Below are 144,179 nucleotides of genomic sequence, written 5' to 3'. Positions count from 1 at the left end.
CCGGACTGCCCCTGCACATCCCAGCCCTTCCAGTGCACAGCGCCAGCAACTCGCCGGACCCGCTTCGCGGGTCCCGCTTCGCGTTCAGTCACCGTGGAGGATTGCTGATTGGGACTGCCTGCCATCCAGGGGAAAAGATTCAGGACCGGGGCTGCGAGCAGCAGGGACTCCATAGTCCAGGAGTCCCTGCGAGCCCAACCACCAACACCTGGGCTGCTCTCCCTGGCCGACACGCCCCCAAGCCCACGGGAGTAAAAGACGAAGGATTTCTCCCTAACAGTGGGACAACTACTTGCTTACCTCAGGGTTGACGCCGGACTGCCCCTGCACATCCCAGCCCTTCCAGTGCACAGCGCCAGCAACTCGCCGGACCCGCTTCGCGGGTCCCGCTTCGCGTTCAGTCACCGTGGAGGATTGCTGATCGGGACTGCCTGCCATCCAGGGGAAAAGATTCATGACCCGGGCTGCGAGCAGCAGGGACTCCATAGTCCAGGAGTCCCTGCGAGCCCAACCACCAACACCTGGGCTGCTCTCCCTGGCCGACACGCCCCCAAGCCCACGGGAGTAAAAGACGAAGGATTTCTCCCTAACAGTGGGACAACTACTTGCTTACCTCAGGGTTGACGCCGGACTGCTCCTGCACATCCCAGCCCTTCCAGTGCACAGCGCCAGCAACTCGCCGGACCCGCTTCGCGGGTCCCGCTTCGCGTTCAGTCACCGTGGAGGATTGCTGATCGGGACTGCCTGCCATCCAGGGGAAAAGATTCAGGACCGGGGCTGCGAGCAGCAGGGACTCCATAGTCCAGGAGTCCCTGCGAGCCCAACCACCAACACCTGGGCTGCTCTCCCTGGCCGACACGCCCCCAAGCCCACGGGAGTAAAAGACGAAGGATTTCTCCCTAACAGTGGGACAACTACTTGCTTACCTCAGGGTTGACGCCGGACTGCCCCTGCACATCCCAGCCCTTCCAGTGCACAGCGCCAGCAACTCGCCGGACCCGCTTCGCGGGTCCCGCTTCGCGTTCAGTCACCGTGGAGGATTGCTGATCGGGACTGCCTGCCATCCAGGGGAAAAGATTCAGGACCGGGGCTGCGAGCAGCAGGGACTCCATAGTCCAGGAGTCCCTGCGAGCCCAACCACCAACACCTGGGCTGCTCTCCCTGGCCGACACGCCCCCAAGCCCAAGTACTGTCCTATTTAAAGAACCTGGTTACCCGCTGCGTGGGAGCGCGCGGGAGCGCCCGGGGCTAAGCCCGGGCAAAGGGCGGGCCGTCTGAGGCCGTCAGAGAACGGAGGAGACCGGACCGGGCCCTCTCCATAACACCGAGGTACTTTCAGATCCTAACCCAGCTCATCGTTTGAGAGCTCTAAGTAGCCTGGTGAAAACTCTGTGCGCCAAGTTTTGTTGCCGATTAATTGTTCCACCTGATTGTGGAGATGGTTCTTACGAGAGGGTCTAAAGATGAAGTAAAGGGAGGTGGGGGAAAACGTTTGGGTCCTATGGATGACTTTATCACCAAGGCGAACAATTTTATTGACCAAAGCATCACCCTAATAGAAGGTAGGGTCTCTTTAGATTTAGCCCTGGCAAAGCGGTCATCCATGGGAAACTTGAAGAATGCAAAAACCCCCGAGTCCCGCCGAATTGGGGGCTGTGGCCCCTCTCCCACAGGTAGGAGAAGTCTACCAAATAATGTAGATCTATCAGCTTCACAACTTTCTGATTTTCAATTAAGTCTTGATTTAGAAAAATCGCCAGTACTAATCCCCGAAATAACCCCGGAAGAAATAAGAATCACTAGAGGGAAAAGGGAGGGGGCAATTAGGAAAAGAAGAACAAAACCTAATAAATCGATCCCTCATGACTCCAGTACCCTAGACGAACCAAAACCTTCAACACCCACTTCTGACAATCCCCACCCTGGTAAATCAGTCATTAATCAGCCCACGCATGAAAATTTAGATTTGCTTAGCGTACTTAACTCGAGTTCTTCTTCACCTATTTACCTGCAAAGAGACAATTTTAACCCTGTGTCAATAGCCAACATAGCAGACCTTCTAAAAGTTACCATTACCCCACTCGAATTAAGGTTGTCTCGAATGGAACAACAATTACAGCTCCTTATTGACATCATGAAACCAAAACAAGTAATAGGGGGGGGGGATAAACAAAAAGAGAAAAGTATCAAACCTCCCCTTCAAAAGGTGTCATATACGGAAAAAAAAACCTCTAAAAACGCCCCTTCTGATTCTACATCTAAATCACCACGTCCCGAAACAACCATTATAGAGCGAACAGAAGATCCTATTGCTAACTCCAACATTTCTCATCCTTCTCAGAATAATGTTTTGGGAGCAGCGAAGCCAGGGCCAAAAAACTCCCCTCTCAAGGGAAAAAAGACGCTCCAACAAAACAAACAGGTCCCTAACCAAGTAACAACTGATCACACCATGGCTGACACGAGGGGCTGCAAAAAAAGGTTGGCAGTTGACCTACCTCCAGAAGCAAGCCCCTATGTGGTAGTTATGGTAGGAGTTCCCGAGTTAGAAGATCACGTCGTGGAAACTACCAGGTCACTGAAAAATAAGGTGCAGTTTTGGTTAAATAACAACTGTCCCATTACTGAACCCGGGTCATCTAGGATCTTGATGGTCCGTAGAACCCCGTGGGTGGGAAATAGTAGGAAATCAATTCCGGGCGACTGTATTTTGATTTCCTTTGACCACCCATGGGTGGTGGACCACATATGTTCTTGGGAGCGTCCAAACACCCAGGGCGAAATAGGTATTAGACGTCTCTCCTTTTTTTACCCCTCCAGGTCGCCCAGGGACGCTCAATTCACCAATGCTCCTCATTGGGAAACTAAAGCCCCAGTCCACGATAATTATTTCAATCGTTGGAACACAGTGGGCCCCCGTTACCATGAGCATGGTGGTTATAGGACAAATTCAGGCCCACAATTTCGGGGAAGAGGAAATGACGAATGGGGCTTCCATCAATTGCGGATGTTAAATAGAGAGCCAACCCAAAGGGAAACCTGGTTTGGGTTTCCCATGGACAACAGATTTAGTGTTCTTGAAATGGTCGATTGACCATCAATTAATTTCAAATCCATCGATCATAGCTCTTCCCAATTAACATCTAATTCCACAATGGATTCTTCAATCCAAGAAACAGTGCATAATGTAGATTTGCATTCTCTATCCATTTTTTTCTGGAATATAGCAGGGCTCCGTTCAAAAATCGAAGACAGCTCATTGATACATTTTTTGGAAGGGGGGAATATCATATGTCTCCAGGAGACTTGGTCCCTGACAGAGCTTCACCTCCCTGGCTATAAAACGTATTTTACGCCAGCGTTGGGGGGCGGTTTTGGAAGACCCAAGGGAGGGTTGACTACATATATTGCCAACACAATCAATGATCTCAAAACATCCTTGGTGCTGTCTGATCCAAATTTCCAACTATTAAAGCTCCTCTATAATAAATCTGAGCCTATTCTTTTGCTCAATGTCTATAATAATCTTGACGAGGAACAATTTTTGTCTCTCATCAATTTAATTAAGGAGAATTTGGGTCATAACACTCCACTTGGTAAGGGGCCAGCCCACCTTATATGTGGAGGAGACTTAAATATCCACCCATGCCCTCATGTCGGGAAAAATAGATGTGGAATTGTGGATGAAGAGAACGCTCCTATCATGCACTTTAATCATAGTAAAACGGGGATTGCAATGAACAATATGCTGGTTGATTTAGAACTGGAAATAGTAAACAAACTGATTCCGGACTCTAACTTTTTACAACCAACGTATGTGGGTAGGGGCTTCAGCACTACAGTAGATTATATTCTTCTCTCCCCAGGCTTATTACCTCGAGTAAAGTCCTTTGAGGTACTGCTAAATACTTTTAGTGACCACTCCGCTCTTAGACTAGAACTCCAACAATTGAAGGGACAACCGGAAACTAGTGTAATCGCCTCTACGCTCGCTCAAAATAAATTGGAGTTGGGCAGGACAAATGGTTATACAGTAAAGTGGGAGACGCTGGATCCGGAGATAATCACGGCGAAATTGGTAATGGAGTCATATGTAAATATAACCAATTGCCTTGATCCAACGTTACCTGAAGAAGCTGTTTTAACCAACTTTCTACTAATACTGGAAAAGATTAAGGAACTTCTTACAATAACATCTAGGAGGTCACCCTCGACCAAAAAAGGATGGTTTAATCATTCCTGTACCATGGCCCTGTCCAACTTAAAAAAGGAACTAAAAAAAACAGTGAGAGATTCAGAATTGATTCAAATGCTGAGGCGTCAATATGTCTCCGCACGGAAGCAAAGAATCACTGAATTAAAAATGAAACTGTGGGATGATTTGCACACTAGCGCTGTATCTAAGGATAGTTTGGCTTTTTGGCGTACTGTTAAAACTCCATATCTCTTGGGCGCAGACACCCCTAAGATAGAAGTGGCTATCGATGAGGCTACGTGGGTGGCACATTTTTCAAAAATGTTTAAAAACCCAGTAAATACCAGTAAAAGAATAGAACATAGTCTCCCAAACGTCAACTATCCCATCTCCCTAACTTTTGATATCGCTGAAGTTATAGTGGCCTTGAATGCTAGTAAAAGCGGGAAAGCTCCAGGCCCCGATGGGGTCCCAGTAGACTTGTTTAAATTTAACCCGGACCTCTGGACCCCCATTTTAACTAGAGTATGCATAGCAGTGGCAAAAGTGGGACTGTTGGACTCTTGGACAAAGTCTATCATGGTCCCAATTTTTAAAAAAGGTGACCGCCAAGATGTCAATTGTTATCGTCCCATTTCCCTTTTAGATTCGCTAGGCAAAGTGGTCGGTAGAATCGTTCTTGAACGACTACAGCAGTGGGCAGAGGAGGGACACATTATTTCAGACCTTCAATTTGGATTCCGGGAGGGGTTTGGAACGGTAGAGCAGGCCCTGAACCTCAGTCTGATCCTGGGAAAATACTGCCAAGGAAAAAAAGAAACTGTGTATATGGTATACATAGATTTATCTGCCGCCTTTGACTGCGTTTCACATACGAAACTTTGGAATATCTTGTTACTGATGGGAGTGGACTCATCTCTCGTAGATTTTATGAGAGAACTATATTCGGGTGCCACCGCTAGGGTGCGTTTTGGCACAAAGGGTGAACTGACTACGCCGTTCGGAGTGGAGCGAGGCGTTAGGCAGGGATGTGTCCTTGCCCCCTTCCTCTTCTCCCTCTACACAAATGGCCTAGAGGCGGAGATGTTGAGGGGGGCTCTGGACCTACCCCGGGTCAAACGGCGATTGATACCCGCCTTGCTCTACGCCGACGACGCGGTCATTTTGGCCCGCACCCCACGCGAACTGCAAAAATCCCTAAATAGATATGTTGAGTTCATGGGTAGCCTGGATTTACAGGTTAACGTGAAAAAAACATTTGTCATGGTAGCTGGGCGAGCCAAAAAATGTGTAAAGAATATTTTTCTTAAAGAGCAAAAACTTGAGGCAACTACGAAGTACTGCTATTTGGGGATAATGATTGATGATAGGCTTAGCTGGAGAGCAGCAGTGGAGGCCAGATGTCACCTGTTTAAAAGAGCAACAACGTCCCTGATAAGTTTTTCACAGAGGCTAGGGAAAAGGCCTCCAGTGGAGCTGTTAAAAATTTACGTAGCTAAATGCCAGGCAATTGCCCTTTATGGAGCAGGCCTGTGGGGAATCGCAGAAATCAGCACCCTTCAGGTCGCCGAAAATAACTTTTTAAGATTTCTCTTAGCAGCACCAATGAGCTCCTCAGTATATGCCCTTCATCTGGAGCTTGGTATTCCCTACCTTGAGGACCTGATAAGAATTCAACCGCTATTGCTCTGGCGTCGTATCTGGTCTTCCGTGAACAATGTGTTTTCACAAGAAATTCTGATGGACGCAATGGCCATAGACCACTCTGTATCAATTCAATGGTTGTGCTATGTACAAAATTTTTTTAAGGATTTAGATTTGGAGATCTATTACACAGATCCAAAAAAATTAACGAATTGTCAAAGAAAGGACTTAAAAAACTGGCTTTAACGCATCTGGAGTCCCTGAGGCTGACCTCCGTGTCATCGAAACCCTCGGTTGTTCATGCTAATTTAATTCAGACCACTTACTCCATCCAACCTTATTTGACATTACAGTTTAGCACTTATCACAGAATGTTGTTAACAAGATTTAGACTTGACTCCTTTTTTAGGCTAGTATCCTTCCCCAAGAGAAACAGCTGGGAGAAGGTTTCCACCCCTTGTCCGTGTGATGAAGTGTCAACTCAGACAAATTTACACACTATTCTGTTTTGTAAATTTCATCATCCACACAGGAGGGTCTGGTTACTACCTTTATTAAAGAGCTGGGGACTAAGACAGTGTCGACCGGCAATGCTACGCCTTCAAAGCCTAGATTCCGGATTGACCTGTTATCTTGTTCTTAACTTCCTTAAATGTATTCTGCAACATAGGAACAATTTGTAAGCAGCGGTTTGATCCCAGTATTTGTAGATGAAATGAATCTTTGTAAAACCATGGTTTTAACTATATGAGCTGATAATTGTTTAGTTTTAATTTTCATCATTCTCTAATCTATGTGCGATGTTCTATTTGTAACTGCTCTTTTATGGTTTTTTAATTGTAAAAACCGAATAAAGAATTTATTATTATTATTATGGTAAAGACAGGATATATTGTCATATACAAATGTTTTTCCCAGGTTGAGAGAAAATCCTGTTGAGTGGTCCAAGCAAGTGGAAAGATTTGTTAAGGTTTTGAAATTTTGTGGAAAGATTTAGATGCTGTGTTTGACATTGAAGTTCCGACTGAGTTGTGGGTTGAGTGTAAAATTGTTATAGACTGGCCAAAAGAGGGGTATCCAAGAGAGCCGAAAACAGGAGCACTGTCAGATTAATTCATGAAAAAATATAATCAGGTTATTACATATTTGAAAGAAAAAAATTCGCAACAAGAGACAGATTGGGCAAAAATAGATAGAACTACTCAGGAATTGAAGGAGTCAGTTCATGCATATTATGAGATGCTTTTACAGGCAATTAAACAGTGTAGTGGGATTGAGAATGTCTCTGAGGAAGATTTGGAACATTTTGTGTATCAGTTTGTGTATGGTTTGAGGCCTGAAATAAGTGCCATGATTCAGCAGCATTTGATGTGTTGGCAGAGTAAGTCAATAGATGAAATACTTCGTTATGCAAAATACTGTGGAGATGACATTGACTCGCATCACAAAAAGTTGAAAGAGAAACTTATGTTGGCCCAGATGAAAGAATCATGGAAAGGGGGGTATTTGAGTATGAATACAGTTTTTTCAGGAACATTTCAGGAAAATGGCCGGACTATGACTGGAATGAGTGGTGTGGTGGTGAATCCTGTGCCAAATTTGATGCCACAAGAGAGATGTCGCGGATATAATCTAGAGGAAATGAAGAAGAAGTTTCCGTGTCATGGTTGTGGCAAGTTCGGGAATTTGATGGCTGCGTGTAAACATATTTTGACAAATACAGGAGGTGTACAGATGATAGACCCAGGAGTAGATGGAATGAGGCAGTTGCAAATGGGTAGTGGAATAATTAATCAACAGAATCAGAATCAATAGATGTCTGTAGGAAGAGGACAGGGTCAGCGAATGCCTCAAGCTCCTATGCAGAATATGAATGGTCAAGTGCAAAGGTACAATCCGAATGTGGGTTTCCATACAAATGATCAAATGAATTCAAATGTGCAGGTGGCTTCACAATATTTGTCAAAGATGAATGAGAGTGATTCAGATGCATCTCAATGATGGTGCCTGAGGGGGGAGGAGGAAAACATGGTTGGCACATCCTTAGAGGTAGACCAAAACGGTCCCTATGTGGAGGGCAAGGTAGACAGAAAGCCTATTTTGTTCCTTGTAGACACTGGTGCTACCCGTTTCACTGTGAGAGCTGTGGAAATTCCCAACCTACCCCTCTCAGGAAAAAGTATCCCAGTTGTAGGAGTATAGAATAAATTGATCTCGACTCCAGTGACCAAACCTGTGAAAGTACACATTTGAACTTTTAAAGATCTACACAAATTTGTGGTGTGTGATACCAGTCCAGTCAATCTGTTAGGAAGAGATTTTCTGTGTAAAATGAATTGTTCCATATATTGTACACCAAATGGGATAGAATTCCATAGGAAAGATGAAGATGTGGTGTTTATAATGGCTTGACAAGAGTTGGAAGTGAATCGTTTATATACTTTATTTACAGCAAATGATTTGCCAGCTGATTTGAAAGATGCAGTTTTGCCGGATGTGTGGGATTTTTCAGGTAAAGACATTGGTTTGATGAGAGGAGTGGCTCCAATAAGAATTACTGTAAAAGCAAATGCAGAATTCCCGAGAACTCCAGCATATAATTTAAGTCCCAAGACAGTTGCTGGAATAACCCCTTTGATTGACAAATTGATTGAACAAGGCATCTTGAAAGAAATATTAGGAAGTCCATGTAATTCGCCTATCATGGGTATACGAATACCTAATGTGAAATATAGAATAGTTCAGGACCTTCAAAAAATGTATCGGATCGTGATACCTTGTTGCCCAATAGTGCCAAACCCAGCTGTGATTCTATATCAGATTCCATGTGCGGCAGAATGGTTCTCAGTGATTGATTTGTGTCAAGCATTTTTTCGATTCTAGGCCTTGGCATAGTTTGTGGAGTTTTGCTATGCGGAACTCCGTGAAGTTACCAAAAAACTCTGCGACGTTCCGTGAGTGGCGGAGTGCAGTGCGAACTGCAGTTTGTGCTGGTATTCCTGCAGCTCGGGAAAAAACTCCGCTGCACATCACGTAGCGGAGTTTTCTGCACTCCGCGAGTTCCGGGGAGTGCGGAGTGCAGAACACTCTGCAAACTCCGCGAACGGAACGAAGTTCACCGCCCAGGCCTACTCGATTCCCTTGCATCCGGATAGCTAATATTTATATACATTCTGGTTCGAAGACCGTGTCTTTGCATGGTGCCGAGTTCCACAAGGGTATACTGAAAGTCCCTCAATCTTCAATCAGATTTTCAAAAGAAATTTGGAAACATTGGAAGTGCCTAATCACTCCGTGCTGGTGCAGTACATTGAAGATTTGCTGGTTGCATCAGGAACAACAGAGGCTTGTGTTACTGATACAATTGTCTACTGAACCATTTGGCAGTAAGTGGGCATAAAGTGTCGGCAGCAAAATTAACATTTTGTCAGAGAGAAGTTCTTTATTTGGGACATCAGAATGAAAAAGGAGTAAGAAAGCTGTCTCAAGATCGGATCAATACCATGTTGCAGAAGAATCCGCTGAGTACACAAAAAGAAGTTCAAATGTGTTTGGGAATGGTTGGATATCGCAGGCATAGGATACCAATCTTTTCACTGGTAGCCAAGCCCTAGCAGAGGCTGACACACAAAGACTTGTCAGATCCTGCACATATGGATGAAGAATGTATGCATTAATTCCTTGAACTGCAACACAGTTTGTGTCGAGCTCCAGCATTGGGACTGCCTGACTTTCATAAGAGTTTTACTCTATTCTGCAGTGAATGAGACGTTTGTGCACTTTCAGTTCTGACGTAAATGCACAGAACAGCACGCCATCTTGTGGCATATTTTTCAGCCATATTGGATCCTGTGGCTGCTGCCTTACCTGGATGTTTAAAAGCTGTTGCTGCAACTTGTGTGAGTTTGGAGCAGAGTGAGATGATTGTAATGGGTCATCCATTGAAAGTGTATGTGCCAAATTCAGTTGAGATTTTGTTAACGCAAAAACGTACACAGCATCTTACAAGCAGTCGCTTAACAAAAAATGAGCAAGTGATATTGGGTGCAGAAAACGTGACTGTAACAAGGCGTACAAGTCTGAATCCAGCTACCTTGATGCCGCTCCCGAGTTGTGAAGTGGTTGTGGAAGACGCTGATCACGATTCCCTTGATGTGACTGATTTGTGTACAGAGCCAAGACCTGACACACATGACACACAGTTGCCAGAATCTAACCATTGTTTTGTTCGTGGCTGGATCATGTTTGAGAGACTATGGAGGTACCTTGTGAGCTGCATATGTGATCTGTACGTTGGTGGGTGTTGTTGAAGCATCATGGTTAAAAGGAGTAAATTCAGCACAAGTGGCGGAATTGATTGCACTCACTAGGGCGTGTTGCATTATGGAGCAGATGCGAGTTACCATAATTACGGACAGTCAATATGGTTTTGGGGTGGTGCATGATTTTGGACAGTTGTGGCCTCAACGTGAGTTCATGGCCTCTTCGGGTTCACCTATACAAAACAGAGAGTGTGTGAAGAACCTACTGATGGCATTACAACTGCCAGCCCAAATTGCTGTGGTAAAATGTCTGGCTCATCAATCTGGACATGATTATGTGACTGTTGGGAATAGATATGCTGATGAAACTGCAAGTTATTGTGCCCTAAATTCATATGGATTCAATGGAGAATCCTTGAAAGAACAATCTGATGAATATGAATGCAGACTAATGTTTTCAGTTGTTGAGACAAGGGAAGAGATTCGAGAATTGGAAAATTTAGTTACTCAGACAGAAAGGGATGGGCCTCTTCTCAGAGTTGCACGCACTATTGGGGATAAATTGAGTCAATTGCTCCATAGATTATATGCAGGGTGCTTCTAAAGCTCCCCTATTCGCTCTAATTATGAGTGAAACGGATGTCCAACTCACAGATTATAACATAATAGCAAATTTCTTTGCATCCCACCTTGAGGCAGTCTACACTAAGAGAGGAGTACTCACAGAAACACAAAAAGAGGAGTTTGTATGGGCACTTCCGCTCCAATCTTTAGCCCCCATGGCCTGCAAAAGATTATACTCTGAACTCGCTGCGGGGGGGGGGGGGAGAGACTCTTCACGGCTACAGCAGACAAGAACGCAGGCAAAGAGCCCGATCCAAATGCTTCCGTGGCAAATTTGTCAAATTATACAGGCCCAAGCTTCAAACTCACCTCCTAGAAGCTGTGTTGTCTGTGGCAGAGGCGGGCTGCATGCCGCCAGATTGGCGCCATGCAGAGATCATATTCTTTCCCAAGTCAGGGCGCCCAGCTGATGACCCCACATCGTATCATCCGATCACCTTCCTGTACCTGGAAGTCACGATTCTAGCTAAGGCTTTGGCAAGCAGAAAATATGGCCCACTGTTTGGGGCATGGCTTGCCGAGCAGCAAGATGGCCACTCTTTGAGAGGGCTCTGCCGGCTGCAACAAAATCCTGAATAATCCTGCTACTAGGAGTGTTTGCAACTGACAGAAAAAACATGCTGAAAGAGTGTAGTGGCGGCAGACATTGGCAGAGGACCGAGACGCTGCTGTAAAACTGCAAATGCCAGTGAACTTGAAGGGGGGCTGCTGTCGCGTGGGAGGTCTGGCTGCGAGGCCCGCAGGAGCTGCCTAGACGTGCACTGAGACGGGCATGGCAACTGTTCACTTTCCCTGCTGAGGATGGAGAGACACTGACCCCCCGTTTGCCGGGGCCGTGGCTGGCTCCGCCGGGACTGCGGCTGGGGCAGGGCGCTGCGGGCAGACTCACCGTGACTCCCTGAGTGTGAGGCTGGCCCCGCTGAGCCTGATGTGTGGCCCTGGTGTGACGGCAGAAGAAAGATTGGAGGAGTGCTTGTGGATCAAGGGGCCACCGACATCGACCTGAGGTGAACGGTCAGAATCTGGGCAGTGTGTATTAACAGTGCAAAACTCAGTGCAGGATCAGACCCTACCGACTCGCTCTGCATGGACCTATTGGGCGTCGCTCAGGGCTGAGTGCGCAGAGGCCCTGCATGCGGTATGACGCCCTGGGTGAGGTACGGGCGATTCATTGGATCCGCAAGCCTTCGGACCTGGCCCAGACAGCCACAAGTTAAGTCTATGCATGCACCTTGAAAATAGAAATAACAGCCCTTGACCCTGCGGCCGCACAGATAGGTGCTGAAGTCCCGTACCTGGCCGCCTAGCTCTAATTGGAAGCTGGAGATTGTCGACAGAGTAGAGTAGCGGCACACTGCTGCGGGCCCCGCTGGAACGAGGCACTGGGCTTAGGTCTAGTTTACCCTAAATATCCTGCAGGAGTAGCAGCGCCGCACACCAGGAAGAACACTGGCTGCTCTGCAGTGCCTGGCGAGATCCCTTTGGACCCACACGTGTCGGCAGTGCGGTGAGAACCGCAACTGGACTAGATTCTTGGAGGGGCAGGTCCCCCCCGGCTCCAGAAAGGAAAACCCCATAAGGCTCATCCGTGCCGGTCTGAGGATCTGCTAAGGGGCGAAGCGGGTCTCAGATAACATCACTGTGCAGTGGCATGAACTCCTTCGGGGATGGAACTGGTGGCATTCGGAAGACCTCGTTGCGCACTGCTAATCCTGACTTGGTAGATTGTTGAGGCATGGGTAACACACTAAACAAACAAAACTCCCTTTTGAAAACAAAAGACTCACCCGACACAGAGATAATGAGGCAGACACTGATTCAGAGTCAAGTGTAAAAGAAGGTGCAGAATGCAGTGGTGACGATCTCCGTGCCCTTCTGCTCGACATGAACTCCAGTTTAAAAGCCATCCATAATAAGCTGGACCTACTTACCTCAAGGCTGGACCAGGTAAAGAAACAGGTGGACACCCATGAAATGCACCTGGACCAGTTAGACAACCGCTCCACTGAGATACACGAGTTTCAACTTGAAACTAAAGAGCAATTGCTTCAAATGGACAAGGTGCTTAACATTATCAGAGCAAACAACGAAGACTTAGAGGCCCGATTATGCAGAAATAATCTCTGAATTACAGGCATTCCGGAAACAACAGCGATTGTGAAGATGGAAACATTTGTGGAGGAACTGCTGCGTGAACCTTTTGGCCCTGGACTGTCAGCACTGTTCATAGTGAAAAGGGTGCATCGGACACTGGTACCCAGACCACCAGTCGGGGCCATGCCAAGACCAATTCTAGCAAGTATATTGAATTATCACGATCGGATACTATCCTTCACCTGGCCAGGGAAAGAGGTAATATTAACCATAAAGGGAACAGCATCATCATATACCTGGACTTCACTCCAGCTGTTCAGGCAGCCAGGCGTGAATTTGTGCTAGTCAAACGAATTCTACGTCAAGCAGAAATATTGTTGTACCCGGCTAAGCTGAAAATCAACCACGAAGGGGCAGTTCATCACTTCACTGACGCCAAACTGGCCATGAAGTTTGCTAAGCACATTGGGAGCCCAAAAAGAACAGCAAAGTCGTCTTCAAATGATCCTCCTGATACTGGACTCACTGACAATGATTGATCCGTAGTGCCATGCACTGCCAGGTATTGTTATAAGCTATCTGTACTGTAATGGTCCACGCCATGATGGTTTTCTGATCGTAGCAGTACAGTTGTTAGGTTCTCACATACAAGTGCGGCCACCCTGCCACAAGGCGGGGTTGTAAGCCGGTACAGCCCTCAGGGAGAACTCCCATCACTTGTCCCCAGGCACAAGTCCGGGACATAACACATGTTTGTTTGCAGGGGATGGATTTTATGCTCAACCTAATTGGGGGGGTTGGAGTGGGTGGGGGGAGGGACAGGTTTGTTAAGTTCATTAGCCAGGACAGCACAAAATTGCATCAGTCAAGCACTAGAAGCAATGAGTCTTAGTTTGCACAAAGCCTTACCCGTGAACCAGGCTCACATACATAAACGTGGGTATCAACAGTACCCTGCATTACCTTAGGAAAACAGCTAGACAGAGCCAACCACCAAAATGTATGATAATTAAAACCACCTGGCAATGACAGCTTACAATCTCCTTACATTGAATATTAGGGGGTTAAATAACTATCACAAATCCAGACTTATCCAATCTTACCTAGCCAGACAAAATATCGACATATGCTTCATCCAAAAAACTAAGGGTGGGCGACAATTTCCGTTCCGCTCGCGGAAATTGCGAAAATTCGACATTTTCACGTTCCATGTGGAATGCGAAAATGTCACAACTTCCGCGATCCGTGAGGGAAGCGGAAATTGTCGCCCTCCCTTATAACCCACATTTGTGCATGCATTAGCAGAGACCTATTGTGTTTGCCAATCATTGTTGCCACTGTAAGCACGGGGTTTGAAACCCCAGCATGCAAACTTCTCACTGTGCAACAGCCAGGCTGAAGGAGCCGGTGAGGCATGGGCCCTCCGGGGGGGTGAGAGCCTTGGAGACAGAATGAAAATGTGTTGGGGGGAAGAGGTAGAGACCCTGGGGCAGTGAGCGAAGAGCACATAAAAGGGGCATCTTACCTTGTGGTGTCTGTGGTCCCTTTGGCTTCGTTTCAGGTCGGCTCACTCGATGTCCTCCGGCTGCCTTTGCTTTTCTTTCACTCGACTGCTTTTAGTTCCTTCCCCCTCCTTCGTGGGCCTCTCTGCCACCAGTCACCAGGGTGTCCCCCCTCTTTAGTCTGCGTTCCTTCGTTCTCCTCCTTTCACAGTAGTGTTTTCCTGCCCTTTTCCCTTATCCGGTTTCCCCGATCGCTCGCCCACTTTTCGTTTCTTTTCGCCCCTCCCCCGGATGCGCCCCTGTGCTCTCAGCGCTCCCTTTTCTCTGTTACCTCTATGCTCTGCCTCTCTTCCTCCTCTGTTTCTCTACTTTCTCTATCCGGTCAGTCTCACCCTCCCTCTCAGGTGGTCTCTTCCTCCGATGCGGCTTCCAGCTCAGGGCTCCTGCCCTCTGATAGGAAAGCGAAACTTGCAGGTCCCCATGCTGCTGACAGGGACCAGCCCCTGATCAGGAGGGGGAGGGGTTGCCTTGGTGAGCTGCACATGGCTGCTCAAACTGATGTACTCTGGGAGCTGTAGTCCCACGGTCATCACAACTAAAGCAATAGGCTTAACGCACAAAGCAGTCATTGTTTTTAATAGAAGCCCAAAATTGCAAATGAGGGGTCCCTTAAACAAGGGGAACAACTAGTTATTTGATATTCCCAAAAGGCAGAGAGTAGCAGGCTGTGCGCCCTAGGGGGGTCTGGAACATGGCTTATGCATGTGTCACGCGCCTTCACACTGAAACACCATACGGCAGGTCTATTATTCTATCCAACTGCACCCCCTTTCTTAAACTTCTAGGCACTGCATATGTTCAGCCGGCACTCCCCATGGCTCAGGTATAGTCTCATTATAGCAGTGGGAGTTTTTCCTGTTCTTGCCCCACTGACCTCCGCAGCATGACATCATGAACCGTCCTGTCTTAGCCATTCTTACACACAAAAATTAAACCCAAACAGGAAGCACTTACTTATACTGAATTTGACCTTCAACTCGGGCACCTGCTTTATTTATATCTGTAAGTCTTACAGATATAAATAAAGCAGGTGCCCGGGATGAAGGTCAAATTCAGTAATGCATTAATCAGCACAAAATCTCCACGATCACGCGAAATTTCGCGTGATCGCTGAGATTTTTTGCCGTTTCGCGATATTTTGCGAAAGTCACTTTCGCAAATTCCGCCCACCCTTACAAAAAACACACTTAAATAGCACCTCACTCGCCAAGCTACATGGTAGACACTGGGGATCTATCTACTCCTCTATTTACTTCAATTTTGCCAGAGGGGTGTCCATACTAATTAGATGTGGATTAGCCTGGACGCTGACTGTGTCACATATCAATCCAGAAGGAAGATATGTGATTTTAGGAGGTAAACTGGGTGTGGTGCAAGTAACCTTGGCTGCGAAACGTGGACAAGATGGAATTCTTTCATGAAATATGGGCCAAAATAAACACGGTGGGGTATGACCCCATAATATGGGGGATAGACTTCAACGCCCTGGTGGATGATGTCATGGATAGGAAGGGAGGGTCCCGTAAGTTACACCCGAGATCAAACACTGCTCTTAATGATATCATTGCTGAGGGAGGCTTGACGGACATATGGAGGCAGAGACACCCCTCGGTGACTGAGGGCACTTGCATCACTGCTCACCACAATGCCTGATCGCAATTAGATTTCTCGTTGGTGTCCCAGACGTTGCAGCCTGGACTACAGCTATACAACACCTGCCCAGGATGCTCTTGGACCACGTCCCAGTCTGCCTGCAACTGTCCATACCCGATGGTCTACCGAAAGCGGCTAGCTGGAGACTCCCACCATATGCCTTCACAGACCCAATATTTAGGGAAGAAATCGAGGGGAGTATAGTAGAATATTTCTCCATTAACTCTGGCTCGGTGCAAACGCAGGCTACGTTGTGGGAAGCTTTCAAAGCTGTAATTCGAGGGAAATGTATATCCAGACAAGCTGGGGTATTAAAATCCATTAGACAAACTCTTAATAAATTGAAAACTAACATCAGATCTTGAGTCACATTACTATAGCACGAGGACACAAAATATTGGGAGAAATTAGAGTTAATATCTCAGAATACGAAGAGGAGGCTGTCAGAGAGGTGAAGTTCTGGGGTAGATATGCCCAGGCCCGTTGGTATGGAGAATGTGACAGGCCTGGCAGGACTCTAGCCAACACCTTATGCACACCCAATACTGAATCGTTCATCTCAGAAATCCTACATGATAATCGAGACTTGGTTAGAGGTCCTCAAGAAATACTGGACCAATTTACAAAATATTACTCCACACGGGACACTTTTTCCTCTTGCACAGTTCCTGAGGAACTTCAGTCCTATTTGGACTCAATTGAACTGCTATTGCTGAGCAGGGGTCATGGGGCCTACTTGGACGAACACTTCACGGTGGAGGACATCACGCAAGTGATAAATGGCCTCCCCTCTGGCAAGGCTCCCGGCTCGGATTGGTTGACGGCTGCATTCTACAAAACCTATGCCGATTTACTAGTGCCCCAACTCCTGTCTTTGTATGAGGAAGCTCAGGAGACTGGGATGTTCCCTCCCACAATGCAAGAAGCAATAATATTGTCATTGCTTAAACCTGGACAACCTCCAAGCGAAAGAGACTCATATCACCCCTCTCACTGCTAAATGTTGACACCAAAATCTATGCTAAACTCCTTGCCAACAGACTACAGCCCCTGTTACCTCTGATCACTAGGCCCAACCAATATGGCTTTATTCCTGGTAGGTCCATAGCACACAACCTACGCACCTTCTAGGCAGTGCTTCTCTATTTAGATCCTAAATTCCCAGCTCTAGCAGCTCTCTTAGATGCCACCAAGTCTTTTGATTCACTTGAATGGAAATACTTGTTCATTATACTAGCAAGACTAGGATTCAGCCCGACCTACATGAACCAGATAAAACTACTTTATTCATCACCCACTGCTAAACGTAGACCAAATGGCTTGTTCTCCCCCAGCTATCTATCACCCGCGGCAATAGACAAGGATGCCCCTTGTCCCCCTTACTTTTTGCTATTGCCATGGAGTCACTGGCCGCGATACTTAGACAACATCATGCAATCAGGGGACTGGGATTCACTACCCATGGTATCATTGTCTCGCTATACGCGAATGACATAACTCTATATATTAATAACCCTGTGGACAGCTTGAACCCAGTGCTGTGCTAGAACCTAAGATTTGGGGGGCTATCTGGCATACAGATTAGCTGGGCAAAATCGGTCATGTTCCCATTAACGTCAAGCACCCTACCTCACCAACTTGATAATAACCCCCTTCAATGGGATGTCGGTCCTGTGTGGTATTTGGGAATATGGCTTAGCCAGAATATACAACAGCTATGGGATGCAAATTATCGCAAAGCAGTGACATTGCTGGAGAACAAAATCAAGACCTGGTCTAGATTATCGCTCTCATTGGCAGGGCATGTAGCGACTGCCAAAATGATAGTCCTACCGAAATTTGTATATCTGTTCATAAACCTCCCCCTCCCACTTACACAGGCCTTTTTCAAAACAATGCGCTCCTTGATGGTGTCCTTGGTGTGGGATGGCAAACAAGCTAGAGTATCATGGGAACTCATGACCCTCCCCTTGGCGCAAGGCGGCTTGGGTGCGTCAGATATACCACTGTCTGCCTAATGCACACAAGCCCAATTTTTGCATCACTGGGTTCACCCCACACCATTCCAGCCGCATGTTGCGGTCGAGGCTGATAGAGCTGTGCCGTCTCCACTCCCAGTGGCACTATATCAGCCATACAAATGACCCCGGGACGAAATAGATACGGTTAAGACGTTGCAATGGGGCTGGGAAGGCTTGCTAAAAACGGCCAAGCTAGAGGTTTCTATGCCCCCTCGATGCAATTGGCACATAACCCTCAGCTGCCACCGATGGAAGACAAAGGGAATGTGGCCCTGGCTAAAAGACTAGGTATGAACACATTTGCGGAGCTATATCCAGATGACACCTTTCGACCCCCTCCCACTGAGGTACAGGGTGCAGTACCTAAAATCTCTGATCTGTTTTTATCTTACCGTGTAAGAGCGTCATGTCGCCAGGTGCACACCACATTTCTCAACCTGCCACCCACACTGCACGCCCTTGAGCAAATACTGGCTGGTCCGTCGCCGCGCAGGCAGGGACATCTTAAGGATTTTGGGGGCCCTGGGCCAAACATATTTTAGGGGCCCCTGTTCAGAACAGCTTTGAATTTATGGTCCAATTTGAGCCCCTGTTTCCCACACAGTTTCCGCTTCCTCAGCTGCGTTGCATCATAGGCATTAGCCTATATATTCCCAATGTAAATGGACGCGCGCAGCTGACAGCTGTAGGATTTAGTGTTTCCTGCCCTGCTTCTGGGTTTTTAATACTTTTTAAATTGTATATGTGTGGTTGAATTACTCTGTGCCTTTAAACAATTTCTCCTACCTACGTGCACTTGCACTTTACTTGATTCTGCTTACCTACACCTCCTTTGCTGCTTCGATTTGCATCTCGCTTTTCCTCCAGTCCTGGTCTGCCGCGGCTTATACGCCGATTGTGCGGATGGCTGGGGCTACTATCGGGCTTCTCACTTCCGCCCACACAGTTTCCCCTTACTCAGCTGTGTTAGCGATCCAGTTTGCATCGTAGGCATTAGCCGATATATTCCCGAAGCAAACGGACGCGAGCAGCGGACGCACTGCTGGTGCGCCCCAAAGGCAAGAACGTCTGCGGCCGTAGATGTCAGGCACCGGCTATGCTGCCCAATACCCCTCCGGTGTGTTTTTTCCACTATATTACAATAGGAAAAAACTGCTTAGCCTTAGGTGGCTACCATTATGTCAGTGTACAGCAGCTGATCCGAGCTTGGATGTGGACTTTCGATGCAATAAGAAAACAGAGGACTTAAAGGCCACCCTTTTAAATTGTCGATTTATGCAAAAGCAGGAACCACACATTTATGGCCTACTTTTAGACGAACAGCCGTATCTTTTATTGATGTCTGAAGCCTCCAACCATACTATCACCTCGACCATCCCTACGGGTTATAAAATCCTTAGGAGGGACCGTCCGAGGGGGAAGGGGGTGGAGTTGCCATAATTTACAATCAAAAACTAGACTGCTCTCCCATCCCGATGGAAAACATCGAGGGCGCAGAGTCCTTATCCCCCATCATAGCATAGCTGTTTTTCTGATTTACAGACCTCCCAGTGCAATTGGAAATTGTATTACTATGCTTAATACAGACACCACCTCCCTGGCCTTAAAATACAACAACTGCCTTATTCTGGGAGATTTCAATATACATTTGGACAATGGAAAAAACCCTCAAACAATTTCCTTGTTGGAGATGATGCAGGCCTGCAACACGTTTCCATCTATTTCTTCAGCCGCCCATGAGAAGGGCCATACCCTAGAGCAAATCTTTCACAACTTTTACATATCAGTAAGCCTACCTCTTCCCATTATCTGGTCTGACCACCTCCTAATAAAATTTGTCATTCCCAACTCTGCCACAGCCACTTGGCTAACGCAAGGGCAGAGGGTCCCTAATTACAGGACGTTCCATAAAATATCCATCTCGATGTTAGCAGACGCCCTCAGCCGTACCGCACCGGAGCTGTCTGGCTCCCCCGTCTCGGACGCCCTCTCAATAGATTCATGGCTCCGAACCAACATTGATGCAGCGGTACCGGTTGTTTCCCGCTCCTCAAAGAGTTCGGCCCCACCAGCTCCATGGTTTAACGAGTCCCTCACATCTAGCAAATGAAATTGTAGAAAAATGGAAAGGAAATGGCATAAATCCTATCTACCTGTGGACACGAAGGTGTATAAAGACAACTTAAAAGCTCATTACATTCTTGTGAAGGCAGCCAAGAAAAACTTCTTTCAAACCAAGGTAGAAAATGCCCAAAATAAGAGTAAGGAAATCTTTAGCATAGTTATTTCCTTTACTGCCCCAAAAGCCAGCACAAAGGAAGGGCCATGCACGCAAGAATGGTCTAAGCAGTAGAATAATGGACCTTCTACCTTAGTTCTAATAGCAAATTTCACCTTGGACCCTCCATCTTTACTAGCTTTCCCTGAGTTTCTGCTTGAAGAGTAACTGACCCTTCTCCAAAGCATTAAGTGTGGCTCTCTTACCGACTCATGTCCAGCGAATATCCTGAACCTATTAGTTCCCACCATAAACCCCACAGTAAACCAGCTCTTTGATGCTTTCCTCTCCTCAGGCAACATGCTGAAATTATGGAAGAATGCTAAGATTCTTCCACTGATTAAAAAGGCTAAAGCCAAACCGATGGATCCTGCCAACTACAGGCCAATCTCCGTTCTTCCAGCCCTCTCCAAAGTATTAGAGAAGCACGTAAACAAGGCCCTCCAAAAACACATTGAAGCTCCTTCATGAGTCCCAATCCAGTTTTAGGGGTAACTACAGTACAGAGTCCGCTCTGCTGGAAGTGACTGAATTTCTCAAGGGTAAGCTGGACCAGAGAGGCAAGGGTGTTCTGATACTGCTCGATCTGTTGGCGGCCTTCGATACGGTCCCAAATGACAGGCTCTTGGAGAGACTTGCTAACATCGGCCTGGGGGAGACCGCCTTAACATGGATGTCATCCTTTTTGGCAAATAGATCTCAGGACATCTGGCTCCCCCTTTCTCATCCCCGGTTCCGGCATTGAATGTAGGTGTCTGTAGGTGTCCCTCAGTGCTCCATTCTCAGTCCTACCCTTTTTAATATATATCTATCCCCCCTTGCCTTTCTGGTAGAGGAAGAGGGCGCCAAAATCGTTTCCTATGCTGATGACACTCAGCTGATTTTTACGTGTGAAAAAGGAACCAACTTTGACGGTGCTATGATTAGGTCTTACCTCACAAAGGTTTTTAACTGGCTTAAGATCAATCAGCTGAAGTGCAATCCTGACAAAACTGAAGTTGTTTTCGTTGGTAATCCAGAAATGCCTGACTGGAGCTCTTGGTGGCCAAAAGATATGCCGCCCCCGCCCGCGGGAAAGGAGAAAGTCAAAAACGTAGGAATTGTCATAGAATAGACAAGACACTCTCCATGCGCTTTCAAAATCCAAAATGTAACTGGCGCTTGCTTTGGCATACTCCGGTGCTAAAATAATTCCTGCCTCTGTTACCGCTTGAGAGCAGAAAGATCGTGGTGCAGGCTCTGGTGACATCAAAGCTTGACTATGTCAAAAGCTTGTACCTCGGTCTTCCCAAAACCCTTATCCAGCGCCTACAAGTGGTAAAAAACGCGGTGGCCAGTGCCATCCTGAGACCTAAACCCAGATCTAGTATGACCCCTATTCTTAAGTCTCTACACTGGCTCTGCATAAAAGAACGGACCGACTTGAAGCGAGGACCATCTTCTTTAAAGCTTTCCACGGCTTAGAAGCCTACCTAAATAAGCGTGTAATCACTACACAACATCTAGACCCCTAAGATCTTCCAATGCCAACCTGGCCATCATGCCTAAAATATGCCGTGCCCGCACTGGAAGCAGATCCCTCGGCTTTCTAGGCTTAGACTAACCACAGACCTACTCTCTTTCAGGAAGAACTTAAAAACCTGGCTTTTTAATAACTGATGGGTTTTTTACGCACCTTTTCCTCCCGCTGTCATGCGCCAAGACACTCTAGTCTGAGTAGCTGCGAGCTTTATTAAATACCCTATTTCATTTCATTAGATCCCTGACAGTGCAAAGGAACATTCGTTCAAATTCTAAGAGCCTTATTTATGAGGCCTTGCTTCACTTTTATGCCTCCGGGGCTTCCCTTTTTGTGACGCACCTGCCGTGTAAAAATTGTGCCATGTTGCTCCATATTTACAAAGTGACTCATCTAGGCAGATGCGTCACTTTGTAAATCCCTGCACCACATTATACCTGCGCCAGGTATAATGTATGCAGGGTGGGTGTTGCCCCACAAAAAGCCTCGTAGAAGTGGTGCATTGAAATCTATGAGAACTCAGTGCACCACTTCTAGGAAGCCATTGAATCAATATCTTACACATGCCTCACAGCAGGTGTAAGACTGATGCAGGCCCTTTCACATGGGGCTTGCCCCATGTGAAAGGACACATTGCTGGAGTTGTGTCTATTTTCAGACACACCCCAGCAATGCATCACTTTTGCGCCTTCAGATACGTCAGAAATGTAATGTAATGTAATGTAATCAGCATTTGTAGAGCGCACTGTGACCCTACGGTTATCCTGGTGCTTGAACACGTGAAAACCAGCTAGACTCTGAGTATATTGAAGGGTATAGGATCAATAGGGCTAAAACTTATGTCGTAGGAAAGAGCCAAGTCTTCAGCTTCTTTCTTAAATGACAGCAGATTTTCCATCTGCCTCAGTTCGGCTGGGAGTTTGTTCCAAGCCGAAGCTGCTGCAATGCTGAAGGCCCTTCCTCCTGATCTAACTCTTCTAAACCTGGGCACTCAAACAATTTTAGCTGAGGAGGAACGAAGGTTACGCGAAGGGACATACCACTCAAATCTGCTCTGTAATGGTTTAGGCCCAGAGCCATGCACAGCCTTAAAAACTATGCATAGTGACTTGAACTGTACCCTCTGCATAACTGGGAGCCAATGAAGCTCGGAGAGAGCCTGAGATGCCGATGATTGACGTGGTCTCATTAGAGCTAGCTTGGCCGCCATCGACTGGATTATATGGAGTCTCCCTATCAGCTGTTAAGGAGACTCCAGCAACAATGCGTTGCAGTATTCCAGTCGACTCAGAATGATACGCCTTACTACCAGTGATCTGGTCTGTTTAGAAAGCAGTGGGAGGATCCTTCGGAGCACTTTAATCAGAGCATAGCAGCTGCCAGCTATTTTGTTTACTTGAGACTCTAGACTCAGAATACAGTCAAAGCTGACTCCCAGATTGAGTACTGCCTTAGCGGGAATCAGTGGAGCTGACGTATCTGTAACTCCTTGAGACATGATGCATCATACAGTAAATATGACGCAATCATCATGTCACAAGAAGGGTGCACTAAGAAGTGACGCATCCCTGTTTTCATACAGCGATGCATCACTTCCCATAAATAAGGCCCTAAATGTGTTTACGTGTAATATTCAGGGATAGTTATGTGTGTTTTCAATATTGTAACACAGCAGCAGCTCACCAATATTACTGCAAATAATCTCTGTGACGCCCTCCCATTTCTTATAAGTTAGGCCTTGTTTTGATCTAAAAGAAACTTTTTTTATGTATATTGCATGAAACATAAACACAACATTTCTCTGCAAAATGGCTGTACTAGACTATCACACATCAGGTACATAAAAAATAAATTAAAGGAAAACAGTATTTAAAACAATTTGTTTAAGAAAGAAATATTCAAGATCATTAGGGCAAAATTCTGGAGAACGGAGCTGACTCTGTCAGGGGGCCCCATGAAAGGCTGGGGCTCTGGGCCAGAGCCCACTTTGCCCATGTATTAAAACGGCTCTGCGAGCAGGCTCATCACATGGCTATACAGCACTATGCAAAACACATTTCCAGTGAAAAAGCCCAAAGCACTACAGGATTGGAACACTGAAATAAACCCTCCACTCTCAGATGAGCAATGGAAATTCTGTTGTGGCCAACTAAGGATGTTATCCCATAATTACAAATTACACTTGATACATTTAAAATATTTGCATACATTTTACAGAACCCCTACCCAACTGCACCGCATGGACCTGAGGCCAAATGTTGACTGCTGGAGATGCAGGGCTGAATCGGCAATTTTTTTGCATTTAGCTTGGGAATGCCCTCCCATAGCAAAATACTGGGTAGACATATTCTATACTGTAGGGGAGGTCATGGGTGTATTGGCGGTACCCACTCCGTTGATATGACTATTGGGGTATGTGAAGGAGACCCCAGCTGACACACGGAAATTACACGGCATGCTACTATTATTGGCTAAACGCAGGGTGGCCATACACTGAGGAAACCAAAAGCCCCATGTTAAAATTTGGCTCCAAGATATCATCTATTGCCAAACTCAGCTCTAAACATTTTGGGAATTCATGCCCACAGCATCTAGGCCCAAAGTCATTTGAAGTCCTATTTTAGAATGGATACGTATAAATTAATCTGAGACTGCCGGCGAAACACCCCCTGTTGCAGCAGACATTTGTGAATGACCCCCAGCTTTGTGCATAATGATCTGGTGTGAGATGCTGTAAAAACAAGTTTGAGTAGGTGGGTTAGATGGGTAGTATATGCCTCCACTACAACTAGGCTTGAACACACTAATGCAAATGTATGTTATTGCTTCCTAATAACTATGCAACGAGTCTGTCCAATGTTTTTGTAATTGTTAAGTTTGTTTTAAGTATAATGGCACTATGCACATTTAGCAGAAATGTGAAATCCTGCAATTTGATATGTACGTGAAAATACCAATATATATATATATATTTTAAATAAAGATTTTAAAAAACTGTGACCCTCTGTTCATCTCATATGTTCAACTCCTATATACAGATAAGACAATGTCCGTAGGGGTAGCCGGAGTCGGGTCAGGTATCTTCCCCATCCAGCGTGGGACAAGACAGGGTTGTTCTCTGTCACCCTTGCTGTTCGCTCTCACCATGGAGGCCCTGGTGTTCTGGGTGAGGATGGGCATGCAGGTATTCGAGTGGGAGGGCGATGGTTGGACAGGATTGCTTTATACGCAGATGATGTCCTATTCTTCATTACAAGGCCAGACAAGACTGGACCTCGGCTGTTGCAGATAATGCACTTGTTTGGGAAAACATCATACCTCTATCTAAACACCTCTAAAACTAAAACCCTGATATATGCTGTGGTGTCGGGCCCACATAGCCTGGACTGGGCAGCAGGTATACAGGTGGCCATGGATGGATTCAGATAACTGGGTGTTCGTGTGTCACTAGTGGCCACTGTCACGTGGAATGCCAACATAGAACTAATAGTAATTCGATTAAAAGACAATACAAATATATGATTTGGATTGCCACTGTCCGTGATGGGATGGCCGGCAAACTTTAAAATGGTCTCCTTGCCCAAATTTCTTTAGAAACTACAAAATTACCCATTCAGCATCCCGAGACAGTGGTTCCAAAAACTGAACTCCATCCTAAATACCTTTCTATGGGAGGGAGGGGTTCCACACATGGGCCTCAGTAAATGCTTTCAGTCCACACACTGTGGAGGTATCGCAGCAGCAGATGTTGAGTCCTATTAACAGAATGTAATCCACTAGAGGGTAAATTAGAGATGGGAGATATAGGCCACCACAAAATTGCTAAAGTCTACCACACCCTGATCTCAAACCAACCAGACACCTTTGGAGTCCTACGTGCGGTGTGGGAGGCATATGTAGATACTTTGGAAAGTGAAGACTGGACTGAGATCCTTGGTTCCCACAGAGGAGCAGCAATTGCAGCAAGGCTTTGGCTAATTCAAGTTTAAGTACCTCCACAGGGTGTACCTGACACATCGCAGACTATGGCGTATGGGTGTGATCACCACTCCCACATGTCTCTGATGCGGTACAGAGGAAGGCACATTCTTTCATACTGTGTGGAGCTGCCCAGTGCTGGAGGGGTTTTGGCGATGGGTGGTTACATGCTTAGGGTGAGTGTAATCCCTTTTAATTTCCTACTGGCCCTGCTTCACTTTATGGAGGATGTGGGTGGGATCAAGTGCAATATTGTTCTCCTTGGTCTGGGACTAAAGCTTGCTAAAATGACATAGCTAAAGAATGGAAGGCAGAGGCCCCTCTCTCATTGTCGGAATGGAAAAAGGGTATGGGCCACAGCATGGGAATGGAAATTGCAGTATCCAAAGCCAGGAGATATGGGCAGAATATAATGTAATTGAACTAGAAGCAATCCATCAGAATCGCCAGCTTCTGGACAATGAAATTCGGACCTATCGCGGCACAAAAGAGACTCATCCATTTATCCACACTGAACTATTGATGAAGGGATACTATGTGATTGGGATGTATTCCATAATTTTTCTGGACCACTGTGCGGGTAGATGGTGGGCGGGTGGTAGAGGGAGACTGGCAGGTCTGTTTTATTTTATGATTACTTCATCTTTTGTTGCACCTATTGATTTATTTTCTGGGACACATTGGCCGTGATAGATTTCATACAAATATCTCAAGAAAATAAGTTCTCAAATGCTATTAGTAATCTTGGGTTCCCTGTTTAATCACACTATGGTCCCAGGTAAATTAGTCCTTTCTATCGGCATCTCATTTCCTGTAATGCGAAAATGTAGCCATTTAGAAATAGGTTGGAATGAAACCGGTCCTAGGATGCTTGTTTCCAGTCCAGGGAGGACCTGGCTTGGCAGTTCGGACTGGACTGATCCCATGAGGCACAGGGTCAAGACTGATTTGCATATGGCCAGGTCTAAACTGGGGTGGCATGGTGAGCAAATGAATGATGGATTTAACCCAGATCTATTGACTGGGGGTGAATGTTTTGATTTGTTCTGCATTCCGTCCATCAATTGTGTGTCTTTTGCTTTCTCGCCCTAAGTGCGCCAGGTATGCCCAGACGTGGGTCCTGGGCTCACTGTGCCACTGGAATCAAGCTATCCTGGCTGAAGAGGGGTGAAACCCCAAAATCGGTCCTAGGATGCTTGTTTCCGGTCCAGGGAGGACCTGGCTTGGCAGTTCGGACTGGACTGTTACCATGAGGCACAGGGTCAAGACTGATTTGCATATGGCCAGGTCTAAACTGGGGTGGCATGGTGAGCAAAAGAATGATGGATTTAACCCAGATCTCTTGACTGGGGGTGAATGTTTTGATTTGTTCTGCATTCCGTCCATCAATTGTGTGTCTTTTGCTTTGTTGGCACAATGGCAGCATTTCCAGGAAAGACTGTGAAACTTTTCTTTTTTTAAGTTGCAATACCTGCAATTAACAGACAAATTGCTTAAGTGCACAATGGCAGTTTTGACAACACTGAACACTGAAACATCCCCACAGATATTTCGGCAATGTCACTACTTGGCAGAATTGTTCTATATTTATTGCAACAACACGGTTTAACTTCTCAGTAAGGCAATTATATAAATCTTGGAGCATTATCATCACTCCCTAGGAATGCTACTGCACTTTTAATGAGTAGCAGCTCAAGTTGGCATTTGTAGCAAGGATTACAATGGCGGACTGTGCATAGTTAGAACCCCTCTCACCCTGTATGTCACTCGATGGTAGAGGTGGGCGAGGCAGTAAATTAACAGGGAGAGCAGAGCCATAGCACCATGGATGTCAATTCGCCAAATGCCAGAGGTAGTGGAAGTGACATCACATGTCCTTTGACCTTCACTTTCACTCACACACATGCTTATATATGCACAAATTCACACTTACACTCTCTCTCTAACACACATAAACAGACTCTCACCAACAAGAATGCCCACAATACACACTTAAAAGCATTTTGTATTTAATTTAGCTATCAGGGAAGGTCATAATCCAGTTAATTGTACTCCATGTTTTTTACGCTTCTAATATATATTGTAATATTAGTCACTATTAGTGTAATAGAAGATTCACAGAAAACAAAGAGAGTGACGACCCAACCCACGTCCTCAATGATGTTCTTGGGTTGACTTTTCCACCTCCGAGGCCAGTGGTCTTAAAGTATGACAACGATGGCAACATCTTTTTTTAGAGAAAGTGTAATTACAATATGAAGCGTTTCACTTTAGCGCATTAAATCTAATCACTGCATTGAGTGGCATTTATCAAATGTGATAGTTTCTAAACATGAACTTAGAAACATTCATGCCATCGCCCAGGCCCGCCTTCTAACAATGGCACCATTGGTGATTAAAGAAGCTAGTGCAGTGACGTGTACCCTACATATGGCGTAGGTCATTATAAACGAGCAACATTAAAGTCCATTTAAACATACACAAGAGAACATTTTGTGCAGCCTACATTCTGAGCTGGTGTATTTCAAGGTGCTCTGTGTTGTAATGTTATGCACTTTCTTTCCTCTGTTTATCTGATTTTATGATGACATCTATGTGTTCTAGAACATGACCATTGCTCTGACTGAGGTTTAGAATTGAAGGGAGTTTTGGAAGATGATCAACCTGAGGCAGTTGGGTGGATGAGCTGTTGTATCTAATGCACCTAATAAATCTTAAGAAGAATCCTCCCCATCTTCTCTAATTATTCAGAAGATGCATCTATTTAACACTGGCGACGACTGGGAACTCCTACAGCTCAACTCCAGAAGATCATCTTTAATCTGTCAACATCATACTTCAATCATCATCTACAAGAAAAAGATTTGAACTTTTCCACGCTCCATATCACGGTCCAACCTTCAGAATGAAGTAAGATCATTCATTTTTTTATTCTGGGTGACTTTAATACGTTCATGAACTATTTATGTTTAAAAAGCCAACTAAATGCAAGTTAATTTAAAACGAGAACACTCTCACTCATATCAACTAACTTGACTGAACAACCCTGACCGCATCGTCCACCTCATTTCTATATGACTGTGATTCGCTAATATAGATTTATCCATTGAGTTGCGTCTTAACCTTTTTATCCAATCCCTTTTAATGGTTACTGCCACGGGGTCCAAGCGCTCATAGATGGTAATACTTGAAATATGTTTTTTCTTTCTTAAGTTCTTAGAGGAAGTGTTTTTTTTTACAAGAAAGAAAGGATCTAATCTTTAAACCTCAAATTTAAAAAAGAAAAGAGAGGTGTGGACGGTTCGGACAGACGACTCAGGACACGGCGTCTAGTTAGAGAAGGTTTTATTTGTGGAAGTTTGATTTTGTGCTCTTTATCCAGTTTCTGGCGTCTCTTTCCCCAAGCGGTCGGCTTTCCAGGTCTTCTATGCGTGGCGTGGCCAAGGGACGGGTCCCGGTGGTGGCGTCAGAGGACTCCCGATGTCGACCTCACCGATAGAGGGGAGACAAAACCAACAAAGACTCTGGTCAGTAGGGTGGTAACGGTAAAGGACAAAACGGGGCCCAGGACGTGAAGGGTACACTCCGGTGCTCGTGTGTCAGTCTCCTACGCTCAGTACGACCGGGGTGCTCAGGAAAGGTAGTGCCAGTGAGGGGGGGGGTAGAAAGGACCAAGTGCTTAAATATTTACAGGTGCGGCGGCGAGAGGCCTTTAGGTTCTTTTTCAGCCTTCTCCCTCCTCCCGACCCAGCCCGTAAAACGTTCACGCACCTGGGTCAGCCACGCTCCTCCGTGGGCGCGGCTCGGCGAAACGTTGGTGCGGAGTCCTCCCTGCTCCGACTTCTCCTTCGACGTAGGCTCTCGTCTCTCCGACGTCCCCGTCGCTGTAGACTCTCTCGTCTCCGACCTCTCCGTTGTGGTAGACTCTCTCGACTCCGTACTCCTTCGCTCTCCTGCTTCCGCTCCGGTGTAGCCACACACCACGGGTCCGTCAAGCTCCGATCTTATTGGGTGTTCGACGACTACGTCACAGTTGTGGGCGTGCGCTCCGGGTAGCTGATCCCAGTTAAAGGGGAAGACCTCTGATGCGGTTTCTTCCTCGGCTGTCCCTCTCCACTCGTCTTCCTGTAAATCATAAACAACACTGTCCGTGACCTCCGGCACCTCCCACCAGTCCGCCCCATGCAATCCGGTGTCCCGGCTCGCCTCGTGACACTCCTCCACCACCGGATTCTCCCGATCGGGGAGAGGGAAGGTCCGGGACAAGTAGTCTGCACTAGCGTTTTCCTTCCCCTTTCGATGTATCAAAGTGAAGGTAAAGGGCTGGAGGGATAGAAACCAACGGAGAACCCTGGGATTGTTGGAGAGGTTCCGGCTCATCCACTGGAGGGGTGCGTGGTCAGAATAAAGGAGGAAGGGACGGCCCTCCAAGTAGTAACGCAACTTGTCGGTAGCCCACTTGATCGCCAGACATTCGCGTTCAATTGTGGGGTACCGAGCCTCCCTAGGGAATAGTTTTCGGCTGATAAAAACCACTGGGTGCTCCACCCCCTCCTCCGTTTCCTGAGACAACACTGCTCCCACGCCGTGATCCGACGCATCGGTGTGCAAAATAAAGGGGCGAGAGAAGTCAGGGGATGCTAACACGGGACTCGAGGTGATGGTCTGTTTCAGTGAGTCGAAGGCTTGTACCATCTGGGTGGAGGGTCGGTGGAAGACCTGGGGGTGTACATGTTTCTGCAGGGTATCTGTGAGAGGGCTAGCGACTTCGGCAAAGTTGGGTATAAAGCGCCGATAATACCCTATCAACCCCAGAAAGGCTCTCATCTCCTTTTTTGTGGAAAGGAAGGGGGTGTTCGTGATGGCTTTAACCTTCTCGCTTTGTGGGGCTATAAGGCCATGACCTAAGACGTACCCTAAATACTTCACTTTGTGGAACGCCATCCGGGACTTTCTGGCATTGATATGTAGACCGGCGTTTCGTAGTGCCACAAAGATGGTGTGTAGATGTTTAAGATGGGTGTTCCAGTCCGGGCTGAATATCACAATGTCGTCCAGGTAGGCTGACGAAAAGGACTGGTAATCTTGCAGGACGGTATTCATGAGCCTCTGAAAGGTGGCCGGGGCGCCATGCAACCCGAAGGGTAGCACCGTAAACTCAAATAAGCCATCGGGTGTCGAGAACGCCGTTTTTTTCCGATCCTCCTCTCTTAAGGGTACTTGCCAGTACCCTTTCGTTAGGTCGATGGTCGAAATGTACCTGGCATTTCCGAGTTTCTCGATCAGCTCATCGATGCGCGGAATGGGATAGGCGTCGAATGAGGAGATATTGTTCAGTGCCCGGAAGTCCATGCAGAATCTTATGCTGCCATCGGGTTTAGGTACCATCACTATGGGTGAGGACCATTCACTCCTGGAGGGTCGTACCACACCCAATCGTAGCATCTCCTGAACTTCCTGTTGTACCGCTTGTCTTCTCGCCGCGGGGATCCTATAAGGACGTAGTTTGATGATCTTTCCCGGGGTGGTCTCTATTTTATGTTCAGCGAGATGGGTGCGACCCGGTAGGTCCGAAAAAATGGGAGCGTGTGTTTGTAGGACCCTCATGAGCTCCGTCTTCTCCTTTAGGTTTAAGTCGTCACTGATGGGGAGCTGTTGTAAAGTATCCCCTTCTTTTCCCTGGGTGGGAAGGGATAGAGAGGCTGTCGTCGGAGGAGGTCCTATCCACTTCTTCAACATGTTCATGTGATACACCTGAGTCCGACTGGGTGACAGCTGCAGCTTGTAGGTTGTTTTCCCAATGGCTTCAACGACGCGGAATGGACCTTTCCATTCATTCTTCAATTTGTTCATGCTGTTGGGAAGTAAGACTAGGGCCCAATCGTTCACTGTCAAGGACCGCCACTTCTTCCCTCGGTTGTAATAGGTGACTTGTTTTTCTTGACTTTTGGCCAGGTTTGAATACGCCAAATCTCTGAGTTTCCCGAGTTTCGTTTTTAAGGTCTGGGTATACTCTAACATCTCTCTTGTATCCAGCATCTCCTCCTTTTCCCAGGCCTCCTTGGTCATCTCTAGGAGACTGCGAGGACGGCGTCCGTACAACAGCTCGAAGGCAGAGCATCCGAGGCTACTCTGTACCTGGCTTCTGATGACGTATAAGGCCAAAGGTAATAGCCTGTCCCATTCTGGTCCTTCCACCTCTAGCATTTTCATGAGCGTGTTTTTCAGAGTGCCGTTATACCGCTCGACAAGTCCGTCCGTCTGGGGGTGGTAAACAGACGTACGGATGTGGCGTAGATCTAGTATGCGACATACCTCGTTCATGAGTCGAGAGATGAAAGGGGTTCCCTGATCCGTCAATATTTCTTTTGGGAACCCCACTCTGGAAAACAGCTCCAAGAAACAGTCTGCGATGTTACGAGTGTTGGGGGTCCTTAAGGGAAAAGCCTCGGGGAAGCGAGTGGCGTAATCCACTATCACCAACACATATAGGTGGCCTTTTTTTGTCCGTGGTAAAGGGCCGATGAGATCCATCCCAACCCTCTCAAATGGAGTCCCTATTATGGGTAGGGGCTGTAAGGGGACACCCGGCGGCCTACGGGTGTTCCTTCTCTGGCAAATCTCACACGCCTGACAATGGTTTTTGACGTCCTGGTATATCCCTGGCCAGTAAAAATGACGAAGTATGGTTTGGGTTGTCTTTTCTGTCCCGGTGTGTCCGGCCAGAAGATGGGCATGGGAAAAGAACATTATCTGTTCCCTAAAGGGAATAGGCACTAGTAGCTGGTGGGAGTCTGTTGGAGATGCCTGTCTGTATAAGAGTCCTGACTTAATGATGAATCTGGGGTACCCCGGAGGATCTATCTCTACTGAGCTGTGGGCCTGTTCCCATGCATTGTACAGAGTAGCGTCGTTTGCTTGGGCGAATTTAAAACTACGGTCCGTAAGCCATGGTTCGGGGGTTAATAAGGCTGATGATGGTGGGGACTGCCCTTCGCTTTTTAGTCTGCCCTGCCCTGGGGTATGGAGGACCCGTCGGAACATCTCCAGAAAATCGGGGTTGTCGGTGCCTATAATGAGGTCTTCGGGAAGATTGTCCATAACCCCCACCCTTATGTGTGACTTCCACCCCTTCCCTGGATGTACGAGGGGGATAACAGCAACTGGGTAAGGCTTTACATCGCCATGCACACACCTAATGTGCACTGTTGCCTCGGGGACTAGTTGTTTAGGAGAAACCCATGTTCCTTGGATTACTGATTGTTTACAGCCGGAATCTAGGAGGGCCTTTAGGGGGTTACCGTTTACCTGCACACTCACGTGGAATGCCGTCCCCAACTCCGCCGTATAGAGAATGGACTTGGGTATGTACCCCACCTCCATCGGTTCTTCCGTTGGTCTCTTTTTTTGGCACACCCGGGCTATGTGACCCCACTCCCCACACTCGAAGCATTGTGGACCCTTCAACCCGGGCATTTCGAGCCGTAGCTGTCGGTTCTTCGGCGGCTCCAGGGGTTTTGGTCTCCGTTCCATGCGGTAGGGACTACTACGAGTCTTTTCCCCTTCCGTTCCGAAACCCTTAGGTTGCGCTCTGGAAAAGGTGGTAGCCATTTCTACTGCCTGTTGTATGGTCAGGTGGCTATGTTGCTTCAGCCACCTTTGGGTGTGATAGGGTAGAGCCTCGAGATATTGTTCCAGGTAGATCTTTTCCATGATCTCCTCCTTAGAACTAACACTAGGTGTCAACCATTTATCGCCGCCATTTTGAGCCGGAGGAAGAGAGTTTTGGGATTTTCCCCGGGAGCCCCTTTCTCCTTCCGGAATCGCACCCTATAGGCCTCTGCATCCAGTCCCAGATGGTCCAATATGATACCCTTAATGGTCCCATAAGGTGTATCCCCATTTGCGTTAGCCACCTGATAAGCCGCCTGGGCTTCACCTATCAGGAGTGGAGCCAGGAAGAAAGGCCATTTTTCCAGGGGCCAACTACATGCCCGGGCCACCCTCTCGAAATTAGTGAGGAAGGCATCAGGGTCCTCGCCGGGAATGTATTTCTGTAGGGACAGCCCGGAAGGGGTAGAGTGGCTAGGACCCCGGGGTTCCCGTACAACACCTGCCTGAGGTTCGGTTATCGCTTTTTGTAGTCCTTCAATCTGGGCTGATATCGTGTTTTTGAACACTTCACGATCCGCATTGGCGGAGGTCATTTGTCGTTCCACCGCCCATTCTAACTTCTCTTGTCCTTTGATCATATGTTGAATCAAGGCGTCCATCTTCACCGTACAGATGGTCGGGTCAGTGCCCGCATTCTCCACCACTGTGGACGGTTCGGACAGACGACTCAGGACACGGCGTCTAGTTAGAGAAGGTTTTATTTGTGGAAGTTTGATTTTGTGCTCTTTATCCAGTTTCTGGCGTCTCTTTCCCCAAGGGGTCGGCTTTCCAGGTCTTCTATGCGTGGCGTGGCCAAGGGACGGGTCCCGGTGGTGGCGTCAGAGGACTCTCGATGTCGACCTCACCGATAGAGGGGAGACAAAACCAAAAAAGACTCTGGTCAGTAGGGTGGTAACGGTAAAGGACAAAACGGGGCCCAGGACGTGAAGGGTACACTCCGGTGCTCGTGTGTCAGTCTCCTACGCTCAGTACGACCGGGGTGCTCAGGAAAGGTAGTGCCAGTGAGGGGGGGGTAGAAAGGACCAAGTGCTTAAATATTTACAGGTGCGGCGGCGAGAGGCCTTTAGGTTCTTTTTCAGCCTTCTACCTCCTCCCGACCCAGCCCGTAAAATGTTCACGCACCTGGGTCAGCCACGCTCCTCCGTGGGCGCGGCTCGGCGAAACGTTGGTGCGGAGTCCTCCCTGCTCCGACTTCTCCTTCGACGTAGGCTCTCGTCTCTCCGACGTCCCCGTCGCTGTAGACTCTCTCGTCTCCGACCTCTCCGTTGTGGTAGACTCTCTCGACTCCGTACTCCTTCGCTCTCCTGCTTCCGCTCCGGTGTAGCCACACACCACGGGTCCGTCAAGCTCCGATCTTATTGGGTGTTCGACGACTACGTCACAGTTGTGGGCGTGCGCTCCCGGTAGCTGATCCCAGTTAAAGGGGAAGACCTCTGATGCGGTTTCTTCCTCGGCTGTCCCTCTCCACTCGTCTTCCTGTAAATCATAAACAACACTGTCCGTGACCTCCGGCACCTCCCACCAGTCCGCCCCATGCAATCCGGTGTCCCGGCTCGCCTCGTGACAAGAGGTAAACGTTTGTTTCGAGTTTACCTTTTAATTCTTCCTCGAGCTGCCTCGTGTTATCCTTTGTCTGCGTTGGTTTCATGACGTTTGGATTCCGCTCGTCACTGAAACGCAAGATGAGAGAACTTCCTGCCGCTCCGACAGTTGCTTGGTAACGAAGATCTCTTGGTGTTCTTCACGTCACGCTGATGCACACAGCATTGTGGGCACAGGAGCACTTTTTTTTTAACAACGGGCGCAATATCAACGTTAATTCTCTACATTGAAGTCTTTAAAATTAAATGTCTAAGTTGCGCTAATGTGCACAGCATTGTAGCCTTGTGAGAACTTTCCGCCGCTTCTACAGTTGTTCGGCAGCGCAGATTCTTCACGTCGCGCTGATGCGCACAGCATTGTGGGCACAGGGAAACGTTTTTTTTTTCTCTTCAATACTTTGTTTTTGCAATAAAGTTACGAGAAAAAAAGGATTACTCGCGCAGATGTGCACAGCATTTTTTTTATTTTAACAACGTGAATTTCCTACATTGAAGTTCTAAAAATCAAAAGGTCTAAGTTGTGCTGATGCGCACAGCATTGTGGCCTTGAACTTATAATATTGAAGTTTGGAAATTAAATCTCTAAGTTGCGCTGATCCGCACAGCATTGTGGCCTTTTAACGAGTTACTCTTCTAAAGCATTAATTCTCTCACTTTTTTTTTTTGCACTGATTCGCACAGCTTCATAAACTCCATTGATAATACGCTGACGCGCACAGAAAAATAAATTCTATTTACAAACTTCAAAGCTATCAAGGAAAAGGGCCTAATGTTTTCCCTCGCGCTGATACGCACAGCACTGTAAGCTCATCATACATTCAGACTCTACTTTTTGTTATTTCTCAAAGAGTGTATAGCTACATGAAAAAGGTTTTATAGTGTCACAACATTTAACTAACAACTAAGCGTGCACTTAATATTTCTAGTACAGCCACACCTTGTTTTGTACTGATTTATTTATTTATTTTTTACTTTATTTATTTCTTGGTCTTTTCTTCTCATCTTGCTCATATTTTCTGTCGTACATCGACAATGCAAAATGTTACAGCTGCACCATTTTTTCTACAAACACCTGGTGAACCTCCGATAAAATGGTCTAAGTGGAAGAAAGTTTTTGAACGATATGCTCGCGTATGTGGAACGTCACTTAGGTGCCGATTCCGATCCTGTAAAACCCAGGTACAAATGGTCGTACGGAGCGTTTTCTCCGTACCATTCGTACCCGGGAATTCCACCGTACAAACCAGCAAGTACGATTTGTGCAGAAATACCTTTTCCGTACAAATCGTAAAAAACACCGTGCGGCTAAAAAATACATACAATTCCGATCCTGGACAGCGCGATCGCGGCGTCCGCACGGAGTCAGGCAGCGTTTTACGGACCAGCAAGTACGATTCGTACCCACAGCACTCCGCACGGCTATACTTTTACGGGAGCCCAAAAGTGCCGGAAAAGCTAAGTATGCCGCGATGCACGAGGAAAAGAGGGCCCGGTACGTGCCGTACCCCCACCCCGTGTATGTACGTGCCGTACCTCCACCCTGGGTAAGTACGCGCCGTACCCCCACCCCGTGTATGTACGCGCCGTACCCCCAGCGCTACGCGCTGGGGGTACGGCACGTACATACACGGGGTGGGGGTATGGCGCATACATACACGGGGTGGGGGTACGGCGCGTACATACACGGGGTGGGGGTACGGCACGTACATACACGGGGTGAGGGTACGGCACGTACATACACGGGGTGGGGGTACGGCACGTACATACACGGGGTGGGGGTACGCCACGTACATACACGGGGTGGGGGTACGGCACGTACATACACGGGGTGGGGGTACAGCGTGTACATACATGGGGTGGGGGTACGGTCCTGGGGTACGGGGCGTGCAGGTGCGGGGCTTGGAGACGGGCCTGGGGTGCGGCGCGTACAGGTGCGGGGCTGTGCTACGGTGTTGGGGTACGGTGCGAAGGGGGTACGGTGCTGACATACGGGGTACGGTGCTGACATGTGCAGGGTGAGGGGGGCTGTACGACTCGTATCCGGGCACAAGTGTACCCGTGTACATGTGTGCTACAGCATTCGCTCCGTACGGGGCCTTTTACATTATTATTATTATTATTATTAGGAGCTTATAAAGCGCGCTTATACCCGAAGGTGTCCTGGCGCTAAGAAACTGATCATCCCTGGAGAGCGAGTGTCTAATCCCTAAACAACCAAGTCTTCAGGCCCTTTCTGAAAGAGAAACGTTCCTCCATTTTTCTCATATGTGCTGGCAGACAGTTCCATGCGGTGGCAGCACCATATGAAAACAGCTTTCCTCCCCAGCTGGCCTTTTTTATCCTAGGCACCACTACTAGATTGCCCTCCATAGATCGCAGTGCCCACCCGGCACATACTGCTTAAAACAGTCCTTCAGAAACTCTGGGCCAGTGCCTTTTAATGCCTTGAAGACTGTACACAAGGCCTTAAATTGGGAGCGTTTGTGAATTGGTAGCCAATGAAGTTTCCTCATTCCTTCTCGGATTGAGACATATTTAGGTGTACCTGTCAACAGTCTCGCTGCCGCGTTCTGCACCAACTGCAGTCTGTACAGGTGTTTCTTTTGCAAGTTAAGGTACAGACTGTTGCAGTAGTCAAGACGCGAGAGAATGAGAGCCGACACTACTAGCCGGAGACCATCCGTGGGAAGCAATGCTTTATCTCTCCTCAGTATCCTGAGGATGTGAAAGCAGGATGAGACTACACCACTGACCTGACTTCCAAAGTCCAGTTTCTGGTCCATAATCACCCCCAGATTCCTAGCTTTGGGTGTGGGCACTGGTATCTTCCCCAATACATCGGGCCACATGGCTGGGGACCAGATGTTGGGATTATTTCCGAATATCATTACCTCGGTTTTTCCAGCATTTAGTTTAAGGCAATTCGCAGCCATCCAACTCGCTATACCTTGAAGACAGTCATGACACCTTGCTGAAAAATCAACTTGGGACCCTCTTTGTACTGATAACACAATCTGCGTGTCATCAGCGTATGAGGTAAGTTGGAGTCCATAGGATCTAATCAAAGCTCCCAAGGGACTCACATATACGTTAAAGAGAGTGGGACTCAGAGATGAGCCTTGCGGGACCCCACAGGGAAGGACAAAAGGTTTAGATCTCTCTGCTCCCAATTCAACACTCTGGGATCTGTCGGCCATAAAAGACTTAAGGAGGTTCCAGGCAGTGCCTTCCACCCCGGCCAAAGCCAGTCGGTCCATCATAACGCCATGATGGACCGTATCAAAGGCCGCCGACAGATCTAGCAGAATGAGGATCGCCTCACCCCCTTGATCCACCGCCACTCTCATTTCCTCAGTCGCCTTAACCAGGGCAAGTTCTGTGCTGTAGCCAGCACGAAACCCAAACTGTGTGGGATCAAGGGCCTTCGATCTTTCAAGGAAGGAGGTAAGTTGCTTGTTTATGGCCTTCTCTAATAGTTTTGCTGGTAGTGGGAGCCGCGAAATAGGCCTATAACTATTCGGGTCACACTTATCCAGAGTGGGTTTTTTAATTAATGGTAAAATGGAAGCCGCCTTGCGGTTGTGTATTCGGAAGGGCGGTACGGATCGTACTTGCGCGCTCGGACTTCTGTTTTACGATTTGCATGTAAAAATGTCCGGCTCCCTATCGGACACTTTTCCCGACGCTATTCGGACGTAAAAATTTACGGCTCCCTCTCGGACCATTTTCCCGACGCAATTCATACGTATTTTTCACGTACGAATCGTACTTCGCAGTTTGTACGGTACTTGTACGATTCGTACGTGAAAATATACGGATACGAGTCGTACGCAACATTTTTTACCCGGATTGGAATCAGCACCTTAGTGTTGAAAGAAAAACAGCTTTACTTATGCACTGTCTTGGTTACGAGGGTCAAGATGTTTTTGACCATCTCCCCAATGTTCCAGACAATACTGCTGCGAGCCTCAACAAGTTTGAAATTTGTATCTATAAATTAGACCTTCATTACCTACCCAGAGTCAGTACTATACTTGAACGCTATCATTTTGGGAAACGGATGCAAAAGGAGGGAGGGGGCATTGAGAACTATGTCACGGATTTAAGGAGATTGGCTTCTACCTGCAAGTTTGACACACTCATTGAAGAAAGGATACAAGACCAATTCATGTTAGGTTGTGCATCTGAAAAGATACGCGATGAATTGTGGTTAAAGGACGAACCAACCCTTGATGAGGTTTTGGTTGTGGCTAAGAGAGTTGAGCATTCTGTTGAATGCGTTAAGGAAATCAAAAAAGATCTGTATAAAGATGCTGCGAGTGTCAATACTGACCCTGTTCCCGCCTCTAGTACTAAATTAAAAGACTTCCAATTGAAATCTCAAGTTAAAGACAAACAACTCAGGAAACTTGTCCACAGTTTAACCAAGAGAACAAATGCTATCGATGTAATAATGTTGGCCACTGGGCCAATGACAAACCCTGTCCTGCCTTGAATGCTGTTTGCTCTTACTGTAAAGCCTGCAGGATTAAATCTTCTAAACAAAGAGTCAATGAGATAAGCCAGGAAGATTCTAATGACAAACATGATATTGAGTGCGGACAAATTATTGTTCAAGTAGGCAGTGAGAGTCCTTTAGATTATATTCTTGTAGAAGTTCGGAAAACAAAAGTATTATTTGACTCTGGCGCTAATATAACTATTGTTTCAAATAAATTCTTTAATGAAAATCTCAGCAGCAAAATTAATCTACTTAAGGCTGACATTTATCCCACTGCTTATGGTGGAGACCCAAACGAACTAAGAGGGTATTTCATTGGCTTGATTGAATATGAGGGCCGTTATGCATCTGGGAAAGTATATGTCTCAAAGAAAGGGGACAGCATCATTAGTTGGTGGCACCAAAAGGACCTGGGGGTCATGTTAGATCCTAATAATGATCCTCCAATAATCCTTAAAGGAAAAAGAATTGTGGAAACAGTCTTCATTCCTCCTTACAAACCCAACTTATGGATGAATTTCCTCGTGTTTTTGGTGACCAACTGGGGTGTTTGCGGGGATATTGTCACAAAATAAAATTAGCTCCAGGCTCCATTCCTGTTTCTAGCAAAGTTTGTAATGTTCCCTTTAGTGTCAGGGATGAGATGTGACGAGAATTACAAAAACTTAAATCACAGGGAATTATAGAGGAAGTTGAAGGCACTTCTTGGTTGGCTCTGGTTGTAGCCGCAAGGAAATCGGATGGATCTTTGAGGTTATGTGTGGACCTCAGACAACTTAACAAGTGTGTTCTTGTAGATAAGTACCCTTTACCCAATATCTCGGAACTTTTAAGCATGGTATGTGGTGCTTAGGTGTTTAGCACCATCGATTTAACATCCGCGTACCATCAAATTATGCTTGATGAATCTTCCAGAGACTTAACCTCTTTTGTGACACCTTTCGGAACGTTTAGATTTGTGAGGCTTCCTTTTGGTCTTGTCTCTGCTGCTTCGGTCTTTCAGAGGGCTACGGAGAAAGTATTAGTCAAAATTCCTGGCGTTTGCGTTTATCAGGATGATATGTTAGTTTATGGTCCTGATGAGTTAGAACATGCAAGGAGAGTTCGCTTAGTCTTAGACAGTCTTTCTTCCCATAATCTTACTATTAAGCGCGAGAAGTGCAAATTTGGCTTAGACAGAATTGACTATTTAGGTCATTCAATCACTGCAGATGGTGTGGTTCCCAAAGCTGAGTTGGTTAATACTATTAGGGATCTCACCCCTCCCTCATCAAAAGAAGAACTTATGCGTTTCCTGAGAATGGCAGAATACTGTAACAAATTTATTAGGAATTTTGCTGAGGCCACTCATAATATGAGGAATTTGCTTAAAAAGGAGTCAAATTTAATTGGGATCACTTCTGTGATAGAGAATTTGTTTGTAATGCAAACTACAGGCAGCTCCTAAACTTCGCAATTTTGACCCCTCCAAATTTTCGGTCATTTCCACTGACGATAGCCTCAAAGGATTAGGTGCTGTTCTGTATCAAGGAGGGACCAACCCTGAGAATACCATCATGTTCATCTCTAGGAGTTTGAAGGGGGCGGAATCCAGATATTCGGTGATTGAGAGGGAGGCTCTTGCGGTCTACTGGGCCATTAAAAAGTTTTAAAAATTCCTTTGGGGAACTTCATTTATGGTTAGGACTGATCACAAACCGTTATGTGAGGTTTTGACTAACAAGGGAATAGATTCTATCTCACCGAGGATCTCCAAGTGGGTTGTTGGATTACAAGGTTTTGTTTTTTCAGTTAAACATGTGCCTGGCTCAGATACTTTGGTTGCAGATGCACTCTCAAGATTAGTTCCCTCTGATCACTCTCTCTCTCAGGATGACCCTGGTTTTAGTCTACCTCATGATTTTGTTTGTGAGATTGATTATAAGATAATTTCCCAGGATCGTTGGTCTTCTGCATGTTTAGAAGACCAGTCTATTCAAGAAGTCTTAAATTTAATTCATGATGGGTGGCATCACAAGGAACAGGGAGGATTATCTGTGAAAGACTTTTGGTCTGTGAGGGACCAGTTGTCTAGTGGTGAAGGCATGTTGTGGAGAGGTCACAGACTTGTTCCTCCCGTTTCTTTAAGAAATGAGTTACTGGATTTAGCTCATGAGGCACATCTTAGGATTTCAAAAACCAAAGAGAGACTGCGTTCTTCTTATTGGTGGCCTGGGATGGACATTCAAATTGAACGGATGGTTAGGGAATGTGCAGAATGTTCTCTCAGTGAGAAGTCTTTAAAGATCAGGACTCAACCCATGGTAAAGAGGTCACACCCTGCTGGGCCGTGGAAAGATATTGCTCTTGATATTTTGGGGCCAGTACATGGTGATGGGTCTGATACTTTTGTGCTTATGGACCTTTATTCTAGATGGCCGGAGATATTCTTTCTAAGAAACATATGCACCAAAACTGTCATTGATTTTTTTTAAAACATAATCTCTAGAGAGGGCTTACCTGAAAGTCTTTTAACTGACAATGGGGTACAACTTGTTTCGAAGGAGCTGGAGAATTTTCTAAGTAATTGTGGGATTGTTCACAAGAAATGTGCTCTTTACCACCCTGAACCCAATGGAACTGTGGAGAGGTTCAACAGGGTGATAAAAGAAACCATTTCTTTGGCAAAACAGAATAATCTTAATTGGAAGGAAGAAGTTTCCAGGAGGGTTAGTGTATATCGCTTTGCACCTCATTCTGCTACAGGCAAATCACCTTTCGTCTTGTTTCGTGGGGGGCAACCTGATACTTTCCTTGAACCTCCTTGGTTTAATAAACTCCTTTCTGACAAAGGTGTAATTCCTGATTTGAGTTCTTGGAAGGATAGAGAAGATGTTTGTCAGAAAAGTAAAGAGAATTACGACCTGAGGCATGCTGTTAAAGTTACTAAAGTTAAGATTGGGGATTTTGTCAAGATAAAGTGTCCTGGATTTGGTATTTCTGGTTTCAAATTTTCAAAGCCTTACAAGGTTGTTAAGATTTTTCGCAATGCTGTCAGGACCTCAGATCAAAAAGTGTGGAATTTAAACAGAGTCGCTGTGTGTGGCAAGACTAACGAGATGAAGAATCGTTCATCTGATGTTGGTGTTCAGATTCAAGATGGATCCCTGAGGAGATCTGACAGAGAAATGCATAGCCCTTCATATTTAAAGGACTATGTCACATGTATATAATGTTTTTATAGAGAAACGCATAATCCTCCATATTTAAAAGACTATGTCACATCTATGTAATGTTTTTATATAGTGTTTTTTTTCTTTCTTCTTTATTTGTCATATTGTTATTTAAGGGAGGTAGATGTGTTGTAATGTTATGCACTTTCTTTCCTCTGTTTATCTGATTTTATGATGACATCTATGTGTTCTAGAACATGACCATTGCTCTGACTGAGGTTTAGAATTGAAGGGAGTTTTGGAAGATGATCAACCTGAGGCAGTTGGGTGGATGAGCTGTTGTATCTAATGCACCTAATAAATCTTAAGAAGAATCCTCCCCATCTTCTCTAATTATTCAGAAGATTTATCTATTTAACACTCTGCCTCTCAAACCTGATAAAGGAAAATGAGACAGTGAGAAATATGTGTGAAATAAGATAATTGCCTAGTATCACACAATTATATCAGGCATGGGGGCCGGGATTGATGTCGAAATTCCGGTTTTTGCAACTAAGACTCTTTCAGGGAAGTTCTTTCTCTCCCCCGTTTTTCATCAAAGGTTTGTGCTCTTTCTTTAACTTTTCAGGAGCTATACAAGCGCACTATGTGAAATAACTGCACTTATTACATACTAAATGAAGTTGAAATAAGAAGCCTTTCTCCGAAGAGGTGATTGAAGTGAGAGGGGGTGCAGCAGAAATCAGATGAAGATGTGGCTAGTTTTAGGATCGAGTTCCAAGAAGGCCATGACCTGAGCCCTGCCAGGCATTTGACTTCTGCTTTATATGAGCCTGCAACCCCCCTGCCCCCACCCCCACACCTTTACATGATACAGGTTGTTCATCAGAGTCAGGAGCTTGTATAACTGTATCTTCCGGTCACAGCACTCTCATTTGGGCACCTTTCATATTCTTTTCAATGACCAATTCTTACGTGTCAGAAACTGTTCAAGGCTTCCTGGTATGGGTAGGTCCAGACTCAACCAACACTGCTCCAGCCCTACGACCTCTCCAGAAATCACAGTCACTTGGGAAAATAGCTTACTGGGTGATTTGACCTATTGCAGAGATGCAATAGGTGATTCTTTGGCAGAACTCTTGTTACAGTATTGATAGTCTGGAAGATTAATGTGGCCAGGTCAGGTCTGATGCTCAGCGCACTAATGCATCCACTGAAAGACTCTATATTGAGGTCAAGGGAAGCATGCACTCCTTTTCAGCTCTAAGGAAGGATGCACCAACGTTTATCCCTCTCTATCCCCCTTTGCAGTCTACCTCTCTTCCTTTCACTCTGCACCCTCTTCTCCTTGAACCCAGCACTCCCCTGGTAGTTCAACAAGCTTCAGTTATAAAAGAGGCATGTCAATGGCAGCCATCTCTAACACTAGGGAGGTGAACCAGCCCATTGTTACAGGGTTGTCCTGCATTTGGGGGGCCTATCCGATTGCCGCTCTCAACTGTTGCAAGACGCCACAAGTCCTGTGTCCTCACAGCTGACTGCCGGATGGGACATCTTTCAATTTCGATTAAAGCCTCAAATCAGTGTAAATCCACCTGGGGGTGTCCACATCTCAGTGTTTCCACCCTCTATGAGCCTCAAAAGAGGACTGAAGTGCAAGAGGGGTCATGTGCAGTGTAGTTCTAGGGAAGAGGTTGCATATAGTAATAGGGACTGAGGAGACCTAAGCTTAAACAACCCTGAATGTGTGAATCAAAGCCATGATGGAGACATATGCTAGGAATAAGCGCCTGGTACTTATTTTTTCCTTTAATCCTCCAGCATGGTTGATTCATATTGTCAGGTCAGGGAACAGAGGTACAGGAAGATTATAATTTGGTCAAGGTCAATCTGGTAAATTGCAGACCTTAGATTGTAATACAGCACTCTGTTATAATTCACTTTTGCTTGTTTAGTGCCGCATATGGAATCTGATTGTCACTGAGTTCCTCATGACGGCTATTTAAAGCGGGGTTCCATTCTGTGGCTGCCCGCGGCCCCCGCAGGGGGTCACCCTGAACGGGCGGCCCCTAGTGCCATTTACTCACTTCCCCACCCCCACTAATAATGGGGGACTGGAGGAGGAGTCCCCTTACCAGATGCATCACTTCCGGCACACAGAGGAGGTGGGGAGGTAATTATGCCTCCCCGGCCATCTTGGCGACCCTCTTTGCGCCAGATACGCCGTCTAGAGTGGAGGTCGCCTCCACATGCCGGCTATGGGTCAATCTTGGTTCTGCCTCGCCTGCGTCGGATCGGTATCTTCGGTCATTCAGGGGTGAGTCCGAGCTATTGGGGCAGCTTGTGCAGTCTTTTGCGACGCTCTCTAGGGGCTGGAGGCCCATAGGCATGTTTAATAGAGCTCGCCGTTGCCCTCCGCTGCCGTGCTTGCTCCAGCTCAATAGGGTTAATGGTGGTGAGGGGGCAAAGTGCCTGCATAGACCAGCGCATCGAGTGCAGCCACCAGTCGCGGGCAGAGGCACACTGCCGACAGGTGCGGGGTAACAGGCCCCGCCATCAGTAAACCGTCTCGGGAGCAGCACGGGGACTGGACACGCTGTTCAGGCATGCAGCGGGTCGAGTAGAGGTAGCCAGTTTCATTTTTGTGGCTTGAGGTGAGCAGTCTCGGCGTTTGATGCTTGGGTCAAGTTCCTGCTTGTGGCGCTTTAGAGCGCAAGTAGAAACAGGTTGAGGGTAATATACACTGTGTGAGTTGGTTGGAGCTTCACATCAGCATTGAACCCTCTGAGGGGGCCTGTCCACCCAGCCGTGAGGCATGTGTTACAGCTGCAGGCGGCTACTTCAGGTCTGAGGATTTAGCATAACAGCCTGAACCACCAACTTTGGGCCGGGAAGCTTCCTCGTCTTGTATTGTTGGGGAGGGAGATCGTACTCGCCGCATAAATACCTTGGGGCGCGGAACAATGCGAGGATTCACTGGTCAACATCGTAATTGCAGCGTTAACGAGGGCCACGGCTGCGAGCGGGACATTGGGGACATTTTGTGAAAAGTGTCACGCACACTAAATACCAGTCTTTTCGGCATCCCAAAACCAGCATTCGAGGTCAATTTGGGGGACTTTTGCTGGGTTTCTTGCCATTGATTGTGCCGTGGTAATTGTAAACTTTGTATTGGATGTGTTTTACATAACCGGCGGCTGTTCATAGTGAGGGGCAGAGAAATGTGACCAAAAACAGCAGATACAAACCGATTGTATAGCCTTTGAACCAGGGGAGTATCAGGACAACACCGGGGGCTCACGCACTAACACACCCGTTCGTCTATGTATATTCCAGAGCGCTATGAGGTGTTTATGCCACTGGGTGGCACTGTCCCACTGTTTTGTTGTTTCTCCTTTCTCGCCAGGCGTATACTGGTATAAGGCCACCCTGGATGCCGGTGTCCACGTTTAAATAGATTGAATATGATTTGACAATGTAAAACCTTGTTTAGTTCTGTACATGCACTTGGCCATAGAGGTGTTTATTGCTGCCTCTGCTCCTCCATTACGTGGCATCTCGGTTGCAAGTGCGTGCCTGCAGTAGCGAGGGTGGAGAAGTTGCAGTCGGTCGTGTCCCCTCTGTTTCTATAAGGCTGTCGATAGGGAGCGCTTACGTGTCACTATTTGGGTTGTGTGCGTGTGGGATAATTAAGTTGCTGACTTTGGTCCGGTTCGAGGTTCATAAATTACATGTACCCCAAGGAGCGGGCAGGGCTGCTTTCTATCTGGGCATTATGTGAATGCATCAAAGGGGCTTCACTTTCGTATGCGTCTCTTACCCTCCAACGCCGCATCGGGTGTGACAAATTTGACTCACATAAAAGGCAGATGCCATGCCCATGAGTTTTGTGACCATTGACTATCCCTGTCCTTGCTGGGCGTGGGGCGCTTGGTGCTTGTGCTGCACGGATATTCTTTTCACGGTGTGGGTCCGTTCCCGTGAAATATTTATTGGACCGTAACTGATGATTAGCAATGCTATATCGGCCATGGATGCACACAGCAGCCGTTGATGGCGGCCTGCAAAGACAGACATCTACATTTGGAGATGTGAATCATTTTGCGTGTACTTTTGATGCCTCCTTGTTTGGTATCCCAGGCTCCTTGGGTGTTTCATCCTTGCAGAGGTGAGCCAAGGAGGTGTGGGGCCTTTTTGTTGTGGGTGTGACAGGCCTAGGGCTTCATTTCAGGTTGTGCGCTTATAGGAAATCATAGGATATCTTTTTTCATGCAAATTTCTTTTCCATGATGGCTTCTTTCAATAATTATTTTACAAGGGGTGAAGAGTGTGCCTCGGTGCAAATGCACAGCGCTGCTCTTTGGCACATGATTCAACTTGGCAGATCTCTTTATTGTTGCGGCCCCAAGTTTTTGGGAGATTCTTGTTGTTCTAGTGGGTGTAATTTCTGAGGTTACGATTCCCTTGTCTTTCTTGCTCGTTTTGCTTGCGAGAAATGGTTGCTCATGGCCGTTGAATGTCACTCATGGGTGCAATGAAGTTATGGAGGTGTCACACGTAGGCAGTCCACCCTGTCATTGGGGCAGTACAAGGTGGTCACTATGGCCGTCCTCCCTGGGTGGGACCCACGGTCCATGGGACGCGCAGTGGGCAAGCGGTTAAAATGGCGGTGCCCTTCATGGTCTTGGGGGGTGGTGCGTGCTCACCATGCAAACCAAGGGTGAACTGAGCGCCTGCAGTAACAAGGGCCCAAGGCCTGGGTGTTCGGCAAGCGAATAGGGCATCCCTGCTGCAATTTCCAGGATGCAGTGTTTCTGCAGGTCGCGGTGATGATTCATTGTCACAGCGGGTAGCGCTGCTCGATCCCTTGCGTGGAGCTCGTTGCCCATGCTCCAGTGTGTCCCCTGCGTCCGGTACTGGTGCGGCTCCCCCTGCTGCATGCAAAGTCTGCCTTCAATTCTCGTCTGGCTGTAACGCACATGTCATCTCTTCACTGCCGTGCGTGGGCGGAGATGGGGGCATCAGGGGTGGTGAGCAGACAGGGATGGCAATGTTGCATATGCGGCTCACCGGGTCACGAGTATGGGATGAACGTGCCTGGCACAACAGGCAGTTGGGACTGTTGTGCAGGACCCGGTTGCTGCGAGGCCGCCTCGGGCGCAGTCTGTCCAGTGTGCAAGATCATGCAGCGGTGCGACGGCAGTGCCTGGCAGGAAGGATGTAGGGATTTGTGTCAGAGTGTGGCTGGCGGGCTACGTGCCTTTTGTCCCTCAAGTCTTTGTTGACATTGCTGCCATCCCGACGAATTTTTAAATAAAGCAGGCTACTCCTCAGGGACTCTAATGAGGCTGTCTGTAAGTGAAGGCAGCACCAGAAGAAGCGGGGCGCCGTGAGTCATCGGAGCGTAGGCTTCCAAGACGGGGACCGGATGTGTGCTGCAGAGCCTGCGGTAAGTACAAGATTCACAATCCAAGGTGTGGGTGTTCCAAGGTGCTTGCATGTCCTTGTGGCTTTGAGGGTGCGCCTAGCTGTCTTCCCGAAGGAAGTGTACATGAGTCCGTACAGAAGGGCCAGGCAGAGGCAGGTATACATAGCTCGGTGGAAAGGCCATGGTTGTTAGCGGTCACGGACCGGTATGTGTGAGGGCTTCATATCCCTATACTGGCGGCGGTGGGCAGAAAGGTCTGCTATCGTTGCATTTGTGGTTGTACGCAAGCACTGATTTCAGAGCTGCACATCACTTAATTGTTACACCGGCGCTTGTGACAGTCTGCCACGAGTTTGTTGCTTTCGGTCTAATTTAGAGATGACCGCAGCAGGCATTGATTAACTCAAGTTACATTAAAATTACTATTGCCTGCTGCCGAAGCCATTCTTAGCTTTGAGGGCTCGGAATAGGCGGAATTGCATGCTTGCATGAGTTTCAGGGTTTGTAGTTATAGTGTTACTATGATTGCGACACCAAAGATTGGGGGATAGGGAGCAGTTCAGAAAAAGGCTAGGTCAAGTACCGTTAATATGATAGGCAGCACAGCAGGAACAAGGTGTGGTGCAAAAGGAAGTGGCCGCCTGACGTGAGTCCTGGCATATAGTGGCACAATTGTCATGTTTTCAGTAGAACTGCCTTGCTGTAATGTAGCAAGGGCAAATGCGGTTTCTAGTGTTGCGCAATATTGGGTGTCTCTAGCCATGACCAGCTCTAAGTCAGAGCTTGTGTTTTATTCTGCCTTCAGTTGACGTTGCGGTGCGTCTGTCTTGGCTGTAACTGGACAGGGTGCCCTGGGTGGGGCAGAACGGTATATCAGCTTGGGGTTGATTATTGATGGTTAAGCCAATTTGTACTGCCTGGGTGCCATAAAGTGGGAAGGCAACTGGGGGGCATTGTTTCTCACTTTTGCGGAACATGAATGAATAATAAGAGTAGCAACCTATGGGATTGCACCCAAAGTTTTCGGAGCGTTTTTATTTGATTAAAAAGTGAACTTTTAGCAAGCAGTTGAGTATCAGTAGGTTTGGGTTGAGCCCGTCCGTTTCCTACTTGGGCTGTTATTCCAGGTTTGAATTTTTGAGTCCATAGTCCTGCTTGTGGGAGGTGGAAAAATGCGTGTTGATTACATAACTGGATGCGATGACTGAGGAGGTTCCAGGTGAATTGTTTTGGTCCAACGCCGAAGTGAGAGCTTCTAGTGCAGGGCCATAATCATTAGGCGACTGCAGCACGACAAAGGTCTTTTAAAGGCACAAGTACAAAATGGTGCATGAGAAGTAACCCTTAAGGCCCACCCTTTGCAAGGATGGCAAGCAGGGGTCACACGGGGTAACGAGCTATTAGCTGCCAGTCTTTTGAGTAAATAACCAGCAGGAAAGTTTGAAGGAGGCTGCTGAGTTGCCCGGCATTGTTTGCTCGTTAAAGGGCCAATGATGGTTACTTTTCAGGGTAAGGTTCGAATTCTTAGTTGCGTTTGGATACTTTGACAGGTTGCACTTACTCATGCAACACGGCGATAAAGTTGTAATTTTGTGGAGTGTTTGAACTAGGTGTACCTTACCAGAAACTCATCATACATCTTGCAGTTCCTTATTTGCAGAACAGAAGAATTTTAACATTCTTCAAGGAAGCCAGAGTTGTTGCTTAGTCAAATCATGCAGCGATCAACCATGGATAAGGCGTTGGCCCGAGCAGGCGATACGTCCAATGTTGCGGGTTGATTAAGTAGTTGGACACTAGGGCAAAAGATGCGGAAACAGGCGGCACACGATGCCTAACCATTCTTCACCTGCCGTTTAAAATGTTCGGCAACCATAGGGAGACATACCTCTAATCCCAATCACAGCAGACTGACTAATCATGTGATGCCTCAGTTGGGCATGAGGAACTTATTATATGCACCGTGCTACAAGTGTTAGTAGGGTACACTGCTGATTGAGTGGATGCATAAGGTGTTATGCTAAGAACCGTTCTTACCAGCAGCTACGGGGTTGTGCTAACTGGGCTGTAGGACGGTGGCCCGATTGACCTAGTGAGTTATGTAATCCAGGGTAATTAAAATAACCTGGTATGGAGTCTCTCTGTAGTGTACCTAGTGTGCCACGGTGGGAGTGCGGTTGGCACTTTACAGTTACACTGCCTCTGGGCTAAGCCAAAGTCTCTGCCTAACCACCTAGGGGGTGGGCTGGTGTCAGCTTAAGTGTGTACTCCCTTCTCCTTACTAGAGAGGTGGGTTCGGCCAGGCTTAGTTGCATACCCTAGCCAACCAGAAACTCCATTTACAACATTGGTAGAGAATGCCTAGGATTTGTTTGCAGTCCATTCGAAACTGCCCCACAGGGCGAATGTTTTAGACCACAAGGTCTGTGGAGGGCTCTTGTGTGGGAGTCTATCGAAGAGCTAAGGTCAGGCTAGGATGTCTTGCGCTTTCGCCGCACGGTTGAGTCCCAGTCACGAGCGGATTGTATTAGGGTGAGCTGTCTGTGGGTCAGGAAGCGCCAAGACATCAGTAGCACCGAGCGGCTCACAGCCAGATGCGGTTTCTGATGCAAGTGGCATCTGTTAGATTAGACCTACTCTGATGTATCGCCTTAAGTGTTTGGAGGTCTGTTGGCACCGCCTTTCAAGGGGAGCTATTGTCTAGCGGGCTGCTCTGAGCAGAGCATTTGCAGGCGTAAGAAACAATATCAGCTGCCAGTTCAAACGTGCATCTTTCACCAATTTTCTCAGATAACTGGGACTACCTGCATTGGCACATCTTGTCAGGAGTGATTGGCAAAGGGATGGCACCTCAGCCAGGTACTGTTAACACCCATCCACACTAAGCTGATGGTTTAGGTAACCTTGAGCCGCATTTACACAGCCCAGTATTAGGCCCTTGTTGGTCAGTGACAGGAATTACTGAATTGAACTGGGACTCAACACGCTTACCTTGTGGAGCTGACATTGCCACCGTTGTCGCTGGGGTCCACACGCTGTCGGTTCTCCCCCGCTGCCTGCGTTTCGTTGAATTACGCGGCTGCCGTGGGGGGAGACTACAGCTCCCAGCTGCCCTGTGACTTCCTGCCTATGCCCACTTCCTCCTTGAGAGCGCCCAGAGGCGCATAAAGATCGCTTGCCCCTCGGTGGAGCGGGGGACTCAACACGCTTACCTTGTGGAGCTGACATTGCCACCGTTGTCGCTGGGGTCCACACGCTGTCGGTTCTCCCCCGCTGCCTGCGTTTCGTTGAATTACGCGGCCGCCGTGGGGGGAGACTACAGCTCCCAGCTGCCCTGTGACTTCCTGCCTACGCCCACTTCCTCCTTGAGAGCGCCCGGAGGCGCATAAAGATTGCTTGCCCCTCCGCGTCGCGGGACGCGCCGGGCTAAGCCCGGGCAAAGGGCGGGCCGTCTGTGGCCGTCTGGGGCAGGAGGAGGCAGGGCAGGGCCACGGACTTTGGCTCCTAGAACTCTGATCCAGGTTACGTAGTAACATATCTCCTTCTATTTTGTTTATTGTGTATATTTTGTTTGTTGGCCTTGTCCATATTATAGTGTTTCTCATTAATTAGACAACCCATTGTTGCACCATTCATATGGTAGTTAGTATTCATTGGCCCTACTATGTCCAATCTCAGGTCCTCCAAACTGGCGGCTAACAAGGATACAAGGACAATGGACAACTATCTTGTTAAAGTAGTCAGTAAGATTAACAAGGATAGGAGATTATCATTGAGTAGGGTAAGTCCAGAAACGTCACCTACAGGGCAGTGTCTGTCTACCTTACCGTTGCCTGATAGTAGTTTGGTTAATAATACTAATAATGATGATACAAGTATTGATGTACCCACGGAAGAGCAGGAAATTTTTAATGAAATTACCCCAAGTCAGAGCCCGACACCATCACCAAGGTCCTCTGCAATTCAATCTCCTATTCGGAGAGTGGTGCGTGCCTGTAGGAAGGTTCCTGCTAAGAAGGCCGTGGGTCGGAAGATCAAAAAGGCTGGTACAACACCTCTCAATAGGGGAGATACCCCTGAGCCCATAAAAATCGTAGAGGGAAATAATGTGCATTCAGCTCAGATTGATCTTCTGGCAACCATCTTCGAGTCTAAATTGGAAGCACTGATTAGACCCCTGGTGGCAAAGCTAGATCTAGTGCTCCGAAGGGTCAATAGTTTGGAAGGTCTTTTAGACTCTTGTATGACCCGGTTTACCACCTTGCCGAGCCCTCAATCTGGCTCATTAGGTACAATGGGTAATAACACAGTGGATCCTACAGCACATGTTTTAGATAGCAACAGGGGTAGTGGTTCAGGGCTTAATGCTCAGGCTTCTTCAGCCGTAATCGCTCCGAATATTCCATCTCCGAACCTATCTCTAGCGGGAATTGCAACAGCACAAATATCACGACAATCACAAATAGTACAAAAAAGAAGTCAGGATAATTTAGCAGGGGTAGATACTGTTGGGAGAAGTAGACCTAGGAGGAAAAATTGTATTAACCTCCCTCCGGAGTGTGTTCCATACACCGTGGTATTAACAAATGTACCAGAGGTTGACTCCTGTATGATTGATCCTAGGTTAGAAACTTATGATGCCCTTAAAAATAAAACACTTGCCTGGCTGAATCGGAACTGTGGTTTCCCGTGTGCTTTTGCTAATGATATATTATTTACCCGTAGAGTTAGTTGGATTGGCAATGGTACAAAAAACATTAGAGGGGATTGCATTATTATAAACTTTAAATATCCACAACATGTGGCTACAGTCCTCCTCAGAGCTGCCACTTTGCCAACCCTGGAAAACTCAGTACGTGTCAGACCCCTTGGCTTCTTTTATAACCACTTGGACAATACCCAATATCGATTGCCCCATGAGCAAAGGAACCCTCTAAATGGGCACGGAAGGGGGATTGTTGGTTGTGCTCTAAATGCATCTGAGAATATGTCTCGGGCTCAAAACAGCGGGGACCGACATTGTTTCCAGTTAGCTAATAGGCAGTCTGATAACATCCTACCTCTTTACAATCGCTATACTGCCCTAGCATCATTAGAGGAAAATGATTGACTGCCCGATGACTTGGGGAACTCTACCCAGTCTTTAGCACAGTCCCTCAAGATAGCCACATGGAATATTGCCGGTTTAAAGAATAAAATTGGGATTGCCGAATGGGAAATGACATTAAAATCCTTTGACATTATTGCCCTGCAAGAGACCTGGGACTGTATGAATAGCTTTTCCCTGGATGGTTATACTCATTTCTGCAATCCAGCTATTAGTAGTATGGCTGGAAGACCCAAGGGGGGCTTGTTAAGTCTATTTAAACTGGACAATAAAGGTACATTAACTCAGTGTTCATCGGGCTCTGAAAATTGTCTAATTGTTGAGCTTTCTACCCAAGATAAGGCAAAGTTTCTTTTTGTAAATTTTTATAACTCACACGCAAATGAGTGTACCAGTCAAAATTTGGAAGTACTGGATAAATTTTTGTCAGTCTATAGTATTAATGTAAATATTTTTGAATTAATAGTATTAGGGGACTTTAATATACACCCATGCACCTTACCATGTATTAGACGGGATGATGAGGGTCCTCCCCTTTCTTCATCTGTTCATCCGGAACATGCCAGGCGTGGAGAATATCTTGAGTTTTTTCTCTCAAGATGGAATTTATATGAGTCAGGTTGCGGGGAAGGCAATAATAGGTCCCCTACGTTCAAGGGAAAAGACATGGGTACTGTTATAGATTATATTTTTGTGTCTTCTTTTTTGTTAAATAACGTGTTAAATTATTATACCGATGTGTCAGTTTTTAGTGATAACAATCCTGTTTTACTTGTATTGAAGAATACTGAATTAATTTCTCTTAAAACAGTAAAAGTTAGAGGGGGCCTGAACCTTGAGGTTAAAGGCCAGAATCGTAGGCTGAAATGGACAAAAATAGTCCCTGAAATCTTTCTTCAAGAGGTTCTATCCAAAACAGAGGATGAAGTCTCAATTTGTTTAGCGGAAAGTACAGAGCCTAAAGAGGTTTTAGTAGCATTTGATAATATCTGCATGGAAATCAATCGTAGTCTCCAGAACAAATCCAGGCAGAAGGCGCTAGTGGGCAAAAGATGGTTCGATAAGAAATGCTCAAAAGCGCATGGAGTACTACTAAAAGCACTAAAAGTAATTCCTAAAAACCGTGCAGATATAGTTAATGCAAGGAATGTGTACAAAAAAACTATTCTAAAAAGAAAGAGGGAATTGAAAGACAATGCTTTGGTCCAACTACTTGAACGAGAAACCCTCTCTTTTCGGACGACACAAATACCCCTCTAGAGGCAAATATTCCTGATGAGGGTTGGATTAAACATTTTAGTCAGATATATACGGAAACATGTAATACTGACACCCTTGTTGGCACTCTAGAAGTTGCAGCCGGGGAACTCTGCACTGCTGAGGACACTGTTATTTTTGTGGCAGCTGATGTGGAAAGGGCTATAGATTCGACCCTGAAAAATAAAGCTCCGGGCCCCGACGGGGTACCAGGGGACGTTTTTAAAAGTGCTCCGAAATTTTGGTCTAAAGTGCTATGTAATGTTTTTAATGCTCTTTTAATTGATAAAATCCCGGATTCGTGGAAGAACTCCATAATTGTTCCAGTTTTTAAAAAGGGTAACAGGCAAGACCCATCCTGTTACGGACCGATTTCACTGATTGATTCGTCGGTGAAAATAATGGGCCGGGTTATCTTAACAAAACTGAACGACTGGTTAACAGAGAAAGGGGTCCTATCAGACGTTCAGTATGGCTTCAGATCAAAAAGGAGCACAATAGACCAAGGCTTGAACTTGCATTTACTAGTAGAAAAATACACGATGGCCAAGGAGGGGTCCATCAACCTGGGGTTCATGGACCTCTCGTCAGCCTTTGATCTTGTAAATCGTTCCAAATTATGGAAAATCTTGCTCGATATGGTACTGGACAGGGCCTTTGTCAATCTTTTAGCAGATTTACATACTGATCTAATAGCCTCGGTCAGAGTGACCCCAGAGGGGCGTTGTACGAGTCACTTTAATTCAGAAAGGGGAGTTAGGCAGGGGTGCATTTTGGCACCCCTTCTATTCACCGTTTATATAAATGCCTTGGAACCTACACTAAATGATGCAACCCTTGACATTCCACGTATAGGAGAACTTGGAATTCCAGTTCTCCTATACGCGGACGATGCCGTCTTGCTTTCCCGTACTGGTGTTGGCCTCCAACGATTATTGGATGCTTTTGAGGTCTTCATGGGTTCTCTGGACCTAAAGATCAATGTTAAAAAGTCTCAGATAATGATTATGGGCAAGAGTAGCAAAAATAAACTCTTAAAAACTTTCACCTGTGGGAAGCAAGAACTGTGTAGAGTAGCCACTTTCCCATATCTGGAGATCACTTTTGATGAGAGAGGTACCTGGAGTCCCCAGATAAAAAATAGAAATATCGCCCTTGCTAGGGTATGCTCAGACGTGAGTCCCTTGCTCACTTTGCCACTGGATTCAAGCAAGCCTGGCTGACGACGGCTGAAATGCCAGAAACCGGTCCTAGGAAGCTTGTTTCCGGTCCAGGGAAGGCATGGCTTGGCAGTTCGGGCTGGACTGTTCCCATGAGGCACAGGGTCAAACTGATTTGCATATGGCCATGTCTGAACTGGGGTGGCAGAGTGGGCCAAAGAACGGTGATGGATCAAACCCAGATCTGCTGACTGGGTGTGAGTGTTTGATTGGTTCTGATGCTCCGTCCATCACCACCCCCTTTTGTATGACTGCCAGGCCAACAGCTGTGTGGATTGCTAGGTAAAGGGCTTAAAAAAAATGAATTTTAGTAAAGAGGCTTAAACAGCAGTAGATATGCACAAGTTTCATACTGAAATTGGCATATATTTTCATATAAGTGCCTTGATTTATCTTCTTCAAGCGTTCAGATCACTGAAACCTGGCAGCCATTCAAGCATGAGTACATATTTATTGGTTAAATACATGTGGAAATAAACCAGTTTCAGCTTTGTTTTTTTCATAAAACCCAAAATAAATATGGATAAATACAGACCCATTTTGCAAAAAATAAATATGGACAAATACAGATGGAAATGTGAAAAGAATATATACTATAAAGCCGGGAGCCCTATGCATAATAATTTACACGTTGCCCCAAAGTTAAGCCTGTCTGCTCTGTGCCATAGCTACCAGGGGGTTAAGCTCAGATGTATTTAGCGGCTTTATTGGTTCAGCCTGACATGGCTTGTGATTATTGGGTGAGGTGGGTAATCACCCCCTCAACTAATACTCCAATTTCTTACATTCCTGTCTGAACACGGTAATCAGATCAGATAACCTCAATATCCAGCCAAATTATATTTTTTGATATTATCTGATTTAGAGGAAGGTGTTATGAAATTAAATCTCAAAAATGAGTGCTGTTTCATCATCTCCCCTGCACCTCAACACACTTGTTCAGATGTGTCCATTCAGGCAAATTGTCTCTGCGTTTATTCGTACTCACTCAAGGGTTTCAAGGCGCTGGGGGACGTCGCGGAGATTAAGTGAGCTATTATTAACCAGAGATACAAGGTGCTGAGCTGCCGCTGGCACCAGGGATCGAACCGTGAGCCCTGCAGTGATCCAGTCAGCCACTACTCTGCAATGTTGCACCTTCACCCTCCTGGCTGGGCACGGACGGGAGGTAATAAATAAAGGGGCAACTTCCGCTCGAGTTAGTTAGCCCGTACACTGTGACCAAGTGTGTGCTGTGTGTCATATAGCTTTTCCCCTTTAGGCCCCAAGCCTCCGAGAGCAGCTACTTCCCGTCCCCGCTATACCCTCACCACATTGGCGACGAGAGGATGCCCGATCCCGTGGCGTGCCTGGCATCCCGTGAGGTGCAGGGCTCTGGCAGGAGCAGTGGTCGTGTCCCTGTTCCGACAAGGCTGGGCGCGTGTGGAGGCCTGGTGTGTGGATGGTGGTCGATCCGAGAATCGGCGGAGACAGGTGAGGAGGCCCAGGAGCTTGGAAGTGAGAGGGCGGTGTGCGGGTGCTGTCGCGCACTTACAGGCGCGGGAGACGCTGCTGCGCCAGCCTGAGCAAGGAAGCCATGAGCACAGGTGCGCGCCCAGGAGGCCGGTGAAAGCATGTGCGCACCGGGAGGCCTAGAGAGGCTGCAAGCCCCCGCGCTGTGTGTCAGCGTGCTGGTAAAGCGCGGAGGCGAGAGGACTGCGTTTGATCCTCCCAGGGACACGGTGAGGGAGACGAGTGACCCGGCCCCAACAAGCACTGGCAACTGCATGGCCCACATGCAGGAATAGCATGAGGAAATACAACAGAGAAGAAGGACACTGGAGCAGAAGAGGAAGGGCACGGAGAGTGTGCTTGGCAAAGGAATCCCCGGTGGGGAGGTGAGGAATTCCTGCCAATCAAGCGCCAACCGGACCATCGGCCAGGAAGAGTGCCTGGTACAGGAGAGTTTGGGGAGCAGGGAGCACGTGGGTGAGAGGAGCAAAATGTCTGTGCAAGCAGGAGGAAATGCAGCCAGTGGTAGTGGTGGAGGAGCGCCACAGAGGTCACGCCCAACTTTGTCCTCATTATTGCCGTTCAGCCAGCTAGCGGAACCTGCCACCGCTGCGCCACGGTGGAGAAAGTGGATCGGGCGGTTGGAAAACTATTTTTTGACTGTCAAGGAAACAGATGGGGCGGTCAAGCTCTCTACCATGCTCCACATGGGAGGAGAAGAACTATGAATTATTCCAGGATCTACCGAACAAGGGAAATGCAGATGATTACGCGGTGGAGGTAGCTGCGCTAAATCGTCATTTCGATCCTCAGCTGAACCCGGATTTCGAACATTTCAAAATGCGACAAGCGAGGCAGCAGGATGAAGAATCGATGCACACATTCTACGCCAGATTGAGGAGGCTTGTGAGTTCATGTACGGGCATCGATAAACAGCTGGAAATCAGGGTGCAGCTAATGTAGGGCTCCAGGTCCTCAGAACTAAGAAAGCTCATCCTATGTCAACCAGGAACGTCCTTGGACGAGATACTCATATTAGGTAGAGGCACGAACTGGCGGACGCCATGGCAGGAGAAATGGAAGTAGCGCTAGTGCGCAAGCCAGCGGACGCCGCCTCAGCGAGTCAGACGGCGGTCAAGGAGGTACGGGTGGAGGCGATATAAAGAAGCTATGGTCGAGGAAAGGGGGCACCGAGCGACCAACACCACAGGAGAGGATGTAATAACTGCGGATTGGAGAAACACTCGCCCAGAGGATGCCCGGTAAATGGGAAAATATGCCTGAAGTGTGGAAAGATGGGGCACTTTGCCAAAGTCTATATGAGCCTCAAATCGCCGGCGACAGGGGGTGGTCGTGGGCAGCAACCGGACAGTGTCAAGCAAGTGATGGAGGCGGTTGGTCCATCCAGAGAACTGGATGCCATCTGCCAACGATTCCAAGCGCTGGATGAGGAAGATGATGATGCGATATGGGTCGTTTCATTCATGGGGAGGAGTAACAAGAAAAAAAACACTGCCTCCGATGTGCCAGATTAAGGTGGGCAATACCCCCATGATGGCGCTTATTGATACAGGGGCGTCAGTGAACATCCTAGATGCAGCACACTACCGACAGCTCGATCCAACCCCACCGTTGATGCCCACGAAAGCACGGGTATACACATATGGCGGTGACATGTCGATTCCTCTGCAGGGAGTGATAGAAGTGGAGGTAAAACATGGCGATGTAGCAGCCTTGACGAAATTCCACGTGACGGAAGACAGTGCGGGAACACTGCTGGGTTGCCACTCGGTGGAGGACCTGTAGCTCGTGATGTTTGCATGCCAAGTTCATCAGTCGCACGCCGGGAACATCATGAAGGAGTTTCTTGCCCTATTCGAGGGTCTAGGTTGCCTGAAGGGAGTATATGTTAAGCTGCACATTGATAAAACGGTCCAGCCAGTGGCGCTTCGACACAGAAGGGTGCCGTTCCACATGCGTCCTTTGGTGAAGGCGGAGCTGGAAAAGCTGGAAAGAGCCGTCGTCATTGAGAAGGTAGATGGACCCACCCTGTGGGTGTCGCCGTTGGTGATAGCACCGACACCCAAACAGCCGGGGGCGATCCGCCTGTGTGTGGACATGAGGTTACCCAACAAAGCCATCAAAAGGGAAAGGTTCATTATGCCCACGATCTATGAAATCGTTGCAGACATCAATTGGGCGTGATTGTTCTCTAATGTGGACGTGAACTCTGGCTATCATCAGCTGATGTTGGACAAAGCCAGTCGCTACATCACCCCCTTCTCCACCCATGTAGGGCTGCGGAGGTTCAAAAGACTGAGTTTTGGTGTATCCTCGGCGGCCGAAGTTTTCCAGGATGCAATTCGGGAGGCTCTGTCAGGATTGGCCAGCGTCATGAATGTCAGTGATGATGTGCTAATCTACTCACAGACGTTGGACGAGCACCATGAACGAGTAAGGGCTGCACTCACAAGGCTAGGAGAACGAGGCCTCACTCTGCACAAGGAAAAGTACCAATTCTACGCTACAGAAGTCATGTTCTTTGGCTACAGATTCTCGAAGGAAGGTTTACAGGTTGACCCGGTGAAGGTGGAGGCGATACGTACGGCTGCAGTTCCCTAGAATTCCACGGAGATGAGCAGTTTCCTCAGAATGGCAAATTACTGTGGTCGGCTTATTCCGCGTCTGGCAACCCTCGCGGAACCCCTCAGGGCTTTGATGAAGAAGGATACCAAGTGGAAGTGGGCCTGTACAACTGCCCAAGTGGTTCAAGACATGAAGAACGCCCTTCTGCAAGGGTCCACGGTGGCCTACTTCAAACCGGGGAGTCCCACTGAACTGATCGTCGACGCCAGCCCGGTGGGATTGGGGGCTGTGCTGCTCCAGGAGTCGGAGCGTCATGAGTGGGTGCCTATCGCATATGCAAGCAGAGCGTTAACGGCGGTCGAAACGCGTTACGCTCAGGTGGAGAGGGAGGCACTAGCCATCTGGTGGGCCTGCAAGCATTTTGATAGATATCTTTGTGGACACCAATTCAAAGTGATAATGGCCCACAAACCACTGGTACCTCTGTTTGGCGGACTGGCGAGGAACGGGCCACCGCGTATTGGGAGATGGGCGGTACAGCTTCAACAGTACGACTTTGAGGTGCAGTACCACCCTGGAGCCAACAATCTGGCGGACTACCTATCGAGGCATCTGGTGGCGGTCGGTCCTGGTGAGCAGAAAGAAGGGGATGAAGGGACAGAATGCTATGTACGGCTCATCATGGAATTGGCTTTTCCGAGGGCACTGTCAATGGAGGAATTGGTGGAAGCCACCCGAGAAGATGGATGTCTGACAGAGGTGAAAGAAGCTCTACGGGGACATAGTTGGAAAAACGTTCTGGATGGGGTCCGCAGGCTGACAGATGAAGAAAGGGAGAACAGAACAGGATTAAGGCATTGCTGCGACGAGTTGAGTGAAAGTGAGGAGGGCCTGGTGCTCCGGGATCGCTAATAGTGGTGCCGAAGAGTCTGTGGAGAAGAACGGCTGAGCTGGCACACCAAGGACACCAGGGAATAGCCAAAACCAAAGCCAGGGTCAGGTCCAATGTGTGGTTTCCTGGCGTGGATCGGATGGTTGGAGACATTGTGAGGGGCTGCAATGCGTGCCTCATAACGGGGAGTGACCCTCCTGTACATCCGATCATAACGGAAGAGCCCAGTGCCGGGCCCTGGATCACAGTCAGCATGGATTTTGGAACGTTCCCGATGGGCGTGCTACGTTGGCGCTAATGGACAAATTCTCGAAGTTCCAAGTGGTGGAGGTGGTGCGTTCAACGGGGTTCGAACATGTCTGACCAGTGTTGGAAAAGACATTCGCAATGCTGGGATTTACTCACAAAATCAAAACGGATAATGGACCTCCAGTCCAGGGTGAAGAATTTAGAGAATTCATGCATAAGCGCAACATCCAACACAGTAAGGTGACTCCGAAATGGCCCCATGCGAATGGAGAAGTGGAACGCTTCATGCGCACCCTTAATAAGGCATTGGGGATTGGTGTTGATCAGCAAGTGGAATTGGAAGGGTGTTTGCATCAATTTTTGAGAGCTTATCGACAAACTCCGCACAGCGCCACCAATTGCTCCCCAAGTGAAGTCCTGATGCGCCGAGCGGTGCGGTATGTGGTGCCCGTCAGCAGCAGATGGGTACCGGGGGTGCTAGACGTCGCAGCGGCACAGGACAAACGAAAAAAAAATAACGAGAGGGCCAACCGTGCCAGGAGGGAAAAGTAGGTGGACATACGCATTGGTGATCGAGTGATGATGAAGAATCGCCAGCAAGGATCTAAGTTCAAGACACCGTTTGAGACAGATGTCTGGATTGTGGTTGGGGTTGGGGTGAAAGGGACTCTGATCACGTCTAGAAATGGAAGGAGGAGAGTAGCAAGGAATGTGTCGTGGTTCAAAAAAGTTTGGCCGACCAGTAGAACTGGAGAACGGGAGCCCTCAACCTCGCAGCAGGAAATGCCTGAAAGTGCAGATGGCAGTGGAGTCACGGAGGTGGGCACGGAAACCGAAATCGAACCGGCCATGGCGGAGGAAGGAGGAGAAAGAATGTTGGAGAGAGATATGAGCTAGGCTGGAGGAGAGGCATTGGAAGAGTTGCCGAGGGGGTATTCGTACCGGCTACGAGAAAATCCCAGACCCAGTCAGAGACTGAGACACTTTGTATGCTCCACCCAGAAACTGTGAATACAACAAACGGTGTGGGGGACTGTATCCCTTGTGTTTTAATTTTGTTTGTTTTGGAAGTAAAGGTTAGGAGGGATGTAGTGAGCCAGTCGGCCACTACTATACAATGTTGCACCTTCACCCTCCTAGCCGGGCGCGGACAGGAGGTAATAAATAAAGGGGCAACTTCCGCTCGAGTTAGTTAGCCCGTACACTGTGACCAAGTGTGTGCTGTGTGTCATTTAGCTTTGCCCATTAGGCCCCAAGCCCCGGAGAGCGGCTACTTCCTGTCCCCGCTATACCCTCACCACAAGCCCCACGCTCTGGACGCTGCGTCACACTTGCAAAATGTCCTGTGAACTGATAATGGAAATTCACCCACCCTACCTAACACAGAGACTAACACAGAGATCAGTTACACCCGCATAGGGAACAGGAACAACATCTAGTGGCCTGTGGGTAGGAAATCGGCAACCACTGCTTATACTTACAGTTACCTCTGTTTGGCACTACCCAATCTTATAAACATCTGTATAACATACAAAAGCCAAAACAATTGTCATAGCTAATGTTGGTCTGCTACCTAAGCAGGAAAAAAGTGCAAAATGAGTCTTATGAAATGTTCCTCCTTCTTGGAACAAGGATTCTTTGAAGCTCTATTACGCACATAAAATAATGTATAAGCAACAGATGCAACGACATATATTTTTTGCAATGGTATCACAATGTGTTTCCTCAATTTCTGCGGGTCTACAACTCATTACTTCATCTGACCACATTTTTCGAGAGAGTAGTGCTGATGTATACTTATGCCAGGGGAACTTAATAGAGGATCAGAGGGGCGAAAGAGAGTTTACAAAGAGACTGAGTAAAAGCCAGTAAGAGTGAACCACGCAAGATTCCCACGCAAGCTCAGCGCCACGGCGCAACGTAAGCCTGAGGTAAGCAGCGACTCACATCTGGCTCGCTGCCACCCCTCTTGCCTTTGAAGACAGCTTTCGTTTCTCCGTGATGGTGTTTTTCCAGTTTTTAGAGGTAGGTGGGGGCTGCGAAAGGAGAAGTGGGTCTCTTCTGAATTTAGATGGAGTGGGGAGACGAGTGGCGCGTGGGAGAGTGTCTATAAAAGCAGAGACTGGTGGAGAGCTGCGCAGGTGGCGTCGGAGAGCGAGAGTCTGTGGCTGTCACTGGAACCTCCCAGCACTGATGCTGCTATGGAGCAGGGGGAGGGCAACGTGCCAAGGTCGCAGAGGCACTTCATCCGGGTCCTCTGCTGCATCACCGCCGTATCCTGCTCCGCGTGTCTCCTTCTCACGGCCACCAGCTTGGCGGTCTTCCTGTATCATAAGGCGGTAAGTCCTGCTGAACATTCTGAACGTGTTTTTTGGTTCCTGGTACAATTGAAACTCGAGTAGTGTGGGTGTAGTTTCAATGCACTTTAAGGTGGTCATTAACATCTATCTCCAGACATATCACATCCTCTAGATCTACCTACCGCTCTATTGTAAGTATATTACCATTCTTATCTCCACCCATGCGTACCGTGGGGAGTAATTCTAAGTAAAAGTTATTAAATACTAATAAATAATTAAGATAAATAATTTGATTAAATCCTAACTATATATTCACCTTACAGTTTAGCTGCAGGTGAATGTAGGTGCAATGTGACCGTCATACAATATGTAGCATGCAATATAGTGATCCATCATTGCTGGCCACCCAAATAGTTCATAGTTGATGCAATTTGCGCGTGCCCAGCATCCGTACTGATCACGTGTGAACCAGCACACGTGTGCTTGACAATAATAAAAACTCTACAAAACCCATCATTCCGGAGAATCTCTTCCTATTCTATAGGGAACCTCTCTATGGAGAGTGTTTAATTCTGGTTAAATTCATAGTAACACGATGTGCGAGTCTTAAACATGTCTGTACAGTGACGCTCTAGATTAATTTGCTTTGTTTAAGAGTGATTTAGGACGGGGCTAATTTTTAATATTAGTAGAATATCGTCTGAGTTCTGGAGGAAGTAAATGCGCAGGATCCACAGTGTCGGAATTCCTTCTACTTGAAAGGAAGAGCGCAGTTGTGGAAATGATCCTACTTCCGCCTGTTTCACTTCTTCCAGGAAGCAGTGGATTGTTACATTTCAACCCTACGCTAAATCCGGCCCTAAAATACCCTGTACTCATGCCCATTTTAAAGTTGAGGAATGTGTGTGTGTATGTGTGTGTGTGTGTGTGTGTGTGTGTGTGTGTTGTATGTTGTATGTGTGTGTGTGTGTGTGCGTGCGCAAGCTTTTGATTCAGTGATCATGGGACCTGGCAAGGTGCCTTGCGTCTACCACTGCCTATCATTGCACCTGTAGGTGTTTTTACTGCACTTTATTTCCCAGCCTGGTATAGTGTTGGCTCCTGCATAGCACTGTTTATAGAGTTTCAAGTTGCTGCTCCCACGTGAGATGGTTTTATTTGAGCCGGTGCCTTTCACAGACTGTCCCTACATATGCACTTGGTTGTTCTTCGGGGTGAATGTGCCCTCTGTAACATGTACCTGTCATTGACTGTGATTTGCTGAACTGCAGCACGTGCCGGAAGCAGCCCTCTGACTGCTGTTGACCATGCGCTGTTGAATTCCTGCATGGTTCGGGACGTGAACGTTTTGTTTTCCAATATTGTCAACGCATAGAGACTTATTACAACCTCTTGACAGGCGTGTGGAAAGGCTCAAACTGAACTACCCAATCCGTGTGCCATGTTGCATCACAGGGAAGGGAAGACTGGCGTGTTATCTAGATTTAGGAAGGACCCATAAACTCTTAAACTAGCTCATGGCACACAATAATAACATAAAAAACTATAAACACGTCCCCATCAAGCTCTACATTGTGCCCTCACTTAACTTTACTGGCATAAACCCTGATCTATTTCTCAACAAAACTGTAAGATCCCTTAAGGGAACCCTTCTTTACATTGAATATGCTTTCCTTCATCTTGCATTCCCTAAGAGAGTCTGCTTTTTTCAAGATGTGTTTTTGTGGGGTTTTTTTAATGCCACATATGATTTCAGAGTGAGTCGCCTCCAGGTGTCTGAGCGAAATTAGGAAATGCACGACTGAGAGCTCTGTAGTTGAGGCTGAAGGCGATGTGAGTTTCCCACACCGCCTGTCAGAGAGTCGTAAACGCTTACAGGCTACCTGCACATCCAATCCTGGGCCCCTCTGCAGAATGCAAAGCTTGTGAAGGATGTATAAAGCTGTAGGGAAATACGGAGAACTCTGAAAGAAATGAAAATGCAGGTGTGTGGGTTGTATGCATGGGGAGGTGATGATGAAGTGGAGGAGATAAGGAGCAGCACACGCAGAAGGAGAGAGAGTGAAAATACTGCTCTGAAGAGGAAAGAGATGACGTCAGATATGCAGATGGGGACTTTCAGAAAGATGTGGGGAGGAAAAAGAGCCCAAGTGACTAACAGCGAGAGAATGCACAGGGAAGTAGTGTGAACCGGAGTATTGGAGACACTCCGAAGACCACTGCTTCTTTGACAGACCTAAGTTACTACACAAGGATCCCGTGGTTGAAGTATGTTATTGATAATTTCCGAGAGATTTTTAACATCGACATTATTACTACACAAGGATCCCGTGGTTGAAGTATGTTATTGATGATTTCCGAGAGATTTTTAACATCGACATTATTTTGGATCACCATGGGGTAGATGTGGTATCCAAATCCCATCTTAAACAATGTAATTTAAATCAGATTGCCATTAAGAGACATTATAGCAGTTCTAATCTTTCATTCTATGTTTTTTACCATGATCTAAACAAAGTTATGGGTTTTCAACCCTATTTGTCTCAAGTAACCTGGAAGGCACATCGGTTTGTGTTAACTAGACTTAGAATGGGAGTAGTCCACAACCTTGTTGCCTTCCCCTCTTTGAACAAACATCCAGACGGCCCATGTCCCTGCGATAACTGCACCCCACAAAGTACCATGCACTTTCTTCTACTCTGTCAATTGTATAAATTCATCCGAATAGCTTACTTAAAACCCATGTTTGTTAAGTATGGGGTTAGATCGTTAAAAGACTGTATGTGTTTACTTTTTAACTTGCATTATCCGGATGTGTGTTTTTATACTGCTACTTTCCTACTTAAATCTATTAATGCCAGGAAAAGTATGCTTTTTTAACTATTTTGTTGCTGATGAAATTTTCTGTCTCTGTATTCAATTTAGTGTATACGCCATATATATGTTGTTTTTAATGTGTGCTTTTATGAACTTGTTTTATGTTCGAATAAAGCCTTATGAAATGAAAATGACAGACCTAAGTAATTTTTAATACAGTCACAATTCGAATTATTCACAGCATCTGGCACAGCTAACGGGCATTGCAAAGCCAGAAGCAATGGCAGCTGGTGGCTTTAGGAAGTGATGGGGCATAAAAGTTTGGCATTCAGGGCTCCTTGTTGGAACAGCAGCCTTGCTTATATCCAGAAAGAGCTGTGTGCTAGGTATGAATGCAGGGGGTTGCAGGTCAGGGGCAGATTGCACTGGTTGGTGTGTGAATCAGGGCTCCTTGTTGGAATAGCGGCCTTGTTTATATTCAGAAAGAGCTGTGTGCTAGGTATGAATGCAGGGGGGTGCAGGTCAGGGGCGGATTGCACTGGCTGGTGTGTGAATCAGGGCTCCTTGTTGGAATAGCGGCCTTGTTTACATCCCAGAAGAGCTGTGTGCTAGGTATGGATGCCAGGGGGTTGCAGATCAGGGGTGGATTACACTGGCTGGTGAGTGAATCAGGGCGCCTTGTTGGAATAGCGGCCTTGTTTATATTCAGAAAGAGCTGTGTGCTAGGTATGAATGCAGGGGGGTGCAGGTCAGGGGCGGATTGCACTGGCTGGTGTGTGAATCAGGGCTCCTTGTTGGAATAGCGGCCTTGTTTACATCCCAGAAGAGCTGTGTGCTAGGTATGGATGCCAGGGGGTTGCAGATCAGGGGTGGATTACACTGGCTGGTGAGTGAATCAGGGCGCCTTGTTGGAGCAGCAGCCTTGTTTATATCTAGAAAGAGCTGTGTGCTAGGTATGAATGCAGGGGGTTGCAGGTCAGGGGCGGATTGCACTGGCTGGTGTGTGAATCAGGTCTTGTTGAAATAGTGGCCTTCTTTATATCGCGGAAGAGCTGTGTGCTGGGTATGAATGCAGGGGGTTTGCAGGTCAGGTACGGGTTGCACTGATGGTGTGTGAATCAGGTTTTGTTGGAATAGCGGCCTTGTTTATATCCCTGAAGAGCTGTGTGCTTGATATGAATGCCAAGGGGTTGCATGTGAAGGGCGGATTTCACTGGCTGGTGAGTAAATCAGGGCTCCTTGTTGGAACAGCAGCCTTCTTTAAATCCGAGAAGAGCTCTATGCTAGGTATGAATGCAGGGGGGTTGCAGGTCAGGGGCGGATTGCACTGGCTGGTGTGTGAATCAAGGCTCCTTGTTGGAACAGCAGCCTTGTTTATATCCCGGAAGAGCTCTGTGGTAGGTGAGAATGCAGGGGGGTTGCAGATCAGGAGTGGATTGCACTGGCTGGTGAGTGAATCAGGGCTCATTGTTGGAGCAGCAGCCTTGTTTATATCCCGGAAGAGCTCTATGCTAGGTGAGAATGCGGGGGGTTGCAGGTCAGGGACGGGTTGCACTGATGGTGTGTGAATCAGGGCTCCTTGTTGGAAAAGCAGCCATGTTTATGTCCTGGAAGAGCTGTGTGCTAGGTATGAATGCAGGGGGGTTGCAGGTGAAGGGCAGATTGCACTGGCTGGTGTGCGAATCAGGGCTCCTTGTTGGAGCAGCAGCCTTGTTTACATCCCATAAGTTCTGTGTGCTAGGTATGAATGCAGGAGTTGCAGGTGAAGAGCAGATTGCACTGGCTGGTGTCTGAATCGGTGCTCCTTGTTGGAACAGCAGGAGTGCAGGGTCAGGACTGTTTGCAAGATCTGAGCTGTGTACTCTGGTAGTGGTTCCATGTTTAAATATCGATGAAAAAAATATCGATGTAAAAATATCGATAACAAAAATATCGACTCCCTATATTTAAACAGGTAAGTACAATAATATCGACAAAAAAATATCGATGTAAAAAATATAGAAGTAAAAATTATCGACTTTAAAAAATAACATAACTTAAATAAAATTAATTAAATAATATTAATATTATTATTACCAAAATAAATTACATTTAATATATATATTAACTAATTATTACAAATAAACATAATTTAATAAATATAAACACAAACAAATGTCTACATATACATATATTTACTTAAATACATTTTATTAACTATTATCTTTATTTAATTTATACACTTTTGAAATTATATAAAAATAAAATAACCACATATATAAATAATTTAAAATAAAATAAAATAATCTATATTTAATTAACACATTAAACTATTTATAAAAGAATAATACATACATTTAATAACAAAATAAAAACAGCAGTTAAAATGTTGGATAGAGAGGGGGTAAAAATTACTATTCCCACTCCAGTGAGTGCAACAGTAGAGAAAGCGCTGGATAGCGTAGGTGTATAAATTAAAATTCCCACTCCGGTGAGTGCAACAGTAGGGAAAGTGCTGGATAGCGTAGGGGTAAAAATACTATTCCCACTCCAGTGAGTGCAACAGTAGGGAAAGTGCTGGATAGCGTAGGGGTAAAATTACTATTCCCACTCCAATGAGTGCAACAGTACGGAAAGCGTTGGCTAGCCTAGGGGTAAAAATAACTATTCCCACTCCAGTGAGTGCAACAGTAGGGAAAGCGCTGGATCCCACAACAATAAAATTCAAAACCATCAACATTTTTATTAAATTTAATTTCCAATATTAGCTTGATTAATATATATATTTAAATATATTATTATTAACAAAGATAATACAAAATAATTAATTGCACATTAATTAACACTATAATATCCACAACACACAACTAAAATTAATTACACAATTAAATGTAATAATTACTATTTAATTAATAGAAATTAATTTATAAATATGTATTAATGAATCAATAAAAAATAATTACTTACCACCTTTCACACCATTTAAACATATAAACACCACAACACACACCTAAAATTAATTAAACAATTAACATAATTAATTATTAATTGACTAATTGAAATTAATTAACAACTAATTATTAAACTATTATTATTTAATCATGTAATAAATTAATTATTCAATCCATTTTATATAATTAAATTACTTCCCACCCTATTCCCCTATAAACCCACAACCCGCTAGGGAACTAAAAACGCAAAATTCAAATAAAATAAATAAATAATTAAATACTATAAATTATTTTTTAAATCTATATAATTAAATTAATTCCCACTCTATTCCCCTATAAACCCACAACCCGCTACGGAACTAAAAAACGCAGAATTAAACTTAAAATAAATTAATAACTAGTAACATTTTAAAACATATAATAAAATGACAAACAATTCTCATTAAAAACACTAAAATACATAATATTATTAATAATTCGATAATTTTGTTAACTATACTTTTGTAAACGATATTTATTATGTCGATATTTTCGTAATCAATATTACTTACCTGTCAGTCGATATTCTTGTCAACTATATTTTTGTTGATATTTCTTCCCCACAATATTTTTGCGGCGATATTCATGTCTCACGATATATCCCTGGTGATATTCCTGCTCAACACCCTGGCAGTGATACCGCTAGTCTGTCGTGGCTGAACCTCTTGGAGGCCTCTATTGGGTCCCAGCGCTGGATTAACAGTGAAGGTCAGAACTGAGAAGTATTGGCAGAGTGTCTCACTGATGAAGGTCAGAGATGAGGTGCACTGGGACTGCATTGCACTTCCAGAACCTCAAGGTGCTGTTCCTTGAACTGAGGTGCACTAGCACAGGTTTGAAATGCTGCAGCGCAGGATCACGGTGTAGGTCACTTACGCTTTATGTACCAGGCTTTACAGATTGCATTGTTCAGGCCCATCTTTCCCCTGTGCAGCAGACTCAGGCTCTTAAAGTTCTTCCACTTTGGAGACACGGGTTTCCAAATGGAACTGAAAACACATTGGAGAGGTGTAAGAGCGACTGCAACATAAGGAGGCAAGAAAATCATGAGGAAATCCCTCTTGGGGAATATTATTCAATGCACCGCTGGGGCAAGAAGAGGTGGTATGAGCAAAGCATAAAAAGGCAAGGTGAAACGGGGCAAATCTGACTGTCCACTAGGTGTCATTAAAGGACCATTATCTTAGTCTTTTCAAGCAATGGGAGGTTTAAAGACATTTGCAGTCCTTAACAGCAGCGGCCGGTTAGGTAATCACAATGGGGCGGGGCAGGAGGGGATGTTTACTTATACCCACTCCCACCCCCGCCCCGCCCCACTGCACTTACCTCCACCGGCCGCTGCTGATCTTTAACAATCATTAGTAATTAATCGGTTTCGCCTATGTAGTGAGTAATAAACTGCCTTTATCAATCATCGTCCGGGACGAAGGAAAGAGCTCCCTTACTAATATCATGGGAGTAGAGAGGATGTAATGCAGCAGTTAGAGCTGCTGATTTAATAGCTTGGGATCCTGGTTTCAGTCTCGGCCGGATCATCCTGTGATTCTGGGCAAATTACTTAGGGGCTCATCATGCAAGTCCGCCCGCCACCATAGCGGTGTTTGAGACCGCCCGCCAGACATGCTTCTGTCCCACCACTGCCAATAGGATGCGCCCGCCATATTGGCGTGTGCATCCTGGGCCTTTATCATTGCGGGCAATGCTGCTGGCTGCAGCACCGTATGCAATGATAAAGGTGCATGCACCGCATTTCCCTGTACCACGTGGCAGGTAACACGTGGTGACTTCCATTTGGTGAATGGAACTGCAGGGGGGTACCATGGATACTCCCCCAGTGCACCCCCCACACAAACAGTGTGGGGGCCAGCAACGGGCCCCCAAAGCTAATCTCCGCCTGTCTGTTTGCGGTGGGATATCCGCCGCAAAAAGACAGGCGGAAAGGCATACCGTAATCCCTACGGCAGTGCCTGCATGGCACTGCCGCAATGTTGCCCTGGTTCCGGGTTCCGCAAGGTGGCAGGAAAAGGACCGCCTTGTGAAACCATGGCGGATGGACTTTCCTTCCACCACGAAACCATTGTGATACCCACAGCCATCCTAATTTGACAGTGTGAATTTTCTGTATGATGGCGGAAGGACCGTCACCTCCGGCTCGGCGGTGGCTGTCCTTCCGCCATCATAATGAGCCCCTTAACCTCTCCCGGTGATGAAATGCGCTATATAAACCAAACATCTACCAAATTGGATGTTAACAGTATTTCAGCAATGTGAAACTGATAAGAGAAGTAAGCGAGTAACAAGCATTGGTAAATGCAGGAAAATATGCTACAGCCCATTGAAATGGAGGAAAACTAAGTGGCAAGCACAGGAACCATGGTCTGGTGGCTCAGTGGACTAATGCATCCACTGCAGGGGCCTGTGTTTGACCTCATGACACAGGTTCAAGGTCCACTCAGCCTTTCAACCATTTGAGGTCAATAAAATGAGTACCATTGAGTTGGGTAACAATATACATCTGTTATTTCAGCGCCAAGATGCCCCATTGCTGGGGTGAACGTGCGCTTTTCAAATACACCTGTTATGTTATGTAACCAATAAAAAGCCCGGGAAGAGAGGTGGTGGTATGTAAGCTCTTATTAAGTTTAGATTAAAAACAATAGATTTCACAAGCACAGTGCAAGCGTTGTGCAGGCAAAACCAAAAAAATTATGCCAGCCTTGGGAAAGTCAGAGAACTTTGCACTTCTTCGCAAAAGCAAAAGTCTTTGAATTTGTCCACCCCTAGTTCTAATCTGTAAAAGTCTGGAACTTTAGAGGAATAAACACGTTGGTTGGTTGAAAAATATTGGAAATAGTACTTTTCATATTCGTGTCTGATATGTTTCTCTTGTTGTCAACTTACAGGGACCTGTGACTGAAGAAAACAAAGGCAATCATGAACCTCTGAAGAACTCCTGCATGACAAGCCAGGATGAAGGTGAATAACATGATTTAAAATCATTATCAGACTGATGAACAAATGTAGTGACTCAAGCAGTGAAAAAAAATCACTCTACTGACCCACCCATAAAACATACAAAGGAGAAATGCACTACCATCCACCATTTTTTAAAAGAGAGGATGGGCACATTAAATGGCAGATCAACAAGACAGATGTCTCAGTCTACTTGGCAATAGAGCCACCTTACGTCAAACAGAAGGGGCTCTCCTTTGACTTCTGAAATGTATTTGTTTCTAGTCAAAGTGGCAACCCCACCTGAGCAGAGTATGTCTTCTTTGCAACAGTAGGGAAAGGTATTCACTCCAAAAACATAACATATTTTAAAATCTCAATACAACTCTTAATAGGAAAATATTATATATATATATATATATATATATATATATATGCAACACCATACACTTCTCCTCCAGGAAGTATACACGGACGCCAGGGATATTTGCAGTTATCAAATTGGTTTAATGGACTGCACAAACAACGCGTTTCAGCTTTCGCCTTGTTCACGTTACAATGACGTTTTTTTTGTATAAAGTTAAATACAATTCCTGTGCACAGAAATAAACAAAATAAACAACAGACTCTTAGCACCAGAGAATGTGTAGAGTGGCAAATTGGTAAACTTGGCGGCCATCTTAGCCTAGTGCAGAAGATCAAACAAAGGGTATCAGTTACCCAGTAGCATTTCCAAAATAACACTTCATGTTTAAAAAGTGATACTCAAATTATGTAAATAAACATATCCACTACCGAATTACAACGTGATTGAAAACGCAATGTCATGTTATATAACATAAAGACGTATATTCAGCCCTAGTGGGCATGCTTTCATAGATAATTTATAATGAGATGTAAACAATCACTAAATTAAATAATTTCGTAAAGGATATGCAAACAATCACGCCCCAGTGGGCATACTGAAAGAGTAATTTGATGCTTGAAATATACATCGAAGTTCTGCAGTACCACAGCATAATTCAATATCATTCTCTGAAAACGAAAAATAAAAGTTTTAGTACATTACAAAAGGAAAAAACACAGTACATACATGATCGCAATTCCATATTCTATTTGTGTAAGTGTACCGAAAGTTCTTCACTGGAATTCAATCCTCTAGGGAACATTGTATCGAAATCTACGATGTATCTAGATTCCAATTGTCTCAGATGGAGCAATTTATTGCCCCCACGTACAGTGTCAGTCACAGCATCAATCACCACCATTTTTAACAACGCTTCATTCTGTGCATGTTGTTCAAAAAAGTGTCGGGCAACAGGATATTGTTTGTTGTTATGGCGTAAAGCCCTTATGTGCTCTAACACTCTCTTTTTGGCGCGATGAATAGTGCTGCCAATATATGCCTTGTTGCAGGGACAGGTTAATGCGTAAACACAATACATTGTGTTGCAAGTTACAGCTTTTTTGATAATGAACTTGCTATTCATGCTGGAAAATTGTACCTCCGTACAATCCACGCTGTTTTTGCAAGCCTTGCAATTTTTGCAACAACGGAATCCTGGTCTACCAATAATCTTCGAAGATGTTAAACTCGATATTACATTAGGACTTAGCTCATCTCTAAGAGAATTGCTTCTCTTAAATGTAATTTGTGGATGGCTGGTCAGATGTTTTTTGAGATTATTGTCCGTTAAAAGGACATGCCAGTGTTTATCAAGAACACGGCGTACCTCATGCGCTCGTCCTGAGTATGTAGTAATGAAGCGAAGACTCTCTGTTTCTGATGTCCGTGGTCTAGGATGCAGCAAATCATTGCGTGCAACTTTATCCACTTTGTTACATGCTTCATTGATAGTGTTAGAATTGTAACCTCTCTCTTTGAAGCGTTGTATCATCATATTTTTCTCGCTCTCATAACCACTATCAGTACTACAATTGCGCTTAGCACGCAGTAATTCCCCATATGGAATACTGTGTACCAGCTTGCGGGGGTGTGAGCTGGAAGCACTTAGAATGCTGTTACCAGCCGTCTTTTTACGGTACAGCTGTGTGTGCATGGATTGATCCCTAATCTCCACTGTGACGTCGAGAAATTCTACAGAAGTTCTACTGACGTGTTCGGTGAACACTAAGTTATAAGGATTGTCATTCAATGTGTTCACAAATGCTGTAGCAGAGTTTAAATCACCATTCCAAATTAAAAAGATGTCGTCTATGTACCGGAGCCACAGGACACAGCTGGAGAAATCATCCAATTGTGTGGCCACCTGCTCCTCCCACCAGCCCATGACAAGATTGGCATAGCTGGGGGCGAAGCAGGTGCCCATCGCTGTGCCCTGCGACTGCCGGTACACGACACCATCAAACAGAAAAAAATTGTTATTCAGACAATATTCGATCATGGCCATGATCATTTCTGAGTGACGTAAGTAGGAAATAGAGCGGGTCTTTAGAAAATGTTGTACAGCCTGCAGACCTAACTGATGTTGTATGCTGGTGTACAGGCTGCCAACATCCAGGGTAACCAAGGTGTAATCTGGCTCCCAGTGTATCCCATCAATGATGGTTAAAAAATGGGTAGTGTCGCGAAGATAAGCTGGTAAGGCAACAACATAAGGACGTAGGTAATGATCGATATACCTGGAAGTGTTTTCCAAAAGAGACCCAATTGACGACACTATAGGCCTGCCCGGGGGGTTCACTGGGTCCTTGTGCAATTTGGGAAGTAAGTATAGCACAGGTATCTGAGGGTGAGGACATCTAAGGTAGTTGTATTCCTCCCACTCTAGCAACCCCTTTTCCCTCCATTCTACTAAAAGTTCCCAGTATTTTACATTGGAAGCTGATATCGTCTTTTTGTCTGACAATGCATAACATGTGTGGTCACTCAATTGTCTCATACCTTCTTGCAAGTAAGAAGTTTTGTCCAAAATCACAACATTGCCACCTTTATCCGATTGGCGGATAACAATGGCATTGTCAGTCTTTAAATCCTGTAATGCTTGGATTTGAGACCACTTGAGATTTTTCTCACTAGTTGGAATTTTGCCGTGTCTCATTTTCTTGAGGTCATTAAGGACACCCCTCTCAAACACTTCGATGGCATCACAATCAATATTAGGCAAAAATACAGATTTGGGTTTGAATTGACTACCTGGGTTGACATTCATATCAATTGCAAAATCATCTAAATTGGAACATTGGTCAGAAACATATTCTTCCATATTAGATATTGCATAAAGAACCTCAATATCGTCAACATTAAGATTGCTCAGGGGCATACTGACAGGTGTTGACACAGTTTTGTTATGTTTTGTTTCGAACCATTTTTTCAATTTTAACTTGCGTGAGAAGTAAAACAAATCAATTCGTGCTTGAACATAATTAAAATTAGAGGTAGGACAGAAGGACAAATCTAGGCCAAGGAGGTCTCTCTCATCTTCAGATAGAGAACGTCTTGAGAGGTTGATGACAGTCATGGTTGGACTTTCTTGCCCCTTGTCGTCATTCCCATCGGGCTTCCTGCATCTTTTCTTCCTCCTCTGTTTTGCCTGTTTGTTCCTCTGGTTTTTCCTCTGCCGCCTCGCCCTCTGCCTCTCTGACCAGTTTGGTCTTGATATTGCTCTGTCCGTCCCTGGTTTAGCATTTGGAACTGGGCTAAAAAATTCGACTTTTTTGGTAGGTCTTGACTGGCCAGACTTGCAGCTACTGATAGAGGAATGTCCGATAAACTGCCATCTGACACATCACTCTCTATAATATCCACCGCTGCAGAAGTAGTCGGCAATGGCATAGATACTGCTCCACTAGTGTCAAATAGGTGGTCATACTTTTTGTGGAAAGTTAGAGTCCGGCCTGACTGGTAATCTTTGAAGTCTCTTAGAAACTTCCGCTGTTTTTTAGCCGTAATCTCCTCCTCTAGCTTATCCATTCGTAGTAATAAGGATTTAATGAAAGTCTCCAAGGTTTCTCTCGCCACCATTTTTTCAAGTTGAGCAGTCACCTGTTCTATGTCTGCCAGTAATTTACAACGATCTTTTAGTGCAAATTTAACTAGAATGCGCATCATTGTTAGAGAGCAAGCAGCAGAGTTGTTGGACCATTCCTCCAACATTTCTGGGTCCGGATCCTCATATGTCGGAATGGTAAAAATACGTAGTCCCCGTGGCACTCGGGCTACGTCTATATATCTCTGTAGAGACTCTGCTTCCCACCATTTGGAAAGTTCCTTTTTGTAAAGTTTTTCCAATTGGGCATAAAGTTGCTGGACTTTGATTTCTTCCGTAATGGCAGTGGCTGGACTGATCGTATCACCACTGACATCGCTTTGTGCAAAAAAGAGTCTGTTTGCCGTTACTTTGCGTTTGGCTTCTAAGGCAGCCGCCATATCACCAATTTGTACTTGCTCCAAATATCCCCCGCTGCCAAAATGAAACCAAGTAAGTTCCAATTATCGGGTCAGCTCCCTTCTCGTCAACACCTCAATGCGTAATGAACGCAGTAATCCCAACAACTAAGACGAATCAGAGACTCCAGCCACGAAGCTGTTCATGAGCGAACAGCGCCTCGGTAGCAATGAGAAACCAATGTCGAGGTAAGATGAGACCACTCGAACTCTTAAGATAGAAGAAAGAGTTGTATACAATGCCGTGCTTACTCACCACGCATACAGTTCAAAGCGTGGCGTTCCGGAGACAAAAACAATGTCCTCCTACTGACAAGATCCACGTAGATCAGCACAAGTGGCAAGGTAGATGGACGAGGTCAGCCTTCCTTCTTGTTTAATCAAAAAACCGTCCCGATAAAGACGAAGGCTGTCTGCTGGGCGGTCCGTGTGGGGGTAATCGGCAACCCCAATTATGCAACACCATACACTTCTCCTCCAGGAAGTATACACGGACGCCAGGGATATTTGCAGTTATCAAATTGGTTTAATGGACTGCACAAACAACGCGTTTCAGCTTTCGCCTTGTTCACGTTACAATGACGTTTTTTTTGTATAAAGTTAAATACAATTCCTGTGCACAGAAATAAACAAAATATACAACAGACTCTTAGCACCAGAGAATGTGTAGAGTGGCAAATTGGTAAACTTGGCGGCCATCTTAGCCTAGTGCAGAAGATCAAACAAAGGGTATCAGTTACCCAGTAGCATTTCCAAAATAACACTTCATGTTTAAAAAGTGATACTCAAATTATGTAAATAAACATATCCACTACCGAATTACAACGTGATTGAAAACGCAATGTCATGTTATATAACATAAAGACGTATATTGAAATGTATTTGTTTCTAGTCAAAGTGGCAACCCCACCTGAGCAGAGTATGTCTTCTTTGCAACAGTAGGGAAAGGTATTCACTCCAAAAACATAACATATTTTAAAATCTCAATACAACTCTTAATAGGAAAATATTATATATATATATATATATATATATATATATATATATATATATATATATATATATATATATATATATATATATATATATATATATATATATATATCTTCGTGATTCGCTGCCAAAGCAGTCCCCAGCCTGCGACGTTGGTGCTGTCGGTGGCAGCAGCAGCCACCATCTATATTTCGGCGTTATGCCTTGACAAAGGCATAACGCCGAAACGCGTCGTCCTTTAACTGCTAGCGCACAATAAAGTTTTTGTGCCATTTCCTGGTGTGCCGTCTCCTTATTGTGGAAGCTTCTACCCGGAATAAGAATTGTGAAATATATATATATATATGTATACATATACATTTATTACCTACTGGCGGTCGCCAGTAGGTAGTTATAGTTAGGACCTAGTTACTATAGGAAAATGGCAACATTCTATTCGCAATAACTTTTGCGCCGTTTGATCAATCTTCGTGAAATTTTCAAAACAAATTCTTTGTTGAGATCAGCTCCTATGTTGAAAGTTTGGGGGTGATTCGTCAAGGGGGGGCTGAGAAAAAAGGGGGGTCCCAAAGCATGTTTTTTCAATGTTAATTTCCCTAGGAAACTTTAGACAAGGCTACAGGTCGAACGGGTGAACGGAATTACCCCAAATTCGGCAGGGAGAAGGGTCTTGGTCTAGAAAGCACACTTTTGTTTATTTGGTGTAAATCTGTTCAGCAGTTTTTGAGAAATATCGAAATTTACAGATATCGATATTTGGGAATTCTGCCATCTGATTGGCTGAGGCATTACGAGCATGAGCTTAGTGCTGATTGGCTGCAAGTGCTGCGAGCGTTTGCAACTAGGAAGTGTTGGCCGCCATTTTGTGATTCTGTTGAAGTGAGTAAGGGGGAAAAAGGGGGGAAAATGTGGGAAAGAGGAGGGTAAGAGCACTGTAACCTCTGTGGGGTGTTAAGGGTGTGGTATAGAGGGGGTGCGAAGCGAACTACTCATACCTACCGGTCTGAAAGTGGTGGGTATGGAAATTAAGTGAGGTATTGTGTAGTCTGATGCTGCTAAGGTGAGCTGCTGCGGGAGTCGGGGATGAAAGCGTGAGCCTAGACTGTGTGTCTTATGGTGTGAAGTCCTGTGCCCTGGCCGCTGCAGCACACCTATGGAAGTAGTGTCAGCATGTGCTTATACCTACTAGGATGAACTACTGACTCCTACTGGTTTGAAAGTCCTGGGGTACGGAAAATATGTGAGGTATTATCTAGAGTCTCATCGTGCTAAGCTGAGGTGCTGCCAGAGTCGGGGATGGAAGCGTGAGTCTAAACTGTGTGTCATATGCTGTGAAGTCATGTGCTCTGGCCCCTGTGCCATATCTGTCAAGTAGTGTCAGCATGTAGTTATACCTACTCGGAGGAACTTTTGTTTTGAACATTGTAACTTGTGTATGGCGCTTAGGGGGTGTTATACAGGGAGTGCAAAGGTAAATTTGCACGTATCAGATCAATACGGTATTTGTAAAGTGCAAACTACTCACCCCTACGGGTCTGAAGGCCCTCGAGGCCGGCGTGAAAATTATGTGAGCTATTAAGTGAGCTATTGCCCAGAGTCACATAGTGCTGAGCTGAGGTGTCCAAAGGTGTCCTTCATAAGCATTTCCAAACCTACCCCAGTCAATGTGCCTAGGTCATTTCCACCACAATGCACAATCTTGAGATCAGGGTGTGGAAGATGCAAAGAGGTTTTAACCAAAGGTAGCAAATGGTGCAACTTCAATCTTCTCTGTGTAAACCATTTAATGAAAATATAGCAATGTCCTATGATCCACACTAACATTTTGAAGGTATGGTTGGAAGGTATGGAAAGATGTCTGTAGCTCATGCAGTTCCTTGGTAGAATAAGAGACATGTTTAAAGATGCGGAAGTACTTTTTTTTGCCATACAAAACGAGACGTGATTGGGAGTTGAAAAGCATTCTTTTTTAAAAGTAGGGTGCACATTCGTTTTGTGGAAAAGCATCTTTGTGATTGGTTAAGAAAAAGCAGTTTCAACGAGGAGTACATATCATAGGATAAAATTTGCTCAACTGAACCACAGCTGCTACTTGCATTTGGAAGGCACTGTTCGAACTTAAAACAATCGTGAACTTTTAACCTGCACGTGCCGTTAAATGTTCGAGAAAATGTTGCAAAAAAATATCGTTACGTTTAAAAAAATTGATGAACTTTTAACCTGCACGTGTTGTAGAATGTTCTAGAAAGTGTGTTGATTGAATACATTGCACTTCTGACTTCTATGTGTTGTTGAATATTAAAAAAATGGTTTATATGGAAAATTCAAAAGAAACCAATAGAGAGAAGTTTTGAAAACCTAAAAGAATCAAGGAACTATTCTAATTTGTTCTTTACATGTGTTTATGTGTGGAGCAACACAATTATAGACACAACAGCACTAGGAAGAGGAAGAAACAGGGAGTGGGGGGATGGGGGGAGATGAGCAGAATGGCACACATGCACAATTAAGTACAGCACAAGTATAGGCAAACAATGGCCAAAATGAAACACACCAACAAGGAACACAAGTCACACAACCCGCCAACGTCACACCACTGAACGAGCATAGAAGTGAAAACCACGCTGTATTCATACAGGATGTGTACAAAGGCTGGTCGTTGGTGTTGTGGGATGTCTGCGACCGTAGTTATCATGGATGAGATGCCCAGCATGTGGCACATGGGCGAGTTCACTGTGTGTTACATTGCCAAACAGCTGCTTCTCCCTCCCACGAGCCACCACACTTTTCTACGGTGCGCTGTTGTTACTCGTGCACTTGTACGGCACTGCATTCTAATGCCTATTCATGCATGTCCTGCTACATTCAAACTACACCATCACAGTGCCGTTTGGAGGTGGTGCATGGCACTTTACAACATCGAGTGCTGCGGCCTTTGTGGCAGGCCACACCAGAACACAGAGACACACTTACAGTATTTCCTGTACACGGACATGTCCGAGACACCCTGTTCCCCTTGCCGGATAGGCACACCCTTGCGCTGACCTGTGTACGCCGGACCAGCACATGCCAGTTGTGCATGCAGGAGGATGTGTGCGTAGCTACATGTCCAGGCTCACTGCCAACCCTGAGGTGAAAGCACAATGTGATGTTGCAGGGCTGGTGCCTATCACGCCAAGACAATGACCACAGGGACACACTTGCTCAGATGCGGGTTTGGGGGGCGTTGGCGGTCCTGGAGTTGCTGCGATGTGTCTTGTGGCCCTCATGGGTATCCCTGCATCATGCTCATTGATTCTATGGCACCTGTGGGTGTTCTAGTGTGGCTCTTGGCTGTGTGCCGTTTCATGGTGCAGGTAGCCGCCCTGCTTAACACCAGCAGTAAGCAGGTGTAAAATACGTGGTGCTAACGTGGCTTATCGCCAGAATTTGTTTCGCATTGCAGTTGGTGTGAAAGTTGTGATGTGATTTTTTTCGTGTGCAGAACAATATACGAACTGAGCAGTGTATCTCGTCAAGATCCAGCACTTGACGCACTATTCCCAATCAATATGAATACAATGAGTGTTCTTAATTGATTTTGTGTGTACACTGTAAGTGCAGCCACTACCTCAGTGCAATTCAATACATGATTTTAGTATTTAAAATAAATCGCAAAGGTGCACCTCATGTCTTTTTGTACAGGAACGGCTAGTCTGCATTTCATTATCAGCAATTTAATGGAAGTAAAGTTGAGATAAATCTAACACACTATTCAGAAGTTGCTGTAAACTGTAGACATCATCAGTATTCCCATGATAAGTGCCCCAAAATTTAACACCATGGTGGACTCCATCAAATAACAGTAATAAGAAAAAGAAAGAGTCACACAGCAGTGAAGAGAAGAACCAAAAACGTTATTAATTATTTTTTTTAAACTTTATTTTTTTATAAATATATATGTAAACCATAAACGAAAAACTATTTGCAAAATTAGTTTTTTTATTAACATATATATAAATGATAAACTAATAAACAAAATGTTAGAAAAATAATAGAAAACAAGAAGGCGGAACACTCCTGTGGGGACCATGGATGTCGACGACAGAGCCTGGAAAATAAAGCAAAAAATAAGGACGTGTGTAATGGGCATATCAAAGGAGAGAGGCACAGAGAAACAGAGAAGGAAAAAAAAGCCAGAGAGAATAAGAGAGTGTTAGAACCGGCGGTCTCTAGTTGGCAGAGGTATACACTTCTGACAAATAGGGACCCACCAACTCTAGTCAGGGCAAGGAGATTACACACTCAGATAACCCCTGCTACCCCCTTGGTAGCTTGGCAGAGCAGACAGGCTTATCTCAGAGGCAGTGTGTTAAGCATTTATGACCACATACAGTAACAAAGTGAATACTCTACAAATGGACACAACACAGGAGTTATTATAAAAATAGTATTTTTATATAAGGCTTAGCACAAGACCAAATAACGACAAAAATATACCACAATCTTAATAAATACTCTTTGGAAGGAAAAATAGTAGTTCAGGTAAAGTTTCTTCTTAGGAAATAGTTCTTTAGCAACAAAAGTAAGTATTCTTCTGAAAACACAGTTCTTGGCAACAATGTGACCCCCACAGGAGTCACACGACGTCGAGTTTACGATATTCCCAAGGTTCGGCATCGACCGCGAGGAGCGCTACGTCGAGCCTGGAGTTGCAACAGAACCCACAAACACAGTACCTTTGGAAATGAAGAAAACGATGATCCACGGCGTCGAGATGTCGGCGTCGAGGTCGGCGTCGATCGTGCCTCGGATTCGGGTCGATCCGCAGCGGCGTCGAGAGGTGTCGGGCCGGAGCAGCGCTCACGGCGTCGAGAAGGGCGTCGAGTCGATGCGATCAGCAGCGGCGTTGAGACGGGGTCGCTTAGAGCTGGAGCCGATACTCACTACTCAGAGGCGTCGATACCGGCGTTAAGACGGGGTTACTTGGAGCTGGAGCCGATACTCACTACTCCTGGCGTCGCTACTGGCGTCGATCGGGCCCGGCGGCCGGCGTCGAAGACTCGGAACACTGGAGCCGTTACTCACGATGTCGAGCTGGATTCGGCGGACTCGGCGGCGTCGAGATTGCAGATTTCCCCTGTGCACTGGAAATAACACTTCCCAGCAACCAGCAATTCAGTAGAGGGTGAAGTCCTTTGGCCCTGTGACTTCAACAGGAGGATGGCACTCTTCCAGCCCTTGGAGATTTTCTAGCAAGCTTTTGAGAGTACACATCAAGTTCCTCTCTCCTTGTTCCTTGGCAAAAATAAAGAAGCAGCTTCAGGTTCCCCCCAGCAAACAGCACACTGGCAGAAGGGGGAGGCAAGTCTTTAGATCAGCAGGCTTCTTGTCCTTGGTAGAGGTTTCCTTGTCAGAAGTGATCTGAGTTCTTGGTTCAGGGGTCCTTCTCTTATACCCCTTTTCTGCTTTGTTCCCTTTGTCCAAGCAGGGAAATTCCCCCCATCCTGGGTTTGTTATGGGTGTTGCCAGGCAGAGGCACCTGGCCTATTCACTGAGCAGGGCAGGGTCCTCAGCCGCCCAGCAGGAGGCGGAGCCAGTATTGTGTCAGGCAGGGCAGGCTATCAGGGACTACTCTTCCCCCACTCTAAGTGTAGATGCTTCATTCACCCCACACTGACTCATTCAGGCCTCTGGAGCCACCCAGCCCCTGACACACACACCAAACCAGCAGAGACCGGTGGATAGTTGGACAAGAAAATAGCCACTTTCTAAAAGGGCTATTTTCAAACACAGAATTTAAAAACCATCCATCCTAAAGGGTGTGTTATTAAATTCTGAGTTCAGGGATACTAAACTCGACCTGCTACCATGCTCCCTGAGTCAGATAGATTATAATGGAGTTAATAATCAGTGTGCCCATTCTGGCCTATTGGAGGCAGGTAGCCCTTCAATAGTGAAAAACGAAAATGGCTGTAATTCACTATTAGGTCATGCCACACACATCAGGGCATGACCTACCTTTTACCCACAACGCACCCAGCCCTAGGGCCTACCATAGAGGTGTCTGAAATGTGGCAAAGTGAAGGTTTTAGAGACTGGCAAGTAGGTTTCCTTGCCAAGTCGACATGGCAGTCAGGGACTGCACGCAGGCTCTGCGGTGGCAGGCCTGGGACACATTTTATAAGCTGCTTCAGTGGGTGGCACAACCAGTGCTGCAAGCCCACCAGCAGCAGTTAACTTATATGCCCTTGGCACACGCGGTGCACTAGACTAGGGTCTGAACATTAAGTCAACCAAGCCAATCATGGTAACACCAATCAATGTATTAATTTAACATAGGGAGCACTTGCACTGTGGCACTGATCAGCAGTGGCACAGTGCCCAAAGCAATATTCCAGCAAAAACATCGTAAACAGAGGAGGCAAACAGAAAAAAATGGAGGAGAGACTCATGCCAATGATGCCAGGTCTAACACGTGTCCCCTCCAGCTGAAATGTGGGGAGAACTACCCTTCACCCAGGGAGTCCTCATCACTAAGGCGGAAAAATCTGGACAGACCATCAGCATTGGCGTGATCTGTACCAGGGCGGTGTTCCACTGTAAAGTCCATCCCCTGTAGGGAAATGGACCACCTCAACAGCTTTGGGTTTTCACCCCTCATCTGCATTAACCATCTGAGGGGCCTGTGGTCTGTCTGAACCCGGAAGTGAGTCCCAAACAGGTAGGGTCTTAGCTTCTTCAGTGCCCAGACCACAGCAAATGCCTCACGCTCTATCGCACTCCACCTCTGTTCCATGGGAAGTAAACTCCGGCTGATGAAGGCTACAGGTAAGTCTCGGCCCTCTTCATTTATCTGTGCTAGAACAGCCCCCACACCATGCTCTGAAGCGTCCGTCTGGACAATGATCTCTTCGGAAAAGTTGGGTGCCTGGAGGACCGGTGCTGTACACATTGCAGTTTTCAGGGTGTCAAAGGCTTTCTGACAGGCGTCAGTCCAGATCACAATTCTTGGCTGCTTCCGGGAAGTCAGCGAGGTCAAGGGGTGCACAATGTTGCCATACCCCTTGACAAACCTCCTGTAGTAACCCGTGAGACCCAAGAAGGCTCTCACCTGAGTCTGGGTTTTGGGCGGTTCCCAAGCCAGGATGGTATCTATCTTGGGTTGCAGGGGGGCCACCTTGCCGCTCGCTACTTGGTGCCCCAAGTACACCACTGAACCCTGCCCAATCTGGCACTTACTGGCCTTGATTGTGAGGCCTGCTCTGCGCAGGGCCAACAACACTTCCTGGAGGTGGCGCAAATGTTCCTCCCAGCTGGTGCTGAACACTGCTATGTCGTCCAGGTAGGCGGCGCTGAAATCCTCCAGTCCAGCCAATACCTGGTTGACCAACCTCTGGAATGTGGCAGGGGCATTCTTCATCCCAAAGGGCATAACCCAGAACTGGTAGTGCCCATCTGGTGTGGAGAATGCAGACCTCTCTTTTGCCCCATCGGTCAAGGCGATCTGCCAGTACCCAGACGTTAGATCAAACGTACTAAGGTACCGGGCAGCCCCCAACCGATCTATGAGCTCATCAGCTCTGGGGATGGGGTGCGCGTCAGTCTTGGTGACCGAATTGAGTTCTCGGTAATCCACACAGAACCGAAGTTCTGGCGAAGCACCAGGCGCTGCAGCCTTTGGGACCAAGACCACTGGGCTGGCCCAAGGACTGCTAGAGGACTCAACCACCCCTAGGGCAAACATCTTGGAGACCTCCTCCTTGATGTATGCTCTGACCTTGTCAGTCACCCTGTAAGTCTTGTGCCTCACAGGAGTGCTCTCCCCGGTGTCCACATCATGGACACACCACTGAGTGACACCAGGGATTAAGGAGAACAGATCAGGGAATTGTCCCAGCAGATGGCGACAATCTTGCTGCTGCTCAAGGGTCAGTGTGTCAGAGAGGACAACACCATCCACTGACCCATCTTGCTCTTTTGCACACAGGAGGTCAGGGAGAGGCTCACTCTCTTCCTCCATTCCAGCATCTGTGGCTAGGAGCATGCCTACTTCGGACCTTTCTAAGTGGGGCTTTAACCGGTTGACATGCAGGACCCGCAAGGGGTTCCTGGGAGACTTCAAGTCCACCAAGTAGGTTACATCGCTCTTTTTCTCCACAACCTCAAATGGTCCAGTCCACCTGTCCTTGAGCGCACAAGGTTCTACAGGGGCCATGACCCAAACTTTCTGACCAGGTTGAAGCTCAACCAGAGTGGCATTCTGGTCGTACCACCGCTTCATCTCTTCCTGGCTGGCCTCCAGATTTGCCTGAGCAAGATCTCTGAAGCGCCGAGTCTGGTTCCTAAAGGCCAGCATGTAACTGTATACATCCTGGGGAGGTTTCCTGGGAGATTGCTCCCAGCCTTCTTTGACCAGACTTAACGGTCCTCTTACCGGGTGTCCATACAAAAGCTCAAAGGGACTGAACCCAAGAGACTTTTGTGGCACCTCACGGTAAGCAAACAGCAGGCATGGTAAGAGGACGTCCCATTTACGCCTCATTGGTTCTTCAAGACCCATAATCATGCCTTTTAGGGTCCGGTTGAATCTCTCAACCAGCCCATTACCTTGAGGGTGGTAAGGAGTGGTAAACTTGTAGGTTACCCCACACTCCTTCCACAGAGACTTCATTTATTTGGAAATGAAGTTGGTTCCCCGGTCTGACACCACCTCTCTGGGGAACCCCATGCGGGAGAAAACACCCATCAGTGCCCGTCCCACCACGGGGGACGTCACTGTGCGGAGAGGGATGGCTTCCGGGTACCGGGTGGCATGGTCCACCAAGACCAGGATAAACCTGTTGCCCATGGCTGTCTTGGGGTCCAGTGGCCCCACAATGTCAATCCCCACTCGCTCAAAGGGGGTACTGACTACGGGAAAAGGTTGGAGGGGAGCCTTCTGCTTTCGCCCACTTTTCCCACTTGCCTGGCAAGTTTGGCAGGTCCTACAATGGATGTCTGAATCCTTTCTCATCTGGGGCCAATAAAAATAGGTGACAAGCCTGTCATAGGTCTTGTCCTGCCCCAGATGTCCAGCTAACGGAACGTCATGAGCCAACCCCAGTAGGAAGGCTCTGAAGCGCTGGGTTACCACCAGCACACGGGCTGACCCAGGCTCAGCAGCCTTAGGCTCGCTATACAGGAGGTCGTTCTCCCAGTAAATCCAATGTGAACCTGACTGATCACCTGTCGTTTGGGCTGAGGCCTGCTGCCTCATACCCACAAGAGAAGGGCACACTTTCTGTTCAGCACAAAATTCCTCCCTGGAGGGACCACCATCCTGCTGCCAATGGGTCAGCTCGGGCAGGTCTCCCAGTTCAGCCACTTGTTCCCCTGTAGGTTCCAGGGCATCCCCCTCAGGGTCTACGCCCTCCTGGACTGTGGGAACGATGGGGGATGGTTTCCCGCGCCCCCTGCCTCTTCTCTTCATGGTTGGGTCCTGGGCCATAATTTCAGGCTCCAGGACCCCATCAACACCCTTACTAGCTGACATGGACCGGGTGGTCGCACACACCCACTCTGGCAGACCCAACATTTCCAGATGCGCTTTTCGCTCCACCTTAGCCCAAGGGGAGTCATCCAAATCATTGCCCAGGAGACAATCAACAGGCATGGCGGGCCTCACAGCAACCTGAAGAGTACCTGAGACACCCCCCCCACTCAAAAGGAACTTGAGCTACCTCACACTTACTCTGTGATTTGTCAGCAGCTACAACGGGGTAGAATGCATGAGGGACCACCTGCTCTCTGGACACCAAGTGACACTTGACAGCTGTCACACTTGCTCCGGTGTCTCTGAGAGCTTCCACCCTGTGGCCATTAATGGTCACCCACTGCCTGTATTTCTTAGTGTTACTAGGCAGAGCGGTTGGAGGGACCATTTCCACGTCTCCTAAAGAGACCAGGGACATTTCTGCGGGACCCCACCCACCGGGGGCACCCATCTCGCTCCCTCCCAGGGCTACATTCGCTACCTGACGGGGGGGGTGCACGCGGCGGTGCATTCGAATCCTTCATGGGACACTGGGGATCATAATAACGGTGTCCCACCTGCTTACAAACGTAGCAGGTCATTGGGCCCCTGGGAACAGGTTTACCTGTCGGGACCTCTGGCTTCTTTACAGGGGGAGGCTGGGAACCCTTCCCTTGGTTCCCTTGGGGATTACTTTGGGGCCCTTTCTGAAACTCCCTCTGTTTACCCCTGTCCCCCCCACTCTTCTGCTGGGGACCCTGCCCACCTTTGGCTGAGTCTCCCACTGGACCCTTGTGGACCCTGGTACTGACCCAGCGGTCCGCCTCCTCAGCAAGTTTTCTAGGGTTAGATATCTTGCTATCAATAAGGTGCTGGGGTAGCTCTGGAAAACAGTTATTAGACAAGTGCTCCCATGCAAACAAATCATAAAGAGCATCATAACTATCAACCTTGCTACCCTTTACCCAACCATCCATGGCTCTGCAAAAGAAGGACACATATTCAACCCACGTAGTACCAGGCAACTTCTTACATTCTCTAAAGGCTTGTCGGTACTTTTCTGGAGTTAAGCCATACCTCAACATTAAAGCATCTTTCATATGAGTATAAGACATCCTATCCTCAGCAGGCATGCCCAACAAGGTATCCCTCCCTTCGTTGGCAAAGCGACACCACAACCCCGCTCCCCAATCTTTCTCAGGGACCCGGTGGGCCAACAATGCTAACTCATATGCTTTAAACCATTGACCAATATCCTCATTTCTACTGTAATCTTTTATCACATCTTTGGGAAAATAAAACCTACTTTCTGCAGGCACAGATGGAGTGCTGCCACCAGAGGGATTCAACTCTAAACTCTTAGTTTTAAGCTCCATCTCCCTCAACATCTTCTCACGTTCAAACGCTAATTTCTCTCTTTCAAAATCTAATCTTTTGATCTCCATTTCAGCTTCTCTCTTGCTTCTTGCATTCTCTAACTCCAACTGCCCTCCTAATTTAAGTTTTGCCATCTCTAACTTGTACTCCCTCTCCTTCTCCCTGTCTTCCAACTCTTCAGGAGAAAGGCTCTTAGAGGAAACACTGCTGCCGGGAGATGACACGTGCCCATTCAGGTTCTCTTCCTCTTCCTCTTCCGGTACCACCCCCGGATCAGAGGGATCTCTGGCCTCTAACCAGGCCTTCAGTGCTTTGAGGAAGTCGTCTCTCAATCTGAGACCTGTGGTTGGAACTTTAAACTGCTTCCAAAATAGCTGTAGCTCCTTTAACTTGTACTTATTTATCAATTTTTTATCAAATTCCCCCACAACACTCGCAGCAGGTGCAGCAGCTCTGGCATCCTCCATGGTCAAAACTGGCAGTGTTTAAAAAATAAGTTCCAGGAAAGCGGAGAACAAAAATAGAATATCCTACCAAAACAGATTGTGGCTGCGCTATGGTCTGCCTTCACTATGTAGCGTACACTAATCACTGCACATGAGTCATAAATGCAAAGTTCAATCCTCACCGCTGACCACCAATGTTAGAACCGGCGGTCTCTAGTTGGCAGAGGTATACACTTCTGACAAATAGGGACCCACCAACTCTAGTCAGGGCAAGGGGATTACACACTCAGATAACCCCTGCTACCCCCTTGGTAGCTTGGCAGAGCAGACAGGCTTATCTCAGAGGCAGTGTGTTAAGCATTTATGACCACATACAGTAACAAAGTGAATACTCTACAAATGGACACAACACAGGAGTTATTATAAAAATTGTATTTTTATATGAGGCTTAGCACAAGACCAAATAACGACAAAAATATACCACAATTTTAATAAATACTCTTTGGAAGGAAAAATAGTAGTTCAGGTAAAGTTTCTTCTTAGGAAATAGTTCTTTAGCAACAAAAGTAAGTATTCTTCTGAAAACACAGTTCTTGGCAACAATGTGACCCCCACAGGAGTCACACAACGTCGAGTTTACGATATTCCCAAGGTTCGGCGTCGACCGCGAGGAGCGCTACGTCGAGCCTGGAGTTGCAACAGAACCCACAAACACAGTACCTTTGGAAATGAAGAAAACAATGATCCACGGCGTTGAGATGTCGGCGTCGATCGTGCCTCGGATTCGGGTCGATCCGCAGCGGCGTCGAGAGGTGTCGGGCCGGAGCAGCGCTCATGGCGTCGAGAAGAGCGTCGAGTCGATGCGATCAGCAGCGGCGTCGAGATGGGGTCGCTTAGAGCTGGAGCCGATACTCACTACTCAGAGGCGTCGATACCGGCATCAAGACGGGGTCACTTGGAGCTGGAGCCGATACTCACTACTCCTGGCGTCGCTATTGGCGTCGATCGGGCCCGGCGGCCGGCGTCGAAGACTCGGAACACTGGAGCCGTTACTCACGATGTCGAGCTATATTCGGCGGCGTCGAGACTGCAGATTTCCCCTGTGCACTGGAAAAAACACTTCCCAGCAACCAGCAATTCAGTAGAGGGTGAAGTCCTTTGGCCCTGTGACTTCAACAGGAGGCTGGCACTCTTCCAACCCTTGGAGATTTTCTAGCAAGCTTTTGAGAGTACACACCAAGTTCCTCTCTCCTTGTTCCTTGGCAAAAATAAAGAAGCAGCTTCAGGTTCCCTCCAGCAAACAGCACACTGGTAGAAGGGGGAGGCAAGTCCTTAGATCAGCAGGCTTCTTGTCCTTGGTAGAGGTTTCCTTGTCAGAAGTGATCTGAGTTCTTGGTTCAGGGGTCCTTCTCTTATACCCCTTTTCTGCTTTGTTCCCTTTGTCCAAGCAGGGAAATTCCCCCCATCCTGGGTTTGTTGTGGGTGTTGCAAGGCAGAGGCACCTGGCCTATTCACTGAGCAGGGCAGGGTCCTCAGCCGCCCAGCAGGAGGCGGAGCCAGTATTGTGTCAGGCAGGGCAGGCTATCAGGGACTACTCTTCCCCCACTCTAAGTGTAGATGCTTCATTCACCCCACACTGACTCATTCAGGCCACTGGAGCCACCCAGCCCCTGACACACACACCAAACCTGCAGAGACCGGTGGATAGTTGGACAAGAAAATAGCCACTTTCTAAAAGGGCTATTTTCAAACACAGAATTTAAAAACCATCCATCCTAAAGGGTGTGTTATTAAATTCTGAGTTCAGGGATACTAAACTCGACCTGCTACCATGCTCCCTGAGTCAGATAGATTATAATGGAGTTAATAATCAGTGTGCCCATTCTGGCCTATTGGAGGCAGGTAGCCCTTCAATAGTTAAAAAACGAAAATGGCTGTAATTCACTATTAGGTCATGCCACACACATCAGGGCATGACCTACCTTTTACCCACAATGCACCCAGCCCTAGGGCCTACCATAGAGGTGTCTGAAATGTGGCAAAGTGAAGGTTTTAGAGACTGGCAAGTAGGTTTCCTTGCCAAGTCGACATGGCAGTCAGGGACTGCACGCAGGCTCTGCGGTGGCAGGCCTGGGACACATTTTATAAGCTGCTTCTGTGGGTGGCACAACCAGTGCTGCAAGCCCACCAGCAGCAGTTAACTTACATGCCCTTGGCACACGCGGTGCACTAGACTAGGGTCTGAACAGTAAGTCAACCAAGCCAATCATGGTAACATCAATCAATGTATTAATTTAACATAGGGAGCACTTGCACTGTGGCACTGATCAGCAGTGGCACAGTGCCCAAAGCATTATTCCAGCAAAAACATCGTAAACAGAGGAGGCAAACGGAAAAAAATGGAGGAGAGACTCATGCCAATGATGCTAGGTCTAACACAGAGGGAAAGAAAGAAAGGGAGTGAGAAAGGGAGAAGGAAGAGAGAGAGTTAGAGTGATAGAAGAAAAAGAAGGAAAAGAGAGAGAGAGAGAGAGAGAGAGAGAGAGAGAGAGAGAGACAGACACTGCCGACTCTGCGAATCCATGAGCAAATAAATACCTGGTGCCACCGGAGTGTGCAGCACTGGGCACTCCACGTGCCCGTCAAAACTCCGCACATCCCAGATATGTTGCGCATCCCAGATATGTCGCTGAGTCCTGAGTCATGAATGGCGGAGACAACATCAGCTTCTACACGGATCTCACAGATGTCACTGAGTCCTGAGTCATGAATGGCGGAGACCACATCATCTTCTCCACGTCCCGACAGATCTCACACATGTCACTGAGTCCTGAGTCCTCAATGACGGAGACCACATCAGCTTCTCCGCGGCCCGGCAGATCTTACACATGTCGCTGAGTCCTGAGTCATTGATGGCAGAGACCACCTCAGCTTCGGGTGCCGCTAACCCTGTGCAACACAAGTGTGTGCACGTGGTGGTAGGCCCCTGATGGCCATATGAGGTTTGGGTGGTACTAACCCTGTGCATCTGAAGTCTGCGGCAAGTGGGTGGTAGGCCCCTGATGGCTATACTGATCAGGGTGCGACTAACATACTGCGCAACTTTTCAAAGACTCTTTAAGGTTGAGTCCCGTGGAGCGTCCGCCATCTAGTCACCACCGGCAATAAAGGGTGTGACGTTGTCGATCTATTAGATTTGCGTGGTCACATGTCCTGTGATGCATGTGCCGGATCGGTGTGAGATGTTGAGAACTAGACCACTGACCTGCACATCAACAGCGAGTATGCCTGCGACAGGTAGCTATGTGGGGCTAACGTCGGAACGTAATCGCAGTGGCGTGGCGTGGCGTACGACGGAACTGGGCAGGGATAGCTACAATAACGCAGACGGCTCGTAGTACTGCATCTGTGAGTCGAGCAGATGGCCGCAGCTGGCCCTCTGCGAGCCTGGGTGTGAACTGTTTATAACTCACACTGCATAAGCATTGAAAAACCATTTTGTGATTCAGTGCGTCAGCTGGCATTTGTCCGAGGCATTTGTGAAAGGATATCGGAGTTCTTTCTGTGATAGATACCCCTTTGATGCTGCCTCTCCCCACATCAGCTGGTAACACACCCTCTTCCCACATTACCATCATACCCCCAACAACCTTCTTGGGCCTGGAAGTGTCTCTGTTCGGTTGGACAAAGAAGAATCTTAGTCATGTATAGATTTACATAGAAAAAAAATTATTAAAAGAAAAGAACAACAAATAAGACTGAAGGGAGTCTGGTGCTGTGGTCGCTGCCATGAAGTTGGGGTCACTGCCATTCAGGACTCAGGACACAGTTACACATGTGGGATTGGCTTGTGTTAAAGAGGGTTAGCGGGACTACGTGTCGCCGGCCTTGCATATCGAAATATGCATCACTGATCGAAGGGAGTGTGGTGCTGTGGTCAGTGCCACGGGCTTGGGGTCACTGCCAATCAGGACTCAGGACACAGTTACACATGTAGGATCAGCTTGTGTTAAAGAGGGTTAGTGTCACCAGAAGTATTGAGACTGTATGAGCCTGGTGTGGACTGGACTGCGTCATGTCGAATCAGGACTCTATCTGAATTGTGAGGCGTGCTGACCGTAGTGTAGGCCAGAGGTAGCGGTGAGCAAGGGCCCACAGCCACATGCATACGTTGGTGGTCCCACCGGCCTGCGTAGTGGAGGTTCAGTGGCACCACGTGTCGCTGGCCTTCCATATGCAAATACCCCTCACTAATCGAAGGGAATGTGGTGCTGTGGTCGCTGTTACGAAGTTTGGGTCACTGACGTTCAGGACTCAGGACACAGTTACACATGTGGGATCGGTTTGTGTTGAACAGGGTTAGTGGCACCACGTGCTGTTGTACTTGCATATGGAAATATGCATCACTGATGAGAGGGAGTCTGGTGCTGTGGTCACTGCCATGGACTTGGGGTGACTGCCATTCAGGACTCAGGACACAGTTACACATGTGGGATTGGCTCGTGTTAAAGAGGGTTAGTGGAACTACGTGTCGCTGGCCTTGCATATCGAGATATGCCTCACTGATCGAAGGGAGTCTGGTGCTGTGGTCGCTGCCATGGACTTGGGGTCACTGCCATTCAGGACTCAGGACACAGTTACACATGTGGGATCGGCTTTTGTTTGACAGTGTTAGTTGGCACCACGTGCCCAAAATTCAAATTGTGAGGTCTGCTGCCCGCAGTGTAGACTGCTGAGTGTTCATTTGTACTTGAAAATGAATTTGGTCATTGTACTAAAGCTATAACTGATATAAAAAATGTTCAAGAAGAAAGGATACTAAAAGGATATTATGTAGATTTGAGGCCTGTAATTGTTACTTGCCTAGTGGACTCTGTAGTTAATGAATGAAGAAATAATTTTCATTGTGAGCCCTACTGAGTGCAGTGTAGGCGTATGATGAAAAGAGGAAATAAGTATAGAATACATTGACGAAGTGTTGTATTTTCTGAATGCAATCTTGTTGTTAGAAATTAGCATTTACAATTGAAATTGCGAGCTGTACTGCCTGTAGTGTAGACTGCTATTCCATGTTAGTTTGCATTTGAAGATTAATTTGTTCATTGTAGTAAAGCTATAACTGATATAAAAAAAAAATTCTTGAAGCGAGGATACTAAAAGGATAATATGTAGGGTGTAGGACTGTGATAGTTAGTTGCCTGCTGGAGTCGGTAGTTGCATATGGAAATACCCCTCACTGATCAAAGGGAGTGTGGTGCTGTGGTCGCTGCCACAGACTTGGGGTGACTGCTATTCAGGACTCAGGACACAGTTACACATGTGGGATTTGCTTGTGTTAAAGAGGGTTAGTGGGACTATGTGTTGCCGGCCTTGCATATCGAAATATGCCTCACTGATCGAAGGGAGTGTGATGCTGTGGCCGCTGCCACGGTCTTGGCATGACTGCCATTCAGGACTCAGGACACAGTTACACATGTGGGATCGGCTTGTGTTGAACAGAGTTATTGGCACCACGTGTCGCCGCTGTTGCATATGTAAATATGCCTAACTAATCAGAGGGAGTATGCTGCTGTGGTCGCTGCCATGGACTTGGGTTCACTGCCATTCAGGACTCAGGACACAGTTCCACATGTGGGATTGTTCGGCTTGTGTTGAACAGAGTTATTGGCACCACGTGTCGCCGCCGTTGCATATGGAAATATGCCTCACCGATCGAAGGGAGTCTGGTGCTGTGGTTGTCTCACGGAGTTAGGGTCACTACCATTCGGGACTTAGGACACAGTTCCACATGTGGGATCGGCTTGTGTTGAAGACGGTTGGTGGCACCATTTGTCACCGGTCTTCCACAGTGTAGGCCAGAGGTAGCGGTGAGCAAGGGCCCACAGCCACGTGCATACGTTGGTGGCCCCACCGGCCTGCGTAGTGCAGGTTCAGTGGCACCACGTGTCGCCGACCTTCCATATGGAAATACCCCTCACTGATCGAAGGGAGTCTGGTGCTGTGGTCGCTGCAATTCAGGACTCAGGACACACTTACACATGTGGGATCGGCTTGTGTTGAACAGGATTAGTTGGCACCACGTGTCGTCGGTCTTCCACAGTGTAGGCCGGAGGCAGCGGTCAGCAAAGGCCCACAGGCAGGTGACTTGAGCTGCACAGATTGGGAGCATGTGGTCTTCTTAACCCATTATTGTGTCTTACACAATTTGCATTGCTACTAATCTTGAATTGTGAACCGTGTAACCCCAGTGTAGGGCGGAGGCAGCGGTCAGGATGGGCGCACAGCTACGTGGCAATGATTTATGGTGCAGTGAGTTAGTAGCACCTAAAGCACACAGCGTGTGTGCACCGTGCGATGATGCGTGGTCTGGGCGGGCCGCACTGGAAGGAAGTGTCTTGTGAACTGGATTGCGACATCTGCAATCGCCACTGTATCTGAATTGTGAGCGCTGCTGTCCGCAGTGTAGATCGAAGGCAGTAGTCGGTACAGACATAAGTCTGCGGTGCTGTACCGCTGGGTTCACAGGGGGCCTGTGTCGAGGAGGACTGCGGTTATGGCGGCAACCACGTGCCAGGGTGAGGGCTGCCGCTGTGACAGACTCATTGGTCTTCCCTCAAGTGAACCATGCCTAGGGCCTGGCCTATTTATTCATACGTTGTACGTTGGAGCAGCCCACTGTGCTTCCAGGGGGGGACAACACAGCTACATGACCGAGATCTTCCCCACTGCCTGAGGTAACATGGTTGCGTCCACTGTACACTACACTGCAAGTATCAATAGTATATCTCCACATGGAGAGGTTTGTGCTTTGCATAGTGAGGTCTGTGTAGCACATCAGCGTTACACTTGGCATTGTGTGCTTTATTGTTGAAGGGTGACTTGCCTCCTTCATATATAGTTGGTTGCCACATCTCCCAACATTCAGCTATTGTGTGGCTGAGGGGCATGGTGTTTTGGGAAGGTCCGTTGTCCTGTTTTGCGCTGCTTTGGTGGTAGTAGGGGGGATTGTGCGGGGGGAGAGGTTCTGGTGGTGGTGGCAGTGGGTGTTGGGGTCTTGTTGCATGTCGGACCAGCATGATCAGTAGCTCTATCACGTGTCTTTAGATGTGACTGTGAGTTGGGTAAAATTCACGGAGTAGATAGTCGACCTCCTTACACAAGTTAAAGGTTGATGTTAATTTGTTACTGCTAACTCGGCTTATTGCCTGCTTTTTGGATCACATTGCAGATTTGGCTGGTTGTTGAAAATATGGGGAAGTGGTGTTTTCGTGTTTTTTTTGCACGGGAACGCCTACTTTGCATTTCAGTAGCATTAGTTGTGGCTCTCGTTTGTGGCGATTTTGTTGGTGTAAGGTATCGATGGAAGAGTGGTGAGATTTGCAGTTTTCACCAAGTTGAGAATGGGTTGATAATTAAAAAACACAGAAAAAAAGATAGGTTTAATGAACATTATAATTAGAAATTAGCATTTAAAAAACCTTTGAAATTCACAGAAAAAAACATAGGTTTCAGGCACGTTATAGTTAGAAATTAGCATTTAATAAACCTTAGAAATTCACTGAAAAAAACATAGGTTTCAGGCACGTTATAGTTAGAAATTAGCATTTAAAAAACCTTTGTAGTTCACTGAAAAAACCATAGTTACTGCAGACAACCCCAAGCACTGTGTTACGTTTTAAATCCTGACTTTGTGTTTCTTCCCCGAATGCACTCTTAATACAGAATTCCTAACATTAAAGAGAATATGAGACTCCTAAACCTAGTGCTATTTAAATTGTTATGTAACTACTCAGATGGACAGACAGATCTGACATTCACACAGTTCATGGGTATTGCATGAATAGAGAGGTTGAACAAAGGCAGAAATCTGGCTACAGCGTTTTTCTTAACTGTGAAGTGATAACAAGCTTTGTGCTTTTGTTTCCTTCCATTTCCTTGGCATCCAGTAAAAGGCTCCACATGGCTCACATGTAGGATCATACTCGAACAAAAGGAGGGACGATGAAAGATTAAATTCGGCCTTGGTTTTGGGCCTAACTGGAAATGGAAATAAGAAATTCCCTTGACCACTTGAATGTTGCAGCTTGGCATGGAAATAAGACAACGTGCAAGTATGCTTCTGAATGTGTCCTTGTGTCAGCAGACTACCCTAGGACAAATTCAGCATATTACACTGGGGCCTTCCAGATCTAGCTCAGGAATAGCTTCCTGTACCTCCCTCATTTTCTGGACTGCAGATGATACCTTTAACTTTATCAATTAATCCAAATCCAAGGGTGCCAAACATCACTCACCTGGACGTCAATTTACCAAAATGCCAGGGGTCGCAGAAGTGACATCATATACCCTTTGACCTTAATGATGTCACAGGAAGTGACATCCTATGAACTTTGACCCTGCATTGTCCCAAGAAGTGATGTCACATATCCTTAATCCTTATGAAATCACAATAATTAACATTGCTGAAGTTACATAATTGCATAATTAATATTATAAATTCTTCTAGGGAGAACAAAGAGTAAACGTTTCTCGCCCTGAGAAGATTTTGAAAAACAAATGGGCTTTACTAGTGCATTTTAATGCACAATTTTCACATAAATTTGCTAAAATGTCATAGGCTCTAAAAAAACACTCACTAAATATTCAAGTCCTTTCATGGTGTGCCAAGCTACTGAAATCTGACAGTCCCCATGAGGTCACCCAGTTACGTTTTTTAAATGTTCCATGGGTGTTCCCTTATGTTAAAAATTACCTCCATTGCATTACATGCCAGTGCCAGAATTTTCCTAATACTGCTTCTCTTTCTTTAAGTTTTAAAGAAGATTTTATTGAAGTTCATTTACAACATACTATCAACAGAGCATAGTATTAAAACTCATCTCAAGTAGAAAAATAGAACGTCATAATTAAGAGAGAGCAATAAAAGACAGGGGAAAGAGGTAGAAAAAAGAAAGGTAGAAGGCATCATCAAATAGAGCAAAAGCAATTGCAGTAGAAATGTAATCATTGCCATACAAAATTATACACAAGTCTAAAGAAGTGCATTAGACGTACAAAAACTCTTCCAATAAAGATATACACAATAGCTATAAGTTAAACAATAAAAATATGTACATGAAACCATTAGGAATGCTATCATGGGGGTTTGGGAACTTCTTCTGTACACGGATTATGTAGGGGTAGGAGTCGAGCAGACACATCTAAGAAATCTGTGATGGGGAGCCATAATAAATCACGTTTAATGGCAAGTGTAATGGGGTAAACATAGGCTCTATCAAGTCTGTGATGATAACAAACTCCATACCACCAAGCCTGAAAGGAAACATTCGAGGTATCCTTCCAAGATTTAGTGATTTGCTGAAACGCTACAGCCAGAAGTAAATCAATAATGGACGTGTTAGCGGTAGAAGAGGACCATATGTCTGAAAGACTACCTAAAAAGATATGTGAAAGTGTAAGAGGGAAAGAGGTGGAAAAAATCCTATTGATCTGAGCCCACACATCAGACCAAAATTTATGAATCTTCGGACAATTAAATAACATGTGCTTAAGATCCGCCCCTGACGCTGAGCAAGACCAGCAAGAGGAGGGAGTGGAAGGATCAATTGTATGCAATTTGACAGGAGTAACCAAAAGTCTGTTGTATTTAAAAAATAACGTTTGAGTCGTATTTGCTGCTCTAGAGGTTTTCCTTATCTTAGTCCAGACCCTTTGCCACAGTGAGACAGAAAAAGTGTCCTCTACATCTGACTCCCAGTCCAATTCTGTTTTAGATTTATCGCGAGTGCTAGTAGTATCTCTCAATTTTGCATATATCTGGGAAGCAGAAGAAGAAGCCAGTAAACAAGGGAGAGAGAGAGGGGAAAAATTAGTGTGAGTGATGGAATCAGAAAGAACATTATACCTGCTTTGCAAAACCTCACGTAAAAGCTCATACTTGGATGCATGTGATACATGCAAAGAAAAGCGAGATTGAAGGATAGAGAAGGGAATACAAGTGCCTTCATCAAACAATTGATGAGTCCAATGTATACCGAGGTTATACCAATCCTTCCAAAAAAGTATCCTATTTCGAAGTTTAATAAGAGGATTATACCACAAGGGAGATTGTAAAAAACGCGAACGGTCATCTAAACCATTTAGTAAGAGAGGAGAAAAAGTTTTCCGAGAATTTTTAAGAATAGGGAGAGAAAATTTATTGGGAATATGGGACAACGATACAAATTCTTCAAAGGTAAAAGGATGAAAAAAAGATGATTCAATCTCAACCCACAAAGGCTTTGAAAGGGCATCGGATACCTGCCCGGATAATAAGGGGATAGAATGTTTAAGGAAAAATGAGGAATGATAAGAGGCAAAATCCGGAAAATTAACTCCACCCAACTGCTTAGGGCATTTAAGTTTTGCAAAGGACATTCTAGCCTTTTTATGTTGCCATAGGAATTTAGACAGCGTAGAATAGATATTCTTATAACAAGACTTAGGGATATTAACTGGAAGGTTAGAAAGGTAAAACAAAATACTGGGAACTAACATCATTTTAATCGAGTCCAGTCTTCCCCACCAGGATAAAAACAAGGGATGCCAACGAGTCGTAGAGTCCTGTAACAAAATTTGTAGGTTTTTAAGATTAAGTGCTACAGTGTCTTTAATAGAGGATTTGAACCATAGGCCTAAATATTTTATCTTAACCGGACTCCAATGAAAAGAAGAAGTCAAAAAGTCTGCATGAAAACAAAATTTATTCAGGGGGAGAATTTCACACTTATCAACATTAAGTTTATAACCTGAGACTTCCGCAAAATTAGATACTTCCGATAAAAAGGATGGAATAGAGGACTGTGGATTGGAAATAAATAAGAGAATATCATCTGCATAGGCAGAAAGTTTCAAATACTTATCCCCATATGGGAAACCAGTAATATCTGTATTCATACGAATTTTTATCAAGAATGGTTCTAGCGCCAAAATGAAAAGAAGAGGAGAAAGAGGACAGCCTTGTCGGACACCCCTGAAGAGAGGAAACGAAGAGGAGACGAGACCATTGGCCAAGATAAAGGACCTAGGAAAAGAATATAGCAAAGAGACATAAGCAAGAAATTTCTGGCCAAAACCAAAACAAACAAGAACTGCAAGCATAAATTGCCAATTAACCCTATCAAATGCTTTTTCAGCATCTAACGCAACAGCGGCTAAAGAATGCTGATAGGAATGGGATTTACTCAGCACATTAAAAAAGAGGCGAGTGTTGTCAGAAAGGTGACGACCTTTAATGAAACCACATTGTTCCTTACCAATTATGCTAGGTAAAATTTTATCAAGGCGGAGCGCAAGAATTTTTGCAAAGATTTTATAATCCAAATTGATCAAAGAGATGGGCCTATAATTTTTGCATAAAGTATGGTCTTTATTGTCCTTAGGTAGGAGACAAATTAAGGCTTCTTGAAAAGACCCTTCAGATTGTTTGGACGATATAAAAAATGAAAATAGTCGATGAAGTTTGGGAACAAGCAAATTAGCAAAATGTAAATAGAATTCTATCGTAAAGCCATCTGGCCCAGGAGCCTTACCCTTTTTGATTATTCGAATGGACTCTAAAATATCCTTAGGACCTATATCTGCCTCCAATGGGGCAAAGTCAGTGTCTGGAAATGAAGGAGGAGGAATGGAAGATAAGTAACGATCAATATCTGCTAACAGAGGAGGAGATTCCGGAGTATACAGAGTTTGATAAAAATTAGTGAATTCTGCCAGAATATCTTCATCTTTGTGAAGAATGAGATTCGATGAGGAGACAATAGACTCAATTTTTGTGCATTCTTGCTTAACTTTAAGATACTTGGCAAGAAGATTGCCTGCCTTATTTTGCGCACAATAATATTTGGCACTGGATTTAAGTAGGATTAGGTTAGCAGATTCCGTGGAGAGTTTATTAAAGGAGAGTTTGGCCTTGAGAAGCTTATCTAAATCAGACTGAGACTTAGTTAAATAATAAGAATGTTCTAATTACTTAATTTGTGTATTAATTAACTGTAAGGAATGGGATGCATTACGCCTTTTATGGGAAACAAACGAGATAATGAAATCTCTAGAAGCAGCTTTAAAAGTATCCCATAGTACCTGAGGGGATATCAGAGGAGACTCATTTTCAGTAAAAAATAGGGATGAGAAGTCAAGGAAGGCTGGGGTAAATTTGGGATCTAATAGGAGAGAATTATTAAATCTCCATCTCCTGGTACCTTTTATGGGGGGAAGCAGATCGAGGCATAGAGAAACTGGAGCATGATCAGAAATTAAAATGGAACCTATTTCAGATCGGGTAATGAGTTGGATCAAGGCTTTGGAAACAAAAATGTAGTCAATCCGGGACTGTGAAGAATGGGCTGGTGAGTAATATGTATATTCACGAAGTGTAGGATGGCAGAGTCTCCAAGAATCAACAAGGGAGCGTTGGGATATAGTGGATGTAAATTGAGTATGCATGGAGGATGGTGAGAAACGTGAATGTGATTTGCGGTCTAAAAGGGGGTCCATAACCATATTGCAATCTCCTCCTAAAATAAGATAATCATCAGAGGATTGCATCAACAAGACTAATATCTGGGGCCAAAATAATTTATCATGTGTAGAGGGAGCATACAAATTAAAAATAGTTAGAGGGACTTTATCAATTAATACAGATACAATGACCCATCTACCATCCGAATCATTGGCTTGACTTATAAGTTTGATATTTAACTGCTTATGACAGAGAATTGCAACACCATTACGTTTCCCTGAACCAGGAGAAGCAAATACATGACCTACCCAGTTACGGCGTAATTTGGCAACTTCAACTTCTTGTATATGGATTTCTTGTAACAGCACAATATCTCCCTTTAAGTTTGCTAAATGAGACAAAACTCGTTGCCGCTTAATGGGAGAACCCAAACCCTTAACATTCCAAGTAAATATATTTAACGACATCTAAATATATAACTCATAACAAAAATAACTCTTGTGTAAAAGACAATCAAGTAAATGAATACTCAGACAATCATCATATAAAAATTGGAGAGAAATAACATTAGCACTAGAAGAAAAATGAGAAGATGCAGCACAGAAGTTTGAGGTAAGAAAATGAATGGAGAATAAGAAAATGTAAGTAGAAAGAGATAAGAAAAAACGAAAGAGAATCAGAGATAAGAGAAGCAATAAACGCCAGGAACATAACTGAAAATGAGATAAAAAGAAAATTAGCAAAGCAGGAGGAGAAAAAGAAGTAATAAAGAGGATTAGAACAAGAAACAGAGAAACAACAACAACAATATGTGTAATGTAACGGTAAGAAAAGAGGAGAGAAAAAAGGGAAATGGAAAAAGGAGAAAATGAGAAAGAAGCAGTAAGAGAATAAACAATACAAAATAACACCGTTATGTGAGGAGAAAAACAAAAAACCAAAAGACATGGTAGAAGAACCCAATATAATGTATCATAAAGACATACCACAGGTAAACATTGAGGATGGGGAGGGTGAAGCCACATAGGAAAAGGCAGCATACCAAGACGGACAACTCCAAGACTGACGAAGGTACGAAGGACGACGACCTCCAGGGACAATGAATAAGGAAGGAGGAAGGGAATCGATAATATATCTACAAAGGAAACAAGAAGAAAAAATGTTAACCACCAAAGTTATATACGGGACATAGAGAAGAAAGTGCAAAAACTTAAGCATAACACAGAGGAACACAACAGAGGACAATACGTTGGCCGGAATTACGATCGAGACATGTCCATAGATTCATCTCTACATGTGTCCAAAAAATGCTGAAGAAGTGCAGGGTCTTCATAATTAGTTGTTTTGTTTTGATACGTGACCTTGAACAAACATGGATGAAACAACCCATAACGAGCATTCAAATTACGGAGAGCAGGTCTCATGTCCAAAAATTTCTTCCGGCGATCTGCCGTGGCTTTAGAATAGTCTTGGGCAAAAAACAAATTAGAGCCGTTCCAAAGAATCTTTCCTTTCTGCTTGGCAGCCTGTAGGACTCTAAGTAGGTCGGTATATTCCAAAAAATATAAAATAACACCTCTTGGCTTCCCATGAGAGGACGAAGGAGAGGACGAAGCAGAAGAGCCCAGGATGTGACCCAGGCGGTGAGCTCGCTGGATGTTGAGAGGAGGTGTGGCAGGAAAACCAAGAAGTTTTGGCAAAAAAGAGCGGAAAAATAGCAAGGGGTCAGGACCTTCAATTCCTTCCGCAAGACCATAAATGCGTAGATTATTGCGCCTATTCCTGTTTTCCAAATTCTCCACCTGTTGTGTCAGATGCATAATCTCCCTTCGCATAACAGGAATGTGATCTGTAGCAGCTTGAATAGAGTCAACATGAATTTCCAGAGCATCAACTCTCTTCTCAGTATTTGACCAATTATCCTCAAGTTGTTGGAGGCGAAAATTAGTCTCTGTCATGTATGGCTTAAGAGAGCGAATTTCGTCCAACAAAAGTTCCATTGAAAGTGTAGGTGAAACATTAGGAGGAGAAGGAGGATTGATTTTTGTTCTTTTACCCGAAGATGAAGAAGAGGCAGAGGGAATCTTAGAGAGTGACTTATTACTGGAGCATGAAGGAACGGAAGCCAGAGGCGCAGAATTAGCAATTTCAGAGCCGGGCTCCTCCACAGACTCCTGCAACACACTGTAAGGATTAGGGTCCGCCATGGACGAAGACCTGGGCTGCTGGGCGCCACCACGGCTAGTGCGAGGCATTGCCATTCAATTCCAGAGATGGAACACCAAGAAATGTGGGTAAAATAGCTTGTTTTTAAAAAAAAAACAATTAGCCAATGAGGTGGAAGCGAGTACCCTACTTCATTAATATACCGAAAGCCAAAGTCAGTAATTTTACACCACGACGTCAGGAAGACATAGAAACCAAGATGCAAACAATTGAGGCCAAAAAACGCTCAACGTCAGTCACATAAATAAGTGGATGTGAGGAAAATCTTCAAGGACGAAACGCGGGAAACCGGAACATCCAAAATGGCGGCCGCGGCATTCACGGAGCCGCGATAGACGCAGGAAACAAAAGGCAGCCGATTCCGCTATCATTTAGGAATCATTGACATCTCAATCAATGCAGGTAGGAGTCCGGAGCATGTTCCCACAACCTGGGGAGTTCGCCATGAAGGAAGGAAGCCCTGGGGGAAGTCGAACGCACTACTCCGTCACGGAGCTCCGGTAGGCAGCGGCCATTTCCTTCGGCGTTCAAGCCACGCCCCCCTACTGCTTCTCTTTCTAATATGGCAAGGACCACATTTTGTCATGGATGGCCCATGACCCTACCACAGTTTTTTTCCCGTATGCCAAGAATTTCCTACAATGCGCCATCACAAGTAATTTGCCACAAGTGCCAACTATGCCAAGAATTTCCTCCAGGAGGCCAGTGCTGACATTTTTTCACTGGTGCTCCATGCCATAATGTACCTACAGTGTGCCAGCAGTAGCATTTTCCCAAGGGTATCCCATATGCAAGTATTGCCTCCAGCATTCCAGTGCCAACATTTTGTCAAGGGTGCTGCTGTAAGCCAAGAAGCATACCCAGTCCAACAGCAGATCTGCAGTCATAACAACACATGCTAACTTACATTCACACTCATTCTATCATTAGCACTGACTTGCACTCATTCATTTTCACCTACTCCTGTGCACTCACTTTTAACCTGAATCTCTCGTTCATACTCTGACTCACTTTTACTCTGACTCACATATACTTACTCATTTTTACATGCACACACATCCACGATCCCCTATACAAACATACATGCTCACACATATACACCCTATCCCACCCACACTCACTCTCATCCACATGCACGCACACAGCACACATTAAAACCATTTATTTATTTTTCTTATCTAAGAAGCCAGTGACGGTCCAGATCTTACAGCTTCCCTTTTGTATTACACTAATAGTGAATAATAAACTATGAATCACTATTACTGTAATAAAAATTCGCAGAAAACAAGGTTAAAGCATGAATTTGATAATGTGAGACACCCCTGTGTTCTTCGCACTGATTTTGCCACCGCTGAGGCCATGGGTCACAAAGGCAGTGCCAGGGGTAGCAAGGGGCAAGCTAGGGGTCGCCACTGCGACCCCTAGCAACACCTACATGACATCCATAATCACTCACTTAGATTTTTCAGCGTTTGAAACCGCTTTGAACTCCTGTTCTGGCCTCAATATTGTCACTTCCGCTTGGCAACATTCTGCAAAAATGCTGACTTCAGTAATTGTCAAACGCCTTCACAAGAGCCACACACTAGAAAGGTATAGGAAAGAGTTACATGTGCGTCTCCCTTTGTGGGACACGCAAGATGAAGACCAGGAAGTGGTTGTTTGCAGTTCTGAATCACTTTCCTGTCACTGGCTCATAAACGCCAGACTTGTCTGCTCTTGTCTTCCTACTCTCAATGCACACTCGGCCTCCAAGCAAAATATACCAAGGACACCTCTGAATTGTCAGATTACTCAAGGATATGAAGTTGCTGAGACAAACAGTTTGAAAGGTTATATTCAACAACGAAAGTTACACGAAAACCGTAAATGAGGCTGAGAACTTTAAAAGGAATTAGGTAGACAGATATTGCACCTGTGTCCACTCCCATCTATAGTGAAGTGGCCAAGGCAAACATATGCAGGTTGGCTGTCGGGCTGCTAGCAGCAATGTGGGCGTGTCCTTCTCTACCTGGGCGGATACCCATCAGTACTGTGAAAGCTTAACTGAAGGCGTAACACTGCGCATGCCTGCAGTGGATTTACAATGCCTGATGGTTCCCTCTCAAAATACTGAATCACGGGAATTGTAGTATTTTATGAGTCCCGTCTTTGTTTAAGAAAAAATACAAACAAACAGTGATTTTGTTGTATGGTTGTGAAACCGGGCTACCATTGCCTCTTGGGTCAAGACTCAAACCCTTATGTGTATTACATGGGCATGCTGCTTCACTAAGGTGCGGCTGCTATGCAAATGATTGGCGCGCTGCACCCGCTAGGAAATTTGCAACTGACCGCTGGGTTACCACGTGCAGCAGATGCAGCTTAACTATCAGCACCTGGGCATTATATTCAATGAGGGAGACGTGCTGACACCGGCACATGTAATAAGAATAAAGAAATGGCAACACAGTTGATAATGATCACAGGGGAACCACCAATCAGATGGGCGCTCAGCGAGACATAAAAAACCTGGCTGATGCTCCTCTCTCCCAATCACCCGGAAAAAGGAGCAATCGGTACTAGGTGATCCACAAGGGACGCACCTTGGAGTAGTAAGAGGGTAGTAGGGGGGGGGGAGGGGGGGGGGAGAAGTCTTTCGCACTAATGTCCCTTGTTTAACTTTGTAATTAGGAGGGTACAATGGTGACGATTAATATGACTTCCTCCCTACGCAGTGTTTGACTACAGGGGTTCCTTCCTCCATTGGGCCCAGATGACCCACATTTAGGGTAAGAGAGATGTGAGCTGGTCTCACATCATTACAGTTTGGAACGTGTGATACACGAGTGCAGTGTCACATTCATAATTTGTGCACGCAAAAGTGCATGTTTTGTGTTTGTCTGTTGCTTTAAGACTATTTATCTTAAAACTGTGGGTGTTTATTATTTTTTACGTACCTAGAGACGTAGGAATTGTGAGGGATGACAAAGGCCAGCCTAGATTTATAATGGCACTGAGAGGAGTGTATGCCACAAAATGATCTTGTATTCCATCCTGAAGAATGCCATGGACTCTTTTGAGCCAAGAGACAGAAACATGTTGATGGTTTGAGTGGTGATGGGGTATTGGTTCCCCTAGTCTCCACACTGGTTTTTAACATACAGTGATATCTCACTTAAATCAAAAGGTAGTTTGATGTATCACAGTGGTTTTTAGTGTATTCATATCACAGGTTCAGGAGTAAGGTAGAAGTGCCTCCTTTACTATAAAGTGTAGGCCCGGTCTTCATCAAACAGAGTTTTTGAAGAGCAAGGGTAGTCCTATGATGAAGCATGACACCTGGTGGTGTGTGAGGACATCCTGTCACATTTTTGCGTGTATCCAGAGATAGGCTTGCGGTAGACAACCACTTGTAAAAAGAACAGGTGAACAATTTCTTGGGTGGCTTTTCTTGTCTTTAACATTCGTGATTGGAGGTTAGCTCACCCTGAAGACCCCCCATAGCCTCTGGTTCCCTACTGTGAAGAATTTCCAAGGTTTTGTGGTTTGGTGTTAAATTAAGTCCCTGTCTCCATTATTTTCTATGGAAGTGTTTTGCAGTACCTGTCTGTGACCCATGTGGTGAGGTCACCTTCAAGGCAGTAGTACATTTACAAGTATGGGCCCAGATTTACAGAGGTCTTGCACTGGGTTTGCACTGCTTTTTTAATGCAAACCCTTCACAAAATCTTTTTTTGCATTTACAAAGCAATACAAATAGTGCTGATTTATAAAAAAAAAAAAAAAAGAAAAAGAAAACTAACGCAATACAGTGCATTGTGTTGCTTTGCTTTACCTTGCAGCAGGGAGTTTTCATGTATCCATCCATGGATTTAGATGCAAATTCATATCTACAAAGACTTGCAGGCATGGATTTGAGCCAGAATCCTGTGCCTCGCCGAGGCTGGCAAAACAATGAGAAATATCTTTATTTCTTCTTGTGATTTCCCCTTTGAATGTATACTGTATTCTGCAGCACAAATTTAAAGACAAAATAGCTCCAAAATCAATTAGAGTTTTTGTGCAGGAATGTAACCCTTCCTGCACAAAATCTTTCCTGGCCTCAATGCAGATAGCCTTGCACTATGGTGCTCTGATGCCTGTGTTGATGCTAGGTAGCACAGAGTGTGTCAGCGCAAGAAGAGAGCAGAACTGCACCCTTTCTTGAAGATATGATGCAGTTCTTCTCTTTTCAGGTGATGCAATGTAGTGCAGCAACTTTGCATGCTGCGCTGCAGTGAGCCACTTGTTAGTAAATTTGGCTTTATGTGTTTGAATAGCAATGGTCCTACTCTTTTGTGGATGAGTGTTTGTTTTAGTGTGCCCTTTCCTGAACTCCTCCTTACCCCTCCCTAAACCCCTCCCTTTTCCTCCCCAAATCCCTTCCATTTAGTAGTAGATGTACCCCATTTTCCCAATACTCCCATTGTCCCTCCCACATTCACTACTAATGGGCCGATTACGAGGTCAGTCGGAAAGGCTCCAAACGGGATTCGGATTCTCCTAATCCGATTCAGAACCTATGTTTCCGACCGAATCGGATACATTTCCAACCGATTACGATGCAGGGAAACCATTCGGGTTGTCCGATTCAGTTCCAAACGGCATTCAGACAGCACGAGTCGTTCGGGGCCGAATCGTACAGCTCTATGGACACGGTTTCCGATGGCCGATTCTGACAGCGTTCTGAATTGGCTTGCCCGACTCGAAACGGCTGTTGGAATCTGACTTTGGGGGCCTTTAGCAGGCCCCCATTCGCCCTGAGGCCTCCGGTTGGGGCCCATGGGGGTACCCATGGGAACCCTCTTTACAACCATGTACAGTGTGGCAGGCACCATTTTGGTGCCTGCCACAGGGTGCAAGGTTTTCCCCAACCACCCCTTTTTTCAATGGGAGCCTGTATTCTGATTCAGAACACAGGCTCCCATTGAAGTCCGTGCGAGTCCGACCGAACGATGTTGGGAAGCATCGTAATCAGTCGGTTGGACTTGCAGAACCCGATTTGATCAGAAGGGTTTTCAACGGATATCGTGATCGGCCCCAAAGCAGTAAACTTTAGTATGCTTGCATGTGCAGTGATCTAAACATAGCAAATACATGAGCAATGGACCTGGACATTTTCACCCCTTGATTTGTGAATTGCATGTTGTAGTAAGTAAGTAGTACTGCTGCAATACTACTTAATGAGCTACAATTGTGAACCAGGCCAAAGGTAACTAAAATCTGGGCATGTATACATCTCTGTCCAGATCAATAAATTCTTCTGACTCTCTGGAGTAAAGAAACTTGGTAGGAATTGTTAATACATCTCCAACACATGTGATGGCCTGCCAGCTTGGGATGCAATTCTTTTACCATAATTGTGAGGAATCCTGGCATGTTAGATATGATTCTGTAATAATAGAGTTTGCTTCTCCTCCCATCAGTCTGCTGAGAGAATGATGTAGGTCACCCATTATGGGTCATTTAAACCAAAAGTTGGGCATCCTCTATTAGCAGCATTGAGAGGGCACTGGATAGGCTTTGGAATTTAGTCTTACTCTACATGGAGTTAGAGGACATGTTTACTGCCCAGGCTCCCCAGTTACCTACCAATATTAAACAAACTAGCTCTTTGAAGAAGCAACATGATTATAAATGTGCATTAACCACCTACCCCCTAAGTGGTCATATTTTATTGGGATCAATTTTGAAATGTTTTGTACCTTAATTTCTTCTGGTATAAAGTGTCATCAGGATCACTGCTGTTTTGCACCTCTTGCTGGTGACTCAGTCTTTCTCGTTGCCACTTTCATTCACAAATGCCAAGCCTCAATATAATGAAACATCATTGACCACTGATTGAGAAATTGAAGTTTATCGTCTTCAGTGCACATTCAGCAGACATATAAATTAGGATCCAAAAGACACTCAAATGAAAATCTGACCCTGAACATACATGACAGTAAAAATGCTTGAATGCCAGGACACAGACAATGTCAAAAACGTAAGGCCCTCAGATAGTTCTCTAAATATGTTCATGTTCTACAAACTAAAAATATCCTTATACATTCAGATGCAGCAGGAAGGGCAGTTATGCAATGGCTTTTGCTTAGCACCTAAATGGTCACCTGTAGGTGAAATTCTGTGTGCGTGGTTCATGCTGCACCTAGGTGGCCTCCATTACATTTCTTGTATCTGGTCCAGCTTACTGACAGGAAACTTTTGGTAGAGGATTCTAGGTTCCTTGGCGGAAGGTAAGATGTAAACCGTTTTGAGAGGTAAATTGATTAGATTTCCATATAGTGCCTTATGCACAGTGAAGAGGATCTTGAAGAATGACCTCTCTTTTACTGAGAAGCAATGGAGGGATTTTAGGGTAGGTATGATGTGGTTTTGCCAATTCAGACTGAGTGGCCACGTTTTGTACACTAAAGCATTTAAATGATCACATTAGGAAGAACAGTGTAAATTATGTTTTGATATTCTAAACTGGACAGCTGCAATGACCAGGAAGATTATTTTAAGCAGTGTAGCAATGGCAAAACCTTCTTTAGCAGCCAGAGATGGTGGGAAGTAATTCTGGAGGTTTCATTTGTTTGGGGATGAATGAACGGTCACTGTCAAATAGATATTCCAAATTGCAAGGTTTCTTAATAGGCTTTGGTGGGTGGCCATGTCCAGCATTTCAGACGAAAAGGAAAAGGGAGGCGTTGACTTAGTCCAACAGGACTTCCAGGTTTTCATCACTGAGGGAAAAAGAATTGTTCTTAATCCACCTGTGGATATTGATGAGGCAGTGACACAACTTAAAGTCTACCTTACCCGTGGTCAAGATGGCGTTGAGAGTGTCATATGAATGTTGAAGAATAAAGGTATCAGATCAGAGCTTTAGGGAACTCTACAGTGGATATTTGTGATCCTGGAGAAAATGTTCCCAATTTCACTTGTTGGGAGTGGCTTAGCAGGAAGGACTCAAGAAGGACTGTGCGGTGCCAGTTATCTGAGCTGAGGTGGACAGTTTTTCAAGCAAGATATGATTGCCTATGGTATCACAGGCAACTGAGAGGTCCAAGAATGTCAGCACATAGTGGCATCATGCGACAATCAGTTCTTCTCTAGTGGTAAGAAGGTTAGTCTCAGTATCCCACCAGGGTCTAAACTTGATTGATAATGGCTTAAGTGATTGTTGGTCTACAGGAGTGCTTACAATTTGTGAACAACAACTGGTTTAAGTGCCCGAGCGATACATGTTAGGAGTGAGATAATCCACAGATGTACATCATCTCCTGTAGAATGAAACACAAAACAGTTGCTAAACATAAAGTATTGACAAGGCAAATCCTGAAAAAGGTGAATTACCTGGCACTGAACACATCTTGCTTCACAGAGGGAAAGATGTTCTCCCTAAATCAGACCTCTGACGAGATGTTTAAGCTCCAGTTCTTGCCCATGTGTCTTTCATGCCACTGCTCAACTGATGAAATGTCTCAGTTTGTTCAATAAAATGTAATGCATCAGCAAAGAAACCCAATGAATGAATCCAGCAGCCCACCTCCTACTCCACGTTTGTTTCAACACCTACACAGTTGTAAACTGGAGAACTCTACTATATCTGGTACACAAAAAAGAGCACTTCGATTGACAGTAGTAATCTCATCAGGAAAGTAAAAAGCACAACACTACACCTTCTCTTGCTTTGATCCCAGAATCACCAACTCCCTCTCTACACAGATCTGTCATCGCCCTTACTCCTACTTTTCAAGAAGGCAATGATATGAAGCCTTCTTCGCAGACAGAAATGTACATTCACCCTACCAATTTCTTAAAAACGGCACATGGACTCGCCACTAAATGGAGTTTACTCAGAAGTGAGGTCTACGAAAGGGCTCAGTCTATGCTATTCAGTCAAACAAACTGAGAGACACTTTGTTCCCCGCTAGACACTGGGAATTGGTGGACACCCCACTTAAGGATACACTGTAGGCCACCCAAAGGTGACTGGACACTTCTCTTGTGGAGACTGTAATATCTGCCACCTTACGAAAAAACTGAAAGAATTTGACCTTGGATAACTATTGGTAGGCACACTTTGTGTGCATACCAATTGTAACACTAAGAACTGTGTATATCTAATCCAATGCTCTTGTCAACTATAATATATATGAATGACAAGATGGCCAGTCAAAGTGAGAAACACAGGAACATGATTATATGTAGACGTACAGCAACAACATTAATTAACAATTACTTCAAACATAATCATATCATCCGTACTGACACAATGGGGTTGAAAGACATGATACCTTCGACTCTAGTATCAAAACATGAGGATGATGGCAGGGTTATTCAACATACAATTTCCAGTCCATATCATTGTGCCCCTCTCTCTCTCTCTGCTGCCTATATGATAGGGAGAGGGGGAGAGAGGGGGGGGAGAGGGAGAGAGAGAGACAGAGAGACAGAGAGAGAGAGAGAGAGAGAGAGAGAGAGACAGAGAGAGAGACAGAGAGAGAGAGAGAGAGAGAGAGCTATTGTTTGTGTGTGTGTGTGTATTCTTCTTTTGGCAAGGGTACCATTCCACTTAAATATATAGGGATTTATTTGGCATAAAGAGCCTGACATTACTCTTACATCCCAGATATAAGTGATCACTCAGTAAGGAGCATAATGCTGCTGATGAAGCATGCCACCTTGGTGGGTGAGTACGACTGCATGCCAAAAACAACCCTTTGCATGACCATTTGTTGATACTTACTCCATCATTTCAATTTGCAATATGGTAGCATGGCAAAACAGCACACTTCACATATTTTTTTAATATGTTTTCCAAACAGCCTAGCTCATGTATTCTGAATGTATCATGAATGTGCCTGCTAGGGCATTCCATGAAACTAATATATACAGGGAAGGAATGTCTTCAAAACTCATGAATTTCAGGACTTTATGGCAAACGCATAGATATGCAAGATCATTCATTGAGTGGAGAAGTCAAAGTAATGGAAAACAGTTTCATTGAATATACTGATAGCTATGAATTATTTTTTTTTTAATTGACCCGGGCCCCTATGATGCATATAGCGCACTTTCCCTGTTTGTTGGTGCACCTTCCTGCAGGAGGATGTCTGGTTGGGTCAACGGGACCCCCTTTCTTCCCTCCAGAGGGCTGCCTTTAGGAGGCACACTCAAAGTGCGCTACCTTTTTGTGGCATGTTTGCTTCTGCATATTTGCCTTTGCGCCCGCTACTCTAATACGGTGCAGGCATGGAGGCAAAGTGATTCCCTCATTTGTTTGGGGCCCACCCCTCATGCAAATGAGGGAATGCCCTCTCATGATAGCGCTATCAGTATTACAGAAGGGGCCGCACAGGCTCTGTGGCCCCTTCTGTAACACTGTTAGGCTCCGGGGCTCACAAAGCGGGCACACATACACATTGCGTCCCTGGGGCACAATTTATTATATGGCCCCATGTGTGCAGCTGGCTAGTTTGAGCAGGATGTGTGCAGCAGAGAACATTTTGAACCCATAATCTGCAGTTATGTGAGTATAGTACACAATCGTACACACACACACGACACGTTATGATTTCTAATTCATAAGACATTTCAATATGCTAAAATTATGAATTATGAACATGTAAGTACATTAAGGACTACAGATAAAGACACAAATTCCGTGTTGTTGCAAGCAAGTGTCAGAATTCAGAGTTGCGTGGTATTTATCACACCCAGTAAATACTGCTTTTATTAAATACCACACCTTTCATTAAATTTTGGCAGATCAAGCCTGCTGGAACTTAACAGGGGAAGACAATATAGCAGGTACAAAAATGTGCATGCTGGTACCCCAAAACTCATACTAGGTGCTATTTATGTTAGCTGATAAATTATGATGTCCGGCGAGTCAGACTTTATCAGATGTGACAAATTGAACCGACTCCTCCAGCCAACTCAGAATAAGGGCCTTTTATGTGAACAGCAGAAGAGGAAAGCACTTGTAAGCACTGATATGTAGGCATGATATGTTCATTACCATGAAGCTACTTAGGTGGATGAAGAGGGTGTGGGAATAGAACTGAACAGTCTGGGTGATGTGGGATAAAAAATGGCGGCAGAGGGGACTTGCTCTGTTGGACAGTGTGACTGACCCAGTTTCTGCTTCTTTTTCAGACTTCCCCCAAAACCTCATGGGTCTACTACAGGCGAGGAAGACAACAGTGGCACAGCTCCAGTGTGAGTGGACAGAAGTTCTGACATGTCTCAGTGTTGTTCCACGTAGTCAGGAGGACTGTTCCATTATGAAAAGCACCATCTTTCAATGCCCTCCTCATGAGGGAGCTACCTGTCCACTAACAAATGTCTATGCATATGCACATTTTTCCATAGGTTAAAAAACAGTAATGCTTTATTTGGTTATTTGTTTGGCTGGGAGCCGAGGAACCACTCACACATTCAAATATTGTCCAGCTCAGCCCCCACTGCAACCACTTAAACCATTCTTTAGTTTAGAGCTTTTTTGTTGATTTACAAGAGTTACTAAACAGTAGGGTTCAGATGACGGCAGTGAAGGCAGATGCAGCCATGGCCGGTGCAGGTAAGAGGGGTAAAGCCCGACGGGGGGGATTTCGACAGACAATAAAGAGGGGAAAATAATTATTCATTTAATTATCTCTCTTCATCGGTTATCCAAACCCCGCCCCCACCTCCACCTGTGCCTTCTTTTACCTTTCAGTGGCCTTCAAAATTGTTGAGTATCAATACCCTTCTCCACACCCTTTGTGAGCTGCAAAGGAGATCTTCAAATTTTCTTCACCTGGGTCTCCTTTTCACAGGACAAAGGCAGTACATAGTAAGTTCAGATGTATGCTTCCATATTCCTTCATTCTCTGTCCAGCACAGAGTCTTCACAGGCTCTGTTCTTGCCTCTATGATATTCAACAATGAAATGGATCCCCTAAGCACCCAACTGTCCCCCCAAAGCCTATTTCTTCATCAGTATGCAATGATACAGAACTACAACTCAAAGTAAAACCAATACCCTTGCCCTAAATAATTGCCAAGGGAGTGGATGCCAAAACATCACCTGATCATGGATTATTGGAGTTGACCTTACACTTAGACTGGGTACTTGCTCATCAACTCAACAAACGCAACAGGCAACCTCAAATTGATCAATGTCTCAACTCTATGCAGCTAGCAGGCTTCCCTCCCAACTGCACTTCCATCATCAGATCCTTGCAATTTTACACCAACCCCTAAAAGGCTTTCAGAAAATTTGAAAAACAAACCCAGATTGCATGGTATATCGGATCATCCTTATTCACAGGTTCATGAAATACCTATCAGTTCTGGTATTCAGATATTCCATACAAGGCTATTCCAATCTCATATTGATTGGAGTAATATTCTGCTGAGTGGCCTCCCAGTCTCCTCTCTCATAAACTCAAGGCTTTCTTCTACTTGGCTACTTGTTGATCAACTGCAGATTTATGCACAACCATATCACTCCCACTCTCGTGGAGCTTCATTGGCTTCAACTAATCGCAACTATGACATTTAAGAGACTTCGGGCTTTGTTTGGAGTTTGTCAGATGGGTTACTCAATCGCAAATGTGCCTGACTTATTACAAGTGCATTGTATATAATGCACTTGTAATAAGGTGGACAGGATAGCCATCACATTTGTGAAGGAGTAGCACTGCCTTATATTTTGCCACATCCTTCCCTTTGTACACTCTATTAGGCTGGCCACAATGACAAGCTTTACTATCTGCCCAAATACTTGACCTTTTCAGAAGCCACCTAGAGCCCAAGCAGCACACACATTGTGCTTATGAAGACGCCTAGAGCACGTAATTGCAAAACTAGAATGCGGTCCTTCTTCCATCTTTTATCCGACCCCCTCGGCTTGTTCCCCCCTCCAGGTCAGATGTCGCCCCTCTCTAATGACATTCAGGAAGGAATTTAAGACCTTCTATTTCTTTATTCATCCCCCTACCATGTAACCCTATCTTGCGCCGGCCACATGAGAAACCTTTTTAGGTCGAGCATTCAAGACCTCTTGAATATACTTTAGTATATACTTATATGTGTATGTACTTTGTGGGCTCCGGAGATCAGCCCTAGGACTTGTCTGCTTCCACTTAAGGATTTTTTTTCTGTTCTACTGCCTCTATTTAACTGTCTTGATAGAAAACAACTAGTAGAGGTCAGTAAAATACCAGAATTGCTTTCTGCTGAGGAACTTTCTATTTTTTTTCTGATATCTGTCTCTATTTAACTTTCTTGATAGAAAACGACCTGTAAAGGTCAGTAAAATACCAGAATCACTTTAGCATTCTCTAGATTCCAGTCCATAGAAATTGTCTTATAGACAATAATATTTTTTTCAAATCTTGTATTTTCAGTGCTATGACTACCGAAGGCCCTGATTTTATATCAAAAACAGAGCTTAGGACTATACCATTTCCCACTGAAAGGCAATATTTCTCTCCATGTGTTCCCATACCTGGTGTGTCATGCAGATTGGTGCTTCCTTTCCCTCAATGTTAAAGAACAGTGAATGTTTCAGCACCCAGGCTAATGTGCTGCATAGCTATCTACATATTAGGTCCCAAAGGCAAGACCGATTGCATTGCAAATGCTTGTTGTCCTGGGCTATCACCTCCTCTGCCCCCAGATGTCAGCTGTGGTTGTTAACCTACTTTGCTTCTGGAATGCATATTGAGTAGCCTTTCTGAAGTTCCATGTATGTTACTGTAATTCACAGTTCTCTGCACATTTATTTATCCCTGTCCCTTGTCTCCAGGTCTATCGTCTTTCTGTTTAAATAATCCCAAAATAATTAAATAACAAATATTTCCCTAGCACTTTGATGCTCAGTGATGCACAAAGGAAGAAGCATGCATCCAATATAGGACTTAAGCCTCCGACGTTCTTTATCTGGCTCTGTTGTAATACAAATGAACCAGTAATCAATACAATTGATGTATGCCCCAGAAGAGCCTGTCTTTCAAACACATGACTCCAGGGTGTTTCTCAAGCTTGCAATAGACAACCTCTCTGTGTGAAGGACTATACATGTCTTAAGCACTGGGAAATCAGCGCGAGCAAAATAGTGAAATCCACATGGCTATAACTTCTTGACTTGTGGATCTGTTGTAAAAATAAAAGTGCACATACACACACACACACACACGCACGCGCACGCACACACACACACACACACACACACCCTCTAAAAATAACAGATTGAAAATTTTTTAGGCCTTTTCCTGTTCTTTTGGCTTAGTGGACTGACGTACCCACTGTAGGGACCTGTGTTTGACCTCATGGTTGCAATTTCAAATCCCAGCAGGCCCACTCAGCCATTAATCCTTCTGAGGTCGATCAAATAAATACTATTGAGACGGGTAACAATAAACATCAGTTATTCACCACCGTGATACCCACGGGTGAACGTGTGCTTTACAAATATTCATGTAATGTGCTGCTCTGCTACCGCACCTCAGGCCTATCATCTTCCCATACTAGACCTTACATATTTCCAAAGCTGATGCTATAAAGTGTTTTTGTGAACTGACCCCATTGTGATCGTCCATGCAAATGTAGTCTTGTTACCCAAATTTTCTTTTGCTTTGCTCAACAGTGGCAACGCGTCAAAAGTCTACTCAGAAAATAATGTGGAATAGTGACGGCATCCTTGAGAATATTGATTACCAAGAAGGAGACCTAGTGATAAAGACACCAGGCTTCTACTTCGTGTACTGCCATCTGCACTTCAGAAGGAAATGTAAGGGTGAATCTATAGACTTGAGAATAGAACTCTGGGTGAATGGCCAGCTGAGGCATCAGACGTTACACACCTGCAAACCAGAGTCTTCTTCTGAGAAGGTCTACATAAGTAAGTTCTTCGGTGCTGTGTTCAGTCTAAGAACTAACGATAGTGTGTCCGTGTTCACAAACTGGGCAGACTTTGTTGATACGAAGACAATGATTGGGAACAATATTTTTGGAATATTCGCTCTGCATTGATATTCACCAAAACAAGGCTATGATGCCTCCATTATTTCCGCTAGTTGTACGCTTACCGTATCATGCACCTGGGAAGACATGATTTTAAAAGCTGTCTTTCCACAACGTATGGCTGTTGGAGATCTGCAACTTTGAAATGGGAGCTAATGGTGAGCCAACTCATCACCTCCATCCATCACCATCCCGAGCTTGGCCCTGGTCCAGCATGCCATCTTCTTTATGGCATTATCAAGGTGCACCATGCCCACCATTAACGAATGGACGGAAGTGGCTGGCAGGACCAGGATAAAACCTCAAACTTCTGCAATAGACGGAGCCTACCAAGGGGCACTGGACTTTAACTGGAATCCATTCTCTCACATGATGGAACGTCAAGGCATGAAAGTCTTTTTAAGAATAGCTGCTGACATAGACTTCCTACTGTAATACTTGGTTGGAGCAGAAATGTCTTTGAAGGAGCAATGAAACGAGATTCATATCCCGTGAGCCACATTGAACTAGCAATGTTCTGAATTTGTCTTACAGAAAATGGAAGGTTGAAAGTGTTGTTTTTATTTACTCTCAATTCAAGGACTTATTTATCAAACTTTATTATTTACTGTAATTAACATGCAGAAGGAAGGCAAAAGTGAAAAGCTTTATTTTGTGTAGTACGCATAATACCTGTAGTTCTTATGAGGATTACACATACCTCACTAGACAAAAACGACACAACTTTGCACATTCCTACTGCAAAACTTGGTACCTCATCCTGGTTTTCTGACTTGTTCATTATTAAAGCACTGCCTTATATTTTGCCCACATCCTTTTCTCCAGATATTACCTGGAGGAACCAGTGAGGAGAAAAAAGGTTTGTAATTGGGAAATGCGTGGATTTTGGGTGTGGTAAAACTACGTGTGCATGATATTTATTATTGCAACTTCATTATCTTGGAATGGGAATGTTAAATCACCTTGGTATAAAACTGCTAGATGCAGATACAGATCAACCCTAGTACGATTTTGCTGAATGGTAATTCCATGTTAGTAAAATGGGCACCAAAGGTTCTAATGCCCTCTGGATCACAGATGTGAAACAAAGACTAATATAACCTACTATATTTCGAGGCACATTTTTTAGACCAGTGTTTCCCAAACTATGGGCTGCGGCACACTGGTGGGCTGCACAAGTCCAAGAAATAAATAAACAAGGATACTATTAAATTGTCACATTTGCTGTGCTTCAAAGACAGAGGTCAAATGTCAAGATATGTCTTATGACAAATTGCTGCTTCTGTTGATTATCATGGGGATTGGTGTTTACAAACTCCTGTGAGTTTGCAGCCCGAAAAAGAAAGGTAAAGCTAATTGTGTGATGGTCTTGCTGGGGAATAGAGAGTATGAAAGAAAGGCTGTAGGATATCATTGGTTTAACACACACCAAAATGTAAATACCTGTAAATGAGTTGAACACAACCAGCAATTATGAAAACTAATAATGAAGCCCTTTTTTTAATTCAGAAGTTTGATGCAAATAGAGTTTTAATAGGATCAAAACAAATCCTGACACTTTTCTTGGTGATGCACAAATGAAAAATATTCACTGAAACCTAATTTCCACGCATTATCATTTGTGTCAATATAGTTGTATCAGTAAAACTGGATGTATGTTCAAATTTAGTGGGAAATGTGCTGTCTGTATATGACAGTGCGCTACCACATAACAAAAATATCACCTGACTCATGTCTATTAAAGCTAGGTGGGTCACAAACATTTGTTGTTCTAAACATTGGGGCATGGTTCTCAAGTGTTTGGGAAGCACTGTTGCAGTCTGAATGTGTATCAACTTTAAAAATGACAGAAAATATATCAAAATCCGTAACATTATTCATGAATCTACATAATGAAGATTACAGCAAGTGCAAAATGAAATAAAGATCAGAAATTAAAATCAAACTTTAAAAAACAAAAAATACAGTTGCAGGAATGAAAAAAAGTGGAAAGGTTCCCTGTTTGAAAGTAGGTCATGTATTTATTTATTTTTGTGTTTCATAGTCTTGTAAAGAGCACCGCTACCCCACAGGGTTTCCTGACGCTTAGCTTGATGAAATAAATGATCTATCTACGTAGGATAGCCATGTTTTCAAATCTTTGTGGAACGCAAGAAGGCAGGTACTTTCCCTAAGGGATTTGGGAAGAGAGTTCCACAATTTAGGACCTAGCACTGCAAAAGAACGTCCTCCCATTTGGGCCTAATGGAACCTAGGTATAGTGCAAAAGGCCTGGTTGGAGGGTTTTAGGGGATGAGAAGGGATGTAAGATGTTCCTAGGCCCTGGATGGAGTGTGGCCCTTTTCTAGCTTTGGCCTTAAACATTCAGTGCTATATTAAACTCAAGTAAATATAAATAAAAAATAAATATAGCAAAGAGGCTTGAATTGGACCCGTTTAGAAACTGTCAGCCAATAAAGTTCAAGAAAGAGATGTGAGACTAAGGTGTATTTGGGAAGCCGGTACAGCAGTCTGGCTGCTGAATTCTGAGCCATCTGCAGGCGCTTCATAGATGCCTGGTCTATTCCCAAGTGAAATACATTACCATAATCCAGTCTAGTTAGAACTAAGGCCTGAATCACCGTCCTCTGGGCAGATTGAGGGATCATCCAAATGATCTTCCTCTCCAATTTCAGCACACCAAAACAGGTAGAGATAACTTTAGTCACCTGAGGCTTCATCCATAGTTTATCATCAAGAGCAAAGCCAAGGTTCTTAACTTTGGAAGACAGAGTGGGGAGAGGTCCGAGGGAGTGGTGCCAATGTTGTGGGCCCCAAATCTGGACATGTTTACCCAGAATCATAACCTGTCTTATCACCATTCAGCTTTAGAGAGTTAGCACTCATCGAGGTGGCCACTCGACTCAGGCCCAGGTTAAGTCAGAGGGTCCACGATCCTTGGTAGATGACAAGGAAAATATAATTTGTGTGCCATCTGTGTACCAAAAAATGGTTGTATGTCAACTCTCCACTATGACTTCCAAAGGGGGGACATAGATATCAAATAGCTGTAAGGCTTAGCAGAGAGCCTTGGGGGACACCAGAAGTTAAGGTTTGGATTTCAAATCTAGCACTGGCTGAGCAGACGTGAAATGTGAAGTCCTTAAGAAATAAAGTTAACCAGGCAATGGCCTTTCCTTCCAAACCCAAGGAAGATAGGCATTCAAGCAAGATGGAGTGAGACACAGTATCAAACGCTACACTAAGGTCTAATAAAATAACCACAGCTGTACTGCCCTCATCCAGGAGTCGTCTAAGGTGTTCGGTGACTCTAAGAAAGACAGGTTCAGTACTGTGTCTTGCCTTGAAAGCCTGACTGAGAAGGATGAAAAAAACTCTTGTGCCTCTACATAGGATGTAAGAAGAGCATTAATATGCATCTCCAGAAGGTTGGAGAGTTTTTTTAGGAGTAGAACCTCCATAGCGTTCTTCTAGCTATGAGGAATGAGGCCCTCACGTAATAAAGTGTTTAGGAGATTCCCCATCATATGTAATAGTATCAGATCCAGTAGGAAGAGTTTGGACGGTGGTAAAGGATCCAATGGAGAGCCTGACTTGATGGATTGCAGGATAGCAGAAAAGGTGGAGTGGTCAAAGGTGGCCATGATGACATGGTGGGCACCGAATCAGAACTGCTCACCCTGTCACTAAGGAGCTGATTAGGATGGTGGGCTGACTTATGTCCGCCAGCCACCCTATCGGGAATCAGGACCACCCAACAGGCAGTTGGTGGTCCCAACATAGGCATTATGATGCGACCATCACCACGGCAGTTGCAATGCCTATACTTTACATTGCGGCGGGTGCTGCTGGCACACCACCCGCAGCAATGCAAAATAGGGACATCTGACATATTTGTAGGGCGGTACTATAGGTGCCCCCCAGAGCTCATATCAGAGGGCCAGAGGGGAAGGGGGGCCGTTCCGGGCCAAACAAAGTCCCTTTCCGCCTGCTTTTTCATGGCGAGTTAGGCAAGTGAAAAGGGACATTGTAATACCTATGGCAGTGCCCAACAATGTAAAGTTAGGGGAGAGAACGATTGAAAAAAGCAAAGCTTCACTGGCGGAAAGAGGACGGTCATTTATGTTGCATTTATAAATCTTTTTAAACACAATAGCCAGCCTGTCCTATCTGGTCTTTCCTTCCTAACAATAGAATAGTTAGGATAGGATAGGATAATATTTATAGAGCGTGCTAATACCCGAGGGTGTCCAGGCGCTGAAGGGCGAAGAGCAGAAATCACGTCAGGGAGCGAGCTCTCTGCTGTAGCAAAGTCTCTGTTAGAAACATGACGTCGGGATTATGTTCACACAGGAAGGTTAACAGGTGTTGCTGGTGGTTGGAAAACGAGCAACAGTTTATACTATAAAAGTGGATTTCGTTCCTACAGCTGGCACGAGGATGTACAGCAGCAACAACATAATTCCCTGTGCCATTCATGGCCAGCTTTAGCACTGGTGGTGCCCTTTGCGACCATGTTTGTTGGCGACCCCCCACCCCCAATGACCACCTCCAACACAGATTCCCTCACTACCGCCATTTCACAGTGTCCCCCCGGTATCCGTAACCACTCTCTCTTAGATTCATTTAGTTTATTTGCGCCACTCATACCATTTTTAGATGTCAGAACACTTTACATCACACACGCATTGCACAGAGACAATCATCGCTGTGCAAATCAGTATATAGGAAAGGTTACGAAAACAGTGGCCTACAAGGAGTTGGAGTCACATGTCATCCTTACTGGTAGGCAGTATAGTTTAAGAGTCCTTGGACTGCAAAAAGCACAAATTCAGAATTTAAAATGTAACATCATTGTTAGAGGGTTTCTTTAATAACAAGAATTGATTTCTCCCCCAAATGAATCCCTTGCAAAATTAGGACAACGAAAGACTGGGCAAAAAATATATAGCTCTAATATTTTCCTTGCAATTTACATGCAGCAGGCACATCAACCCTCTGCACAATGATGATTCAAAACTTTTACTAGACAAAGCTCCGGTCTTTCTCCGGGAAGAACATTAATCACCAGAATTGTCATTTTCATTGATGTCTGGAGTCTGCTGAGTCAATGTACTGGGTATCAGGTGCTTTTGAAAGATGAACATGGTGCCCCCACCCCAAGTCAGCGCCCGGTGCGGTGGCACCGATCGCACCGCCCTAGAGCCGGCCCTGGTGCCATTTGTTAGTCTGGTGTTTCTCTCGTCTGTTTGGAAGGAGAAATTACAACCATTACAAATGGAGAAATTCACTCTATTGTCAAGCAGTAAACATTTAACAGAGAAATGGGGTCTAATTGTTTTTAGCTGGTCTGATGTATATCGAATTACACAACAAGGAACAGCATTTCTGGTCCCTGTCACCGGCCAGCCGCGGACGGGCGCTGATGGGCTTGCTTTAGGTGCTCCTTTGGTGTGACCGTGCTGCTGTCCACATTTACGGGGGCGGAGTTCTAACTGACTCCGCCCACCAAGCACGCGATTGGTTCCCCTTTGACCAATAGGAAATGTCATTCACAGGGTCCTACAAAGGTTTATAGCAGAAAAAAGAAGAGAGATAAAAAGAAAGCAGTTTGTAGACGAAGACAGAGAGGCAGAGCTTTAGGTGGCCCGGGTCTCACCGGGTCTGAGCACCGGCAGTTTTTTTAAGGGGGGGCTCGAAACAGGTCTCTATCGGGCTCTGTTTTGTGCACTGGCACAGGCGATCCATTTTTTTTTTCAAACTGCAGTGACACCAGGAACATCGATGTGTGCGTGGTGAGCTTTGCAGAGGAAGGTAAATCCTTTAAAGAGAGTCATTTTCTCTCTGGATTTCCCTTTTCTTATTGAAACTCAGGAGCAGCAACATTGTCGTGGAGTCACCAGAGCTTTAAGTGGAAGTTTTCTCAATATTATATACAAGCCATAGTTGCTGCTTATTTTTCTTATGCAACTAACAACCATTGACAAAGCCAATAGTTCTGACTTGTAGGTATGATGTGACTTGTTGTATCATATATCTGGACGCTGAAGTACTGGGTATTTTAGACCCAGCGGTGCAGGGACACACACCCTATGACTTCTGGGTTCACCCTGTTCCAGACCTACAGAAACACAGAGTCTTCTGGGTGAAGTCAAAGATTCATTTATTGGCTGCAGACCAATTACAGGTATCCTAGAAGTACAACAGCGTGTATGTTCTCAGGAGACTGCTGAAAATCATAGGAACGGGCTTCTCCTTAAGTACAAAATATCATGCTTCAGGCACACATTCCTTGGTTTACGATATGGCCATTACAAGTATACATTACAAACGAAAAAGCAGAGTCATGATGACCATCCCACATTCCAGTTCGGCCAGCCCACAATGATTTACACAGTAAGGTTCAGATCCCACATTTGATGTCAATAGACCCCCCAATAAACATGAGCATCTCCTGTTTTGGGAAACAAGTCATAAAGCAGGAACAAGCAGGTGTGAAAGAGATTAGCCGGAGGATTGTGTAGAATGAAAGGGTTTTATGACGGGTCAAGCCCTGATGCTAATCACAGGTGGACGGAGGAAGGGGAGCTCGTGAGACCGGTTTGACCTGGGGCAGCAGAGCCAGCTGCCCAGGTCACAGAGAAGTCAGAGGGAAAGCCCATGTACTGTGAGGCCCGTATTTACTCCATCATAGCCTATGTGAGGGCAATGACAAGATGGCCACTGCTTCCAAAATGGAACCCGCGTAGTGAAGCAGAATAACGTGTACACAGTGCATTCATAGCTAGAACGATATATAAAGCACTTGTACATGCCGCATTTACCATTTGCGGTTTGCTAATACCAAGATAGACAGGGGTAGGGCCCTGTTCCCTACGCGGTCACAGAGATTAAAGTACGACAGACCCTCCTTTTGCCCTTACATAGGCAATCACTATACTCATCTTAATCCGAGTCCAGGTCAATGTTCACGAAGTCATGGAGATGTTGCTGTAGCATCATCCTATTACTTAGCTCGTCCCTCGATACAGGTTTCCTTACACATAAGGTAGCACAGAGGCCACATATCACAGGAGCACACTGTATGCACAGACAGAACAGGAAAAGAATGGCTAAGATCATTCCAATGACCATCAGAACTTTCCAACCCCAGGCAGATATCAATTCCCAGAACCACCCCAGCAGTGACCAATCTCCCTTATCCACGTGTATGGATTCAGATATTTTATGGAGTTTGGAGATGGCTTGATACACTGTTGGAGCATTATCTGGTATGAAAATGCAGCAACTAGATTGGATGACCTTGCATACCCCACCGCGGTCTGCAAGAATAACGTCTAGAACAATGCGGTTCTGCAAAGTCATAAGGCGATCCGCTTGGAGCTCAGCCGTTAGATTACCAAGGGCACCAGCCGTTACATTGACAGTGGATTCAACCACACGAGTCAGCTGTCTCAGGTTCCTACTATTCACCATAGGTCCCCAAAACGGCAGGAAACCCAGAAAGAAGTCTCCCGCTTCCTGACCCGCAGTGTCCTCCTTACTAATCACACCTCTCACAACTCTGGTCTTGTGATAGTCAGAGGCAGCAGTAAATGTCGGCGGTAGCAAGTTCGCAATATAACATGTGCCCGAGAAATCAGGGGGCAACCATGTATATGCTCGGTCATTACAGATGAAATATGTGCCCTTGGCAGCCAAAAACGCAGGGGAAAACTGTGACGGGAAAGTGTACGTTTCAGTACAGTCACTTCTTCCCAGTTGAGCTCTAGGATTCTGACCATTACCCTGTAAGCAGAACCGACCCATGTGGGGTACGACCCAGATTGGGGATGAGATTTTTCGCTGTCTTTCACCCAGACTAATACTATACCCCGTCGCGTTCCATCCTACATAAGGTCTCAGCTCTTCTTTGGGAATGGATGAGTAGGCATCGATATCCCTACTCATATCGGCAACTCCTTTTATCAAAGCCTTATTATTGGTGATAGGTCTGATGGAACGCGGTTGGCGAGGGGAGTACGTATCTAGAGCATAGAGAAACATGGTCTGGAATGCCCATGACGATCCATTGTAACTATACGGCAGCACCAGGTAGGGAATACCCTTGTTAATGGTATGTGGCATTAACCCACACACCCAGCAATTGGTCGTATTCATTACTAGTTGGTGCTGGTGCAAGAGCTGGATAAACGAGTTATTTACGAACTCCGATCGTCTGGTCTGTTCGTGCTCAGGCAAAGGGTGAAAGGAGTGCGAGGAGGCGGTAGAAAGAGATATAGGCTGTTCAGTGGGTGTAATGGGCTTTTGAGCGGAGAAAAACCCAAATCCTACGATAAACATCATTATACTACACAGTGTAAAAAGGCACAAAAATACAAAACATTTACTTTTTACAATTTTACACATCCTTGCGTTAAAGTTCATTTCCTCAATCGGTCTCTCCATCTTAAAAAACTCCATCCTCTAATCGGGCCGCTCGCGGCGGATGAGTCTCTTCTGCTAAGGAGTACGCCTGTCAGTCCAGGGAAACGCCCTAGACCAACCAGAACCGTTGACCTAGCGTCTTCGGCCTGTACCCCAAAGTCTTGGCACCGCGACCCTGCGGCAGAACCCGGATGGTGGTTCGAAAAACAAAAATCAAGAAAGTCCTTCAGATGGGAGAGCAAAAATGTCAAAAAAGGAAATAGTGAGGAAATCTTTATTTGTCCATGGGCCTTGGTCTCAAATTATAGCGGAGACGGCCAGGTGCTGTTTGGTCTGGAAACAAAAGTTCAGGCTCAGTGGTGTCCAGTCGATTTGATGGTGGCACAGCTTCCTGCAGAATATTGTCACTCTCTTGGTTTGAAACTGTGTCTTTTAGGCGTGCGTCACTGAATGGTACAAAACGAGGCACAGTGTCTGTCTCAGAGTCGGCGATACCCTCCTTGACCCACTGGTCATATGGCAGAGGCAAGGGGACTACTTTACAGTGGGTACCATGGATCCAGTGCTTCTTCCCTTTTACTCGCACCGCTGATCTTGTCGACAGGAGCACAAGGTGAGGGCCGATCCAGCGAGGCTCGTCGTTGCTCTTACGCTGGAAATTTCGGATCAGGACCCACGAGCCAGGGTTGATAGGGTGTCCAGGAGGTTCAGAAGCTTGGGGAAGAGTATCATGTACCTGTTGGTGCAAAACACGCAGTTTAACAGTCAAATCATACAGGTAATCGAGTAGTACTGGATGTTCAATCTCACTGAACTTCGTAGGCCTCGGTACACCCCATACGTTGGCCGGGCGGCCAAAGACGACCTCGTAAGGGCTAAGTCCCACTCGTGAGTGTATGGTCATTCTGGTGGACAGGAGTGCTAAAGGCAGAGCGTCAGGCCATTTAAGACCGGTGCTCGCCTGAATTTTGGCCAGCTTGAGCTTTAAGGCTCCATTGTAGCGTTCTACTAATCCAGCTGATTGGGGGTGATTTGCAGCATGGAACTTCTGCTTTATCCCTAGCCCTTCACATACATTCTTCATCACTTTACCCACAAACTCACTTCCATTATCACACCACACCATTCTTGGCATCCCAAACCTAGGGAAAAATTCCTTCACAAGGGCTTTGGCTGTGGATAGGGCAGTGTTATCTTTCAGAGGATAAGCCTCTATCCATTTTGAGAAAGCACAAACAACCACCAGTACATATTTCAGGTTGTTGCATCTTTCCATGTGAATAAAGTCCAGCTGCAAAACTTCGAATGGACATGATGGGGGTGCAAAGTGACCAGCTGGAGTTGGGGTTCCCCTACCAGGGTTATACTTCAAGCATACCATGCAATTCTTGACCACATTCTCTGCACACTTGGGAATCCCAGCATTCTGCCATACTGGAGCCAACAACTTGCATATACCTTTCGTACTGATATGTGCCATTCCATGTGCCATAGTAACCACTGGAAGCACATATGCATCAGGCAATAACCATCGCTTATGTTCTGTCAGATCAATCCAACAACCATTCTCATCCAACTTACCCATACTTTCTCTCCACTTGCTTAACTCTTTCTCTGTGGCTTCAGCTTGAAGCGACTTCACACTCTCTATTGTGTTCTCACACATCCCAACATCGTTAACCCATCTTGCGGGGCCTGCAACATACATTCTAGTCTTCACATTCTGTGCTGTTTCTTTCGCGGTCTCATCAGCAAACGCATTCCCACGTCCAACATCATCTGTGACTTTCCTGTGCGCACTGCATTTCATGATCGCAACTTGCAACGGTAGGGTCAGTGACTCAAGGAGATCATTCACCAACTTGCCATTCTGAATTTTAGCTCCATGCGACGTCAGGAACCCGCGCTCCTTCCACAGTCGCCCAAAATTATGAGCCACGCCAAAGGCGTACTGGCTATCTGTGTATATATTTACTCTCATTCCTTCAGATAACACACACGCTCTCGTGAGGGCGATTAATTCTGCTGCTTGGGCCGAATTATGTGGCACTCGTGCAGTTTCCACGACCGTGTGTAAAGTCGTGATAGCATATGCAGCAGTCGTGTCACCATTAGGGAGTTTGAAACATGAACCATCCACCCATAAAGTGCCATCACACTCAGTCAGGGGAGTATGTTTTAGATCTACTCTCCCTTTCGTCTCTTCTTCTGTTCTGAACAGACAGTCATGTTGCTCAATCTCATCTGAGTCTGCTGGAACTGGCAATAATGTAGCTGGATTCAGCGTATTACATCTCTTTATGTGTATGTGATTTGCTAACAGTGTGAGCTCATAACCTGATAATCGCGCACTAGTCAAGTGTTGTGTCTTAGTCCTATTTAATAATGTGTCTACTGCGTGTGGAACCATAACAATCAATGTATTGTCCATTACCAAACCAGCAGATTGTCGAATAGACATTGCTGCAGCAGCTGTCGCTCTCAGACAGCTTGGCAATGCCCTCGCTACAGGGTCCAAGGTTGATGAAAAATATGCGCATGGGCGCGGTCTGTCGCCAAAAGGCTGTGTTAACACTGACAACGCACAACCATCTTTCTCGTGAACATACAATGTAAAAGGCTTACTGTAGTCAGGGGTACCCAACACAGGTGCTGAACATAATGCATTGCGCAATTCCACAAAACTTCTCTGGCACTCTTCAGACCATGGGATAGGATTCGGTGTGTCTTTGCATGTTAAGGCTACTAAAGGTTTTGCCAACAAAGAAAAACTAGGGATCCAATGCCTACAGTATGAAGTGATGCCCAAGAAAGCACGCACTTCTCTCTGTGTTCTTGGCACACTCAACTGTGCAATGGCTTGAATTCTTTCTGGGGTCAGTTTCCTTCCCTCCTTCGATAAGAGATGACCTAAGTAGGTCACTTCTTGTCGACAATATTGCAGCTTAGAGAGAGACACCTTGTGGTGGAAAGCGGATAAATGGCTCAACAGTGACAATGTGGCTTCTTTACAGATCTCAGTATCCGCGGCAATTAGTAAATCGTCCACGTACTGAATCAGGATAGCGCCACTAGGTAAAACAAGTGCATCAAGCTGCGCTTTCAAAGCTTGACTGTATATGGATGGACTCTCACAGTAGCCCTGGGGAGCGCGTTTGAAGCGGAAGCTTCGGCCTCCCAGACTAAAACCAAAAATATCTCTGCTCTCTTCTGCAATTGGGATACTAAAGAAAGCATTCTTTAAATCGATCACTGAAAACCATGCAGCAGAGGCTGGTATCATCGTTAACAAGGCAGTTATATCGGGGACAACCGGAAACTGTGGCACAACAATCTTATTAACCTCTCTGAGATCAATCACAAATCTGTAAACAGGTGGCTGTGAAGGATTCGTTCGTTTTAAGACAGGTAAAATCGGACTATTGCAAACGTTGCCTCTTGTCTCTTCAATCACACCCTTATTAATCAAGTCGCTGACAATGTCTAACAATGCTTTCTGCCCTTCATTAGAGATCTTGTACTGGGGAATACGTGGCAGTCTGACATTAGCCTTTAAAGTCACCACATATGGCGGTATCTCCAAGAGGCCCACATCATTGGGACCAGTAGCCCAAAGGGCATCCGGAAGGGATGATAATTCAGGTGGCATTGTATTTTTAGACAAATACATTGGGGAAATCACTTTCCTACCTAATGTAAGTTGTACTCCTGAAGGAGAACAATACAGTGTAGCGTGCAATCTTTTCAACAAATCTAATCCCAGTAAATTCTCACCACAACCTGTTGTTAGGATCAGGGGTGCTTTCAACTCGCAAGGTCCAACAGAAAGTGACATGGGACTAGAAATCGGGTTCCTAACCGGGGCGCCAGAAAAACCTACTGAAACATTTATATCGCCAGACAAAGGTGCGCCAGGGAGTTTTGAATGCATGATTGAACTCTTTGCAGCACCAGTGTCTAGCAGAAAAGGCTCCGTTACATTTGCTGTAGTTACGTCAACATACGGTCCACTCTGATCCACTGGCACTGAAACAACTCCCTCTCTCTGTCTATGGCTGTCCTAGTAATCATTACTTTCTGCATCACCGTCCTCTGCATAATAATCATTATTATAATACTGGGCCGTATTACTAGTCGCGTTAGCTTGCTGATCAAAGCTATTGATGGTATTTTGAGGCGGCAGAGGACGCGCATTCTGGGGGGCATTTCCACGCCCTCTGCCTCTAGGAGCTTGCTGACCACCCCTACCTCTTGCGCCATACGCATTACCGTTCCGCTGCATTAATTTAGGGCAACTATATTTATAATGACCTTCCTCTTTGCAGTATGAACATTGGTTGGGACCTACAGGGACACGTGGTTGATAATACCCGTTCATTTGCTGGTTGTTCTGAAACTGTTGGGGTTGGTGATAGACACCTTGGGGTTGTCTATAATTATTCTGACCTCCACGTGGCGGATAGGCCTGCTGTAAAAGGACCTTTGTCTTTAATTCCTTCGTTTTCTTTTCTGTTCTATCTTTCTCATCTTTATCTCTATTTTCATAATACTGTGCAGTAGCCAGTATTTGCGCTGAAGAAGAAACAGCCCAAGAACTTTCTGAATCTTTTAACTTTTTACACAGGTCAGGAAGTAAATTCTGCACAAACTTATCCACAAATAACCGTTGGCCACCCTCAGTACTCATATCCTGCCCACTGTGGTCAATAAACGTTTCTTCAAACCTGGTAAAGAAGTCTGACACTGTCTCATCTTTCTTCTGCTTGCATGCAGATAGCTTGTCCCAATTTACGCGCATCGCAGGCATTATTGTCTTCATATACGTGATGATTCTACCAGGCAGTTCAGCTACTAAAGGTTCTGGTTTCGCGCCACCAGTTTGTCTAGCATCAGCAGCAATAATGTTAGCCCATGTATCCCCTAGTTCTGCATCGTGATCTACATTACGAATTGATCCCCATAGAGGCTGTGGAACAACATTACCAAACAACATGTCTATGTCGGCCAGATTCATAACGCATGACCCTGCCGTCTGTGACAACTCTTTATAATAACCTGCTGGGTTTTTACGGGGATCAGGTAAGGACTGCTTAAGTGCTAACACCTCAGAGCGCTTCCATGGAACATGCACCCAAACACGCTGGAAATGCGCTGGCACAGCGGCGATACCGGCACCAGCATCAGCTGCTACTGCTTCCTTCCATACCGGGGGAACTTCTCTCATGGGGTATTGTCGCGCTTTTACCTTTTTCCCCACAAGGACATCTTGTTCAAACAATGACTGTTGACAATCATCATTCCTGAAGGACAATACAACCGCAACTGCTTTATCTATTTCGCGGTCCACAATTATACCAGTTCCAAAATCGAACCTCACTCTACACAATTCCTGCGGGCTCGGATTTTTACCACTATCTTCCAATTCTTCACAGAGAATTTCGCACATTTTCTCAAACACATATCTCTGTTTTGGGGCATCCCACTGATGGAAAACGTTGACAACTGATTCCACATCATACAATGAAGGGAAAACAATCCATCTACGCGCCATGCTGTCTATTACCTTTTTCTCATCAGGGTTAGGCAATTGGCTACGCAATTGCTTACGCTGTAAACCAGGAGTCGCACCAGACGAATCAAAGAGAGGAGACATTAATGTAGTAACCACATTAGCTAAGCGCTGTCGCGCTGAAGGAGAAGCTGAGGCGAAAACAGGGGGATAAACAGAGGGGAGAAAAGAGGATGTAGAAACAGGGACTGGAGTGGTGCAAGGAAGAGTGTCAGAAGAGGCAGCTGCTGTATTAGGCAAAGTCGCAGGAAGTGCGGGGGCAGTTGGAAGCACAACTGGCGGCCCTTGAGAGGGCTGCCCTACATGGATAAGAGCCGGCTGCAAAGCAACTGGCGGTAGCGGCAAGGCTTGCAGTATATTGACTGGAGGTGGCATATTCACAAGCTGGGGAGGTGCCGTGGCATTCTGAGCATACGGGGTGGCAAACTCAACAAATGTGACATCAGGGGATCTTTCTCCTTTTCTTCTAACTCATTCTGCTTAGAATGTGGTAAAGCTGGGTAACATTTGTCAATCCCTAACTTGCGCTGCCTGTGCAATTGCTCACTCATCTGCTCCTCCTCATTGTCTTTGAATTGCACAGCTGCTTGCATTACTGTCATACCTTTCTCTCTCTTATTCTTTTTCGCTAGCTTAATTTCCTTTTGTTTGGCTTCCTTTCGCCATAAGCGGAAAGAGTCAAACATCGCCGGCCGGGCTTTCTTCTTAAACAATTTAATTTCCAAATTATCTAAAATATCGGTATCGAAACTACCATTTTGGGGCCATTTTAAAACACCGTCTTCCCTAGTGTAGTGGATCCATACTTCGTTATATGCAATGGGGCCTACGCCATGTTTTACATAGAGCTCATAAGTTGGAGTTCCAACCGGAGGAACCGGACATGATTCCTCTAGCTGGAAATCTTTTCCACAACCCAAACAGAATAATCTACCAAATAGTCCAGAACCAGGCATCTTTACTCACTAGTCTAGATCCAAACGTCAAAGGATTATCGATTACGATATTCTCGTGAATACACGAGTCCTCTGGCTTTGGCGTTTGCAAACTCCAAATGACCAATTCAAGTGATCCCGAAGGATACCAAAACAAATAGGAGACGCTCCACTTATACTTAACTGAATATTGCTGATCGATGGCGTCACCAGAAGACTCTCTCGATTGTTTCGCTCTCTCAAATTCGTCAAGGGTCCAAAACAGGTCGATTAATCAGGGCAGCAGTCCTTCGTAGCCGTCGGGACGCGGAGAACCTCGCAGAAAAGACTTTCGGACCACGTCGACATGCAGGGGTCGATGAAGTGGCGGCCTTCCTCCAGAATTTCCACACGAAGCTCCTCACGAACCTCTGGCTTGGACCGGTACCGCTGAAATCGTCCCGAGTTGGGCGCCAAACTGAAGTACTGGGTATTTTAGACCCAGCGGTGCAGGGACACACACCCTATGACTTCTGGGTTCACGCTGTTCCAGACCTACAGAAACACAGAGTCTTCTGGGTGAAGTCAAAGATTCATTTATTGGCTGCAGACCAATTACAGGTATCCTAGAAGTACAACAGCGTGTATGTTCTCAGGAGACTGCTGAAAATCATAGGAACGGGCTACTCCTTAAGTACAAAATATCATGCTTCAGGCACACATTCCTTGGTTTACGATATGGCCATTACAAGTATACATTACAAACGAAAAAGCAGAGTCATGATGACCATCCCACATTCCAGTTCGGCCAGCCCACAATGATTTACACAGTAAGGTTCAGATCCCACATTTGATGTCAATAGACCCCCCAATAAACATGAGCATCTCCTGTTTTGGGAAACAAGTCACAAAGCAGGAACAAGCAGGTGTGAAAGAGATTAGCCGGAGGATTGTGTAGAATGAAAGGGTTTTATGACGGGTCAAGCCCTGATGCTAATCACAGGTGGACGGAGGAAGGGGAGCTCGTGAGACCGGTTTGACCTGGGGCAGCAGAGCCAGCTGCCCAGGTCACAGAGAAGTCAGAGGGAAAGCCCATGTACTGTGAGGCCCGTATTTACTCCATCATAGCCTATGTGAGGGCAATGACAAGATGACCACTGCTTCCAAAATGGAACCCGCGTAGTGAAGCAGAATAACGTGTACACAGTGCATTCATAGCTAGAACGATATATAAAGCACTTGTACATGCCGCATTTACCATTTGCGGTTTGCTAATACCAAGATAGACAGGGGTTGGGCCCTGTTCCCTACGCGGTCACAGAGATTAAAGTACGACAACGCAATGACAGGAACAGCAAAATACAAGTCGGGCCACACACTGTGCTAAACAGATTTTTAGCTTATGTGTTTTTAAGCCACTCCCGTAATTACATTGACCACGCCCCTTTGAGAGACCCGCCAGTTTGTTCATCCCACTCATAGCCCTGCACAGAGGAAAAAATCTCTGAAAGATATAAAAAATACTTTTGGCTGCATTAGGGAAAGAGGGTTGGAGCTGACTGTATAAGGAGGAAATACAGGAGCAGAATCATGAAGACGCACAGCACCATTCTCCATAAACACTTACTTGGAATGGGGTTATGTAGGGCCTAATGCACAAATTACTACATAGTTTCACAGTCTGTGACAACAGTTTTGCAAACACACAATTAGAAATCACAATGCACAAAGGAGTACAAACAGAAAAGAGCTGCAGTGCACGGTTATCAACTTGTGCAAGTCAATAGTAAATAGTGAAAGCACTTTGCAATGAACTATTACTGCAGATAAAATGCAATTTAACAAAAAATAAGAATAGCTGCGAAAAAGTTGCATACATTGCACTAGACTAAAGCTGGGTGCAAAAAGAGAGGCCATTTTATAGTTTATAGTACACGCAGAGAGGTAGATCACAAAGCAATGTTTTACACCGTATTTATTATATCAATTGAGGGATGTTCTGAGCCCTAGGAAGGCTACGGGAATGTTTTCAAAATGTCACGAAACACCCACGTCTTTAATGTTAATGAGGCAGGAAACTGACAGCAATTATTAAATGCTGGTAACAGTGTCATGCATTCGTCATGTTCCGATATTGTGACTGCGGTGCTTTAAAGGGGTCCTTTTGTCATACACAGTAGAGAGAGGGGTTGCACGTGGGATGCTTTCTGCAGCGTGCCCCCCTCTGTTGCAATGTGTGTATTTGAGAAAGATAGACAAATGGCAGAATTCATTACAGCTTCTTCTCAGAATGCCATCATTCTGCGAAATCTACACTGAAATTCACCAATTGTGTTTCGATAACCTAACCATAACCTGCGCCCCTGTCATGCACGGCTTATGACTTCATGTACTACATCCCTCATTACATCATTAATTACATCACTGATGGCATATCAATGGACTTCTTTGATGGCATTGGAAATTCCGACTGGCATCACCGCATTAATTACCGCAATTACTAAATGTGGCCCCAGCATGGTGAACAACCACATGCAACCACAAGACTGGGTCCTTTCCTCGTGGTTTTTAGTGATTCCGGGGACAACCCCACTGATATTTTCACCTGCTAGTTGAAATGAGGGTAATCTGAAGGATATGCCCGGGTGTAAGAAGATACTTACAGACTGGCGAGAAGTTGCACTATTAATATCCTTCTAGTACCAATTGTATTCTATATCACACGGCATTATTTCTTGATTACTAGTATGAAGTGAAGAAGTATTGTTTCCCATTAAAGGAAGCATTAATCTGCAACGATGATTGTACAGCAATGTATTGTTTGAATTAGAGGGACGGTGTAAACGTCTGTCGCATGTTTTCTCAACCGATTCCACTAAGTGGCGCTAACACACTTTAAATGATATGTATTTTTCACAAATGCGCGCGCTTCGATTAATGCCAGAGTCTCTTTCTTACCAGTATGTACACTTACGACCATATTTCTGAAAGTAGTGGCGCAGGGCAATGCAGCAAGGGCAACGAGTCACCTTGCTGCACTGTCCTGCATCACTGGGAAAGGGCAGAAAGGCGCAATGTTTGTCCAATACAGCAGTGGCGGCTGGTGACATTTGAAAGTGGTGCGGCGTAAAAGTGACGCCTGAGTGCACCACAGTCAGCGAGCGCAGAGAGCAAGCCCCAGCGACATAAGGGGGGTTCGGGGAGGATCTCCCCTGAGAAATTGTTTTTCAATGATTGTGCAAATGGTACATTTTCAAGCAAATTTGGGAAAGCAAGAAGGTTAATAAAGCAATTGTGAAAGTGTAGTTAGTTCATTGCACTTCCCCATTCTGGAACTGACCCCAAGGCAATGGTAGTAATGCTCAGAGAGTTAATATGCCTACTGCAAAGAACATATAGCATGCAGATCACAAAAAGGTCATATAATGTAAATACTTCAGTTGATTACTGCTTTTGTTAAAGTCATGCTTTTGTTACTTGCAGTTTAAAAGTTACAAGCCTAAGTTATTGGATAGAGCTAGTAGCTGTCATCAGAGAGCTGCATACAAATTGCAAGGCATAGGTTAGAGCGTTATGATTTTTTTCTCCAGTCAGTAATTATCCTAATGTTGCGAAAAAGGGTCAATTTGGCTAGAAATGAATTCTTATTTGTATAGTCAACACAACCATGGTGTTACAACTGGTTTTAAATTATACGTTTGTGCCGCTCCAGACCAGTCAGTCTTAAACTATACTGCCTACCATTACGGATTACATGTGACACCTGCAGCATGTAGTCCACGTTTGTTTTATGTAACATTCCCTATGCAATGATTTACACACGTATGCCATTGTCTCTGTATAATGCGTGTGTGTATGAGATGTAAATGGCTCTGAAACCCTACACTACACTATAAAACAAAAGAAAAGCATGTGAGAGAGGGGCTATGGAGAGATGAGGGAGGAGGCTATGTAGGAGCATAGTAGATGCATAGAGACAAGAGAGTCCCTGGTGGATTCGCCTTACAATGATTGCATGTAAAGATGAAGCTTGTCTTAGCTCACTGTAATTCAGTTTATGCCTTGTATAAAGATGATGACGCATAACACAATTACATGCTGTGCCATCAGTGGATTGGAATTTGTTGCAAACTATGTTTTGCTAGTTTTAGTTTATACCCTGATTACTAGCTTGAATTTTACTGCTAGTGTTTGGAAGCAGCTGCTTTCGGCACAAACCAGTGTGTTTATCACTTCCGAAAGCAAGTAGTAAAATGCAAGCCATTTTGCATCCAACATAAGCTATTCATCACTGCCCCCACCCCTCCCCTTGCCAGCAGGCCACTCGTGACAGCTGAGTGATAGCCAGGTAGTACGTCATCATCATGCACAATGCAATTTGGGGAAGCCACAATCTTCATACCAGGAAGAAAAACCCATAAAAACAGCAGCATCATCCGACCTGTGTGATGTAACTGGAGTTCGTGCAGGCAATGTGCTCGTGTAAAGCGCTCCAAGAGTTCGCGCTATTTAAAAACCTTCAAAAAACACATACGCACACAGAGTAACAAGAAAAATACTTAATAATTAAGGAACCACGATTGATTAAATAAATACACTACAAGCACTCTAGTGACTACTTTAAAACACTAACACATAATTCCAGTGTTAAACATCCACGTGCAAATATGATTACTCGGTCATGAGAATGACCTTTTTTGGCGTCACTCATCTGGTCAACCGATTGCTGATGCATCGACCTTCACCCTCGCGATATAATCCCATCAGATTTCCACAGTATGGACCAATGCTCTGCCGCTTATTCTCGATTAAAATTCAGAACATTGTTTCCCGCCCAGTCCTTTTCACAGAGTCTGATGTAGGCGGTAAACTTGCTGCGTCACGCCAATCTTCTTCTCGCTGCTGCTGTCTGGCCAAGAAGGCCTCTAAGTGCTGCATGAGTCAGAGCACGGGCAGGAACAATAAATAGCAGACACAAATGTAGGCCTGCAGGAAGCATATTTATGATTTTTTATTAAATCACTGCCGGCGCTTCTATACATTTTACATATGGATTGGTAAAGCACATTTAAAACATTCTTTTAGGCACGTGTATCCACAAACACTTTACACTCTGACTCCAAACTTGCAGTGGGCATCGGCTGTGAAAAAACTTAATATGGATAATAATAGAACGTGGCAGAATTCCTCAAAAAGATTCTCTGTTCTCACGGGATTAAAATGGAATTACACTTCCTCTACAGTCTACACGAACAAAAGCTTCTGCAACAAACTGGATCGACAATCGACACAATGATAGAACCATCTAATATGGCCGACGGCGAGGACACAAACGGCCTTGTACCGGCTCAGTTTACAGGCAGCGATGCTGGGGGAAATGTCACAAGTAACAAACGCATCTGAACGCATCTGAAAAGAGGTGGGTGAGCCGCCGAAATCTCGAGCCAGGCTCGAGCCAGATGTTTGGCCCTGGCTGAGCCCGAGGTCCTCTGAAACCTCAAGCCTAAAACGAGCCAAGGGTTTACCGGAGGCGAGGTGGCCCAGAGGCTACAGCTGCCGACCGTTTATCATAGGGACCCAGGTTCAACTCCTGGCTTCGGTTTAGTATCACGAGAATTGCACATCATCTCCACGTGCCCAAAATATAAAACGTGTAACATCGTCTCACTGTTGTGCCGCACTCGTCCTTTTTACAAGGTTTGCGCTTTGTGAAGGTGCGTACAGTGAAATGTGGATTCTGCCTGCTGGTGGCTCTAATCCGTCAATAATTAAGGACAAAGTGAGACCCATCTAGTGGCTGAAATGCTTTGTGGGAAAGTGGCAGGCGCGGCCGGCATGACTGGAGAGGGTAGGGGGGGAAGTTAATCAATAATAAAAGAACTTACCAGCCATCTTCTCCGGTCCCGCGTCGCATCACGTCTGCTGCTCTGCAACGTGGAAGTAACTTCTCCCCGCTCTTTTCCTTTGCCAATGAGGAGACTGGGGGGCCAGGCGGTGGGCTGAACCTTCTTTACTTTCCTGTTATTTGATAGGGCATGGGGCGACTTTGTGCAAAACGCATAACCGCCCGAGCAGGAGCCTATCTTCAAACTCCTGCTCTACACAGGGCATGCGCAGCAAACCTAATGTTTGTGAATGTGAGTGAGGGGCTTTGCTCCTATCTCACATGCGCAGATCATCTTTTTAACTCCTGCTCGTCTCTGCCTGCGTGCGCTGTGCGTGACATGCGCACAGCGCACTTTCACCGGCAATGAAGCGCACAGGCGGCCCAGAAATGTAAACAGACGAATTGTAAGCTGTCAATTCGTCTGTTTACATTCCATCCTGTTCACTGGCCGATTCTTTTGTGGGGCGCTGCCCCAACGCCCCTAATGGACCAGCCGCCACTGCAAAACAGCGTATTCCTGCCTTTTCCCCTTGGCAGCCTATCGCCAACACAGGCACCCTAGCTCCATGCCTCCGTTGAATGCAGGATTGTTTTAGTGCACACAGGGGCACCTTCCTGCACAAAAACAATCCTAACAGTCGTTTTCCCCTTTCTATGTGTGCTGCAGAATGCAGCACATGTGTAATGAGGAAAAATCGAGGAGAAATAGAGATATTTCTCCTCGTTATGCTTCACCTGGTGAGGCGTAAGATTTTGGCACTTTCCCAGGTTTACAAGTCCTTGCAAATCTTGAAATGTTTAAAAAAAACATGGAAGTTGTGTGTGAACACACACCACAACACCCATGGAATGCCTCCCTTTAAGAGAGTAAGGCAACGTAGCGGTTTGCGCTGTGTTGCTTTACTCCAGATTTTTAAAGTCATTCAAAGCCACGCAAAGTGGTTTTGCGTGGCTTCATAAATCTGACTTAGAGGCTTGCGTCATGCATGTACCACTCTGTGTGGTCAAACTTGACACAAGCCTCTCACCAATATGTCCCTTACTGATTCATTGTTAAGTCATACTCTAATAATGGATGGCATTACCTATACTAGGTGGTAATCCTACCACATTACTGATTATGAATTTGTTTCCGAATTAGTTTATACAAACCTGATTTACTGGCCCATTTACTACATGTTTTGCTTCGTGTCTGGACCCTATTCCATTCAGATATACCTTCTACCTTCAACGAAGGAATTTGTGTCTGTTAAAGAACGAGGTAGTATTGGATGAGCAATAGCAGGTACATTAATTCTGGGTGGAATTCCACATTCGGTAAAATGTGTATGGGTAAAGAGATTATTTACATAGAAAAACATGCAGAAATACTTCTCCACATGGCTCACAATGAGGCACCCAGTACCCAAATAGCTAAAATGTTGTTTTTCTATGATTCACAAAAGCAGCGTTTACGTGATTTTTGCGATTTCAGCAAATCTATATTTTGTGGCTTGAATCTGTGTGTATATGACACAAAAGGCCAGTTGTAGTCTCTACCCTTGGGATTTGCAAAAGCACTGGGGGCCAGATTTATCATTTATTCACACAACGCTAAGCAGCAAGACAACTTGCTGTGCTGCATGAAAGGGAGAGTGCGGGAATGCGGCATATTTCCAATATATGGCTCACTCATGTCCTCTGCTAGCACAGATGCTCTATCTTCAGCCTAGCCTCAATGCAGGCACCCTGGAGCCATAGAGTAAGGGTGTTTCTGGAAGGGTGCTTGTATTCCAGGCAGGATTGTTTTTGTGCAGGAAGGGACACCGTCCTGCACAAAAATAATCCTTACAGTCGTTTTCTTCTGTGCTGCAGAATGCTCCTCGTTTCTGCTCTTTGCGCCTCTGGTGGAAAGGAGTATAATTCTGATACATTCCCCGGTCTACCACTGTTGATGAATCTGGGAATGCTTTAGAATACATAGTCGTATGCGTGGGAACACCCACCTTCCACCCATGTAGTGCCCCCACCATGCAGAGTAACGCAATGCGGTGACTTGCGCTGTCTTACAATATCCAGAGTTGGAGACTGGCCTAAATGTGTGTGTTGGACTTGGCCCTTCTGGCAGGTTCACCCCCGAAACTTTTTGCTTTTTATTGATGACTGGGTGTAGTGATTTTTTGGTTTCTGCGCACTTTACCGCTGTGTCCCAGGGTAAAGTGCGTGCGTGTTGTGAGGTTGGCCTGCCCTCCCATAGGAATGCATGGGGGAATGTATGTGTCCTGGTAGTTCCTGATGCGTGGGGTGTGCAGGCCCGAGTTTGGTATGTGCGGACTCGTGTGATTGAATACTGCGCGATGATGTGTGCGGCGTGCATGTACCTAGTGTGGAAGTGCCACTTCTAGAAGTGGGCACTTCGGTGTGCAGTATGAAATGTGTGGCTTGTCTGGCGATTGGCTGGTGGAGGTCATGTGACGGACTAGGGAAATCCCCAGAGTCAGGAGGAGTCACCCAGTGGTGAATGGGGAGTTTAGCATGCTGATGGCTGGGGAGGAGTATACCTGGGTCCTGAATAGGACAGGGCTTTCTCCACACACTGCTGGCTCCGGCCCCTGTGGTGCGTCTGATGACCCTGGCCTGCCAGTGAATAGGGAGAGGGGCTGAGCAAAACAAAGTGCTCAGGAACCAGATGTAACTGGTTCGCCCCTTCCCTGCACCTTCAGACAAAGACTTTTACTGTATAAAAAGGGGCTGTGTCCCCTTACATTTGGTGTTCTCTTCTAGGATCAACTTGAGGGGGGCCTGCTGCTGCTGGGTGCCAGGAGAGACCGCCACTGGGGACTGCCTCCCTGCTGGAGGGCCCTGTGAGCTGGCCCTGGGCCCAGTCTCTGCCCCCCCTGCACTTTGCCAGGACATTTGATTGCTGGACTTTCCCTTGATGTGCAGCGCCTGGGAGCGCTTTCTGGGCTTCTGGTAGCGCTGGGAGCGCGGTTCCGCTTTATAGCGCTGTGAGCGCTGGGATCCTGATAGGGGATGCCCACCCCGCGATTCCGCCGGTATCTGCCGAGTTCGGCGGGTGCCCACCCCGCCGTTGTGCTTGTTGGTGAGGGAGCCTACCCCTCTCATTGCCAAGGACTTCACCGCCGCGACCGGGCTTCAGCCGGAAGTCAGGCGGCTGAGGGCGGGCCTCCGGGACACCCGGAACTGATAGAAGGAGGGCGGGAGCCTACCCCGCCTCCTACGGAAGTGTCGCGGCGGGTCCAGACCTCGGTCTGAGAGTGACGATCCAGGCGGGAGCCCACCCCGCACTGGACTGAGGAAAGGAGCGCGGTGGCAGGAGCTGGTGCGGAGGGGGGCACGAGGCACATTGTCGGTGCCTGCCCCCTCCGCGTAGAGAAGCAGCCCCGGAGTCCGCCAGGACCGAGAAAGAGCAGACGACGCGGGAGTCCCCTGAAGACAGCCTGGTGAGTGGTTAAGAGGGCTGGGGGACTCCGCGCACGTGCTGGGGGGTGCGAGGGCAGTAATCTCTCGAGTCCCTGAGAGGGACTCCCCCGTTGAAGACATTGTGGTTGCTGAGCGCGTGGCGCTCCAACGTGGTGGCAGTATTTTACCGAGTCCGGTGAGACTCCCACGAGTGGCCCAGTATTTGCATAGAGCCCTGACAGGCTCTAGGGGGCATTTTGGATGGACCGAGCCCAGAGGGGGCTCCAGAGGCACGTCGGTGCCTGAGTTTCGTCCTACAGCTGCCCAGCACTTAGTGGGCAGCTGCAACGTTTAGGTGGGGATCCTCACGCTTTTGGCTGGCGCAGCTGGCGCAGCCTGACTGACACAGAGCGTCCTAGCCTGGACAAGGCCAGTTGGCCTAGGGACTGCCACAGGTGGTGGCTCATGTGAGTTTCACGCTAATGTTCCTACCTGCACCTCTGAATGTATTGTTGATGCATCAGGTGTTTCCTTTTATGACACCGCTGAATGTAGTTTCTGCATCATGTGTTTTCTTTCAGAGCACCTCTGAATGTTTTATGCATCATGTGTTTACCTGCCCGGCACCTCTGAATGAGTTTATGCGTCATGTGCCATGATCTGCACCTCTGAATGTTTTATGCATCATGTGTAATGTGTGTTTTCCCCTACAGTCATTGTGATACTTAGGTGGTTGTGTTCCCCTGGTACCGGTGGTACTAGGGAGGTTCTGAGTCCCTGCGTGATAGTCTCCTAAAGTGGTTAGGGTTGCGTAGGTGGTACTTTCTTGTTACCAGTAAGTACTGGTTGTGTGCTATACATGTTATTTTTGTGCTACAGTAATTTTATATTTGGTGCTAAGTGCTAAATATCTAAAAGTGCTAATTCTTGACAGTGGTCCATGTGGCCCTGTCCCCTGTACATATAATCCCTTGTAAATTCTACCCGTGCCTGTTGGCACCTTGTAAAGTGTGTGTTTTTTATCTAATGTGTTGTGTATAATACAAAGGCTATTTTTATAGAATACCTTGTGTGGAGTTTCCTTTGTGGTGGGCCTTGGGTGTTGTTGCTGGGTGCGCGCGCAAACGCTTTACACATCGCCTCAGAGATAAGCCTCACTGCTCGTGCCAAGCTACCAAGGGGGTGAGCAGGGGTTATCTTTGGCGTGTAACTTCCTTGCCCTGACTAGAGTGGTGGTTTCTGCCTGGCTTTGGCGCAATCCCTAGCCAACCAGAAATCGCCAGTTCTAACATTGGTGATCAGAGGTGGGATTTGGACGTGCGTTTGCGCTGTACCGCAGCAGCGACTGGCTACACCACAAAACTCTGCCTTAGATAAATCACATTTTAGGGATTATTGTTTTTGAGTTCCATTATTTCTTCTCCTAAAGGTGTCCTTTGTGAATCATGTACTCCTGTGTTAGCTCAGACACTCAGGTTCCTTGTGTTAAACTCTTCTCGAGAACGTCCGCCAAAATGGAGCCTGCTTTTAATTTCTGTGGTCTGTTTAGATACAGTAGGTTGGAGTTGGTAAGGTTCTGTGAAGAGAGAGACATAGAGGTGGGTGAGTCAGATACCCAGTCCAAACTGAGGGACAACCTGATCCTATGGCAAAAGGATGAGTGGGAGCGAGAGCGCAGTGAGGAAGATAGGGCCCGGGCCGCACGCCAAGAGGGTGGTGGGTCTGTGGGGAGCCCTGAAGATTCAGAAGAGGAGGAAGGTTACATGACAGGGACGCCAGTAGAAAGTGAAGACCCCATAGATAGGGAGTCCCTTGCTGGGTCCAGTGTCAGGAGCAGCACCCCATCCCTTTCCCTGTCCCCAGAGGAGTGGAGAGATAGGAGGGAAGAGAGGGAGCATCAGCTGGCCATGGAGAAGCTCAGGTTAGAGCATGCCAAGGCGATGGCGCAGCTGGGGGTGGAGGAGAAAAAGTTTGAGACTGAGAGGGTCTTGGCGGAAGAGAGGATGGCGGAGGCTGAGAGGGCCTTCGCCAGGGAGAAAGTAGCTCTAGAGGGTAAGTTGTCCCCTGAGCGCATTGGTTTTCTGGATTCCCCAGGGAGGGTGGAGTCCAGTGGTGGCAGCGATAGAGAGCACAGTGCAGAGAGTCCCATTCCCCATTCCCAGAGTCTGGTACCTGTTTTCCAAGAGGAGGAATGTAGGTTGAAGTTCAGGGGCAGTAAGAAACTGCCTCACCACTCTTGGGGCACGTTTGTGGGTGAATGTGAGGATGCACTGGACGATTGGTTAAGGGTACACACGAAACGGGCTTTTGACGGACTGTATGCTCTGATTATCAAGGAGCAGCTGCTTGGTAGTTGTTATCCCGGGTTGCGCCAACACCTGTTGAGGTATGGCTCTTTTTGCCCATGGGAGCTGGCAGAGGAAGCAGACCGTTGGGAGGGTGCCCAAGGTTCTGATGAGGTATGGGAGAGTACTTCCAATAGCAGTG

At 45.9% G+C, this 144,179-nt stretch overlaps 1 protein-coding gene and 1 long non-coding RNA gene across 3 annotated transcripts; one reads left to right on the top strand and one right to left on the bottom strand.

Annotated features, from left to right (window-relative positions):
- The first annotated feature begins 62,795 nt into the window (after positions 1–62,795).
- On the top strand, positions 62,796–118,295 carry TNFSF8 (TNF superfamily member 8). Of its 2 annotated transcripts, none has more exons than XM_085615820.1 (4): positions 62,796–63,013; positions 71,978–72,050; positions 113,639–113,701; positions 117,117–118,295. In XM_085615820.1, exons 1-4 carry the CDS (start codon positions 62,990–62,992, stop codon positions 117,500–117,502), a joined length of 546 nt encoding a protein of 181 aa, XP_085471946.1. In that variant the 5' UTR covers positions 62,796–62,989; the 3' UTR covers positions 117,503–118,295. The 2 variants fall into 2 exon arrangements, with proteins under 2 accessions (XP_085471946.1, XP_085471937.1); XM_085615811.1 differs by lacking the exon at positions 62,796–63,013 and adding an exon at positions 63,122–63,327.
- On the bottom strand, positions 81,441–105,095 carry LOC146868607 (uncharacterized). The gene is made up of 3 exons (XR_014966307.1): positions 104,925–105,095; positions 102,229–102,377; positions 81,441–81,517 (listed from the first exon to the last, which is right to left on the bottom strand). It is a non-coding gene; the product is annotated as an uncharacterized LOC146868607 (long non-coding RNA).
- Positions 118,296–144,179: the final 25,884 nt, after the last annotated feature.

The sequence above is a fragment of the Triturus cristatus genome, chromosome 1_2, assembly GCF_964204655.1.
Source record: "Triturus cristatus chromosome 1_2, aTriCri1.1, whole genome shotgun sequence".
Lineage (NCBI taxonomy): Eukaryota > Metazoa > Chordata > Amphibia > Caudata > Salamandridae > Triturus > Triturus cristatus.
This window is presented reverse-complemented; position numbering and strand designations above follow the sequence as displayed.

Excerpts from the sequence above, each read along its gene's own strand:
- TNFSF8 (XM_085615811.1), top strand. The coding sequence starts at position 63,190 with ATGGAGCAGGGGGAGGGCAACGTGCCAAGGTCGCAGAGGCACTTCATC. Across the intron at positions 72,051-113,638 it reads CATGACAAGCCAGGATGAAG|ACTTCCCCCAAAACCTCATG; the intron begins GTGAATAACATG and ends CTTCTTTTTCAG. Across the intron at positions 113,702-117,116 it reads AACAGTGGCACAGCTCCAGT|TGGCAACGCGTCAAAAGTCT; the intron begins GTGAGTGGACAG and ends TTTGCTCAACAG.